The sequence below is a fragment of the Teleopsis dalmanni genome, chromosome X (assembly GCF_002237135.1).
Source record: "Teleopsis dalmanni isolate 2A chromosome X, ASM223713v2, whole genome shotgun sequence".
NCBI classification, from domain to species: domain Eukaryota; kingdom Metazoa; phylum Arthropoda; class Insecta; order Diptera; family Diopsidae; genus Teleopsis; species Teleopsis dalmanni.
In genome coordinates this window covers 85631875-85750158 of record NC_051848.1, presented here as the reverse complement: position 1 = coordinate 85750158, position 118284 = coordinate 85631875, and the positions used below count along the sequence as shown (strand labels likewise).

Sequence of the window (118284 nt, the reverse complement as noted above, 5' to 3'; positions counted from 1 at the left end):
ACGAATTTTTTGTTTTTATTTCTCAATACTATCTGTGAAATAATTTAAATGTTATGAGAAGAATTACAACTAATAAACGATCTTTTATTATGTTAGCCAAAATTTTTTCTTTCATAGTAGCAAAAAATACTCGCTACTTACGAAAGAAACCATGTGAAGCAATAGCAATGCTCTTAAAATCTTTAAAGTTAAGTTTTACTCGCAAAAAGTTTTACGTCTTAAGTTTACATACTAGAATTTGTTGTATTGTTAATTAGTAAATGAAATGTCCATATAATTTTACTGGACGACTGCAATTTTGTAAGATATTTTCAGTGAGCATTCACAATAGACTGATTTATGATTTTGGCTAGACTAATATTGAAGTCGTAACTCTAAGGATTTTGAAAGTATTGTTGTTGATTCACATGTTTTCCTTCGAAAGTTGCGGGTATATTTTGTTATTCTAAAGAAAAAATTACGGTGGTTAATATTTTTATTTTAAACTAATAATACAGTCCTGTTTAGGCGGACGTTCAAAATGTGTTCACAGATTTTGAACGAAACTTCCTTTTTTAACAATTTCAAACAAGCTTAATTCTTTAAATATTTAGAACTGTGGTCATAACCACCACCTTAAAAACAAAACAAACAAAACAAAACATTGGATCTGTTTTTTGCTTTTTGTTGTGAGTTGTATTTTAACTTAATATCTTTTTTAAAACTTTATACAAAATCATATCACAATTACATTTTTGCTATTTTTTTAATACTTCGATTATTTTATTAGCACTTTAAACTTTACTGCAGTTAGTAATTTATCTTCTCAAAAGCTTGCATTCTGTCTGTCCATCCTGTGGGCAGAGAAAAAGTGCGAAAAGTGCAGATCTTTATATTATGTTCAGGCAGCAAATTTCCTTAATTTCGTAAAAATTAAATTAAGTTAATTTCGAAAATGTTCATTCTGCCCCAAATTAAGGACCCAAATTAAGGACTAACCGAATGTTAAAAATTACATGCTCCAAACACCATTTGTATCTGGGAAATTTTAAAAGTTGATTATTATAACTATACAGGATGACATTCAGTAGTTTTATTAGCTTTAGTGGATTTCAAGATGTGAATTATTATTTTTCACTTTAATTTAAATTAATAACAGTTACAATTTTTTTTCTATATTTAAATTTAAAAATTTACGCTAGTTTTAAAATATTTCCCGGTTTTATTAAAATCAACTGTCATTGACGTTTATTTAAAAAAATGTCTTTTTTTCGTTATCTCAACTTTATCTTTTGTATAAAATTTATCTTATGCATAGTTGCATTTAAAATGCCCTTTAATTTCATGCTTCGTTTCACGTTTCAATGAAATTAAGGCCATTTTTCTTAATTTTGTTTTGAACTCAAAACTGAACATTGTATGGAAAAAAAACAACTTAATTTCGCTAAAATGAAGATAAAATTAAGAGTTTTGCAAAATTAAAATATGTCTTAACATAATATTAGGGTTGTCCGCATGTAATTATAGAAATAGATTTGCACTCAAAGGAAACTATGCTAATACCATGTTTCCACTTCTCTTATAGCACATTCACACTATCTTATTTATACGGTTTTGCTCATTATAGCCACTAATGTAGATGATTTATCATACAAAGAGATTTCATATAAATGAGCTCATTATCAACAAATCAGCTAAATTAATGTAAAAAATGTCGAAGGCAACCTTCAAAAATAAATTTCCCACAACGGAAATTACCGACATTTGAAATATGTGTCATATATTTTATAAATAAAATATAAACAAACACCAGTTAGCTGTAAACAAAGGCACTGAGGAATAAGTATTATAATATAATAAGTATATAATTGATTTAATATTTCAAAAAGATATTCAGTTTTTTTATGTGATATATTATTAAGTGGAGCTTATAAACGTTTATAGAAGCTGCATAAATGACCTCATTATAATGTGAACGCATTTATTTTCCAGAAGGAAAATGAGCAAAATTGGAAATATTTGTTATATATTTTATACATAAAATGTAAACAAACATAAGCTGAAGTGTGAATAAATAAATTGAAAAAGTGAGTATTTAAAAAAATATTTGCTTTCATTAATGTAAAATATTACAGGTATATAAAATAAATATAAATGAATTAAATTTTCTTTAAAATATATTGGACCATTTTTCTGTCAATCCACTTTTCATTATTTTTTGTTCTTTTCGTAAATATTTTCATATTAATTTTAAGCTGTATTTAATACTATTTGCTAACTGTACAAACTAAAGTCTAGTAATTCCTCCGATTTCTAGCAATTAATATAATACTACATTCCAATTATTCACTATTTCACACACATTTTAAAATGTGGGTTTTCAATTTTAAAAGAATTATTTTGCACAATATCAACATTTTTCTCTTACAATTAATATGTAAACAAACGAAAGTTTTTTAATAATTTTTTTGACATATTAAAGCTCTTGCTGCTACATACATTAAATCATTATAATGTGAACGCTTAGCTTTTGAATTCATTTACATAAATGAGTGATTACTTAAATAAAGCACTGTGAATCTGTTGTGTGCGAATTATGACAAACGCAAAAGAAAATTAAGCCGCAAAGCAAACAAATTTAAATTTAGTTCATTATTTATTTATATTTTATTACATAGAAACCATTTTTTTTTTGTATGTGTAAAAAAAACAAATTACTTTTTTGGTTTTTACTTTTGTTTTACTGTTCGTTGATGTGTAAACATACCCCAGTAGAAAAAATGGTCTTCGAAGACAGTGTCTTCAAGACGGTCTTTGATACCGCGTCCGCATGTTCAAGCAAATTTGCAAAACAATTGCTCAAAACATGAATGTAAATACTCTTTCTTTGCTTTCTCTCTCATTTTTAGTGTTCATAGCAACGTATTTGAATTTTGCCTCAGATGACGCTATGTTTTATAAATGAAGTGACGCAATAATTTTGAAGTGTAGTAAATAAACATTTGTGAAATAAATATTAAAAAAATCAAAATGAATAAAGAAACAAAATCATTAAACTATGAAATATTAAAAAAAAGAAATTAAATCAAAACAAATTAAATATTGACTTAGTTCCTGGAAAATATATTGATATTAATATTGAAGACAATAACTCCAGTGAAAGTTGTTTAAGAAACGAAACAAAGGATGTTTAAAATAAAAAAACTAAAAACACTTGTGAAAAATTAGCTGTTATATTTAAAAAACACAGGATTAACAGGCGTTGTGGTGATGATATTTTAAACCTCTTAAGATCAGAAGGTTTAATTGTACCAAAATCCTTTTCAACGCTTTTGAAAACATATAAATCTTCAACAATTGATGATAGCGAAATGCTATAAATTATTTTATATTAGTTTTAGTTAATTTTAGATATGTTAAGTTATATTAAGTTAATTATTTAAATTAATTTGTATTACGTTTACTAGTTTTTACTAGTTTATTTTTAATATCTTAATAAAATTTATAATAATTTATAATAAAATTTATAATTTACTTCTAAAACTGTTAATTTTGAATGTAATGTAAAAAATTATTATATAAAATAAATAAAAGTACAAAATACAACAATTTCTTTCTACTTATTTAAAGAGAAAATTGAAATTCATTTAAAATTTAAAGAGCGCAATAAAAGAGTAGAAATAAAAAAAGGGTGAAAAAATTAAATGAGCACTGCACTAAGAGCGCACAACTTTCTGTCGAATGCGTCCGTTATGCAAGACATGGTCTTCGAGACGGTCTTCGAGACATGTACGCAAAAATTCATTGAAGACATTTGGCTAATTTGTATGAAAGTGTCTTCGAAGACCGTCATACATTTGGATCGATCGGTCTTCATGTATGTATCCATGTCTTGAAGACGTCTTCGATGACGGATCGATCCGTTTTCTACTGGGACTTTAAGATCATTTATTAGTGTTATATACTCACATAAGTACATGTATAGGGATATTCACTTTGTCCTGCAAACTTGTTGCATGGTGCATGAAATGCACAAATTGCGCGAACATGCAATGGACAAAAACAAAATACACGCACAAAGTTTCTTGCAATTGCTTACAATCTTCCTAACTCTAAACACATATACATATGTATATATGCTTGCAACGGAGCAAAAAAGGAAAAAAAATTAACCCTATGACAACTGTTTTGATATCTGTTGCTTCTCATTTTTAAAAGCTCAATTAGTCGGTACGTACCACAACAACTTAGTAGTACGTTTCTACTGCTTACTTGGTAAACTTAACTTACTGAGTAAATTTCATTAACCATACAAAGAGCGTCCGTGCTTTTTGCTTACTATAGCATGTAGTAAACAAAATTTGATCAAAATTATACCAAAAAATGACGAATGCAACATTGGAAATGATCGAAATTTGACATATTTGACACATGAAGCAAAATCTAAACATAAACAAACAATCAAAAAATCAAAACAAACAAGAGGTAAGAATTTTTTTAAATATTTTTTTTTTATAAATACAAAATATTTGTTATTGTAGGCAATACTACAATACGGAGATTAGGAAACATGGAAAGTAATATCAAATCGAATGGCACAAAATACCAGAGATTTAGTGAGAGAGATTTTAGAGCTAACTAAATGTATACGACTCAAACTGTAAAGATAAAATCTGGCTAAGACTCACTAACCAGCGCAAAACTGGCACGATTGCAAAGAATATTTGTAGTCTATATAATAATATATAATCGAGAATACAAGGGGATATCGGAGAAATTTTTTAAATTCTGTTACATAAAATAAATAAAATGTTCTCTTACCAGCATTCTATATTACATGTCCAAACTATGGAAATACTAACAGATAAAAGTGTCAATACTAAATCGTGTATGGACGATTTTCTTTTCCATATTACGTTATAGTGCGAGATTTGAATGAGCTTCTAACCGTGCTAAGTGAGGCTATGTGATAAAGGTTTTATTTAGTAAATAGTGAACAATAATTTCTTAGTTATAAGTTTTAATTTTTTAATTTGTAAATATAAAATCTTTGTAAGTTATTTTAATCATATTAAAATCGATTACTTTTATGTACATTTAAGTATAGTAATATATTTTCCGATATAAGTATTCTATAAAATTTTTAAAATGGCAAAATAAAACAACTTTCTTATATTATTCAATAAAATCAATTACTTCTGGGTTTGCGATAAAATAAAAATATGTCTAAATTTTTAAAAGATATACTTGGGATACTCAAAGATTTGCAACAAATCTCATAAACAAATGTTGCGAAGATATTAATTTATATACTTTTAGATATTAGAATAAAAGATTTAATAATTTGTTTAAGAACACTTAATACATATATTTTGCAATGGAAAAAAACAAAATTTTTATTTTAAATATGTTAACTATTTAGATGGATGATCAACATACTTCTCACATATTTTTTCCAAAAAGGAATTTATTCTTCATATAACGAAGGGTTTTCCACGCATTGTGGAAAACCTAAGACTTCTAATCCGGTAATGCACTCTTTCATCCTTTTTTTGCTTAATGCCAAATTTCTTTAAAAAAACCAGGACCATTTTTTTTTAAATAATGTTCCCAAAACTTCTTCGTTCTTTTCTAAAATAGCAACTCATCTAAATTTTACTAATTATTTAATAATATTTACTGCCACCACTTACCAAAATCCAGCACCTTCTTAGGTTTTAAGTAAGAAAGCTTTGTTATTTGTTGTTTTTGAATAATTTGTAATTTTTTATAAATCATTGCATTTTTTTTCTGTATGCAACATTTGTTGCATATATATTAAATTATTTAAATTTTCTGCGTTTTGCATGCTGATTTATTTTCTTCTAACAATACAAAATTTAATGTCATCTGTTTACAATTAAAATGTAAACAGAAAAAAGCTCTAAAACTAGAATTTTTTGACACATTAAAGCTCAATGTTAGTATATGACTTACTAAGTAAGCAGTGGAAACGTAGTATAGTTCATCGCTTTTGTTTATTTCGTTCCTATCAAATACACAGGTATAGTTGGTTGCGCATTTCGCTCTTGCTTAAGCTCACTTACCATAAGTTCTTATGGTACGTATGGACTAATTAAACCTTAAATAGGAATTTGGTAGCGAAAGTAAGTTTGTTAGAATATCATACAAATTTTGATTGTTTAGAATTTTCTAATTATTTTCATATAAAAATGGAAGACAAAGCACCAGCAACTAAAGAGAAGAGGTTGCAGCCTTTTTTATTTATTTTTATTTTTTGTTGTTGAATATGGTACTATTCCAAAAACAGCTGGTTCATTTTGATTTTGCAATTCTGCAATAGAAGTCTTATCGCACATCTTTCATACTAATGTCATAAAAATCGAGTGGTATTTTTATTTAAAAAAGTGTTTAATTATTACAAAAAAAATGTGTTTTAACTAACACCATACCGATAACATATATTAGTGTAAACGTTTTTCACCTTAAAAACTCTACTTTAAAGCTTATATAATGAAATTCAACCGAAACCTAAAAAACGTACAATTATTCACGGAATTTTAGCAAATCGGTTATATTTTTTTAATATAAATTCATGTAAGAATTTTTAAAATCCAGTTTTAAAAAAAATTTATTAACAAAAATTTCTTGTTGGTGTTATATTCAGAGTTATATTCGGGAAGTTATATTAATATTTATTTAATTATAAAATTTTACGAAAAGGTGCCATGTTGCACAGTATTTTTTTTGAAAAATTTATGTATTTTAGAGTATTTTGGAATATATATTATAGAAAATGAATAGTACAATTTTGCAAAATCAACAAAAATATATTGCAAAAAACTAAATAAATATATATACAAAAAACTAAATTTTGTTTTGTAAACTGCCTAATATATGTGAACATATCATATATACTTCAATATATATTAAAAAAAAACCATACAATGTTCCACGGTGTTTTTTCAAATTGTTCATATTTTTCTAACATGAATTTATGTAAGATTTATTAAAATCGAGTAATAAAAAAAGTTATTAACAAAAACTTCTTTTGAAGCATATAATGAGATAGGAAACAAAAACATACGCAGCACATAGGACATAAAACTCAATTATTATATTTATGTTTCTAAATTAAAAAACACATATGTGAAACGTATGGTGTGAAAAACAATATATTGAATTGTTTTTTTTCTTTGATTTATTTTAAAAAAAAAATCATACAGATAGACTCAATAGTTTTTTAAAAACTATTTTAAATATACTTTTCATTTGAATTTAATAGTTAGTAACAGCTGACTTTGTGCGTAGCGCCATCTGTATGTGAATATATACGCTAACAATTTCTTTTCCATTTTTGACTGCGAAGAACTTGGCTACAAGTATTTTTATTGAGCTGTCATTTCTCAAACGACACGCAACGAGTTCGCTTGCTATTTGTTTCTTATTTATTATTGTTTTTAATTTTTTGCATGCATGAGAGTTATTTATAACAGCAACAAAAAAAAAACTAAACATTAAATGTAATCAATTTGTTTTCAAGTGAAAATATTACCGAATAGTGCCTTAAAAAGCCTCTGCACAGTGCAATAAAAACGCCATCGCAGCGAAATTGTGTAATTTGTATGCAAATGGGAAATTGAGCTCTTGTCAAATTGGAGCGGAGCCATTAATAATTTAAGTTGGAAATGCCACTAAAATTTCTGAAGAAATGTCGGCAATACAACGTAACGTCGAAAAATTTATTTGTGATATCCGTGCATCATTTACTCGGTGAGTGGAAAAACCGAAAACCAAACAAAAAATGCGTAAAAAGTTGCAATAACAAATTTAACTGAAAACTTCTTTATATTCTGGATAAAATTACTTTATATTACTCATTAAAATAAAATTTCGATCTTTATAGTACTTAAACTTAAAAATAATTTGTTTTGCAATTCTAATATTTGCTTGACAGAATTTACCAAAAGTTTTGTTTATTTTTGTACGCCTTTCTTGCAAATTCTGCACCGACGCCTATTTCTTTTGCAATTGTGGACCAATCCATGACATCCATGTATAGAAATTTAATGGAAAGTATTAATTGTTTAATTGCAAAGTAAATAAATAAAATGTAAATACTCGAATTTCAATGAAATTCATTTGGCCTCAGTTTTGAGCAGTATTCATTGCACACTACGCACGGCACTTCCGACGCTCACATGTTTGTGTACTTTAGTGCTAATTAATTAATTTTTCTATATATGCCTAAATTTAATATTTTTGACATAATCTTAATAAAAAAATAAATAATTTTTGTTTTTTAACCGTCTGTCCAAAGTCGGCTGGTGCAAAATCCTTATCCTGTAAGGATATAAATTAAATATGTAATAAATAATAATTTCCTAAACAGTTAAAATTCAAATTTATCTCAGCTTTCTGATTTATAAGCATTTAATATTATGTTATTGTTAGTTACGAGGGTCACTATTTATATCTTGAGCCTAATAATGAAAAAATACTAAGTTATTTGAAATTCCTTTATTGTTTCTTCAAATATTCTCAATTTTCCTTTATGATTAATACACTTTTGCATGCGTTCGACCCATTTGTCGAAGCATTTTTTCCAATTTACTTCAGACACTTCCAAAACATGGTTTATAAATGCAACAACGGCTTCTGAAGTCATTGGGTGCCAAGTCAGTACGCAGTCTGTATGGCGGATGACCCATCAATTCGATTTTTTGATTGTTCAAAAGATAAGATGTGACCACTCGCACATCTTAACTTCAAAATAATAAAATGTTCTTTGATATAAAATGTTCTTTGACACATTTTATTATTTTTATCTATCTGTATTAATCTCACATTATTAGTTTTAAATGTTCTACAATGTGAGTCCCTAAACCTGAATGTGAATGTGAGACCCATGTGATATTATTATTGACAAAATCCATAGTAAAAGATATTATGCAGATATTATAATTTATAAATACCACAGTTTTTGAATTTACTCTGTATTAAATATATGTCATGAGTTTCTTAACTGAACATTACACTACAGTATTTTTGCTATATCTTCCTACATTTTGTTAATAGACGGTAGGCGCTATAAAATCTTATATAGGATATAGAACAAAAAAGGAACACTTAGACTGTAGACCATTTCATTCTTTAGTCTATTTGGTTGTCTCACTACTAATTCATAACTTTTAATTTAGTTTTTCTTCAAATGGATTGAATTTACTGTGTAGAGGTTTATTTAATCAAAGAATATCAAATTCACTTTACTTGACTGACCTATTGTGGTGTTAAAAGAATTTAAAAAAAAGTTTATATTACATTTTTTTTTTGGATGTATTCTGTTATAAAAACATTGCTTTGATAGCAGATAATTATTTTAAATATTGCTTTTTAATAAGCGTGTGGCGTTAAAACATATTTTAAACAATATTTAGAATGCAAACTAATAATATGATACGATAAAAGAGATAAAAGAGATGTGAATATATAAATGTTGCGTTTTGTGTACGTGTAGTTATTTATTTGAAATAAATAAATCTGATTCTATTGTTATCAATAATGCTGACATTTTTTATCAGGTCTATAGGTTAAATGATAGAGTTTAATAAAGCGTTTACACTGGTCCTAAATGACTCATTTTTATTCATTTGTTTACATTTCAAACAGCTGATTTGTCAACTTATATTTTATTTGAATAGTCGTAATTTATTTTATTTACATTTACTAGGTGTACCGGTATGAAGTGAGCGTAAAGATACAAATGTTCCGACAGGGAACATTTGTTGTGAACGAGCCATTTTTTTTGTTTTTGTTTGTTTGCTATGACATGTGTGAAATATATTTAGTATACATCAAGTCATTAAACAGACAACATCATATTTTTTCATCGTGTTAAAAATGTCGAATTTTGTACCAGAAAGTAATGATTTGCGGAAAGCATTAATTTTTTGTTTTCATTTGAAGAAAAGTGGTGCAGAGTCGCATCGAATGCTTGTCGAGGCATATGGTGATCATGCTCTATCAGAAGCAATATGCAAAAGATGGTTTCAACGGTTCAGAAATAATGATTTTGATGTGAGAAATAAAAAACGTGGAAGATCGCCAAAAAAGTTTGAAGACGCCAAATTGCAAACGATATTGGATGGAGATGACACTTTGGGTCAAAAGCAAATGGCAGAAATGTTAAATGTTGCACAACAAACAATTTAACAATTTCTGACCGTTTAAAAGCTATGGGAAAGATCCAAAAGTGTGGAAAATGGGTGCCACATGAATTGAATGAAAGACAGATGGAAAACCGAAAAAACACTTGTGAAATTTTGCTTCAAAGACACGAAAGAAAATCGGTTTTGCATCGGATTGTTACTGGCGATGAAAAATGGATTTATTTTAAGAATCCTAAACGGAAAAAATCATGGGTTAATCCGGGACAACCATCAACATCGACTGCAAAACCAGATCGATTCGGCAAGAAGACAATGCTGTGTGTTTGGTGTGGTGTGGTGTACCACGAGCTCCTAAAACCTGGTGAAACCATCAATGCTGGTCGCTATGAACAACAAATGATAAATTTGAACCATGCATTGATCGAGAAACGACCAGAATGGGCCAGAAGACACGGCAAGGTAATTCTGCTCCATGACAATGCACCTGCACACAAAGCAAAACGGGTTCAGGATGCAATCAAAACACTTAGCTGGGAGCTGCTACCCCACCCGTCGTATTCACCAGACTTAGCTCCTTCCGACTACCATTTGTTTTCATCGATGGGACACGCATTGGCTGAGCAGCACTTTGATTCCTACGAGGAGGTCGAAAATTGGGTGTCTGGTTGGTTTCCTTTAAAAGACGAACAATTTTTTTGGCGTGTTGTCCACAAATTGCCAGAAAGGTGGTCAAAATGTATAGAAAGCAGTGGCCAATACTTTGAATAAAATGTTTTTTACTTTCCTATTAATAATTAGTGTTTTATTTTCACCAAAAAACGCTCATTTCATACCGGTACACCTGGTATTTGTTAAAAATGAACGTTCAAAATGAAAGATTGATTATTACAGAACAATTGAGTTATATAGAAAAAATAAATTTTTTTTCTTTTCAATATACGAGATATAGAATTTCTGGCCTTTTGAAATGTCATTGAGTGCATAAAATATTTTAGTCTATTTTGTAAGATACTCATTTTATGGGGGAGTAAGCTGCAGTTAGGGCACATATTGTAAATTAACACATTTATGCGTGACAAGTAATTGTTTAGCACGTGGCTATATTCTGATCTCAGTTCTTGTTGCACGGGATGGGCGTTGTTCTGCCCCAGAAATATTGGGCGGAGACCTACTACATCTGTATGGAAGTCTGTTACTACCTGTGTAGCACGCAAGAACATATTGCTTATGCAGTAGTAGATTACGTTCTTTTACAAAAAGTATTTCAGATTCTGCATGCAGATGGTTTTGCGATATGTGATAGCAATCGGTCTTAATTCGCAAAACGATTTTTTTTAACATGATTGGATATTATTCTATTCATGGAATAATTGCTCTATAGTAATTGGCATAGTTCTATTAAGAAAAAATTGTGCCTGGATTATGGACATTAAAAAAGAGTATATGGAGTGCAGTACAAGAAAGTTAATAACGCGTTCTTCTGAAGAAAACAACTAATTGAAAAATTAATATTACAATTTTTATTTTAACTATACATTGTATAAAATAAAATAAAATAAGTAAATCTTATATCTCTATCTCAAACCTCACTTAGATCAATTGGTTAGATTTCATTGGAGTGAATGTTAGGTTGTTTATTAAGAAAGCAGTTCAACTTTATCAGATTACTTAAAAGAAAGGTGCGGTTTCTACTTCAAGCTATTGAACATTAATTAATGGCTGGACGGTCAGTTCTTTTTAGACAGGAAGTAATGGACGAAAGAGCGAGATTCCTTGCTAAGGAGTTAACATGTTCTGTCAGCCCTTCATTGTTAACTATCGTTAATTAAGGGAATTTGTAGAACTCAGTGGATACTTTCATTCCTAATATACCATGGTGCACCTGTAATTGTTCTCAGTATTTTTGACTGAGCTTTTTGAATAATTTTAATATTTGAAGCTAGCATTACCAAATAGCTGGAAATCATAAGTCCATATTGGTTTTATGATGCTGTAATACAAGAGTACTTTATACTCTAAGCACAGGGAAGATCTGGAGCTTTATCTGGATTTTTTTGGCTTTAATATGTTTGCGCCAAGTAAGTCGTCTGTCTAGGTAAATACCTGAGTACGTTATATTATCTGCTTGTGGTATGTAAATGTTATTTAGTAAAATTGTTAGAAATGTACTTCAATTTAAGGTAAAAATGACGTGTCTAAATTTTAGTTCAATAATTTTAATTCGAAATTTTGACAACCATTTCTCCAGCCAAAACCAACTTTTTTGTTTAGGCATACAATTGCCGTATCAACGGTGACAACTGAACTACTTATTGGGATATCAAATGTATAAAGTACATACAAGATAGGACCAAGAACACTTCCTTGTGAACCGTCAGCTTCTATTGGGAAGTTGCGTGGGAAATGGTGCATGTAGATGCTGCGTGGGAAAGTCATAATGTCCTGTTGCAGGATTTGGTTGGAGCACCTCTTTTACGTAATCAGCAAAACTGTTAGATTTTTCTTCGTTGCTTCGCGCTCAGTTTCGGAGAGAATTTCTTATTGGAGAATCGGATTCTATGGGGGAATTTATACCTTTGCTAGCATTCCATAAGGATGAATGTTTTTTGCTATTTCGACATAGGTTTTGAATATAATTATATAATCTATTTTATAAGATTATATTAAATTTCGTTAATAATTCAATTTTATATTCTTTATTTAATTAATAATAATAATAATAAGATAAGATAGATAATAATAAGATAATAATAAATAATAATAAACAATAATAATTAATAATAAGAACTTCAACATGTGTTTAATTATATATATTAATACATAAAACATAATTAGATATTAAACAACATGGTGTTTATTAATATACTTCATGATATCATTGCTACTATAGGGCATAGTACTGTCTTCACTACCGAACATGTTAATACCATTTTCACTAATCAAAATCACTTACCCTTGCATACGAAATCATTTAGTAAGGATGCAATAAGAATGAAGAATGGAAGAAGTGTCTCTGACTATCATTGAACGTTCTTTCCTCTCTATTTCTTCATTTTCTAAAAAGGAAAAGGAAAAATTTTGTAAATTTAAAACAAAAAATCACACTTCACCGATTGCCCTTTCGATTACAGCAAGCATAAGATTGCAAAACAGAAAATCGTCACCATATAAGTCACACAAGCATCCAAACTAACAATATGAATAGAAAATATAGTAACAATTTCTATACTATATCACACACATCCTCTCATACGCATATTCAATAGCTCTTTTGTATGTTTCGAACACTTAAGATCATTGTGTTATATACAGCTTTTGTAAGCCTTAATTGTTCTACAATCCAAAGCTCATATGTGCTTTTAGCTGGCTATTAGAGCTGACTGCTTTGAAATCATGGGAGACATTATTTTGATCTGCATTCGCAATCTGTATATTATTTGTCAGTGCCTCAAGTTTGTTTATCTCGAACTAGATTTCAAGCATAAAGATAATATTACAAAGAAATATGCGAGACCAAATTGTCTACAATAAATAGCAACAAAAGATCAGTTTGTCAGTCTATGTTTACACCTTTGATATTATTTTTTTGTAGTTCCTACTAGAAAAAAGTTACGATTAATAAAAATAAATAAAACAACGTGTAAATTTTCACATTTTAACAATTTTTCTTTGACCGAAACCTGTGTTATCTTTTATTTTATATTATCTAATTTATTAACAAAAGGTTTATGATCATATAATTACTTTTACGGTGTTCACGGGGCACTGGTTATCGAGTTATGTGGTCATGTGCTAATAACCAACTTTGTGCGACCCCTATCCTTGTTTACAGATTATGTGGTTATCGCTATACAACGAATTTTAGTGTGGTAAACAATATAGTTCCTGTATGATTTTGCTATAAAAGTCCCGAATATGCATACTTTACAATTAGCTATGTAAATGATTTAGACAAAAATCATTATATTTATATTGATTGTTTTTTAATTATAAGTTATTATACAATAGAGTCAGAAACTTTTAGATAAAACTAAAACCGAAGATATTCTAAGAATAACAAACAGCAGCAGCAAAATTTGGGATATTTTCGGCTTGATTGAAAAAGACGATGGTTTCATAATTTAGTTTGTAACAGGGTTCGTATTTGCTCACTCATGAGCAGCTCAAGTTCATGAGCAAAAGCCAATTGAAGAGCTGCTCACCAGCGTGAGCCTTCAATTTGCTCGTATTGAAGAGCTGCTTATTAGGTCTCACGAGCTGAGAGCTCACGTACTCAACTGCTCAATAAAAAGCGATTTATTTTTGATTTCCGTATTTTCAAGTTCTCTATTAAAAGATATAAAACAGAAGTTCATGTATAATAATACCTTATACGCATAACTACACATAACACTTAATACAGGTAATTTCTTTACGCATCACTATTTGTAACAGTGTATGGCACATAGTGCACAGTAGTATTGAATATCGCTCGCTGCCATTCACGAAGGCTCGTTGTCTTTTACGAAGCATAACAGTGCACTGCATCAAACTGTGCGAATAATGCATTTCCTCGCTTCGCTTCGTTTTTTTTATATTTAAGCTACACGAGCTATAGGATGTGGACTCTTTAAAAAAATATTGGTAGCCGTAATACCAGTATGCACGATTCGCAACGAAGACTTACGCTTTTGCTTGATATTTGCGCCTACGTACTAAACCTCATCTTAACACTGTTCCTCTTCTAACCATACATCCTTCCAGAACCACATTTAATCATTACTTCGGATGGTGGTGATTCAACGATTGCTGTCATCTCTTACTGTATTTCTAGCTCTCTCTGCTGCTCTCTGCCTTTCTATGATTCTTTTCGAAAATACACATACCAGGTTCCAGTTTTCTGGTGACATCAACATCAGTATACATCGCTTCGTGTGTATATACTGTTTTGTGTGCACACATGATTCGCGTTTAGGCAGTGGTTATGGTGGTTATGTGCTTATTTGCAGTGTTCAAAAGTACAGTAATCCCCCTATAACGTGCTACCCTTATAACGCGTTTTCATATTACGCGATTTTAATCCCCCGTATAACACGGGCATTCCCCCATATAACGCGGGAATTTGTAAAGTTCATAATTAGCTTCACGTACCTTTGCGTATGGGGGTATACGGGATTACCACTATAACGCATTTTCCTATAACACAGAACCAATCTACGCGTTATAGGGGGATTACTGTCATATAAAATTTAAACAAATGGCATCACAAAAAAATTAATTTCACCGAATGGCACGACAAATTATGAATTTAAATTTGAAATCACTAACATCTACAGCTGGTGTTGTTCGAAAACAAACTGTTGAGTTTAATATGTTATTTGATATTATTTTTGTTATAAAATTTTTATATATTGATTGTATAAAAATAACCAGATAATCTACGTCAAAATCTGTTCACGGTGCATCAGATTATTTTTAATTTTATAACCACATAACTCGATAACCAGTACCTCATGAACACCGTAAGCTTTACAAAAATCAATAAAGAATCTGAAAGCGGAAGCTCTTTTTGGGCTAAATAAAAATATATACCTTGTGATCTTATTTGTTCTTTTTTTGAATTCCCGCGCTTATCCAAACGGTAAATTTTTTTATTTTCACGCTGGCAACACTATTATACACATTCTGTCAAAGTTTAACGCATATCGTACGATTAGTTTTTGTTTGGCGTCTACACAAAGAAGTCGAAACATTTTCGTGTGGCGATTTTTAGCTGAATTTCATTCAATAAACGTGTCGTTGTGATGTGGCCAAAAAGATCATTTCCAACGCAGATAGCGACCCCACATCCCACATTCATCGAACGCATCATAACTGGTGATGAGACATGGGTTTATGAATTTGACATGCCCACCAAACAACAATCGATCGAATGCCGAATGGTGCTTCGAAGGTGAGCCGAAACCGAAAAGAGAACGCCAAAGTCGGTCCAAGATCAAAGTTATGCTGACTGCTTTCTTCGACATTCGTGGTGTGGTGCACTATGATTATTATATGTTGTGGAGTTGTGGCCGTTGTGCGTAAGGCCAGATTTATAGACGAAATACTCATGGATTTTACATCACGATATCGCACCGGCTCACACAGCGTTGGTTGTGTCGCAGTTTTTGGCCAAAAATTCACCAATATCATCAGCCAAGCACCGTACTCTCCAGATATGGCCCCGTGTGACTTTTTCCTCTTCCCCCGACTCAAATTGCCATTGCGGAGAACGCGTTTTGAGACCATAAAAGAGAATTCGCTGCGTGAACTAAAGGCCATTCCTTCGGCGGCCTATAAAACTTGTATGGAAAATGGATCAAGCATTGGCATGTATATATTGCCACAGGAGGAGAGTACTTTGAAGGCGATAATAAACAAAATTATTAAAAATTAAAATTTTGCGTTTTTTAACTTCTTGTTCTTTTTTGATCAAATAGTATATATATAAATATAAAGAAATTTTGGTATTGAAAATATGAGTTATAGTTTTTCTTAGAAACATTACCAATAACTGAAAAGATAAGTTACATTTTTGCTTGCTAAGACAAAACTAAAAGTGATTAGATATGAAGTCTTTCCTTCTATTTAATATATGCAATTCAATGTTGTTGAAAGTAACAATTGGTAAAAAAACTAACACCGGTGAACTAGGGTTTTTTAATAGTGAACGAAAATAAACAGTACAGAATCGTAATGTGCTGCTCATGTCCGAAACTTTTTTCTTCATTGATTTATTCATTGAATCTTTTTAAATACAAAATGACAATAATTTTGCAAATCTTGAAAAACTAAAATGTATGCTATTAAGCTAGGGTATTCATATATATCAATGATTTTTTTTAACGCGGTTTATTGCAGTTGCGACTTGAGTCTCTCCCGAATTTAGGTGCATATTGGCGAATAATTTATTCAACAGTTCCTAGATTTAGATCTTTGTGTAGATTTATGTTTTTGACATACCACGGAGCGCACGTACTTTGTCGGAAAATTTTATTTTATACGCTCTGGATATGTTCTATATTTGTGTTACACGCTGAAAATCACAGTTCTATACCATAGGACCAAATTAGCTTTAATATTGATTTGTAAATTAACGATTTATTATCGAGACTGAGTTGCGATTTAGTAGCCAATGTAATTCTTTATATTTAAGATTTAATTGACATATTTTGGTTTCAATATGCCTTGTACACGTGAGTCGGATTATAGATGTATTCCGGGATATTTCACAGAATGTAATTGAGCTAACATATATCCACATTATTGATATTAACTACAGTGCGTGATTCTGTCCTTAGAGTAAAAGTTACTTGAACGCATTTAGCTTTATTCCCCCTAATTCTTCATTTAGCAAGCCACTTTTCAATTAAACTAAGATGTGTACGTGTAGATAAATTTTATAATGCTATAGTGCAGTCACTATAGCAATATCGTCTGCGAATGTCGTCAGCAAATTGTTTAGGTATTGTGGGATGTCAGAAGGTCGACAGAAGCCAGCTGGCGTAAGTAGATGTATTACACCAAGATGAAGTGCAAGCCTGCCCACCTGAATCAGCAGGGGGGCTTAGACGCAGATCACACCGATGAAAATATTAAATGACTAATACTACTAACGTAGTCCCAGGGTGGGATAAAGTCCCTTAGAATGACAGGGACGGGTTTGTGCGGCATTCACTTTCCGGGACGCCGGTAGAAATTCTTCTTATCCTCGCTGTACAAAACAAAAAAATAATATTATTTCTTTAATTATTCGATGTAGGTTTTTGTAATTGCGTTTACGTATGTGAATCAGACAGGTCACACCTCTGTAGTAGTAGTCACTAACTCGGCTTTATGCCTTACGTTTATAGGAGTAATGTTTTAAATTGCTGAAATTTGATTTTTTGCATTATTTAGTTTCACATCTGTAACTATTGAAATAAACGCTGTCTTACTTGAATACCACATTCCACACTTTCACACTTTTCTTTTAAACAAATAAAAAGAAGTTTTGATTTTTAGTTTATATTTTTTTATAATGTATTTAATTTATAATGTTATAATGTATTTATAATAACAACTATGAGCGTATGTATTTGTCTTTGCCGCCCTCCAATCTGCACAGAAATTTGTATTGGCTCGCGATCGCATCTGGTCTGGACAGTCCTGTCTTAAACGTGTGGATTTAAAAAAAAATCACCACTTTACTCCATACGTAAACAAGTTTGATTGACTTCTTTTCGCGTCAATATGTCATTCCCACAGAACACGTGGTATCACGTTGTGTTCTCAGATCAGAAAAAGTTTAACTCGGAAGAACCAGATGGTTGCAGTTATTATTTCTATAATTTGGCGAAAGAAACTCAACAGTTCGAACACGACAACACCCCAGTACACACTGTCTGTGTTGTAAAACCCTACATTGAGTCTAGAAATATTGCCCTTCTGAACTGGCCACCATACTCGCCGGATCTTAATACAATAGAAACTGTTTGAGGATGGCCGGCTAGAGAAGTTTATGAATCTAGAGAACAATTTTTAACTAAAACTAAACTAATTGAAGCTATTCAGCGAGTGTGGGCTACAATTTTGCTTGACTACATAAAAAGTTTGTGTGATTCATCTCCCAGTAGGATCTATGAGGTCATAATGAATGAAGGATGCTCAATCCATTACTCAAATAATTTATGATCATAAATGAATCTTTAATGCTAAATGAATTTGCTTTTCTTTAGGTAAAAAGTTGTTAACTGTATTAAAAAAATGAAACAAAGTGTATGTGTCATTTTAATACTTTCTTAGTTTTTCAGGTACTAATTTAATAATTGTTGAACAAATTCAATTGTTTTTGTTTTTATAAAAAAGAATATTTTCCAATTATAAATATAAACTAAAAATCAATATAATACTTCTTTTTATTTGTTTGAAGAATATAAAGAAAAGAAATTTAATATATAGAGTAGGTGCTATTCAAGTGAAACGCAGTGTATTATATATATTTTTTTTTTCAATGAAGAACATGGTTGATATTATTATGTCTTAGTTAGTAATTAAAGCAATAAACTTAATCGCGATTTAATAAAAAATCTGTTTCGTTGCGGAATGTTTTACAAAAATTATGATTTCTGTTAGTAAACAATAGTGTTTAGAGCCAAATCGTAAAAAATATGATTTTATAAAACATAGACCATATTTTTTTAAATCTGTGGTTTTTGAGTTTTTTTTATGTTTTGACTGTCGTCCATATTGAGTATTAGTACCGCATTTATTTGCTATATTTCTGGCTAAAAACAAATGTACATAATGTTGCTTTCATATGTTAGAGCTATGATAATCCATTATGTTGCAAATATCTCACTTAGCGATATTTATTTGTAGATTGGAAGGGTATTGTCGCGAAGATGGTGAAGATCTTTAGCAAAGGGGTGTAGATTTATTTAATAAAACTTCATCTTAACACTTGGATTAGCTGGTGTTCAACTGTTTTTATAAAAATACCGCGAAATTGCTTATTTGCCTCATATCAAGGGTCAAAAAAATTTCCAAAGGCTCGTTCAGATGTGTGGTGAAAAAATCCCAATTTGCCTTTTTTAATTTTCTAAACATTTTTCTGAGCAAGAGTATGAGCTGCGGCTCATGAGATCTTATGCGCCCAATTTAAGATTTTATTATTATTTTTTTTTTTTGTGAAAAAATGTCATAAAAAAAGATTTAAAATATTAATAACCCTAAACTAACTATAACATGGAAATAATCAAAGTTCTTAAAATAAACAATAAATATATTTTTATTGTTTAATAATAATAATAAACTAAGTTAATTTCAAATTATATATTTTCACATATAGCGTTTATAAAAATAAATAAAGCAAATGAACTAATAAATCGCTTTTTATTAAACAGTTGAGCTCGTGAGCTCTCGGCTCATGTGCAGCTCTTCAATATGAGCCAATTATGCGCTCACGCTCATGAGCCAATTTTGGGCTCACGTAAGAATTGGTTCTTGCTCATGAGCCTGAGCTGCTCATGAGTGAGCAAATACGAACCATGCCCTAAACATTGATAAAAATTTTCCTATATTGGCATTCAATAATTACAATAATTTACAAATATTTCTATTGTAAACTATTTGTAAATTACAGTTTTCTTCAAATACGAGATCTCTATATTTTATATATGAAGTTTTCCATAGAATTCAAAAATATAATCTTTTTGTCCAGTGTACCGTTTTCCTATTATTTACGAAAAACCGTTCTTTTGGTTATTTTCCAAACATCACTCTGCATATGCCCCAAAATTTTTTTGTGAAGTTCCTGTACTTTACATTATATATCAGATAAAAGCTAAAACTGGTACGAATATTCTAAGGTACATAGCGTCAAAGTGACTTAATTAGTTTGGCTGCTAATTAAATTTGCAGTTATACATCCTATCAATATGATAGAACATCCGTTGATAGTGTTTTAATACAAACATTTTGAATTGCTTTTTTGTTACCGTCATTATACATTTCTTTTACCTCAATAGTCTAGACTACCTTTTAAGTCTTGCGCTTAACGCATTACGGTCCGGTACCAGATGCCGTGGACCGATTTTGATGAAAATTGTGGTTTTCAAAATGAAACTAACCGTTCCTGAGATGTAGGATGGCAAGTTTACTTACCAATGGGCCAATACGTATAGTGATTTTTTGTCAAAATAAAAATATTCATTCAAATAAGTAAAAAAATGATTTATTTTATATATTCAATTAAGTCTAATGCAAAATTGTACAAAATTATTAACAAATGATATTTTTTATTTGTTGATATGTGTTTTATTTACAATTTTATATTAATTTTAAAAAAAAACAAAACAATTTTTACATTTGTTGCATTCAAATAGCGTGTGAGTATGGCACACAACGCATCATCGAGGACCACCTTCTACTTTTTCGGAATAATGAACATTATTGTTAATATTATTAAAATATGATACAGTTGAGGCAAATATAGATTCAGTTATCACCGAATTTGGAGATGTTGGTACGTACATCAATAAATCGTTGACAATGTTTTCTCGAAACTATAGTTGGGATAATGGCTTCTGCTTTTCATGAGCTGAAACCATAACATGCAGTTTCCAAGCATTCACCATCATATTACCTAATTAATTTATAAACAAAGGTCACCACGGATACTCGATAATTGGTCAAAGCGTTGTCGTGCAAATCTACGCCATCCATAAGCTGGTTTTATTTCGCTATTGCATTTGAGACCCTTATTGTGATATGTGCCTTTTTAGAGCGATCATGACGTTTTTATTTTTTTCTTGTGGATTCATTTTTCTATGGTTAGTGAGAACTGTAACGAGTGCATTGTCTCTCTAAAGTATGGCTAATACCTCATTTTCTCAATCAGAGGCAGTTGTATTCTCTCCTTTAGCATTTATATCAGATATTACATGTAACACTAATCAAACTAGTACAATACCCACCTAACTTTTTAATAATTGTTTGTATTCTTTCACTTCAATATTTACTGGTAATTCACCATAAGAGGGGATTTTTTTTGTTCACTTTGGCACATCAAACTCTTTTAAGCTCATTTTCGTCTCATCGACTGACTGATATTGAAGCTCCAGCTAACCAGCAATAAATAATGAAACTGGAGCATGTTCATCTATGACATTGTCATTAGTTTGCTCGGTACCATTAACTTCGCCAACATTATGCGGCATATAAACAGTATTGACTTCAGAAGATAATTAAAGCTCCTTCATCATTATTATTTTTTGTTTCTAAAATAGACATCACCTCTTTAAGTGTTAAGCAATTTTCTTTTGGCATTTTTCACAACAACTCCACGTATTAGGAACAATTTTTGAACTAAGAGCCTGGCACACATCAGTTCGGTCCATTGGTAAGTAAAATTACCAGTGAACTATACTCAAAAATGTATTCAATGTATTCGAATGAAAGGTATGGATATATAAAACAGGGTTATCGATTATTGAAATTAATAATTGTTTTTTCAAATATTTTATTTCAATAATTTTTTTTATTTAATTTTAAATTCATCCAATTTTGGAGTTCAGGAAAATTGTCTCCCATTTGGATCCAATTTATTGGAAGAGAATTTCCTTTAATTTCTTTTCTCAAAATAAACTATATATTGATACAATAAAATAATATAAAAGATAAATATTATATGCAAAGATATATACTCGATTAAAGTGCTGGTAAGTGAAATTACCAGTTAATCCGAAATGGGTTAACAATGAAAGCACTTTGGTTAATCAGTAAAAATGATTTGATCGTTTTTTTAAGTAGTTTTGCATTCGATTGAACCAATTTTCGAAATAGTTTTGTAACTCTGAATTTAGTGTCTTTAAAACCAGTGTTTTAAATGTCTTAACGGCGTAGAATTATTTTACATTTGTTGTTGTTATTATTGTAATCCGCACGGGCCTGCTTGTGAAACCTTTTTGAGGGATGTTGAACGGCACGTGGTTGTCGAAATTGACGAGTGGCTCAGAGACGCAGACCTGACCGTTCTTGGAATCGCATTCTACAGTCACTGGATATGGTGTTTCAAAACCAAATGTCGAACTAAGTTGATCGATTCAATTTTTTCTCTGAGACACAATTAAGAATTACGAAACATTGTTATGACATTTATGGTAGAAAATGTCAAATTTTCGCACAGAAATATGAAAATTCATCTGGTAATACTTAGTGTTGCCTAGGCGCTAGGCGCTTAAAAAGCAGTCCACGTATTGAGAAGTTTCTATACTAAGAGCAGCCTTCAGACCTTACTTTGAACTGACTATAAAGAAGCGTCACTCACACGATTTGATGGAATTTTTTAAAAAAGGAAAATATGCATTACTTCTAACGTATTATGATATTCAGTTACTTAAAAGAGAATCAACATATCCGTTTCCGGCGATTCAGAAAACAAGTCTTATAACTTCAGTTTTTGTTGCGTCGAATAAAGCATTTTTGTTTGATAGAGCATGTAATCTTTTCTTTGGCTTACCCGCTGTCCTCCTATCCTCCTTATTTGCATTCCCAGCTTTTTGAATTGACAATACAGTTGTAAATATTCATGATACACAATCGATTAGCAACTGCTGTGCTCTATGTTTTAGTTTGGTCGGTCTTTGTTCGCCTTTGTCTACGTTTCATCAAAATCTCACGTCTCCATATATAATTTCAATTAAAGCGTAACAAAACGTTTTGTATGGGCCGCAGATTATGTACATTCTAAAATGCATTCTAAAAGTGCTTAATTAAAGAAATTAACCGAGAAGTAACAAAAGCCTATTCACTGTAATTGTGACCAATGCGTTCAAATACGACGCCCACTTCGAAACGCTGCCAGAATTGATGCCAAGTGAGAATTGGACATGTTCGAACTCACAACAACGTAAATAATTACAGATGAAATCAAATTGGCAGGTCCCTTCGCATATGTCAACAGCTGCAATGGACTGTTGAAAAAAAAGTTTTTTTTTTTTGTTTAAATAAGTCAAAAAGTCAATTTGTTATTGAAAAAATGTGTCTGACTGTCTGACTAAGTGAATGTTCCATAATGAGTACTTGTTGTTTAGAAGTTATTTTTCTGCTTCTGGTTCTGTGTTGTCGAAAATGCTTTTCCTTCATTTTATATGCAGAGTCTCTCTTGATTTATAAATAATTTGTATTTCTATCGGGAAGGAAAACTTTTCATGGTATGTGACTTAACAGACGTACGGACGCAGTCGATTCGTGTAATTCTATTTGTCATACATACAATTTTTATTATTGTGAAATGATTCACTATAATGTAAATAAATAAGTTTAGAGATAAAGAGCGTGACATGCGTGGTTGGCGATACTTAACACAACTAATCACTCATCAAATTGGAGGCAATCAGCGGTATTAACTACACTCAAATCTTGTCGACTTGTTCGCTCACATCATTATAAAAAGAATTGATCGCAATAAAAGTTTGTTCACCATCATTTTAAAACAATATTGAAGATTCCCTGAAGTACACTGATTAATGAATTAACAAATTTAGTTAAATCCACCTTTATTCACATAGAAAAAAATTAAATAAAATAATAGAGAATGTTGTATGTTTTTTATTAGATCTCAAGTGCTATGTACCTAGCTTTAAATATCTCTTTCACAAATAAAACGATGGACACATGTGGTTAAACTAAATTTCTGAATGATAAAAGGTACTTCTAATGCCACTATATATACTTTAATATATTAACATAATCTATACCTGCATTTAAGTGTTATCTTAGCAATAAAATTATTATAAGTTTTAATGGAAAAACAATTTCTTACCTCCCCATAAATTATTATTTCACCAATTCGGAGAGAATTGGAACTTCATATCTATACTTCTTAATGTTCTTGTATATGTTTTTGTTTCGCAAAATGAAACATTATTATCTATCATTGGAAATCTATAAAAGAATATTTGGTTGTATTCCTTCACTTATTACATCTAACATATCTCACTTTCTCGCCAGGCGGGTTAAGTTACATTCTCTTAATAATAGCGGATTAAGGTATTCAACATTTCTTCATCTACTCCTGATTTAGCTGTAGTTTCGCATAGACCGTTGGTGGGTTATCATGCTTATGTGTCGGAGACTGAGAAGTTGAGGCACACAATTCTACATTCGATATGCATAGATCGTAAAACTGCCTCATTACAGTTCTCATATCCATTTCATTTTCACTAAACACGTACTTTACTTAAATGATTTCATTGCTTTATAATTTAAACCTAATTTGTTTGTTTATTCTGCTTTGCAGATACATCGACTACAGTTGATTGCACCATTAGTTCGGAGAGCAAGGGTCAAGAATGTCTGGACAATGTATGTCAGCGTTTGTCAATACAACAGCCTGAGTTTTTTGGTTTACGCTATATTGTGAAGGGCAAGGAGAATGAGTTGAAATGGATCGACTTGGATCGTTCATTAAGTCGTCAGCTTGAAAAATATGCTGCGGGAACAAAAATATTTTTGCGCGTACGGCATTATGTAACCACAGGCGTACGTCATTTGAGTGACGAGGTGCGTTATTATTATTTTCTGCAGCTAAAAAGTGATATATACGAAGGAAAAATTGCCTGCGACATACGTACAGCTATTCTCTTAGCGCTTTATTGTCGACAAGCAGAATATGATAGTTATCAAAATGATAAACAAACTAAGGACTATTTAAAAAAATCAATTGCTTTGCCCAAAAATCTGCAAGGACTCGCTAACGATGAAAGTCTCTTAGATAGCCTTATTATTGAAGTGTTGCAGCAAAATGCTGGCATACAGCACTTGACTCAAACCCAAGCCGAAGAAATGTATATACAGTGTTGTCAGCAGCTGGAAGGTTATGGTCAGGAACGTTTCCAAGCCAAAGACACACTAGGTAATGACTTGGTACTTGGTTTAGCTATAAATGGCATGGTAGTCAATGCAGAAAATGGCCGGCAGTATTTTCCGTGGAAAGACTTTCATACAGCAACTATCGATAAACGCACTATTAAAATAGAGCAGAACAAGGCCGATGGTTCTATTGTTGGTTCATTTATATTTTCAGAAGCTGAGACGGCTCGTTATTTCTGGAAGCTATGCATAACTCAACATAAATTTTTTAAACGATATATTGATGATGATACATCAAGCACCGGCGATGTTGAAAGTTCAAATGGTGTTTCCATAGGTCCAGATGCCATTAACAATACTGCGTTTACATATGATTTTAGTGATTCACGAGAAGATTTATTATTAGAACAGCAGCAACGTGCCATCTATACTTCAGGTGCATCCACAAATGCTTTGACTGGCAATCAGGAATATATCTCAGCTCAGTCACTGCAACAGCAACATCAGCAAATGCCACACGGATTGATGGCTTCAACGAATTCGTCTGCACTTATGTCATCGAATATTTCTTTGGCAGCAAGTCATCAGTCAGGTGGTGGCGGTGGTGTCCTTCCTCCACATGGAGGTACCAATTTACATGGTCAGAGTTGGATAACTAAGGTAATTTACGATACATATATATATTTTCAAACTAGTAGTCTACTAGTTTGGAAGTCTACTTTACTATGAGTGTTTAAACATTTTATTTTTTCTTTTTTTTTATTAGGAATACTCACACGATTACGCATCTTCACAGCATTTGTCGAACAGCATTTTGGACACACGCCTACAGAGCAGCTCATGTTTAGATTTAAGTAACAATAATTTACATAGTAGTAGTAGCATTATTAGTCATAATAATAATCACTTACTTACGGCTGATGCCCATGAGCGCGAACGTCTCAAAGCTATGTTACCTACATATCGTCCAGCGCCCGACTATGAAACTGCAGTGCAATTAAAATATCGTACACCATCTAACGAACCACATAATTTACCCTATCAGGCAACAGCCCTGGCAATGACGGCGCCACCAGCAATGCCAGCATATTATGCTGGTTCTCAGCCAGATGTGCACAATACTGGTGCTTACACAGATGGAATGTTACTGACACATTTAACACCACATCGTTATCCAGATGTAACTCAGCCAGCAGCGACTATACATGCGCACCATCATGTAAATCTAACAACAACAGCACCTGCAATTTCACCTAACATGACTGCAAATACTGGCAACGTTTATGTAGATTTACCACAACGATTGCAAATAATTCGTTCTAAACCACCTCCACCATATCCAGTAAATCGTTTGAGCTCTTCATCTACGCCTGATTTAGCTGTAGCTTCGCATAGACCGTTGTTGGGTTATCGTGCTTATGTGTCGGGGTCTTCCCCGGATCTAGTATCAAATCGTAATTTTTTGAACTCGCAATATCAATACGTAGGTGTCACCAGTGGAAGTAGTGCCATATCTAATTCATCAACAACAGCAATGATACATCAATACCCGTACATGGGCCATATAGGTCATTCGCAACCATATCTACCACACGGAACATTCGAAAATTTAAACATGATTGAAGAGCAACCATCTATTATGTCACAACTGCATCAATCAGCGCTTAGTCAAGCAGCTGCACAAGTAGCCAGTCAAAAGTAAATACAAGCATAAACCATTTAAACTTTTAATTTAAATTGATTTTTCTTTTTGATAGCTATGAACAAAAATCACCAACATTACCCACAAATGTTTATCGGCCATCATCAGCATCTCAAAATCAGTCACCTTTGCACACTCAACCACCCACCACTGCCTCTCCACCGCCAACTACCTTACAACGTAATGCCATAAGCGGTTCAATAGAACCAATTTACGAAAATGTGCCACTACCACAGTACACAACAACAAATAATTCGACCACACCGTTAGCACAAAGAAACACAGAACAACGTGCATCTGGTTCCTCATCACGTACCAATAGCGATGCTATGCGTAATCGCACTTCTTCCATACAATCAGCGCCAGGGGGTATGCACGCACAACCACCAGTACCAGTGCCGGTAACAGTATCGGTGTCGGTGCCAGTACCTGCTGCAAGGCATCAACATCATATACAACAACACCAGCATCACCATGCCGCAACAGAACTGGATGAAATTTCTATGAATATTAAAAAATTTGGATCACAAGCACATCATATGGATCGTGCTGCCAGTACGGAAATGCAATTCTTAGATCCAACACCACCACAACGTGCTCTGCGTGCTGCATCTGCTGCTCCTGCCATCAACATTAATCATGGTAGTCAACAAACTACCGTTGTAACTCAAACACCACCACCACGACAACATAAAACAAACCTTTTGAAAACCACTTCAAATATATCGACTGTTGACGTTGTCTCACCTGCATCCTCAACATCTATTTCCCAACATACATCATCTGCTCATGATGACTCGTTATTACAGCAATTCGGTGCCATGAATTTGTCTTCTAATTCTTCCTCAATGTTTAATTCCACTTTAAATAGTACTGGAACGACATTGCATAACTCGACCTCTTTGTCAAAAGACGGCAAACGCAAAAAACGCTGGAACATACTAAGACGTAGTAAAACTCCAGATAAACAAAAAGCAGCAACTTTGGGGCGTGAAAAGGTGTCTACTTCAAAATTAGCCACTAAAGTAAAACTGGTTCAAGACGATTTCCATTTGCCGCAACGTTGGTCAACTGGCGCCTCTAAATTACAACCTATTTCGGGACAATATTCGAAAGATAAATTGGTAAATATGTATGAAATTATTAATATTGTTTATAGTGTGTTCCACTTTTATATGTAACCACAACCAATTTGTAATAAAAAAATATAAGACTAAAGCTAGTCTAGACTAGTCTTTTGCAAACAATTTCAATTTTTATCGTGATCTTCCGATATTAGATAATTTAAAGTCGTTAAATTTTTCTGAGAATTTTCCGCGAACTACTTATCATATTTTATTTAATATTTAACTTTTTTAATATCCAACTGTTGTGGACTTTGAAGAAAATAGAAGTTGCAAAAGATAATGATCATTAACGTTTTGATTATAAACGGGAATATATGTATATTATTTTCTTTTTAAATTTTAGTGTCAAATTTTAAATGATAAGTTAAACGACTCGCAGCTTTTTATGGAATTCGAGAGCATACCTAAACGAAGGGAACACGCAGAATATAAGTGCGCTTTACTAGAGGAAAATGCTACCAAAAACTCAGATCCTACTTTCATACCTTACGACGATAATCGAGTACGGTTAACTCCAACAAGAGAAAATCGACATGGCTATGTAAATGCATCCTATGTTTCCGTAAGTAAACTTTAATAGTGAAACAGATATTGTAATTTCAAATTCTGCGTATGTACTTAGGCCACTGTTGGCACAAAGCAGCGCTTCTATATTGTCGCGCAGTCTCCCCACGATGAACTGACGACACGCATTTTTTGGCAATGCGTCTGGGAAGCGGATGTTTACTTAATTGTACAACTATCAGAAGAACTAAGTTATATCCCACCGAACACAAATCAAAGCGTTGAGTTTGGTCAAGTAAGTTCAAATTTATAATAAGAAGATTGATAAGTCAATACACTTCTTACATGTCATATTTATACGCGTATATTTTAAAAAGTAAACTTCATATTATATACAGTGGTCAAAAAAAGTATTCGTCATTAACTAAATTTTTGAGCAATGTTGCAATAACAACAAAACGAAACAAAAAAATGATAAAATAATAATGCAATTTTCAACGATTGTAATTCTATTGCGAAGTACCAAAATACAGTAATCTCCCATATAACGCGGTATCCTTATAACGCGTTTTCATATTACGCGATTTCAATCCCCGGTATAACACGGGCATTCCCCCATATAATGCGGGGATTTTTACAGTTCATAATTAGCTTCGCGTACCTTTGCACGTATGTATCGGGATATACGGGAATAACCCTATAACGTGGAAGCAATCTACCGCGTTATAGGAGGGATTACTGTACAAAGTATAAAAAGTATTTGTCATTTATGCAACAGACTGCGATTTTGATAACAATAACTGTAATTTAATATTTTGTTATACTTTCTTTACATTTTATTACCTCTATTAAACATTCGTCCATTACAATCTGTTGCCTTTGTTGCTTGTTTGAAAAGCTGTGTTTTCTTAATTTAAGCTCCAAATGACCTCAAAGATGTTCTATGGGGTTTAAGTCCAGATATTGCGATGGTGTTTTTTTTATCACTTATTGGCAGTTATATAATAACCAAAGCTTAGTGTTGTAACAACCTTTTTCGGCCCTATCTACAGCTGGGGTATACTCAGCGAGTATACCAGGGTTCGTTATAAGAAAATTTATCTAAGTAAAATAATAGAGACACTTCTGTTTAAAGTAGCGTTTATTATTTAACAAAAAAAAAGAAAATATAATCAAGTTGTGGAAAGCGATGTTGAAAATGTTGCTAATGATGCAGAATGTTGTAATGATGTTGTAGACGGTGTAGCATGTTGTAAAATGTTGTATGGTGTTATAAATGTTGTAACGATGTTGTAAACGGTGTAGGATGTTGTGAAATGTTGTATGATGTCATAAACGTTGTCACGATGTTGTAAACGGTGTAGAATGTTGTGAAATGTCGTATGACGATTGCTTGCAGTGGTGCGCAAGTTGCTAACCTTGAAGTGAAAGAAATTCCAAATAGGTAACCTCTAGAAACTCTAATATCAATATAAAGCAATACCTTTGTCAGCAAAAGCCAGACAAGGGTTCCTTCCTACTGTTACGCCTGGCCACGTCCGTCAGCAATTGCCAAACGCTCGTTGTCCACACGCCTCCTGACAGTGTTGGTGACTCGTCGCCCATTCCTCCATCAGCTATGGCCAAATGGAAGTCTGGATGACTAGTTAAATTACTACGCCAGCAAAAGCCAAGCAGAAGGTAACTCAACTGGTTAAATTACCCTATGCCAGCATAAGCCAAGCAGAAGGTAATTCAACCATTATCACTTCACCCAAACTAGTTTATCCATTCACATGGTGATCGTCAGCAATGGCCAAACGAATCAACATATGCCTGGACCAACTAGTCCGAGCTCCCACTATTATCCCTAATAAAAGTGACTTACCTTGAAGTGAAAGAGATTCCAAATAGAAAGATTTGGCAATTTCGCTGCCCTTTTATTTGAAATTCCTTCCATTACATACAAAAACAATAATTATTTTCAAATAAACAAAGTCCCGTAAATTTGTCAAAACAAATTTCTTATTGTTGTACGCATTGCAATCAAATTCAACAAAAATAACTGCATCACATAAAAAATGCGTGCACAATATTTTTCTTAAATTTGTTTATGCAGACAAACAAGAGAAATAGTTACAACAAATTTAACTAATTTTTATTAGCGGCAAAAAAACTAATCAAAACATATTTTACTTTACAGGGTCATTCATTTATAAAAAATGTTTGTCTTTGATATGTAATTTACAGGGTCAAAAATAGGTGTTACTGCAGAAAAATTTTATTGAATATAGAAATATGTTTTATTAAGTGGATTTAAAACTCATTATAAAAAAACTCATTATACTATTAATTAAATTTGTGAGCCTATTGTCACTCTTTTGTTATTTTTACTTTTATTTATTGCTTTATTGTTACTTCTATTATCATTGCTCTTATGCATCTTTTCATGCTCTCATGAGTGTTGCTCTCGGAGTGCATTAATGTAAGAAATATAATAAAGAAATGAAAGTCAGTTTTGACTGGACACTCTTAATCAAACGGACGTGTTTTATTTAAACTCGGTGTCTGACAAATTCAGAAGTGGGATTTAAAATAAAGAGTGCAAATAATAATTTATTGGTAATAAGTGTAAACAGTTATTAATGAAAATAATGGATTCGAACACAATGGGAAATGCAATTGACTTGGATGATTTTCCTTCGGTAAAGGAAAGTAATGTGAAAACGCAATTGCATGAACATAATGATGAGGAGAAACAAAGTGTCGCCGATGTTAATACGGCAAACGAAAACACCACCGTTTTGGAATTGAAAGCCGAAGTATTGCGTCTCCAGCGGACATTGGAGTCATTAATACAGCCTATCAATGCGGTGGCGACGTCGATGCCGGAATTAAATGCGAATAAGTATTTTGTGCCGAATACTGCTCTACATGCAACAAGTCAAACTACAACTACAACAAATACAGTGAGTGTTTCTTTGCCTTCGATAACTGTACCTAACCAATACATGAACAAATATTCGTGTGCATCAACAAGCACAGTGTGGCCTCTGCCAGCGTCACATGTAATAAATATGCCTTATGCGTCTACGTTGGCGCCAGTAATCTTTTCAACCCCTGAGTGTGTGCAAAAGTCGCCGTTGATCGCGCCGAACATAGCTGTAGCTGCTACGTCAGCAGAATACGCACCGTACATGCAGAACAGACAAGATCAAACCAATGTGCGTATGCAGTATGAAACAAATATGAATTCGAATGTTGCTATGGCAATGCAGAGTGCGAGTAATTACTGTAATATAAGAGAAATTATAGATGCTTTGCCGTCATTCGACAACAACAGTGATGACGTCACATCAGTGCAGTTTGTTCAAAGTGTTGAGCAATTAAAGAATGCATACCAATGGAATGACCATATTGTTCTATTTGCTATAAGAAGTAAATTGAGAGGTGCCGCAAAATTGTGGATTGATTCGCAACCAGTATTTCGTAGCTGGGGTGAATTTGTGATCGCATTCTTAAATGATTTTCCGTGTGTTTTAAATGCTGCTGATATTCATATGCAGTTAATGAGCAATCAGCAGAGAAAAAATGAAAGCGTTGTTGAGTACTATTATCGAATGTTAGCTATTGGACGCCGCGGACAACTCGAAGACCAAGTGGTCATAAGATATGTAACCATCGGGTTGTATGACGACGGGTTGCGGAAGACATTATCTGCGATGCAATTTAAAAATTGCTCAGATTTTGTGCGGTCGTTACAGAACAGTAATGTAAGTGTACGAAGACCAGTAGTACGTTACAATGATAATCAATATATGCCGAATAAAAATAACAGTGACTCCAGTGTAACTCGTGTGGTAAAAACGGGACCGGTTTGTTATAATTGTCGGGAAAATGGGCACATTTCGAAAAATTGTCCAAAACCGCAACGAAAGCCGCGTTGTTCAATGTGTTCAGGAAACCATGACACAAAAACGTGTAATAAACGAAATCCAGTAAATGCGATTGAAAAACCTGGTATTATAATTAAAGAAATATGTATAAACAATATTTTATGTAACGCTTTGATCGATTCAGGCAGTGGTGTGTCAATAATTAAGCGTAATATAGCCACTATATTGAAATGTAAACTAATAAAATGTGTGAAAACTTTGAACGGTTTTGCCGGCGGTGAATATGTGTGTTCCGAAAAGACAGATAAGTTGTCAATTACTATTGATGAACAAAAGTACAAGTGCGAAATGCTAGTGGTCGAAGATGATACCATGGCATATGACGTTATTATCGGTATTGACTTATTGTCCAAATGTCGCGTTGTGATTGAAAATGGAAACTGTCAAGTGTTTGCGATAACACCTGAAAATTTTAAGTGCAACGAGAATTTATCGGTAAACGAACAAAATGAGTTGCGTAATTTATTAAATAACTATTATGATTGTTTTGGCGAAAATCTAAATGAACTTGGTAAGGCGAAAACAACGAAAATGGAGATTGCGGTTACATCTCCAACGCCGATAACAAAAAAACCTTACAGCATACCAATTCCTAAACAACGTGTCGTGGAACGAATTGTTGACGAATTATTAGAGTTAAATATTATTCGAACATCAACTTCAGAATACTCGTCTCCTATTGTTCTTGTACCGAAATCGAATGGTGAAGATCGTTTATGCATCGACTACAGGGCATTAAATGCTGTAACGGAAAAACAGCCATGGTCAATGCCTACAGTAGATGGTGTTCTATCAACTCTTGCGGGAAAAAGATTTTTCACAACTTTAGATATGATGTCAGGCTATTATCAGATTGAAATTGCTGAATCATCGAAAAAGCTGACAGCGTTCGTCACTCATAATGGTCACTATGAGTTTAACCGAATGCCATTTGGCCTCAAAAATGCTCCGTGCGTATTTCAAAAGATGATGATGAAACTTATGGAACCGCTGAGAGGTAAGGTGGTTAGTTATGTTGATGAAGTCATTGTGGCATCTGAAACAGCACAAGAAGGGCTTGAGAATTTAGAAGAATTTTTGAAAATTATTCGCAATGAAGGATTGACCTTACGCCTATCGAAATGTTATTTTATGAAAGGCAGTGTATCGTTTTTAGGTCATGAAGTCGACGAGAATGGTATAAAACCTGGTATAACGAAAACCATTGCGATAAAACAATTTCCTATACCAACAAATGTAACAGAAGTCAGACGTTTCTTGGGACTTACAGGTTACTTCAGGAAATTTGTTCAGAATTATGCACAAATTTCTCATCCGTTAACACAGTTAACGAGAAAGAATATTGCTTTTAAATGGTCATTGGAATGTGAAAATGCTTTCCTCAAACTAATTGAATTGTTAGCTAATGAGCCGCTTTTGGGAATATATGACATTAATAAAGAACAAGAAATTTATACTGACGCAAGCAGTATTGGACTTGCAGCGATATTAATGCAACGTGAAGATAACGGAATATCAAAGCCCATAGCATATTTTAGTCGATTATGTACAGATGTTGAAAGCAAATATCATGGATATGAATTAGAAGTTTTAGCGGTAGTTGAAGCATGTCAACGTTTTCGAATGTATCTTTTGGGCAAACATTTTAAAATCTTTACGGATTGTTCAGCTATTTCCAGTATTAAAACAGTAACACCAATGATTCCACGAGTCGCAAGATGGCTGTTAAAATTGCTCGAATATGATTATACGTCAAGTCATCGCCCAGGTAATTTAATGGCTCACGTTGACGCAATGAGTCGAGCTCCTGTTGAACCGCCATGCGAAGTTGATGATGTATCTGCAAATTTAATGATGATTGACATTTCGAATGAGGATTGGATTTTGACAATGCAACAGCAAGATGCAAATTTACAACAGATCATTGATATTTTAAAAGGACGTGTCGATTCAACACAGCGAGAGCAGCATGAGAAGGAATTCATTTTAAAGGGAAATCGGCTCTATAGAAGACATCATGATGGGAAAGAGTTAATGGTCATACCAAAAGGTATACGATGGAGAATTGTGAAACTTTGTCATGATGATGCTGGTCATCCAGGTGTGGATGGCACAATAAAACGTATTAAACAACATTTTTGGTTTCCTCGATGTCGAAATTTTGTTAAGGGGTACATCAAATCATGCATTGAATGTTGTTATAATCGAAGTACAGCAAAGACAGAATGTCAACTATATGGTATGGAGATACCGAGGGTGCCGTTCGAGGTAATACATATGGACCATCTAGGACCTTTTATTAGAAGCTGCAGTGGTAATGAATATATCATAGTGATCGTGGATGCACTAACTAGATATGTTGTAACTGTCGCTGTTAAATCAACGAAAACCAAACCTGTATTAGAAACACTTAATCAACTAACATTGTATTTTGGTCTTCCCAGTAAAATCGTTACTGATAGAGGTACAGCTTTTACATCTTCAGCGTTCGAAGCTTATTGTAATAGTAACAATATTCAGCATATTAAAGTTGCCGTACGCACACCACGAGCTAATGGTATTGCTGAACGTGTGAATCAATCAATTCTCTCTTATTTAAAGACGTCATCAGATACAAAAGATTGGGACACAAAACTTCGTTGCTTACAATGGAAGATAAATACAACAATAAATTCAACAACAAAATATTCACCCATTGAACTAATTTACGATTTTCCGTTAAAAGACATCAGTGGAAATAAACTGTTGGCTGCTGTAACAGAAGAAAATATCAATATCGATGGTCACGAATTAAGCGCGCGTCGTGAGGATGCTAAAAAGAACATTAAGGCTGCACGTGAGGTTTGGAAAGCTAGATTCGATGCTAAATATAAAACTCCACAACCGTATAAAGAAGGTGATCTTGTGCTTATTGAAGCAACGCTTCCAAGCACAGGCGAATCAAGAAAACTTGGCATTAAATATCGCGGGCCATATGAAGTGAAGAAAATTCTGCGATTTGACAGGTATGTCATTGGAGACATGGTGGGTGAACAAAGAAAACAACGCCGGTATAGCACAGTCGTTAGCAGTGACAAACTGAAACCATGGTGTTCATTATTTCCTACAGTCGACGATGACTACGATGAAGATAACGATATTAACATATAGTAAACTTGAAACTCGAGGACGAGTTAATATCAGGATGGTCGAACTGTCACTCTTTTGTTATTTTTACTTTTATTTATTGCTTTATTGTTACTTCTATTATCATTGCTCTTATGCATCTTTTCATGCTCTCATGAGTGTTGCTCTCGGAGTGCATTAATGTAAGAAATATAATAAAGAAATGAAAGTCAGTTTTGACTGGACACTCTTAATCAAACGGACGTGTTTTATTTAAACTCGGTGTCTGACACTATATTTTAATGTAAAATTTGGGCCTTATAGTGTTTAACGCAGAATGCTTTGAATCATTGTCCCGATAGAATTGAAAATCATTACCAATACCCAGTTTTTTTTTGCACTTTTCCTCAAATTATGCTTTAATACATCGATATAAAATTTGTGATCTATTATTTCACTTATTACTTCAATATTCTCCACACCACAGATGACGCTATATATTCCCAAATTACTACTCCGCCTCCACCATGTTTAACAGTAGCAACTGTTCTTGCGTTCTTCTAGCTTCGTATTTTGTTTTCTATACACAATTTGGTTGGATTTGCTCTCATCAACAAAAATTACATTATACCAAAACGATTCTGGGTCTTTTACATAAGCCTTTACAAATTGTAGATTTTTAATTCTGTTTATTTTTTTTACAAATGGTTTCTTTCGTCCAATTCTTCCTCTATAACTATAAATTTTAAGCGAATTTCGAATAGTTTGTGGTTTGACCTCTTTTCCCAAATATTTTTGAACGTTATTATAAAAAACGCTTTTTAATAAGGAGCCAAACGCTGATTTCTTCACAGAAAATATAAAAAAATGGGTCTTCCTCGTTTTTGCTTACCAAAATTGCAGTCTGTAGCATAAATGACGAATACTTTATTGTCTTTACTTGCTTTATATTTTGGTGTTCCACAATAGAATTGCTTTTTTTGTTATTTTATTTTTAAATTCTTGGAGTAAAAACAATAAAAACAAATAAACAGAATACAATCGTTGAAAATTGCATTATTATTTTATCATTTTTTTGTTTCGTTTTGTTGTTATTGCAACATTTCACAAAAATGTAGTTAATGACGAATACTTTTTTGACCGCTGTATATGTATAATATATATAAATATATATGTTAAGTATATATGTATACAATCAAACTTCCATAACTTGAAACTTCTATAACTCAAATTTTCTACAACTCGAACTAAAAAGAGTGCAACAGGGTTTTAGAGAGCAAATTACATGCAGATATTTTATCTTCGAATTTTTTTTTACCTTTTTTGCAGTTTCAAGTTTATCAGGAATTTTCTCAAACCACTGACCGTTGTATTACGAGCAAGTTACGTCTCTATCACGTACAATCCAGGCGTTATCGCTCTGTTTGGCATTTAAACTATACCGATTGGGCTGAACAAAATTGCCCACGCGAAGTTAATCATTTTTTGGATTTTCTGGAAGAACTGAATTCAGTGCGCATGGCTTCGACACATGAAGTACCTCGTGGACACAATACAAATCCACCAGTGCTTATACATTGCATAGAAGGCGGAGGCCGTTCTGGTGTTACGTTGACAGCAGATTTACTTTTGTATACTTTGGACCATAATGAGGTGATTCGAACAAAACTTGTATTGCGTATAGATCAATATGTTTTTAAAATTTCTGTTTCTCATTATTTATATAATTTACGCTATTCTTCTCTAAATTCAAAAATGTTGATAAAACATTCATTGTTCATTGTTAAGAAAAAAAATTAATATAATATTATTTGTGTTTTTAATTTGTTCAAATGAGCTTCGCCGCTCAAAAATTGTAAATTGTAAATATTATTTAAAACGAATTAGTTTCATATATACTAGTAAAATATATATTATGTTATTTCTACTTTCAGGATTTGGATATACCACGTGTGATAAATCAGCTGCGGCATCAGCGTGATAGTATTATACCATCATTGGCGCAGTATAAATTTATATATAGTTTACTTATAACCTATTTGAAACGAACTAGATTAATTTGATACAATACTGGAGTTAAAGGTAACCACATTTTGAATATGTATATTAGTGTTGGAATAAATGCTATACATTCAATATACATATATTCAACAAAGTGCAACTTAAACTATGTTTAGTATCTTAAGAATAAGGAGTAAGCAGAAGTGACTTCTTAGCTATAAATATATATACCTACACTGCAGTAATAAATGTGCCGCCCAAATTAGTGCATTTGTTGCTTAACGGATTAGATATCAACTAAGTTGAATTAGAATAAGCAGATATTATCTTTAACTCCACAGACTGCACAACAGGAGTGAGAATATAAAATTATATATATGAAAATAAATACGTATTTTAGTCGGTAATATAAAGTTTTATAACATAACGTTAGCATATATGTTTCGAGCAAATTACTATCTAAAGCGTATTTACAGGGTGCTTCCAATTGTTGACTGTTGTTGTTATTAAATACTTATTAAATAAAGTTAAATTTATAAAAAAAATATGAGCAAATATATATAATATAGTATAAAAAGTCTGTGTAGTAATATTAGTAAACGCTGCAAGCAGTGCAGTTTAAATATGTCAAACATTTCTTCTTCAAAAGCGTTTATGTCTTAAGAATAAATAATTTGTTGTCAGTCTCAAACCGTATATTTTTTTATTCAGTGCAAATTCAGCAATGATTGCTTTAATATTTTTACTATATATAAATGAATTAAACAATATCTGACAAAATTCTAGCGCATAACAACAGTCGCACCCTTAGTCAGTATAATTATTAGACAAAAATTAAAAAAGATTACTTTTTGATAAATGTCTCTGTACTTTTTATTTTATGTCCTCTTAATTTTTTTAGGATGTGTTTGTTGAATTTGTTATTTAAGTTATATATATTGTAGCTGTAACTTGTATTGTAACTTGTAGAATATTCATAAATGCTCAATAGAAACAAGCTACACTACTTCCTCTTCTACAGTACTATGCCTTAAACATGTAATATTTATATGCAAAGTAGTGAATGTAAATTAATATTTTTGCTACTTAGATATAGTCAGCTTAAAGCGTGACCGAATTCATATTTAGAGCGAGATATTAAAAATTTTAAAAAATCAATAAATTATATATAAAATAAAATATAAATCGAACTATTTTTAATTTGCATTTTTTTTATTCGCATGTATTGTCGAAACAAATTTTCTGGTAGGAAAATGGCTAATATTGGCAATTATATTAGATAACATACAAAGTAGCCCAAAATCATCTACTTAATCAAATACATGGCTATACCTCATTTGTAATAAAGGAATCGAAATCGAAATATTATACCTATTAAGTATAAAAGTGCTACTTTTTTGGAGCCTCAACTTTGTTGGTAGTTGCTTCTAACGTACTCCTATAATTCCACTCAAGAACCGCTTACTACCGAAATCAACTGCGTAGTCTTGACCAGAGTTCGTATTTGCGCACCCATGAGCGGCTCATTCTGCTCACTGCTCATGAGCCGGCAAAAAACTCTTTTCATACGATGTCTCACGCTCACGAGCGAGCCCAACTACAGAGCTCACGCTCACAAGCAAGAGCCGCCATAAAGTTATAAATGGGCTCACGCTCGTGAGCAAGAGTTTGAGCTGCGGCTCATGAGATCTTATGCGCCCAATTTGAGATTTTGCTAATATTTTTTTTTGTGAAAACGTCATTAAAAAGATTAAAAATATTAATAATAATATTAATAATAAGTAAATAAAATATGGAAATAAATAAAGTTCCTAAAATAAACAAGAAATATATTTTTATTGTTTATTTGTGGAAAATAATAATATTTTATAAATTTGTTTTTCAAATTCAAATTATTGTTTCATTATATTGTTTTAATATGAAATTATATATTTTTACATATAACGTTTATAAAAATAAATAAAGCAAATAAACTAATAAATCGCTTTTTATTAAACAGTTGAGCTCGTGAGCTCTCGGCTCGTGACCTCTCGGCTCATGAGCAGCTCTTCAATATGAGCAACTTGAAGGCTCACGCTGGTGAGCAGCTCTTCAATATGACCCAATTATGGGCTCACGCTCATGAACCAATTTTGGGCTCACGTAAGAATTGGCTCTTGCTCATGAGCCTGAGCTGCTCATTTCGAAGAAAACGTAGCTTTTCTGTTGCAACATTTTTCATAGTAAATTAGTGGCCTAGTCGGACAATAATATATATCTGAAAGGTCAAGGGTAGAAATCTTTTCAGATATGAACTTGAATAACATCGAAATAATCAATAAATGAATGCTAGAGTCGAAAACGATTTAGTTTAATAGTTTTTTCTTTTTAACTCTATTGGAAAAACTTTAGCTTCAACAAAACAAGAAGAAAACGCACTTAACATTTTAGAGATTCACATACGACTAATTTATTCTTGAGTAAGATATGTACAAAATGGCAAAAGACTGCAACAAAATGAATAGAAGTATAAGAGTACATTCTAACACACAAGTACAACACAATTGACTTAACATACCTGCCCCCATTGAGAACGTCAAGTTCAATTAATTGATATTAAAGTCGTAAAGGGTCGCTGAAAAATTGCCTGCTGAGTCTTAACATCCGCTACACGTACGTGTCCGTCAGATCCGGAACTAATATGCACTACTCGGTCTGTTAACTATTGCATCGTTGGTAAATTATCTTCAGCAATTAGTACTAAGTCGCCTATTTTTACGCTATCGTTTTGCTTTTTCCATCGGTATCATTGTTGTAGTTCTTTTATATACCTAAGTTCGCGCTGCCATCGTTTCCAGAATGCTTCTTTTACTGTCATTATAAGATGCCATCTTTGAATGTGCGATATGTCATTTTTTAGTTAAGCACGCTCAGAAATGTTTCTGAGCGGACATCTAATGAGAAAATGACCAGGAGTAATGACTACCAGATCATTGGGATCAGTAGATGCCGCACCAAGAGAGCGAGGATTCATGACTGCTTCTATTTCCGCTAATGCAGTTGTCAACTCCTCAAACATCATTTTGGCTCCATGTAACGTACGGGACAGATACCATTTGGCATGGAAATGTGAAGCTGTAGGAGGGACGAAACAAAATTAAATGACATTAGAAATGCAAAAATTATTTATATTTGATATGTAATTAGCATCATCGAAATGATTATGAAATTCTTTCAGCTTTTTATCAGTGCCTACAAAGTTTGTGGCAATATCACAGTAGATTTTTCTTGGTAAGCCATTTTGACTGCTAAATCGTTTTAAAACAACAATGAAAACATCGTTCCATAACTCGGAAACTACTTCAATATGCACAGCCTTAGCAGCGAAACAAATGAATATGTATGATTTATATTAGAATTTTCCCCGGATCTTAAGATAAGTTGGAATCGGTTCGTCAAAATTCATTCCCGTTCCTCAACCGTTAGTTGATTTATTGAATGTTCTGGCTAGCTTGGCAAAGGCAACATTAGGAATAAAGATCCTTTGAACCATTTTGATGACAATAATTCTGGGACGATACGCGGCACACAAGGTAAAGTGTTGGATTGTCCTCGCGATTTTTGTCATTGTTCTCTTCAAGTTGGATAGTTGCAGTCATCCGTGTGCAGTGAACTAATGTGTGCAGTGAAATCCTCCTCATGGATACATGAGGTTATGCGTCGGGCTTGGAACTCATCATTCAAAAACACCCTTCAATAAAAACGCAGAGGCAGCCTCGGATAAGAAAACGATTTACTGATGACGACAATCGCAAACGTTATAAGGAACACGATTTAAAAATATGCACCTAGAATGTCCAAACCCTTTACAAAGAAGGTGCATCTATACAGGTGGTAAATATCCTCAAGAATAAGAGACTGACATTACCGGCCTCCAGGAAATGCGATGGATGGGACAAGGATGCTCTAAATGAGAACATTGTGACATCTACTACAGCTGCCATGCAACAAAGCACGAAATTGGAGTCGGATTTGCGGTAAGCCGAAGGTTAAGAAATTTGGTCTCAACATTTACACCAATAAACGAAAGGCTTACATTTCGTTTAAAAAGTTGGGTAAAGAAGGTATCTTTGTTGCTACTGTCGGATAGTTCAGCCTTCATACAAAAACTCCTGTTAATGGAAGAAGGCTGATTAATATCGCCGCTACCAGAAACATGGTGGTTAGTAGCACCAGATTTCAGCATTTCAACATACATAAGGCAACATGGCTATCACCTGATCAAAACACAAGATCTCAAACTGATTACGTTGTGATAGCCGAAAGGCATGCTTCCAGTGTCTTGGATGTACGTACTATCCGAGGAGCCAACATCGACTCGGATCATTATCTTGTTGCAGCAAAGATCCGTATACATTTATGTACGATTCAAAAGGTACGTGAACAAGCACATCGAAAGCCAGACGTCGAAAAGCTGCAATCACAATAAACAGCTAATGACTCAGCATCTGGAATATTTATCTGAAGAAACCGATATATGCACTCAATGGAATTACATCTCCAACTGTATGCGTACCGTTGCAGAAGAAGTGGCTGGCTAAAGAACGATATTAGCGAAAGAGAAGGGAAGAGAAACGTTTTTCCAGGAGCTTGAGAAGTTGGGCGACAGGAATATGGCTCGAAAATTAAATATCTCCGGTTAAGCACGACACGCACCACACATTTGTCGATTTATACACATTTTTTTTATAATAATTGCTTATAAGCTACTTACTAAAATTAACACCTAAAAATAATAAACAAACGTGCAAAATAATTTTATGACTTACATAAATAGTCCACGTATGCCCTGCTGTAGAACAATAAATTTATAATAAGCAAAAAATAACGTACATTGACACATATTTTATAAACATAATTATTAACAAAAATAATCAGCAAAAAGACAACTTATAATGAACTAAATAAATTACATGTACCATATTTTGAGAACACAAGGGGATGAAACAATTCTGAAATCTTTAGTAGAACAATATTTTCCTGAAATAATCGAGCTAAAGAAGGTTTTTTGTAAAGTCCGTAAATTCTCACCAAGTTTTATTTGGCCTACTACTAGAAGTGAAAAGAAAGCTTCTGTACCCAGTAATAAATTTTTTGGCGTTTGTAAAATGTCGGATCAGCTTATTGAAGAATTTCAGGAATTTACAACTCTTCTAAAGAGAGCGAAAGAGCGTGAAAATTTTGCTTCAAAATTGTTCATTCCTAATCTTATTTCGCTTATTGTTTTATGTTACATATTTATTGGAGCAGATCCAATACCAAAAAAACTGTTCTCACTACGTGACGTTTTTAGATAAAGAGCATTAAACATTGATTCAGTAATAAAATTTACCTGTGAGCATGAATCTAATAACACTTTGTTGTGTCTGCTTATTGGTAGTTCAGCGCTCTCATAAACCGCTCATGGCACGGTAGCTAGCCCCGTATGCTCGCCTGCTATGGGGTGGGGTTCTTGTCAACTGAGGAATCGCTATAGATGACAACAAAACAAAAAATAATCTTGCCATTCTTTTCTAAAAAAAAAAATACAGTCTCTGTCCATCGTCATGTTAGTAGAGTATCGAAAACCATTACTTCCTATGTAATTTTTTTGTTTTACTACTATTGACCTCTTACTGAGAATTTTCAAGAATATTGTACCTTTTGCCTAAGACTTTCATTTTTTTCAAATCCCAATTTCCTATTATTTCACAAATTCAAAATATGAACCTATACTTATCTAATCTAGATTTCCTTACTTCAATTATTACTTTACATTTCAAAAAAAAAACTTCATGTGTGTATTTTCCTAAAAAAGATACATTAAGATATACTACCTTAAACTTAAAGAATATTTCGTCAAATAGGAGCGGTATGTGCTGGTTCCCAATGGGGTGGATCACGATAGCTGCCGTTGAATGTAGCGGTATATTATGACTTTTATCTACCATACAAGTCTTCCCTCTTGTCAGACCTGCACGATCCGTCATCTGAATGATCGCGCCTTCTGCTTCTCTGTCTATATTTTAAAACTAATGCAAACATTTTAGAATTGGTAATGAAGAAAAAAATTATAAAAAAGACATGGTTGGACCTAAGTAGCAGAAAATGCACTTTTTGACCTTTGGGAATACAATATGGAAGGCTTTCGTGGTGCACGCATACAAAGGCATGTGCATAAAGAATTAAGCGATGAATTAAATCAACTCGGATTTATACACAATGCCCGAGAAGTGCAAATGAAGATTAATAACATAACCTCAAAATTCAGGTATTTGGAATTAATGTAATGAAGCCATAATATTAAATTGTTTTTAATTTAAAGAAAGGAAAATTGCAAAATTGGCCCTTCTGGTGGTTAATCATGTAGGTGGGTGTATTATGAACGAGTAAAAAAATAATTGGTGGCTTCAAATGCGAAAACATCAAACAACTTCAAATAGAAAGTATCGATGGTAAATAAATATTAAAAAATATATTATTCACACAATCTGTTATTTATTTTATTATGTTTATTCTTAATATTTAACGGTTTTTTCAATATTTTAGATCCAGACTTTTATGCGGATTATCTGGAGGAAGAAATGGCTATGTTGTCATGGCCTATGTCAACATTATTGTCCCCAGTATTTTCAGAAGCGCCTTCAACCACATCATCGACGCTAATATCATTAGAACACAGTCTAAAAGAAGAAAAAGATTGAATTATTTTCAGCAAGAGGTAATAAACACCTTGAAAAATTCTGCGAAAAAATTATTAACTTCTTTAGAATCAGTAAAGCAAATCGAAAAAGAGTTGCTTCAAGAATCACAAAAAAAAACTGAAGAGCATCATGAGTTTGTTCTAGATTCCAAGGAACTGAAAGATGTTTTCTTGATTTTTTGAAGAAAATTTATATTTTGATAAAATAGTGCAAATAAATAACATCTAATGTTTATTTTAATGAAATGTAAATAACTAAAAATTTTATTAAAATAGGTTAAATAATTTCTTAGTTAATAAATAAGCATCTAACTTTAATTGTAGTTAATAAATAAATTTTTAGTTAATTTTAATTTAATAAATAATTATATACATCAGAGGCGAGGCGTCGAATGGTGCAGAGTGTTCACTGAACACCTTAACAAAGCTTTCTTTTTAGTACTTTTTTTTTAATAGGTAAAAAATTTGCTATTTTGCTACTTAACATTTTTTATAATAGCTTTTGCAAACAGATTAACATAAACACAAAACGTACAATACAAACAAAATCACACATACATATGTTAGTTACACTCAACATTACTTATAATAAATAAAAGAGAAAACACATTCCTCTTAAAATATACTAAGGCTCAGAATAAAAACTGCACCGCGCTGCTTACAAAGCATGCAAATGAAATAACATTCACTTTGGGGCTGTGTTCAATATTGAATAAACACAAAACATACAAACAAATATAAAAATAAGAGAGGAAGCAAGCCCCGCAAAATATGTACGTAAAATAATCATAACTCTTAAATTAATGCGTGCAAGCGGTTCAATAAAAAAGTGAACTTCCAATGTTATGCAAAGTAAATACAAAAGAGAAAAGAAATGACTGAGCGAAAATCGCTTTAAATTTGACGAGATGTTCAGTCGACCAAATTGAACCCCAAGTTCGTACAAAGCGTGTAAATACAATCAAAGTCACGGTTGCCGTTTTATATGAGCAAATGGTTCAGTTAAAAAACTGAACCGTGCATAGCAAATACAAAGTAAAAGGATAAATTTATGTATGAGAGTTCCTTTCTTTTATGTAGAGGTTGGAAATAAACCAAAAACAAAGTCATTATTGCTATTTTATACTAGCAAATGGTAAAAGTAAAGAAAAAAATTAAAGAAATTTTAAGTGAAAAATAATATTTAGAAATGGATAAATGTGTGATTAAAGATTTGATTCAAATATCTTTTTTTAAACGATCTTCTGAAAAAAAGGTTTTAATTTATAAAATGAATAGACCAACTCCAAATCTGTGGTAAGTCGCCGTTTTCCCACAGCTATTACCATAAAAACCAGTGGATCACAGGCTGCGAACATTTAAATAAATTGTTTTGTTGGTCTTGTACGCTATTTGCTTGTGGAAAGACAAAACTCAGGAGTAGGGGGAATACGTTATAGTTGGAATTTTGTTTTGATCAAATTGTGAACACCTTGTCAAAAAGCTGACGCCTCGCTACTGATATACCATACATACTGAAGTTGCAACAGCTTGTCTTATTGCTTCTACACTAGGTTCCATATCAAAGTTAATGGGTAGTTGCTCAGGATGTTGGATTTTATCAATGTTCTTCACTTCATTTAATCATTGCGCATTAAAGAGGTCGTTATTTTTGTTTAGAAAATTGTGCAACACACATCAAGCACTTACAATAATATTCGCATTATTGATTCTATTGTCCAAACCCTTTCCTATTCGTCGAAATCGTGCATTTGGGCATTAAATGCATTTCCTACAACCCTTCTACATTTCGAAAGTTTGTAGTTATAATTGTTTTTTACCGACAGCATATCAACATTAAATGAATATGGTTCAATTAAAGTTTGGGTTAGTCTAAATGCCGAATCTTCTACTATATATACTGGCACATCCAAGTTGGACATGTTTCTCCTATTTCTCGTTAATAAGTTGCACGTGTTCAACATATTTTTCAAGTTGGATATTTCATATATGTATATACAAATCATTACAACGTTCCGAAGTTCACACATTAATGTACATGAAACGATACCTAGTAACTGTTTTTAATTTAAAATGGGGTGAAAAATATTAATCCACAGACCTGAAATCCACCAAAACTAATAAAACTATTGAGTGTCATCCTTTATAATTGTGATAATCAACTGCATCCTCTGGGTTTGGGCGTATTTTAATACAGCATCCATCTAATTAAAATTATTATTAAATAATTTTTTGTAAGTACGTTTAAATTTATAAGTTCACACCAAGGACTCCTAAGCATTATGGAAATCCGAGAAGTTCAAAACCTTCTACGCATTCTGCCACAGTTTCTTGTGTTAATGGAAATCTTTTTAAATATATAGGTGACATTACTTTCCATACCATTATGTAAAACTTCAATATTATTGTGAATGCCAATGACAAATTAATCACACACTACTCTGTATTCTCCAAAAGATCCTGACGCACATAAAGCAATTCTGATTGTTTGGCTAAGGAGCGCTTTACGCCAATTAGTTTAGTTTTTTTGTAAAGACTTTAACTGCTCGAGTACACGAAAATGTGTTTGAAAAACATCTTCCATGTAACAGCACATGTTTCAAAATGCTGATTGCCGAGTCCATAAAAAAAAATTAAATATCATCATTTCAACGTACGAGGATATATTTATAAATTTCCAAAATGGTCTTGAAACAGATGGATGTGGTGCTGGAAAGGATGAATGAATGATTAAGACAACAAATCAAACACCGATCCAGGATGTATGAAGGTTTGAATATCTTGGCAGCAGTGTGAAAGCATTTGGAGGGATTACTAACGATATCAACAGCTGTATACGAAAAGCTAGAACTTTTCATTATATTTTTTGAATTTACAAAAGGTTTATTTCGAGCTATTGTTCCATTAAAATATGATTCTCTCAATATCCTGCGGACGGCTTCAGGATGACAAGTCTTTCCTAAGTCTTTTTTGTCCACGTTTGTGAACTTTAGAGTGCTTGTTATTGGATTGTTTGGAATTTGGTTTACTAATCATCTCGATTCTTTTACTGTAAAAATTTTATTGGGAGCTTTTCGTTCCTTATTCTCTACCCGATTTTTATGTACGAAGTTTTCAACTAGCTTAGATTTACCATTTCAGTTATATTACGGTGGGAAATTCCCCTTTTAAAATGCTCCAACACCAAATCTCGCTTTTCAATTTGATGTACGCCGTTTTTTGGTTAACAAAATGCATGTACTGAAATTGTTTTAGCATTTTCCCTCTAAAATATGATTACAAATGATTGCAGAACAAGAATATTTTTTATTTCCGTCTAAAATGACGACGATATTAACGATACTCTTAACTACATTATTTAAGCAGTGACATGAATTCTTTATTCATTTTCCATTCCATACTAGTGCTGTTCATATTCGAATTTACGAAGTATTCGAAGAATTCGAATATTCGAATAGTAAACGAAGTCTTCGAAGTTGAAAAAAACTTCGAAGTTTTTGTGAATTTTTGTTCTCGAAGTCTTCGAAGTTTAAGTGTAGTGAAAAACTTCGAAAACTTCGAAGACTTCGTAAGCAAAAGGTGAAGTGAGAGCGCAAAATGCAAACAAACGTGCATCACACAAATTATTTGAGGGATGAAAGCATTTGCTTCGTTTGTACGGTTTTATGTTTTTTTTTTGGTATTCTATGCAGAAAATTAAAAACATGATTTTTTTTGTTTTATGTTATTACATAAAATTTATTTTATTATTAAATATGTATTATAATATATATTATTATTAAATATGTTATTATTAAATATTATTTATATTAAATAAAAAATTTACATTTTAAATAACTTATATTTATTATTTATATTTAAAAAATTATATTTACAATAAAAAAATCAAAAATTATTTTTTTATTATGCAAAAAATAAATTTGTGCTTACCTGTGTGATCATCACAGCTCATACATGTCAAATAATTATGCATTAATGAGCAAAACTCATTTTTTCATAACTAATTTTCAAGGTTTTAATTTGTGATTTTTTTTAAAAGAAAAATGAAAACTTTTATAAAATTTCCTTTACTAATAAAATCCATCAATATCAATATTTTCATATTATTACGTATATATTTTATATTATATTAAAAATTTTCTCAAATATGATTTTTTAAATATAAATAATAAATATAAGTTATTTAAAATGTAAATTTTTTATTTAATATAAATAATATTTAATAATAACATATTTAATAATAATATATATTATAATACATATTTAATAATAAAATAAATTTTATGTAATAAAATAAAACAAAAAAACATGTTTTTAATTTTCTGCATAGAATACCAAAAAAAAAACAAAACATAAAACCGTACAAACGAAGCAAATGCTTTCATCCCTCAAATCATTTGTGTGATGCACGTTTGTTTGCATTTTGCGCTCTCACTTCACCTTTTGCTTACGAAGTCTTCGAAGTCTTCGAAGTTTTTCACTACACTTAAACTTCGAAGACTTCGAGAACAAAAATTCACAAAAACTTCGAAGTTTATTCCAACTTCGAAGACTTCGTTGAAATGCGAATATTCTAATATTCGAAGAACTTTTTAAAAACTTCGAATAATGTGAACAGCACTAGTACGAATGACAATCATTTTTTAAATAAAAATATTCTTAGCTTTTTACAAATTCTTCTGCCTGGCCAACTCATCTCATATTCAATATTAAGTGGTGAATATGCAACCGCCACAAGTTAAATTATATATGAAAGTAACTTATAATGATCAGATTTTTGAATATATTTTAATAAAATCATTATTATAATAAAATTATTATAATAAATTTAATATTTTCAAAGTTTTATTTTTTTATTTTATCTACAAGGGTTGATTAGTTTTTCGAATATATTTTAATAAAATTATTATAATAAATTTAATATATTTAAATTTTAATTTATTTAACTATTCTTAACTATTGTGAATGGGATTCCTTGAATAAGTTTAAATAATCTTTTGTAATTATGCGCAGGTAAAACATTGCTCTTTTAAATTGTAATATTTGCGCAATCAGAAACTATTATTATTAATTGATAATAGTTATTAATTGAAGGACATTTTTATCCTAATTATAAAAATGATTATCGACCCTAGAAATAGAAGAATAGTTTGAAACATTAATAATTCCAATTATTAAATAAGGCATTTTGTTTTATTGTTTAAAAGAAGAAAGAAATAAATAAAATAAAAGCTTTCTATTATTTACTTATAAAGTATTCATTATATTTTTTTTTGACACTTTGTGCTGCAGACAAATAATGCGATTTTTAAATTTAAATAAACATTTGATACACAATTCTTTTCTGTTCATTTTCGAACTTTTCGCCATTAAAAAGTGCCATGGTTGCCAAAATTCAACAAAAGAAATTTGAAATTTTTGTTATTACCAAAACAGCTGTCTGCTAAGCAATTTAGAATAAGGGAGTTCTATTCGCGGGAATAGCCAGGGAATGTGAAGAAAAAAAAGGAGACTTATTCCTTCTTCACATTATTATGTGCTTCAATTGTCAATAACATAATGTTTATTACAAAAGTTTACGAATTATAATATTAATTATAAATTTAAAATCAATTATTGATAAACCTTTCCGTTTAATTGCCAAATAATGTTTTCTTTGTTTATTAAAAGAATTATAAAAATATGATTGCCATTAAATTAAAATTCATATGAATATATAATTATCTACTGTTTTTTATTTTTGCTATTTATTTTTGCAATTGCTTTAATTTTAAACATTAAAGAAAATAAAAATATTTCAAATATTCTTCAAGTATTGGCAAAAAAACAATGAACTGTAGGGTAAATGATATAATGAAAAATTGTTGAGTTTTATTTGTATCCAAAGCAGGAGAGGAGGAGAATAGCCTAAATAAATATTAGCTAAACAATAAAACAAACTGGTCAAAAATAACAATAATAATTTTCTTTTAAACTTTTTATAATAGTTTTTTTTGCTATAAATAAATTTAAAAATAAAAAACATATACTATAAACTACACATATATAATACGTAAAATAATTAAATGTATACTTCGTAAATATTACAACAGATTATTTGAGTCGGAATTTAAGTTCTTTTAGCATAGTATTGAATTTTATTACATATATAACATTTTGGTTTTGAAACATAATTTTTAGTTAAAATTTAGTTATTTACATTTGTGTTTCTTTTGTATAAATTAGAGAAAACATAATGAATGTAACCATTTGTTTGTTTTTTAAAGCATTGATTGAAGCATTGATATAACGATACACAGTATGATAGAAATAAATTTAATTTCTTTTCAAATAAATTTAAAAATTTAATATATGGTAACAAGCCCCAATTAAATATATATATAATATGTATAAATATGTATGCATTTCATTTAAAATTCTGTTTAATGTAAAGTTTGAGTGTTTTTATGTATATAGATATATATGTATAAAATATATTGATGTCTATAATTAAATTTACTCTTGACAATAAAGAATAATATTAAAGAATATACAGTTGTACTTTTTTGTTTGTTACATTTTGTTTGTTGGTAAGATTCATAATTTCTTTTGTTTACTATAAATATATATATATAATAAATTATATTTAAGCTTCTTGATTCCAAGCATATACAAAAATTAAAATTATATATACATTTCTTGATAACGTAATAGATTATTAAATTAAAAGTTCAAAAAAATATACACTTTATATGAATTTGTATAAGCAAATAGTTAATATAATTTACCTACTATTATAAACACGATAAACTTAAATATTATATAAAAAAATTTAATATTTTAATATTAATTACACAATTCTTTGCATATGCTTAAAACTAAATTTTTGGAATTTTTGTATATGAGTGTGTATATTTATAATTGTATATAGATATATAATTTAAAAAAATATATCAAGTTTTAAACAGACTGATAGAGATATGAAGTACACAACAGCGGAAGAGAGTATACGGGAGCATGCTATAGATATATTCAAATGTCTATAAGCATTTTATAAGCAATATTGTATACAGTAAAATTATTTATTTCTATATACATATTTATATAAAATGTGTGTGTATATAAAAAAGCAGTCACAAAATTGGAAATAATCTTGGCATAAGGATTCGCACTTTTGTTGAGCACAATTGGCAAAATTTTGGCACACAGTAAGCATTAACTTTCTGGCTAACAACTCATACCAGTTTTCCACTGCTGTGGTGCTTTTCTTGCCGCAACCGCTTTGTAGTTTGCGCTACGCCATTTCCATTATTTCTAATTAATAATTATATTTATTTGGAATATAACAACATATTTAAAACAGTTATTAACTGATTTTGTAAGTGATTGATTTAATATTAAATTTCATTTATATTAGCTTTAAAATCAATTCCATTATGTTGGTCTATCCACTGACATTTTTTGTGTGTGCTTTCATTTTGGGTGAGTTCAGAACTTTTTAACATTTTTTGTAAAATTTATAAATAATTTGTAAAATTATTTTGGTAAATTTTTTATATAAATAATATTAATTTAATTTAGTTACAGAATGTAAGATTCTGTTTCTATCTTTATGTATGAGTTATTAAACTTTTGTCTTTTAATTATTTTATAATCCGTTGTCCATATAGCTGAAAACATTAACAATTCCGAATCTTAGCATTTAAAACGTAATAGCTTATATTTGAACTTTGTCTGTAGATCGAAACTGCCACTGACTTTATTGGCTATGGGTTGTTGGCTATTAACTGCATACTTAGATGAATATACTTAGATGAAATGAAATTTTACTTTTAATAAAATCTGACTCTTTGTTAGTTTTTAGCTCGAACATCTACAGGTTCAAAAAATAACAAATACGGACACGTAAACACAACCTTAACAATTTTGGCAAATTGATCTGCAAGAAAAATATTTAATATTTAATTTTTACTCAAATATATATATATATATCTCGCATACATACATTAAATCTCCTCCTAAATAAGCTGCTACTGATTCATTGGCGGCATTGGGCACATTGAGCATTTTGTACCATCCAAAAAGTTTGGTTGACCACCTATTAACAAAATTTAGGTAAAATTTTTTATTAATCAGATTTTAAAATAAATACATATTTTAAATAAAATACAAGTGTAGGTTTCAAAGATGAAAAGTTTATATATGCATAGTATTTATATTTTGGTTTCTAAAGATTATTACATTATTAAACCAACTGTTTAAGATTAAAAAAATTTGGAAGCAACTTTTAGATTGGGGTATGTACAGTACATAAACGTGGATTCGTACACATTTGTTTCTTTTTTTTTTGTTTTGCTTCACAGTTATTGCGATTGTCATAATACAATAAGTAATTAAAATAAACGCTTAGTGAGTATAAATTAAAATCCAAACAATTGTTTGAATTTATATTAGCTAAGCATAATGTATATGTCTATAATTTTGATTTCACATAAGATCTGTGGAAGTCGTTATTGGTGCGTATTTCTTTGTGTGGAATAGACCGCATTTCATTATTCTCATTTGGCAATAGTCTATTGATATGATTTGTGATGCTTGTTCTTGCGATTTCGTGAAGTATAATACTTAAAACACGTTGCAGATCATTATTTAATTTTAACTAGCGCAGTACAGTTTTTCAAATATAAGTTTGCCATCATTCCTTTTTCTCGTCATGTGAATAGTTTCTAGAATAGTTTCAAATCTATGGTTATGTCCGGACACTTTGCTGGTGTTTTCATTTTAACTGTTGTCTTAACTTTTAGATTTCATGGTTGATATTTTCTGTTAATGTGAACAACTTGAACTGATATGTCTGGGTGGGCTTATATTTTCCACTTATATTTTTGAACCAAAACATTGTTTTGTCAATGAAAGCTAGCAGCTTACTTTGTGCTATAGTGATATGTTACCTTTATTCACAGATAGTAAGACTATATCACTTGCAAAAGCTGCAATCGTTTCATCATTAATTATTGGTGTATGCATATCAACCATGTATAAGAGATAAACGGTTGAATGTAGCACGCTTCCTTGAGGCACGAGTACGTCTCCCACCAGAGAGAATATGTGTGATATTTTCATCTTTACCTTACGTAAAACTTTTTGCCAATTAAATAAATTGATAAGAGGAATTAGTTTTTTCTCCTTAATATGAGTTCAAATCTGCAAAGTAAGATTTTTCGAATAGCGTTGACATGAAAGCAGTAGTAGAAAGTAGACTGATTGGCCTGTAGAAAGTTACTAGTGCATGATAGTTTCAATTACTTGCTATCATCAATCTGAGAAATTTTTGTAAAATTTTTAGGTAGTTAGTTGCTATTAAAGGAATTCAGCTTAATAATGATAAACTTTAGTGACCGATACCTGTAGTAACCATGCTAACTATCGATGGTACCAGTTCAGATTTGAATTTACGGCAGTCAATTGGCCAATTAATTGCTATCAGCCGGTAGTGGAGAATTTCTATTAACTGCGAACGTTATAATAATATAGTAAATCAAGATTAACGCAATCTATGATTCTTATTTACACTATAAGTTGCTTGTAGTACTTATGATTACTATGCGGCTTTCTCACTGCATTTACTTACAATAAGTAAAGAAAACACAAAATACTAAATATTTATTTTGAAATAGATATTAGAAGTTTTGTGAACTGACACCTACAACACCCACGTGTCTACTAACAGAATGTTACGCTCCACTTGAATATACATTTTCAAAAAAGTAATGAAAATATAATATGTAATATACTTATATTTTATTATTATTACAAGCATAGATTTTTATGGAATAATTCTGTTTCATTAGGTACTATGACCTAGGAAGAGTATAACTGAATTGAATTGAACTTTCGGGAAAGATTAGCGTGCGGTGTTGATTTGCGTATAACCTGTCCTAATGATTCTATTTTCTGTCTATAAGGACAGTGTGTTATGTAGCTTGAAAAACTTTAATTCGAAAAATGTTGTTAAATGATTGTAAGATGCTTGTATAAGATGATTAGAATGTTGCTTATAGTCGTTAATAATTTTATGATGTTGTTCTCCATCTTCTATCCGCATACAGATATTTATCTTATAATTTATTACTCCCTTCGGGTTACGACAAAGAATAACAAGATGAATAGTTGTCGCTAGTCACTCTTGGTAGATTTTTCCAAAAGCGGTTTGGATTTCCGCTTCTAAAATTTTAAGTTAAGTAGAGCTAAAAACCTATTTAGAACATTTTTACTCTATATTACTGCTGTGGTGTAAAAGAGCAGAAAAACACGCTAGGTTGATAAATGTGATAGCGTATAATTAGTATAATTAAACAGTATAAACAGTTAACATTAAATGAATATTCTGTAATGATCGCAATACCGGACATTAAGGTTAATCAGAGTTCAACTAATTTAACAACATATATATATAACATAGACATATACTTATGTATTTAGGGTTTACAATAATAAACATAAATCAAATTAATAATACTGTTATAAACAAAATAAATTACTAACACATAAAAATAATTATTATCTTTAACAATTATTGTTGTAAGTTCGGAGCACTTTTCAATCTTTGGAATCTTGAGTTTCGCTTTGGTTATAGCTTTGGTTATATATTCTATTCGTACTGTACCAGTAACTTACCATGCATGTTGGCATGTCTATGATTGTGATGTATCATTGGCGCAGCAACATTTGCAGTCGCACATTGCACTGCGTATGGATTTATGTTTGGTGTTTGAAAGATATTCGAGTTTGGATTTCGCATGATATAGGGTGGAGGTGGTGCTTGTGTTTGTAGTGGTTGTGGTTGTGGTTGTGATTGTGGTTGTGGTGATGGTAGTGGTAGTGGTATATTATTGCACTGACTATTTAAATTGCGTGTAGCAGTGTTGGAAATTTGTTGCAGCAAACGACAATCGGCTGCTGTATAAACTGAATTTGTGTCGTGTTGTACGTAGGAGCCGTGTCCACTATCGCTCGACGAAATTGAACCTGTATGTGAGCGTGAAGTTGAAGTGAGTTTAAGTTTAAAAAAAATGTTCTACTGATTGGTTCATTGCATTTGGCTAATGTAACTGAATTACTGATTTCAATTCTAATATAGTTTATTGTTATGAAATGTTATAATAGCAGTTGGAAGGCTTCACAACTGTAGAGTAAATGCAATTGCATTAGAGTTTGTTAAAAGCACAAATGAAAAATATGTACCACACACCAAATACAAATATTATATAACTGTACTATAATTTGTTTACTTGTGATTATAAAGTGAAAATGGATAACGTGTTTAGTTGAAGTTAAGCACTTGCAATACAAGGATGGAGGATGGATTAAAGACTAAGCATACTGCATTAAAGAAAAATATCACAAATGTTTGCCAAATGATTTGATAGTTTTTGTAAATTTCGTTTTGTTCTATTTCTATAAATTAAAATTTAGTATAAAATTTTAAATTTATTTCTACGAATTTAATTAGTAGTTTGAAATACATATAAGCAATTAAGAACTACTGTAAACGCGATACTTAAAATAAATTTAAGCTTCAACCTTAATATTACGACTGTTCTAAAATTTATGTAAATAACACATTACACCAGTCATGCACACTACATTCTCTTGGCCTTGCAAAACAAATAATACTTCAAAATTCTATCTATTCTAATATTCTATTCTAAATAGAAAACATTTCCGCACAAAATAGCACTTTGCTCTTGCACATTTTTATTATGTGAATATGCAGTTATTTCAAGCGAGTGAAGCCTCTTTCTTGTTATTTAGCTACACAAAAGATTTTTAATGGATCCCTTAAATGCCAGGACAACACCAGTGATATTTCAATCAGGCCGTAATAAACATTATAAATAGTATTTTTGCTAAGCAGGTTTATGGACCAAAATTGTTTGCTGTAATATAAATTTGATAAAAAATTAGTGTAATTTTTCAGTAGTTGTCCATAAGGTATTCATTCATTCATTCACACATTCCATATGATAGTTTCGCATTTTTATATGCCTAGACATACGAAATGCAACAGAGCTGACAATTCTGAGAAATCATATAGGAAAGAGCACGTGATATATAATATATAAACAATATAACAATGCAGAAGAGTATATCTTTTTAACATGTCTCAGAATACTCAGAATTCAGTTATAAAAATATTTTCAGTATTCTGTCTATATCTGTTGATAGTCTGTCAAATAACATTGATATAATTCAGCGCATTAACATCCAGCGGCTTCGCTGGTTTGGTCATGTCGTGAGAATGGATGAAGACGCTCCGGCGAAAAAGCTGTTTGAAGCAGTAGTTGGCGGAAGAAGACGTAGAGGTAGACCGTGTCTCCGGTGGAGTGATCAAGTTGAGGGAGCACTAACTGGACTTGATATACGAGACTGGAGAAGGCGCGCACGCAGCAGAGGCGCCTAGGGAGACATGCTGCGTCAGGCCGAAACTCGGTAACGGGTTGCTATGGCCACATAAGTAAGTAAGTAAGTCTGTCAAATAAGGTGTATAAAAAAGTTACAAATGTATTAGCTGACGTCTTCAACTGAATGTATACTCAAACTAAAACTGAAAACAGATCACACATTTAATTACAGAGAATAGCAAGAAATAAGTTCTTCTATTTTTTCATTTTCCTAAAGAAACTATTTAAAAGTTAGACGGATTCGAAAAGCAAAGAAAAGACAAGGACAAAAATTGATTTTAATTTATTGAAATTTGGCTGACCATACAACGCTGTTTCGAGTATTGCCAAGTACTCACCATCAGTGGTCTTAGGAATTAATCGAATTTTTGGATTAGTTTAGAGTCCGTTTGCCTTTTTTATACTCTTCAATAGAGAACATAGTTTAATATTATTTGAATTACGAAGAGAAGGATTTGTATTCTGGAGCGAAATGTAACTGCAAAAAAATTGCTTGAGATAAATATTGTTGAAAAAAGGAAGTGTCGGTTGATGTATCTAAAACACAAAAACAGTAAGTGTATTAGCAATAATGATATGATATGATATGATTTAACGGAACTAGTTTTACAGGAATTGCATCCATATTTGTTTTAAATAATAGTTTCGAATTAAATGAACTATGAAAAAAACGCTATGAGATACTAGTTGATATTAAATCACTGTGGTGGAAATGTTCATAAAGATGGGCCAAAATTATAAACTTTTCAAAATTTAGAAACTTTGTTTTCAGTACCAATTAACGGATTCCATTAATAAAGCGACGCCAAACTGTTACAACAATAACAATGCTTGTTACAACAACTAACATTTACATTGACAAAAGTTGTTTTTACCTATAAAAAGTGACTACAATTTAACAAAAGTAAAAAGTTAAAGCACCCATTGGCTCTAATGTGGTTCATCGATAGTTCAACTATTGTGTCTTACAGTCAAAATTTAATCTTCCAATTAAATTCAAATTTAAGAAAAATTAAATTTGAAAAATGCACTATTTGATGCCATACAAATCATTAAAAGCGCATAACTTTCCGACACCGGCAACTTCAAAATAACAAAAATAAAAAAAAATAAAAACTACTACTTTAAACAACCAAAACCTATTAATTTTTTCCAAAATGGTTAATGCAATCGCAACGTTTATTGTTCAAATGTTTAGTTAGTTAATTTAGGAAGCATTAGAACTAAATTAAACAATTAAAATCACAAAATTAAACTAAATATGTATTCAATTTTCAAACTAAAACATTAGAGTATTTGGAGTATTTGTATTTTTACCTGAAGTCACAGATTTCCGTAAGGGTAAGTCTCGAAAAGTGGTAACACTGCTACTTTCGACTGATAGATCAACGGAAGGTAATGGTGGTGTAGGTGTATCAGAGTGCGAACGTTCATGTATCGAACGCACTGGCATCACACCACCTATGCAGTGCGAGAACAAAGATATCTTTAGCATCATATTATTGGAAATAATTTTTAAACTTACTTGGAATTGAATTGCTACCGGAAGCTAAGCGTCGGTGCGTACACGGACTAGGAGTAGTCGCTGTTGAAGACAATGTTACGCCTGCTGACGTGGGGAATGCATGTGTGTGTGTATGATGTGAATTGCTAAGCAACGGTAGGCCAGGCATGCCTGAATGTCTTGTGAATGGTTGATGCGGTCGAATTTTAGTTGACTCCGATAATGATAGTATTTTGTTCACAGCTTGCGGTGAGGCGGTACCAAATTTAGGACAATTGCTGTTGACATTGCGTCGATTGTGATCACTTGTTGAGCTAGTAGAACTGGTGGTTGAAAGCGTAGGTGATGAGGGATGACGTTTTCTTAATGAAAGCGATGAATTTGGTGCTGATGAGGAGGATGTATGTGAATATATGCTTAATTGATCACCACTGCGTGATGAGGAATTGCCGTGATTTTGAGAGCTCGAGAATTGTGTGTTATTCGCTGGCTCACATTCGAGTGAAAATTTATGTAAGATATCCTCATCGTTGATGATTTTGAGATTATTTAGGTAAGCTTTAACGCGTCGTACCATTTGAGCTTCTTCGAACATTTTTTTGGGATTCGGGGCGGCAGCAGATTTTTTTCTACGTTTTATTGTCGCTTGGCCAGCATTAGCAGCGATTATTGTATTTGTACCCGCATTGCCTTGTGATGCGGACATCTGATTTAAGGAAAACATGGCATTGGAAGGTGATTGACCTTTTAATTCAAGAATTGCTAAAAGGTCGTAGGGGGAAGAACACATATGCGTTAGCAAACGTACTTCTTTGGCAATCATTCGTAATTTTTCAAAATTAATTAAACTATCAACGCGTGTATCATTGCCGAGATGTATAAATGTGAGATCTTTTTTAACTATCGGATAGAAAGGTATAATGGGATGTTGCGCTATGAGCTCCGATGAAACCAACTGTCGATATTTAGACATGTTACGTGAGGGGTCCATTAGATCTTGTAAATCAGAAAAAAGACGTTGATATTTCGTTGGTAATTTTTCCCACGTTTGTCTTAATCGTGACACCGCCGCATGACCCAAGCCAGATATTATAGCAAACATAGAGTTAAAATTACGACACTCTTTGCAATGACGAGCAATTTTTATAAATTGTTTAACAATTTTCATACGACGTACAATATTATGCTCGCCACATATTTCAGTCACCACCCAGAACATTTCACGATTTACCAGTTCGGCAAACTTACTTAACATTGGAACGCCATACTTTGTTTGCAATTCAAACAAATCATCAACATATTCTGTTGACTCGATTTGCCGGAATATAGCAAAATCTTGCAATGTCAGTTGTATAGCCAGTTCGTAAGCATTGAGCTGAAGAAAGTGTACACTAGATTCCCGTACAAGCTCTAACGCTAGATCATCTGGTACAAGAGTTTCAGTTATACCGTTAGTTTTTAAATAGTAGCGCGCAGCGAATCCTATTCGTTCAGCTAAATTTTGTAGTTGATCAGGTAAGCGACGCTGTTTCACCATACCACCTTCGCCTACGCTCACTTCACATAATGAAAAATTCGAACTTGGATCGTGAATGCCAAATTCTTGTAATGCTAACATCACTACTTCGTGCGCAGTTGTTTCTTTATTGATAAGTAAATATTTACAGGTCTGATCTGCTTTGAAAACTTTGAGCACGTGTTCAGGATAATCGGGTAGCATTGCTGAAGTTGCTGTTGAAGCGGCTGAGGGACGATGCACAGATGCTGACAAATAATTACCAGCTACAGATGTTGTGTCCTCATAACAAAGTGACGAAGTCAAATCTGGATTTGATTGTGACTGATAAAGTCGTCCACCATTCGAACCAGAGCTAGATGAAGAAGTGGAAGTAACTTTTGATTTTTGTGGTATACAGTCATTCCCGTTGCCTCCACTATTCAAGAGCGCATCACTTGAATCGTTTAGACTCGATTGTTGCAAGCCACTCACATTTTTGTGCAATAGATTCATTTTGGCAAGCGCTTTTTGCAGGCGTCTTTTTGGTGCTAGTGTCATAAAGCCACCACCTTTGGAGTTCGGATCACAGTTTGACTGCATATTAGCTTCTTTTTTAGCTGACGAATTTACACTTTGTAGTATATTGTTCATAAAGTTTGTAGCTAAATTCCCACCTGTTTGCACAATTACTGATGGTGTAGTGGGTGTAGCAACGCAGCAATCTGTTTGATCAATTGCGGTTGCATGCAATAGCATATCAACCGAACTAAGGCGCACAATATGTGCACGATTTGTTGATAAGTCATCTGTTGTAGATTCTGAACGGCCGTGTAGTTTTGCTATGTCATTAGCACAAATACGCCTTGGGCTACGCAAAGATCTGGCTATGTTCGAACCCACAGAGCCGCCACTATTGGAATTACAGCCTAATGCACCTCCCATTTCCACAGCTTGCATCATTTCTTTGAAGCCTAACAGATTGCTTTTGACTGCTATACTGAGATGTGTGCTACTCATCAGTATTTCCATTGCACGTTTGCTAGTTACATGCTCAAATGATTGTCCGTTTACCTCGTGTATTTGATCTCCGCGTTTCAGGCCGACATCTTGCGCCTTGGAAGTTTGTTCAACATGTGATATGTATATGCCACAACCGCCGCTAGAAGCAGTCGCACCACGCATTTCATAGCCGCCAATTATTTTAAAATTCAAGGATTCATCACGTGATGAACGAGTTAATGTACATGAACGCATACGTGCTTTAGCAGCGCATGCAATATGTAATAAACGCAATTGGCTAAGTAACTTCTTCCGTTCCAAACCAGCTTCGAAAATTTCCAAAAACTCCATCATCTCATAATCAGCTTCGAAGTCAGTAAAATGATTGTTAACCCATAGCAAAACTACGCGTGTAACACGATCTCTTATTTCTTGAGCAGTAGCAGTGCTACCTTTTGGCGGTTCACCGTCATTCTCAAACCAAGCTAATAATTTCTGGGTAACTTCTTGTGGGTTTTTGATAAAAATTCTATGTGTTAGTAAGAAATCCTCTACGTAAGTGGGATCAGTCATGGAATTTTCTTCTACCAACTGCAAAAGCAAACGCTCAGGTGTTCCTCGTATTACAACATGTCCTCGTTTAGTGGAACTTGTGCCAGTACTACTACTGCCTGCATGCTCATTACTACCGATTTGCCGCAATTCCGTTACCATAACAATACGACCTTCTTCATCCTCGTGCCGACGCGTATTTTCCTCACCTTGGTGCTGTATGCGATAGTAATCAGTTTGTGTAATACATACAAATTGGCAATCATCACATTTTGTGCGCATAACGCCGCGATGATATAACTTATCCATTGTTGGTAGAATACCAAAAGAATCGCCCATTTGTAATTCTTCTCTGTTACTATTTGTGTGCTCTATTTCTACTGCACCATTAATAAGTACTGACCACGAATCTAACTCTTCCCCATCAGACATAACAATCGTACCAGCTTTATCAACAACTGCAAATACCATCACAGAGCACAAAGCACGACGCACTGCCAGAGTTATATTTGTGAAGGCTTTTAAACCTTGCGTGAATTCAAGTAAAATTTCAACATCTTCTTCAGTGCGTTCGGACGGATCCTTTTCAAGACAATCTCTTACTGCATCACGTACATTTAAACTCTGTAAAAAATGAATTCATATTAAATTTCAATATTTTTGTTAATTGCAACATTTTCTTACATCCATGCTCTCTGCCAAATCTTCTTCATCTGAATCGACAACTGATTCAACAAGACCGGAGAGATCAATCTCCTCAGCCTCCAACGACGAACCGTAAACTGAAGCCATGGTATCACTGCCACTATAAGCTGAGCTCGTATCACTTGAATGTGAGCCACGATTGCATTTCTGGTGCAATTCGGGTCTGGCCGGCGGATACTGAAAATAAACAAAAACAATGCAAAATAAACAATATAGTTTCTAAATATATTAACTTATATAAATAAACAAAACTCACGTGATGCCTTATCTGATGATATGGATCCATTAGATAACGTACTCGTAAATGGAAGCTTCTATGTTTTGATTAGTTTTATTGTATTTCGAATACATTAAATTTTGATATGTTTCGTTTTTATTCACATTTATGCATTGGTACTGTAGCGACGCGCTTTAGTTTTGTCGTTTGACGCGCTACTGTTATTTCAGCTGCCAATTAATATCCGCAGTTAATCCTAAAATCAGAAATAATTAAAATTTTATCGATCAAACTTAAGTAAAGGTTAGCATATCATTAACTATAAAAGACTTTCAAATGTATGAGTAAATAAAAATAATGTACGGGTATAATATATGTATCGACATGGGAAGATTTTGCAAGTTTACGACGGATGTCTACGATGTCTACTGCCTTTAGTTTCCATAATAATAATTAAGGATTTTAGCTTTTTTTTCATATGAACTTTTTTATATAAACTTATACTTAATAAGTTTTATATTTTAGATTATTTTGGTTATAACTAAGTTTATACCGTCTGTTTGAAAGGCTGGCTGGAGTTAAGGATTTTTCTACGAAGAGAATGAGGGGGTGGTTGTATGTAAGAAAATAAAATATATTGTAGGTACAATGTACAATAATAAAATTAAATTAAATGATTGAAAATTTATAACATCATGCGTGGGCATAAAGTGGATACGGCCGTCAGAAAAGGGATGTAATCAAAAGGGATAAAAGCAAAGTAATCGAAATTATATATATTGATAGTTATAGAAATGGGTGAATATATATTCTATGGTACTCTTCACAAACAATTACCAGCGGTCGATCGTACACGCGATTTTAGTTTTGTTGTTTGCAAGAAAATTGAACAAAGTATGTTTCTTTTACTTTACTTGTGAACTCTTTCAGCCGAATGTATGGAATCACATATACAATAATTCACTAAAAAATATATTTTAATTTAATTGATTTTGTTTATACAATATAAATATTATGTTGTAGCTGCTTTGAGCTAGTGTACTTAAGCACTTATACTCTTTTTTAACTCGACGTTTCTTCAAAACCCCTCTCTACACCTTGACTAGATTATTGTTTATCACATCATCAGACTAAGCAATAATTAACCTCAGATCTGTATACTATAGATCAGATATAACATCTGAGATAGCGCAAACAAAGCTTGATGTTCATTTCAAAATTTTTATTTTATAAATAAAAAGCTGTTATTGTGGATTCTATTTGGAATCAAATTTCTTTGTTACTTTGCCTGCTTTCGCTAATCCAACATCCCAAGTACTTCAGACATTAATCTCTTGCAAATGTGCTAAAAAAAATGTTTTTGCGTAGTCTATGAAGCACATACCGATATAATAGATAATTGATATTGGGTGCGTTCCATGACTTACGTCACAATACAGTCTAAATAAGTTTAACAAGCACGGGTCAGCTAATTAAAGATAACTTAAACTTCCAAATGGTTTACAACAGTGACAATTTATGGTCTTATGGTCTTATGTGTCATTTAATACTCTATAAATTGTTAAGTTAAAGATCGAAAAAGGAAGCAACACAAGTTCATAATCTATATCAAAACTATGACTTTAATGACCACCAGCTTCATATTTATAAGTATGGAAAAAAACTATTAAGTAATTGGCATAAAATCATTTATCACAGTCGGCTATACCTCATATAGGTATCAGCAAAGTTTGGTTCATTTTAAATGGGAACAAATTTTGATCATACCAAGCTGTTCTTTCTTGTTTTAATTTCTTTCGTTAATTTACACGTCTTATTTTAAATTATTAAAGTTAAGATATTTATTTAAATTAAACTAACCGCTGGTTATTTGATTTATAATAATCATCTAATTGTCTTCAGCATTCTTGACAACATCAGTGAGAACCTCTTCTTTATATTTTTAATTTCTTATAATCATATATCCTTTTAACTTTTTATTTGTTAACCTTCAAATGGCTTCAATATTAGTTTCTATTTACCGATATAATAATAATTGTGCGTGTGATCAATAAAGACTAGATGCTCTAGACAGAATTTAAACTTTAGTATTTAGTGAGAAATTCCGTATATAGAATATCGTACAAGTAGCAAAATTATTGCTTTCACTGGCAAAGAACATTTGCCTTTATTACTGCAATGAGAAACACTTTCAGTATCCTGGCCGGAGAATCGCATTGCTCATTGTTTAATTGGTCCTTATTGTTGTCACCAAGAGAGAAACTCATACTTGAGCACATTATTCCGATACTTGAGATAGAAGCACCATGACTTTGGACTTGTATTACAAATAATCAAATTAGTAATCACAGTACAAACAAGACTCGTGGTAATGATTATTAACCTACGACTATATATATACAATTATATGCTGCAATTAACTATTTATATTACATAAAAATAATTAACGATTTTTTAAAAGTACATTATTAAACATTTGCAGTGCTTATGGTCAATTATGTTCATAATTCGATCAGATCTTGATTATTCTATTTTATGCGCATCTCACGAAGATGAGCAACATATCATCATGTGCTATCCAACGTTTAAGTAATAAATATAAAACACTTTTCCCAAAGGTCAGGCGTTGTAAAGAAGCTTAAATCACGACGATGGATTAACACGAAATAGACTATTGGATTGTTATAATATTTATATACCGCGGCACTGAAGTACATGCCACTTCACAGACGTATGCAGCTGAGTCGCAGCAATGAGACGAATTATTTACACAACAAAAAGAATTTTGCAATTGTACGATTTTCTTAAAATTCACAAAGGAAAATAGGCATAATGTGCACTTCTACATACCAGACGAATTCGAATCCAATGCCACAGAGCAATGATTCAATTAAATTTGTGATTTGTGACACTTAAAAAAACACCAAACAAAAGCTTAAGCACTCACTTGAATGCCTGTGAACTCCTCAAACCGTTCCACTCAAATTAAAACATATTTTCGTATTAAGGCTAATTTCTCATAAAAAGAAGAAATTTATAAGTCAATGTATTTGATTCGTTTTCAATGTGCTCAGATTTCGTATTTTATTAGCAATAAATATGGTTTCCAACAACAACAAATCTAAGAATTTTATCAAATGTTAACAGAATATTATTGCACACTGTATTGAACGGTGAGTGCGGAATATGAATACAATGATTTCCTTTATATGTATAAAAAATTTGATATATAATATAGAATAATTAGGGAACTACATATATTCCCTTCAAGATATGTTATATTGATAAAATTCTTTTAATGGATACCTGTGTAGAAGGGACAATATACTAATACAAAGCAAGATTGCAACAATGTCAGTTCTACGCTCCGTGGAACTTTATCAAGTGCTATGACTAAATGTTAGTAACTATTTCCGCAACATTATAGCAAAGAGAGCGCTTGAGGCAGACTCTCCAAAGTTAGTAACTATTTCCGCAACATTATAGCAAAGAGAGTGCATGAAGCAGACTCTTCAAAGGCCAATGAAAACTTATATCTAGCTAGAACGACTACAACGAGGTGTTAGAATCTCCTAAGCATATATACGAAGCCTTGATAATTAGTACCGTCAATATAAACAATTCACAATTCACAAAGCAATAAAGCAGTAAAGCACGAGGTAATAACAATCTAAAAATATGATATATGATATCCGGAGAATCAAATTATATCGATATATAATGCAGTGCAGCAAATTGCTCAGAATATTGAAATTATGAATATTTCAAAAATTTGATTATTGCTTAGTTAAACTAATGGAGGTGAAAGATCATCTATATGTTTTTTGAATTTCTAATTAAGAGAGATATAAATTGTGACTTATATACTTTATATACTTTACTTCAATATAATAATATATATACTTTAATATTCAATACTATTCAATACTTTATGTTATTTATTGCAGATTTTTTACCAATGTTTTATTGACAGGTCACCATTATGGACTGTGTAATTTTGTATGCCCATTGTGAAAATACTTGTATGAACTCTCTGACATATGAGTATAATTCTATTTTATTTATATTATCAAATTTTCTTTCCACAACAGTCAATGTCTTTATATGAATTTGTAAACTGATAAAAAAATAATTGCATAGTCTTGGCAACAAATAGTCCTGTACGTCGGTCGGTTCATCTGTATTGGCGTCAGTCTGTTATATTGTCGTTTCGTTTAAAACTCATGGCTTATCACCTCAGTTGTTTATGAAAATTTAATAGCAGTGCTGGCACTGAAAAAGAACTCATGCATTTTTTCCCGTTCATGTATATATGTAGTCGTATCAGTCTTCGAATTGAAGACAGACGGAAAAGTGGAGATAAACGACCCAAAGTTCTATTGACTTAGTTTTTTATACTTTTTTTATTATTATAAAGTTTTCATTCTTTAAATTGAAATATAAATAAACATAATCGCTCGTATGCTTCGCGTTTAATACTTCTCTTCATATGACATATATGAAGTCAATACTCTCACCAATATGTGAACACTAACATAAGCCGTAAAATATCCTATGACGACGGTTGCTACTAATATTTCAATTTTTTTTCACAAAACACAAGCTAATCTATATATATATATATATATATATATATATATATATATCTGCATACATTTTGTTTACATATTTTTGTTATATTAAAAATTTATACAACAAGAAAAAATTGATCAATTATATTTGCTGTATCTCATCAGTTTTGCATTTCAAAAGCCAAAATTCCATTCAATTCAAAGGCAGATAATAACGATGATTATTTTCAATGCCTAGGAATGATTAAAAGTGCAAATGTGTGCTTATATTTTATATTTGAAAAAAAAAAATAATAATAATAAATATTTTATATTAAATAGAAGTGTAACGTTAAAAGGTGTAATCGGACTCATAGCGCAAAGTATACAGAGAGTGCATCAGAGGGCATCTTTATAGGCATATGATTTTTTCCACCGATTATATTGTAGAAACTGGCGGGGATCGATGTTAAAGAGGAAGAATGTAGTTAACTCTGTTATATAAAATTTAATAGAAAAAGCCTTTCTCCTTTTCATATAAATAAATAATTTTTATGGAATGCAGTTGGGGTTGGGATAACTCGCGTCGTCCGATTGTCGTTTTGTTGAAGCCTCGTGGTTGGATCAAGTTTGTATGGAAACGTTTAGCGACACATGAATGTTGAAGACGAGTGGATACGACAGCTTATTGGAACTATTTACTAGAAATCATAAATTTTATATTAAAACTTTTGCCTATATTTGATATTTTGAAGCTTGTAAAGTTCAAAGTAAACTTCTTCAACAATTCTAATCTAATAACTTATGATATATTTCAATGATTAAATTTTCCAAACAATTTACCATAATGTATTTTTATAAATTGCATTTATATATAAAAATTTATAAATATAAATATTTATAAATCAGATCATTGATCCGAAGTCATATTTCATTTTCACAAGTCTTTATATTTATCTAATCTATTTTTCAAAACTGAAAAATCATAAATCAAAACAATAAATTCTTCAAAGTATGCAAAGAGTGATCAAGGAGAATTTTGATATAACGTGACCCATATCTTGTTTATTATCTCGATTTTTTTTTCATTGATTGTTCTTACACCAATTTACGTCTTAAGCAGATGCGATGCCATGTTTGTGATTACCGACCTAAACATACAACATTATGTTAAGCTATTAAGATTACTGAGTTTGTCTAATCTAATGTTGAGCCTTTTTCGAGTTAGTGCATCTGGGCACTTTTACTTTTTGATAACTAGAGAGTTTCTGCAGAGTCCCACCCATCTCACTGACTAATTTGTGTATTCCCCATAAGCTTCGTGATTATTAAATGACTGATCTAAGATCTGCGTATCGCCCCGTCCGGTTAGTGATTATTCTGAGATTAGATAGTGCTAAGTAGGGCAGCCTGTCGGTTTTCGCATATAGCTTCAGGGCTCCGTCCCTAAGCATTTGACTGAGTTTGTGTAACATTTTATAATAAAAATATAATCAAGTACTACTGGTTACTAAGTTACAATCATGAATTTATAATTGATATGTACGCTTTCAGAAAACTCGAGAATATAATAAAAACGACTCACAGTCTTAGGTTTCTAACAATTTCATTGATAATGAAAATATGAAAAAAAACAAGCAGATTATGCTTGTTATTATAAGAATTCTCATTAGAGTTGGCTAAAGAAATAGAAATTCATAGTATGGATTATGCGTATAAGTTTTTACATATGTTTTGGGCACTAAATACATGGAATCATAGCCCTACAGTTCATGGCGAAGCAGGTATGTCTCCTATCGTTAAACTCCGACTCAAGCAGACATAGGACAATATTTCTCAGCAATAGATGAGATTAAGTCGCATAGCGATCTTAAGATCATAGAATTGAATAAAATTAGAATTGAAAATTTGATATATTCAAGTAGTTAATAGTCGCAAATTATCGTGGAAATATGTAAGCACATCACTTTCTGATATCTTTAAGGTGTCAACTATCTTACACAACTTGACTTTAAGATCTTTCATCACTCTTTTGTGAACTTCGTTAATTTGTTCAGATCAACTTTAGCTTTATGTCATCAGAGCGTTCAGCATCATTGGTATTTAGAAAACTGCGGTCAACAAAACCACTGTAACCTACTGTAAACTAATTATTAAAATATCATAAAATTTTGACATGTATCGTTTAAAGGATGTTTCTATCCACAAATCATACGGTTTTGTCAACAGTGTTGCCATATGTGTGTCACACTGCAGACTTATGGAATGATATGATCTCAATATTGTAAATACAATTTTAAACAGAAAGCAAAAAGAAGATAATTTTAGTGCTGATATGCCTCATGTACATACAATCAGAAAGCACGAGTTAACCCAAATGTTTTATTTTAAATTTAATAAAATTTAACATTAAAAATGTTACTAATAAATTTGAATGTAATCAGTTAACTAATTTTAAAAGCAATATAGGTAGGTATACGAATAAATAGGGCTTATATATGTATTAAATTCTTCAAACATTATTGCCCAAATCGTGTTGTTGAAAACATTTGTGGTATTTAAAATATTTCTGATATTTTCAAAAATGATATCTCAAGAACTTTAGTACATAAAAATATTCCAACATCGTAGTTTTGTTCAGAAGGATCGCCCATTTTACTGTGTACATTAAGTATGCGCAACTGATCTTTATAGTTCTAGTCTCTTACTCCCCTCGACTTAACAATTAGTTGCGGTTCCATATATAAAGCATTTTAAAAATATAACCATATGGGTTAGAAATAATTAACTTGTCGTTTTTCAAAATTTTGGGAACTCAGTTTTGTGTAAAATAATTTTACATTCAATAGAATGAATCCTGGCTTAGATGAATCTAGCTCGCTAGGTACTAAGTCTATTTTGTAAAATTAAAACTTTTATAAACAGATACAAAATTTAAACAATACGAATTACTCATTTGATGTTTTTCTAACGTTACGAAATTGAAAACCGTAGACCAATGTTCTGCATAGTGAAAAGTAAGATAGAGAAATGCCAACGAATAATGCAGTACTACTCTGATAGCTGCAGTAAAGATTAACTACCGAAATAATCCCTTCAACAACTGAAAAGCTAAAACTTTTAATAGAGTTCAAATGAACAGTAACAAAGAATAGATTCATTCACACAATGGTCTCTACAAAAGCATTTGTTAAGGGATATAGTGAAAACATACAGGATTATTTATGTTGACATTCTGAATGTTATTGTTAATAAAACATATATGTGATATTAGATGGGAAACACATCATTCGTTTTGGTATCCCAGTCGAGTTGATCAAAATTCTTGGCAGCTTCCTTCGCGAGAGAATGTTCCGTGTAAGAATCAACAGTACCACCTCATCAATACGAAGAATAAAAGCGGGTGTTCCTCAAGTATCCTCGCTCTCCCCCTTGTTGTACAACATCTACACGTCTGACATCCTAGGGTTCCAGGATTTCCATCCATAAATGGAAAATAAAAATTAACAATAAGAAAACTAAAGCCCTGTTTATTACACGTAAACAAAGGCAACATCCACCGAGAGTAAGAGTTGGTGACATCGTGATTAATTGGGAAGATAGCATTAAATACTTAGCTATCACGTTTGATAAGCGATTCACTTGGCATTAGCATATACAAGTCAAAAGAAGCAGTTGCGCTAAAACACTGCAATGCTTACAACCACTTTTCAAACACAACAACCCTAGCGTGAAGAACAGAAAACTTTACTTTATGGGTGTGTCGCATATAGCAAAGCTGTCGACTTTACTATACAAAAGCTACAAGTCGCTCAAAGTCAGGCTCTCCGAAGGCTCTTCAAAGTGCCTTGGTACATCCGCACAAACAACATGCTAAGAAACCTTAGAATAGACCCGATCAAAAAATGCATAAGGGACAGGGCCCTGAAGTTATATGCGAAAACTGACAGGCTATCCTACTTAGCACTATCTAGTCTTAGAGTAATCACTCTCCGCACGGGGAGGTACGCAGATCTTAGATCAATCACTGAATAATTATGAAGCTTATAGGCAATACATAAATTAGTCAATGAGATGGGTGAGACCCTGTAGTACCCCCAGCTATCAAAGAGTAAAAGTGCCCAGTTGCGCTGACTCGAAAAAAGGATCAACATACATATACATCATTTCAAAGTCCAATGCTTACAAATCGTATGATCTTGGACTATGAACTAACTATACATATGACCCACGAAATTGATAACTCTATATAATGTATAACATCGATTACTTGATATTAAAATTAAAGCTCTAAACTCAGTGTTTTATATAAACTGGATACAATTTACAAGACAGCTATGATATTGCACATATAAACTGAAATAAACTAAACTGACGAAACTCATAAAATATTACTTGAAATACTTTTTGAAAAGCACTCAAAATAGCTTTTAATTTTTTAGTTTATTTTTATTTAGTTGGTCAACAGAGACGTGTATCGTCCTTCACCATTGTTTGATTAGTTGCTCGCTGTCGTTAGCTGGTAGTACCGGGGGCGCTCGGTCATCTGGTTACCTGGTCCTTCCATCGAAGATGCGGACGTCCACTACCGCGTTTTCCACCTGCGGGTACCGAATCACACACCTTTCTAGCCGGAATACTTTCTTCCATTCGCACGACATGACCAAGCTAGCAAAGCTACTGAATTTTGTTGGTAAAAATGATTCTTCGTTGAATCTCTAGGCTGACGTCAATTGTGCTGTTTAAGCTGATTCCTAAGTAAACAAAGTCTTTCACAACTTCGAACTTATAATTGTCAACAGTGACGTAGGTCCCAAGATGCTCAGGAGATTTGTTTGTTGACAGAAAGTACTTTGTTTTGTCCTCATTTACCACAAGACCCATTTGCTTTGTTTGTTTTTCTAAGTTGGAAAATGCCGCGCTGACGGCGCAGGTGTTCAGGCCAATGATATCAATATCATCGGCATACGCAAGCAGAATATGTACCATATATGAATATGTAGAATATTGTGCCAGTGCGGTTAATAACTTTACATACAAATCATTATTTTGTAAAGGTTTTTACTACTTTTTAAGCAATGGCTTCATTTTTTTTTAATATCTGCAATAGTGTCGATAAGCGTTAATACGGTTTCACGATCACCTAAGGCAACAGAAAATAAGAGGAGCTCCGAGCAAAAATATTATTCTCTTATTCTTATTCTTATAACTTCCAATCGCTCTAAAACCGTTCTCTGTTTTGAGATGCAAGTCATTATAATACATATTAATTGATAAGAGAAAAAAGCTTTAAGTTTGAAACTAGTTCTCCAATAATTCAAAATTTGTGTACTCTTATAATTAGAATTACATTAAACTTTAATTATTTATAACTAAAATTTATCAAATAAACACAAAATATATACTTTTAGATTTAGTATCACAAAAAACCTGTAACTTGAGCATTGAAAGTTTGTGCAGCATTGGCTATTTGTGGATAAACACGATTATTCATCGTTTCTAATTTGACAGGAACGAGTTCTAAGCCTGGTACTTACAGTCCAAACAAATTATATACGGACTTTAAATTAATAAAGAAATTCGATTATTTCCTAAGACCACTGATGATGAGTACTTGGCAATACTCGAAACAGCGTTGCATGGTCAGTCAAATTTCAATAAAAATTAAATAAATTTTTGTGTTTGTCCTTTCTTTGCTATTCGAATCCGTTTAACTTTTATATAGTTTCTTTTCGTCATAACATAAAGACGCGTCAGTTTCGGCAAAAAAAAATTTAACATTAAATTAGATTTATTTTTTTACACATCATTTTTTGAAGGAAATTCAAGACGTGATGTCCTCAGCTTTTGCGAAAATATTCTAAGTAGTATACCCCCCAATACATAAAGCAGGAACTGTATCCAAAGGAGTTGTATAATTTACATATTTAAATAATAATTTATTGTTGCTTGATTTTTCTAATAAGTTTTTTACAATAAAAAAACATTATTCTTATATTAAATTTGATTTTTAAAGTCAATTATAACTAAAGTGCCTATTTTTTTAACAGAAATGTTTTTCGAACATTAATTTAGAACAAAATTCGCAAGATCTCCAAATTAGAACAAAACAAGAGAAGTACGAGTTTGGCTCACTTGGCTAATTAACACTAGTTCTGCTCTGAACTTCAAATTTGACAGAGTATAAGTCCCACAATAGGTGCTTGCAATTTAGAAAAAAAGTTATTTAGAAATAGTCAAACATTAGAAATATTTCCGTAAAGACGACTGGTGATGAGTATTTGGCGATACTCGAAACAACTGTATGATTAGCCAAAAATTCAATTAATTAAACCTAAGAACTCTGTTATTGCAATATAATTCTGTTCAGAAAACATTTTCTTTCAGTTTTTTAATAAATATCCAATTGTGGATCAAATTATCGGTTTACGATTAACAACAGGGTATTATTCACAAAGAAAATTTGTATACAATGCGAATTAAGAGACATAGAATAACACTGGTATAATACTTGGTGAATACCTGGTATAATGATATCGTTTTCCTCTAATGCTACAGAGTATAAAATTGTCTACGGATGTGCACTTGAAAGGACAGAATGACATTAACGTTTCCGTTATCATAATTTGCTATCAGTAAATTTATTTATACATTAACCCGCTTCATTGGCTTGGTCCTGCCGTGCCATTGGTACTGCTAGAAAGGTGAATGATTCTATACCCGCTGGTGGAAAACGTGGTAGCGATCAGTCGCATCTTTGGTAAAAGTACCAGGTAACCAACGATATAAAATGACTAAGTACTACCAACTGATGACAGAACACCAATGTTCGCAAGGCCTGGGTAACGCTACTGGACATCGCTAAGAACAACTCACGTATGTAATGGCCAACTAAATAAGAAAATAAGATACTTTGTACAACACTTCACGGCAAATATTTTACTAAATTCTACTAGGCTCTCGTCAATCTAGTTAATCTGTCTTAATCCTTGTTCAGCGATATAATTTAACGTTAACTAAAAGCCAGCTTAGGTACACTTGAATTTTCATACATTCTGTAAGATAATCGTCATTTTGTGTAAAACGTTGAAATGATAAATGGAGGAAATTGTATGGATTAAAATGTTTAATTCATAAAAATCTTTTAAAATATCTCACTTATTATTTAATGTTCACATATTTATTTTCTCATTTGCCGAGGTATATAAGCCCTCAAGCTTGTAATTATGGTTACAAAATAGTAAAAACATTTTGTAAACAATTGTTTGTTGTACTATGTTTTCAATTAATAGTGGTCTATTACGCATAGTCTTATATATATATTGCACAATAGCTCTTGACCACTTTAAAACAACGCTCAGATTTATTTGATACGAAAATAAAATTAAGAAATATATGTGCTCCAATACGTAATGCCTAGAAAATACATAATACGAATTTTTAGAGCCTACAAGTAAAACCAATGTATAATCACTGAGACAAAAAAACACCAAAACACCAAAATAAGAGATGATTATAAGGGAATATTATAGTGTATGGACGCTATAATATTGGGTGAATTGACTGTTCAATTACGATAACTGTAAACTAGAGCGGATTATGTTAACATCAGTTCAGACAAAAGATTCAACTAAAACTAAAAATCCAAACAATCCTATATATTTGTATATGGGTGCATTCGAGGCTAGTAGTACAGATTGATTATTAATAAGAAAGCAAATGCTTCCCGCTGCAGTGAAGAGCAAAGTATTGGGGATTGATTATTAATAAGAAAACACATCCTTCCCGCTGCAGTGAAGTTCAAGCTTCAGCAAAGTATTAATGTAACATAAAAAAATGCAGTTGGCCTTAGTGTAGATTATCTCTAGTCCGTCATTGATAGCTACTATGCTACTAAATACTGCTATGAACGTACTATGAGCAGCATAAGAAGTTCTACGGATTTTTCATCTCATCAATGCCAAAGAAGGAGAGCTACAAAAATTGCTTCAAGAGTACCTGTTCGATTATAGTTTTTTCACTGACACAAGAGAACATTACATCCCCTTCCCTACATCTCGCTTTACTCCACCCATCCATGTATTCGTCTTGTAATCCTTACATTTTATCTGTTTTTCAGATCCTGACAGTCTACAACAACAACAACAATAGCAACAAAGTGGAATTAATTAGATAGGGCGTTCAATTATTCCGCAACTCGTGTTTCCGTTAGTTGCGTTTACCACTTGCTTGCCACTTTCGACAGGATGTATTGGATGCTTATTTCATCGCGGCATGCATAGACCACAGTTTCTATATTTAATACAAATTCGAACGCAACATCTACGCGACCAGGTAGGTTGACTGGCCGTGGGTTGCTGTTTGACCTTAATAAGCTGAAGCGAACACATACCAACGTTAAGCTAATCATTTTTTTCTCTTTTCTCTTTTTTAATACAAGTTATTTAATGCTTTATTTTTTTTTTGCTATATTTTCTGCACGAAAATTATAGATTTACGATACTGCCATAGATGCTATAAAAATTGTACTTTGCTTTTATTTATTTATTAGATTATTATTAGATTTTGCGTCGAAGTTATTTATAATTTAATTTATAATTATCACAACCAAAGCTGAAAATTGATTTATATTAGTTTTTACTTTTTTTACTTTTCTTAACGCATAATTTATAATTTATAATTAATTATAATTAATTTTATTTCTCGTTTAGAATGAACATTTTATATTTTATATTTTTTAATGATTGCCAACAACGGCAGTTGTGTACTCTACACTTTGGATACATGGTACGCACGCACTTGTTTGATTTTCATACTGTACTTGCAGTATCAAAATGTTGCTGCTGCTGCTGCCTCCGCAGCTGCCGCTATTATTGTTGCTGTTGCTGTTGCTGCTGTTGATATTATCGATATTTGTTGTAAGACATTTGCCACCACTGTGCGCACCATTTACTGTACATCTCTGCCATGAAGAAAAAATTTTGTTATAATTATATTTTATTGTTGTTTTAGTTGCAGTTTTTGCTTTTACTATTATTATCTCGCGTTTTTTGTTATTAACAAATCAATGTTTAAACAAAGCATTAGCATTAGCAGAGGCAGAGGCAGTGGCAGTGGCAGTAGCAATAGCAGTTACTGCCATTTGTGGGTGCGCAACACTTGGGTGTGTATATGTATATTTAAATTTTGTGTATATGAGCGCACGAATGTGTATAAAAAAATGTATGGAAAATGCTAAATCACAACAAAAAGTGGTGGGGGCTTTCATTTTTGCAGCATTCAATTAATAAACGGCAACTTAATGCATTTACCTTCCCAAAGTTTGCACGGTTGCCTAAGTAAGAAAAACATAAGTCCCGGCTTCACTTTAACTATATTCAAAAACTTTAAAGATAAAATTTTTACTCACAAAAATTTAGTTAAATTTTAATGTTAACTAAAAGTTTTATTTATACATTTTATGCAATTATTCTAGCATATATTTTTTTTTTACTCACATTTTGCACTCAAAAATATGTTTGATTTTTTTCTCATTAGATTTAGCATTTAGCATTTGACATTTAACTAATAGCAATGTGCAGTTATAAATTTCACTGCATTTTCTGCACACTTTTCATTTCTTGTATATTTTGTTATACATTTTCATTGTATTCACTTTAATTTATTATTCGCTGGGAAATTAAAATGAAATTTGCTGGAACTGAACACTGTTGAAGCTGCTGCTACGGCTACGGTTACGACTGTGGCTGTGTTGCGTACATAAATATAAATATTAAATGAAAGTAAAACAAACTTTAAACAATGCAATTCTTGCTTCAATTTGTTTATGCGCACTTGTAATTATTTGTATTACTGCACTGCACGGCAACTAAACGGAATGTTTTTAAATGAATTCTTGCTTTATTAACAATGCATTTACAACGAGCTAAAAATCAAAAAAGTCGGACGCGTCGACGTTTCCCTTTTCTATTTCTTCTTTCGCACACAGTGTTGCATTGTCACAAAACATAAACTGACAGAGCAGGGAAATCAGTAAAATTGGCCAGAGCCAAGATAGCAACGACGCTGGGAGGACCAAATTGGAAATGGAACACGAAATTTTATTAAATTTATTAATTTATCAAAATTAGCTAAATTTAAGCTTTTTAAGGTTAATTTTTTCTTGCCGATAATGGCGTGTCTTTTTATGAAGAAAGAAACTATTTAAGAGTTAGACAGATTCGAATAGCAAAGAAAGGACAAAGACAAAAATTTTTTATTTTTAATTTATTGAAATTTGGCTGACCATACAACGCTGTTTCGAGTATTGCCAAGTACTCTTCATCAGTGGTCTTTGGAAATAATCGAATTTTATTTAATTAGTTTATAATCCGTATATAATTTGTTTGGATTCCAAGTGCCAGGCTTGGAAATCGTGCCTGTTAAATTAGAAGCGATGATTAATCGTGTTTATCCACAAATAGTCAAGGCTGCACAAACTTTCTATGCTTTCCAGGTTTTGTCACTTATTTTTATTTAATTAGTGACATCAAGCTTTTTCACCAAATAAAAATATAATATATATAATAATATATAAAATTTGGTATATTTTATTTGGTATGTACCTCACAATTGTATGAGGCGTAATAGCTGAGATATTCAAATAATAAAAACAACAAACTTTTTGTAAAAACTGACTTATTTTACAACAAATAATTAAAAAAACAACCAAAAGAGGAACCGATCTGCACGAATATTCACCTAAAAGGCAATAAAATAAGCTTGTAATTAAAGTAAAAATCAGAAAAACCGTTTACAAAAAATTTTACCTAAATAAAAAACTAAAACTGAAATATATTTAAAAATACATCACAATAGCATATTTTGCTTTTATCACAAAAAGTTGATAAAAATAGAACTTTTTTAGCTTACTTTACTGTAATCATTATAATTTCGTGAGTAAAAAATAATATACCGCAATGATATAAATTTTCCTCTAAAGACAATAAATATTTCCTTTTCAAAAAACTAAAAATCGTCCGCACATTTTTTTAACAATCATTTTTTAAAAATTTTCAATTTTTTTTTTAAAAAAAAATTTCACAATCACAGCGTAAAGCGAGCAGGAAACTCAAAGCAGTGTTTCCAGCGCCATCTACATTTCAAGTATGAATATGATTGTATTATTCATTTGTTGCCAACTAATGAATTAATTAAAAGTTTTTTCATCTAAAAAGTTTGATTAAAAAAATAACTATAATAAAAATTCAACAGAAAAATCAAATTCAATTAGGTTCTGAAATTAAGCGAATTTAAAAATTGTGCTCAGTTGCTCGAAAAACCCTGTTGAGAGTGGATGCGTTGCAAATTTGAGGAAAATTGAGGAAAATAGTAAATTATGTCCGTATGACAGCGAATGTTGGTATTTACCAGAATTTTGAGTAGGGTAAATTAGATGTTACTATTGTAAAAATTGTATCAGATGTTTAATAAATATGTGTAATAATTCAATATTTACATAAGTGCAGTGCTTCAATTTACTTGAACACGTTCTAAAACGAGAGTTGATTAAAAAAATAAGAACTGTTGTTTGTTTAAGTTAAAATGTTATTGAATTTTTTTCTAAATTATATTTTTACATTTAATTATTTTATTGATATTGCTGAATATTGATTGTATTTCCACATAGTGGAAATAATCAGCAGAAAACACTTCAATGAATTTATTTTATTAATAATATTTTTAAAATAGTTACCATAATTATAATTAATTATTTTATAATATCAATAACGTCTTATATATTGATCAATAATCAGTAGAAAGTACTTAATTAATAATAAATATTAAAGATAAATACTAATATAATAATAATAAAAAATATTAACAATATAATTTTAAAATATATAACACAATAATACAAAAATGTTCAGATAAGCAATATAATAGATATTAGTCATATATAAAAATATTTTATTAAAAAAATTTTTAATTATATCACTAAAAATATTTTCGTTCAAAAATAATATACCATAGATATTTACTGCACTTGCGGACTACTGGTTGGAACTTTTGATGTAACATATGTAATGTTACTAACAATAATTGCCTTTAATTTCGCAATTGTTTTATATACACATTTTGAAAATATTTTGTTTACATGTTCAAATATAAACAAAATCAGCTGCTTACTTACCGACTAACAAAGCCTTAATTTAGTTTATTCTTAATTTCTTGCTTTACTTACCGTCTAACTGAGCCTTAAATTTAGATTTAGATAGCAACGACGCTGGGAAAACCAAACTGAAATTGGAATACGAAATTTTACTAAGTTTATTAATTTGTCAAAATTAGCCAAATTAGCCAAACTTTTGCACCAAAAATAAAATTTTAGATTTATGATTTAGATAATCATAATCAATAATCTTTCATTTAGTATATGCCTCACAATTGTATGATGCGTATAGCTGAGATATTCAAAAAATAAAAAATACTTTCGTATGCAAAAAAAGATCCAGCACACAGTTTTTTTCACAATTATTTTTTAAGAATTGTCCATTTTTCACCGAAAATCCAGTTATTTCAAAAAAAAACTGCTAATTCACAGCGCCAAATGCGGAATAAACTCAAGGAAGGTGTGCTGGCGCCATCTATATTTCAAGTATAAACATGATGTTTGTATTTTTTAAATTCTGAAGATTTTAAGAGCATTGTTGTTGCTTAACATGTTTACTTTCGTAAATTGTGAGTATTTTTCCACTACTCTGAAAGAAAAAATTACAGTTTTTACAATAAGGTATTGTGAATGTTGTATATTTTTGCTTGAACTATTGTGAATTGTTGTTAATTTTGACAATCGGCAATTAAACGTCAAAGGCTGTATGTGGTTTGTGTGCACTGTTGAGACAGCTTGAATTGTTGTGTTTGGAAATTATTTTGAGGTATATATTTTAATAAAGTTATTTTATCGTAAAATTTTCGTAGTTATTTAATCAAAAATGTAGTGTTTTTTTACATTATCGGTGGGTTGCAGTCTTTCCGATGTAGTTCCGCCAGAAAATTGAATTTTTTTTGTTTCTTTTTTAATGTTAACCTGTGAAGTAAACATTTCGTTTGTATATGCGGCGCAGCCTTGTGGTTTCATTAAGACCGATGATGGTAAGTATATATAATATTTAGCTGTAATAATGACTAACAAAAAAATTTCAAGTATAATTTAAATTTATTGGTTGGTTCCAGGAATACTCCAATTTGCGTGCCGGCGTCTAACATAAAACTTGTTTTTAATCAATGAGATGAATATTAAGAACTCTTGCAACTAATTCTATCCCATCCAGTTTTAACTTAACTAATGATATACAATGAGAGAGATAATACATTTTCAAGTATATGAAGACTTAAAACCATGTTTTAGGAGCGGCAAGGTACGGTATTGGCGAGATCAGAGAACCTATGACATCAGATAAAAATCTGTTTTCGCAAGAATGTGAGTCGAAAAGTGAAAAGATAAGAGGAAATGCTAAATTTGGAATTGCCGATTGCCGATACAAGGTACATTTAAATTCTCGTTTTTATTGACAATGTATATTAAACATAATCTGTTTTCAGTGAATCAAAATTTGAAGATTCCTAAAATTTTATATAAAAATGGACTGAATGACAGTTCCTCTGTGCTTTTCTATCACTACCAGAGACAACACATGATATGTTAATTTTCACACGTATCTGACGCAGTAAAAGGTATTAATAGATATTTAAATGATGTACAAGTATTATTAATAAATATATTAAATTTAGATATTGATTATTGTGGAGTATGAAGACGAATGGAATATTTTCGAATAAATCAAATTTATTTTTGAGAAGTATTACAAGCATGGTATTTTTAAGTATATTTAACTGAGTTGCATCAATGGCTTTGCGGTAATAAAATGCATGGGAATAATAAATTACTTAAAATATTTGAAGGTTTTCTGAAAGGAGCAGAAATATGAATCAGGTGTGTACTTGTGATGGCATTAAAAAGCTAAGTTAAATTGTATTAAGATAAGAATATATTGATGTTACAGTTTGATGAACCTGTAAATAATGTTATGTGAATATTTTTAAAAAAGTGTACATCTTGCTATGCTCATTTAATGCAGTACAACACGGCAGTCTAATTTATAAAGTATACAGTAGTATAACGAAATCTTTTTAAATAATGAACGATGAAATACTCGCGTTGATTTTTCAATTTCACAACAAACAACAACAAAATATTCGTTTTTAATAGCAAATATTTTATACAATTTACTTCTATTCTACATGTATCTTTTTCATTTGTACGCTTGTACGTAGGTGGTACGCTTGTAAAAAACCTATATTTATTCTTATAGATCATAAATTAAATTTTAAAAACGAGAATAGTTCTTAAAATTTGTATTCCTGTTAAGTTTCTTTTAAATTTGCAATTGAAACTATTTTCTTTTTTAAAAAAATTTGAATTATTGTAAATTATGGGTGCTTTATGATCGAAGAAAAACCACTAGCCCAGCTGTGTCAGACTAAATTTAAAACCTTTAAAATAGGTGTTTAGGTTTATGTTGTAGATGTGCAATTATTTAAAAACTGTTTTAAAATTTGTCTTTATAAAAGACGAATTGGTTTCATATTTTAATTAATATTAGTCTTATGAAATTTTTATGAACAGATAATTATTAATTACTATTATGTTCAGGTTGTAGTACAATTTTAGTACAACTGTATGGATGAATTTGTATGTATGAAATTTTTGAAGGTATTGTCCAATGTTGAAAGTTCTAATATATATCAAAAATCTCATAGTGTAGCCCTAGGAGATTTTTGATACAGATTTTATACAGACTGTCATGGGGTCTTCAAAATTGGCTCTTTTGGACTAAGAAGAAAATGCACGTTAAGCAGAGTGTCACATTAGTTTGTCAATTTCGTATTTTTACTATTACTTTTGTAATTGGTTGTCGATTTGCGCGTTAATTGTGACCGACAAACTGCTTCACAAATCTAAGTAACGGAAATCGAATCACATTTCTCCACATATTTAATTTCCAAAAATATTATGGTTTCTGACCACTTATTGATAGAGAATTACCTTTGAACTCATTAAATATCGACAGTACCTTATTCTGAATGGCATTCTTCTTTGAATCTGATTTTCTATCGAAATAGATAGAAGGGACTGGATTTTTACAATTAATGGACCTTTACTTTTTGTAACTTGTTTGGCCTGCAAAAGTGTGACAATTTTTCCATAGTCCGATTACAAACTCTTCTTACAGTAGTTGGACCTAAACCCAGAATTCTCCAAATATCAGCAGGTTTTTCTCCAAGTTTAAAACGTTTTAAAATGTCTAACTTTTGTTCCAAGAAAATTTGTTCTCGATTTTCATTTTTATACTTTATAAAGTAAAAATTTACCTTTTCACTTCCCCACACAAGTGTCAATATATGTGAGTCCCCTGTTAAAAATGTGATCTACAAGAAATTAAATGGGAATCGCCTTTGCACACGTATTAAAAAACGAAGCAAATCTAAATACTACCGACGCAATTGGAATCAACGCATATCGGGGCGACGCAAATCGGGGTATTAGTGTATTAAAAAAAAATTTTAAATACTGTAAATATTCTTAAATAAAATCTGTAAAGATTAATTTTTTATATCTACACATGATATTGATTGAACCTCTAGTGTTAGTTCTTCACTAGAAATGTATAGATGTTTTTACATTACAAAAAGACTTAGCTACTAGAATTTTTAGAATTTAGATTTTTTTTAATTTTGTTCTTGTATTACCAAATATCGTTGCGGCATTTACGTCTCGCTTTGCGTAATATCACTGCTAACCGCTGTTCTTCCTTCAAGCGTTCCTCTTCTTGCAACGCGCGTTTTATATTTTCAACCTCCCTTTCAGCATTTTCAGCTATTTCACGAACCAAATCTAAATGTTGTAAGATGCCTTTGCGTATCAGATACAAGAAATTGATTGAAGCTGAATATTTAGTCTCTGTACCAGATCTTTCCGCGTATTCCACCCAATGTAAAGATAACCAATATTCACTTCGCAAGTGCAGTATGCAATTAGAAATGAGTTTAAATTTTTTCATTTTGTCCAAGTAAAAATGTGCGACATCTTGTAACTCGGGTTTTTCTTCAAAGGTTTTGTACGATTTGTGCAATATCTTTCGTTTTGCGTCATATAAACTTACAAGCTCTTTCAAATCAATTTGAAGTAACGGATTTCCTATTGTAGCTTCTTCGAGCTTAATGAAGTCATTGATAGCAGTCCATAAGTCTCGATATGGTGCAAAACTTTCTTTGAGGTTATACAAAAATTTTAACGAATAGTCTGATAAGCCAAATAGCTTATGACGTCGTTGAAGAAGTTCACCCTCAGCTTGATAGTCGGCTATTACGTTAGTAAGTTTCTTAACCTAATAACGTATAATAAATATTATTGAAAATCATCAAATATATAATATAATATAATACAATACAAAAGTGTTATATTCAAAATTTAATAAGTAAGTTTTAAGTCCTTATATACCATATATAAATTTTAATTTATTCAATTCAAAAAAAGTCATTCAACACGGTTTTTAGAAAGAACAAAATTAATAGAACGGGTAAGAATAAATTATTCGATCGTTTAGGAATCTGTTTTTCATTTAGCAAATTAGCTTCCTTAATTATGATAAGTGGTAAGAATCCTTCTAAGCTTATATATATATCACTTGCAGTAATGCAGTTTTTAACAAAAATCAATTTTTTCCAGATCTAATTGAGCGAAAACTATACGTTTTCGAAATAGTTCAACAGACGTCTAATCGTTCAAAGTCAACTTAGAAATCACATGGCCGTTTACTAATATCAAATCAACTGAACTGCAAAGATGAGTTCGCATTGAAAACTTTTTAAACATAATGAGAAAAACACATTTGTCAATATTTTTGTCACTTTTCGCTTTTAAAAACATTTAAATAATTGATATTCTCGTTTTGACAAGCTGATTCGATATGAGACTTAAGTAATATTTAACTTAAATGATCTGAGATTGTGATCTGAGATTTAAATGTTTATAAAAGCATGTACCTCTACTCCAGTTTCTATTGCCCTGTCTGGATCAAATCGTAGTGACAATATCTGTATTTCATCGTTAAGATTCTCTAAATGTTCTTCAAAATTTGTGCATTCGAGATTATGTGCACGAAGGAACTCCTCAAAATCGTCTTTTTGTTCTTCACGTATTGTGCTGACTCGCGTCAGTATTTTATGAGGCCAAGCAAATACTTGCCATTTCATATCGAATTGACTATCGCTTATGTTGTAAAAGAAATTGTCCAATAAATCGTACTCTATAAACATGATATGTATTTCAGATTTTAGTTCTGTTATGTATTTCTGTATATTGTCACAAAAGTCCCTAATCTTATACAAATGCTCAATGCTTCTAGGTTTCTCATCTAAATTTTTAAATGTCGTTGAACACTTTAAGAGCAGACTGGAATTGATGTCATACATACGTTGAACATAGTATTCGAATATACGTTTCACAAGTCCTCTAATCTTTTTGATCATGTATTGTTTCAATGGATTGACATTTATAAGAAATGGTCCTATAGTTATATTTGTTGGTAAAATTCTTTGAATTTCCTCTTTTTGACGCCTATATTCCAAAATATCATTTTTCACTGTCGTAGATGGATTTTGTTTTATCTCATATTCTTTCATGTATTCATTGACGTTCAATACGCATATGTCAACGAAGCGTTCATATTGTTTGCAGTACGACTTTAATGGTAGTATAGCTTTTATATAGGATAACTTAAGGTCATCAAGTGATTTCATGTACAATTCTACCGCCAGTTCAATTGTCATTAAATAATTGTTGGGTGGGAAACGTAATTTTAACATAGTCTTTGCATCAATGCATCGGATACGCCCTATACTCCTTACAGTGTCTTGAAATATTTGACACAGTGTGGTTTCAAATAATTCCGGTGCTGTAGAGTAATATACTTTCCTATTCTTGTCAATAATAATTTCTAAACTAAATATAGGCTCAGCCCATTGAAACTTGGACACTATAAATTCATTATGTGGCCACTCATAATCTGTTGGCAATTTTAAAAACTTTGCACAGGGCTGAGTTAAATAATTTATAAACATTTCTACGGATTGCTGTAGTAGCATCTGTAAACAAGATTCCATACGGAGCTTGACTTGTAATACGAAACGTATTATCTTACTGAATTCATATACTTGCCATCTATTTAAACAAATATCTAGCCAACCTTTGCCGTTGGCCCGCAAAATATTCGTAACTACGTCAGAGATTTTTTTGGGCCACGGCTTCAGTAAGTATCTCGACACTGATTCACATAAAGAATATTGTTCGATTTCAAACTCTGCAAGCGTCAATGGTTTCGATGGCTTGTAAATGAATAACGATAAGGTTTGCACGTAAATGCATTCGCGCCAAACACTCTTCATCGCTTGCACGCTCGCATTTACGTAGTACAATGTCTGTTTAAACAATTTCTTTCTGAGTCTAATCATAGTGAAGTCTACTGTCATCAGCATGTTTAAATCAACTTTAGGAAAATTTGGTTTAGGCATCACATGTTGAATATCTTCTTGTTTTGTACCGGGAAAATCTTGTGAGAACTTTTTTAAAAAATTATCAAAGTCATAATAGGCCATCACGTGTTCATGCAAAACGTAAACCTCTCGACAAATGGCATTATAAAAAGTCATATTATTCTTATAATTTCGAAGAAGATTTCTAATGGTTTTGAACATGAATGTCGGTTTATTTGTTTGTAGATCCTGTAGTATGACGCAATCAATAATTGAGTCAATTTTTATTCGCAGTTCTGCATCATCGCGATTTGCAATAGCCTGTTTTAAACGTTGTGCGAAATCTTTGGCACTCTCAGCAAAGAACATTACCTGGTATTTGGAGACCATATAATCTATTTCAGTTTCCAAACATGTAATATGCCACATGTCGTTTGCTTTATTGAAGTCGTTTACTTGAACACATTTCCAATCGTATACAGAATCCGTACCATGCATTGGTATGAAAGCTCTTGCTATTAATGAATAGTGCTTGCCGTCTACGTATCCCAGTGCTAACCAAGCCTCCGGCGTGTGAACGTCGAAATTGTAATCGTCAAAAAAGCTTAAGGGCAGGAAATGTTTAAAGCGTTTGCTGTCAATTTTATTATAAAATTGTTCTTGCGTTGGTAGAAGATCATCGTGATGGACGCCAACTGCGTTTAACTCATTTACTAAATTATAATTAGAGTATAGACGTCGAAGACGATCCTCAGCAACATTTCTAGGCAATCGCTTTGATGCCACAACGCGACATATTTGTACTTTAGGCTGTATAGTTTCAATTGGAAAAAAAAAGATTTTACCTGATGGTATTTGGAAGGTAAACCATTTCACAGCATTTTCATAAGAAACTAAATCGAAGTGTGTATATATCTGCAGTCTTTCGTTAATTGTAGTATCTTCGACTCGATCTCTAACACTTTTTATTTGATTGGGATCTATATTGCGTTGTGTGCCAACATAATTTACTGACAGAAAACCGCTGTTGTGTTGCTTGCTACGTTCTTGATTTATTTTCTTCATTTCAATGGATTCTTACTTTTTAAGCCTAATCATAAAAAACTAAATAAATAAAAAAAATAAATTTTTTTTTTATAATAAGATTATATCATCTTCAAGTCTTACTAGGTTTAAAAATATTCATATTACTTTTGTTTAAAGTGGAAAAGGTGTGTGTAACTTATGTGTAGAACTTATGACACTTTGTGTTATGTTAGATGGTCGATGAACTTACATATAAGTGAAAAATGGATTTCCAAGTAAGGGACTCAAGAAGCAAGGAAAATGCACTTGGTTCTATAGAATTTTATTTCCTTGTAGTAAATAATAATAGTAATAATTGATCTTCAATGGGGTGATATCAGTAACTTAATATGGGACCTTGCAGGTCTTGCATTAGATATAAAAATTTATGTTTTCAATATTACTACTAACCTGATTAGCAATGTCTTAATCTTGAACAATGTCAATGTCAATGTCAATAAAAATGTCAAGTTCAATTTACATAAATATACGCAGCATGGATTTATAATATCTTATAGATCGTGCTCTTTAGTGCTGTTAGTCTCGGACATAAGTTAGACATTTCTGAATGAGGAAATATCGAAAAGGTGGCACGAATTATTTTGGTTTTTAGATCTGTTAAAAGTTTATTATTCACGTACTCACATTTTATTTATGCTTATAAGATTATAATTATAACTTCAGTATAACAGTCTTTCCTTTTAATATGTGAAGATTTCAATTGGTTTTGCAATTTAATTATATTAATATATTATTGCTTCAAAATGTTCGAACGGTACGATGTCCGACCAGTGTGATTACAATCAAGTTTGAACATTTGAATCGCACACTATAATCAAAGATATTTGAGGTGCTTGGACAGCAGCCCTGCTCTGCTGCACTTAAATTTTGTTTCGTTCTATACAAATAGTATGATACCAAATATCCGATTATGACATCTTTGTCGAACAATATCGAACAGCTTGAAGAAGAAACACAGATCTAAATGCTCGAAGCTCCAAGCAGCCCGAATAATATTTGAAGCTTTATTTAAAATCCATTATAGTATCGTATATATGTAGCTAAATTTGAATAACTTATCCTTTACTATAATAATTAATTAAAAATTTATATTGTTATATCCGTATAAGGTATGAATTTCACATAATATCCTTAAACGGATGATACATTTTTTCGATTAGTTTTATACATACTTCTTTTATATGTTATGTTAATGCAGGTCTCAGGAATATTACAATATTCTTTAATTTTATCCATTGTTTCATCATTCTAAATTTAATAGTTTTCATTTTTGAAAGACCGCCGTGAAAGCAATGATAGACCCGCCATCCTGCCTTTCTAAAGATCATCCTGATTAATTCAACTTATACGCCGTGAAATAATTTACAAATCATTATATATATCATTATGGTATGTTTATATAAAATAATTTGTATTGTGATGTTATTAGCCTTAAAGATTCTAAAACTTTTTGTTAGTCTTTAACTTAAAGCGATTCAATAAGGATTTATTGTTGAATAAAAAAAAAAGAAAAAATTCTGAAAGACATCCCGCTCCCATTTACATTCACCAATAGATGTCCTCGAAAATTTTTTTTCCTAAGTTTCATTTTATTATATCACTATAATTCATGTAAATTTTTTTCCAGATATAGCCATAATAGACATTTTACGGCTGCAACTCCGACTTCAGTTTTTTAAACACGTTCCAAAAGGCTTGGTAATAAAAAAGCCGCATCACAACTTCAAAACCACATCTGTGGTTTAGTTTAACATTAGGAGATTTGGAAGCACTATTACTAACTAATACAGAATATCAGAACTTGGAGTTCAGATCTAGACTTTAATAAAAAATTCATCAAAAATAGTCATAATGGATACAGTATAATGGATGTACGGTCGAATAAGATATGGAAGGATTGGGATTAAATCACTATGAAATTCATATTAAGATACTACAAATATCAGTTTGATGAAATGCTTTGAATTAATATATAAATTTGTTGGTATGCAAAACTTAATTACGTTATTGTTTCAATGTAAGTGCATCTTTAATAAATAATTTATTTTTAGGTAATAAATGATTGATTCTGCTGATGATGATGATTAATTAGAAACAGAGTCAATAAGAAGTTCTTATTATTAACACAATTCTGTGAGTTTTAAAAGCAGTATTTGACTTCAGATGGAGTTGACTTCGAGTATACAATATATAAGACGTCATACTATACCGTAAACAACGTGGAAAAAACTGTACCTGCTGGAATTGGCAAGACGATTAAAAATAAAAAACTACGATTAATATCAGATAATAGACTGCATCAAACAAAGTCTTTTGTATAGGCTTCGAAACGTCTTTATGTATTTAAGTTAAATTGAAGTGGATGTGCACTACACACACACAATATAACTTAAGTAAGGAATTTTGCAATCCAATTGTATACACTCTTATGACTAGAAAAGTCCCTTTTGAAGTTTAAATGTGGTGTCAGATTATATCCGATTTAAATATGTTAGCACTCTTACTCAAGTTACTATAATTAAAACGGTTCATATACCAAAAACGATAAATGAGTATATGTTTTTTAGACATAAATATAAATGCATTATTTTTGCATATCTAATTTAACCTATTTATTTGCACCATAGAATCATTATAATTGAAAGTAAATATGCGATAACTTCATTGGCCGCTTGTAGGCCAATGCTAGAGGTGGTTCCTAATTCATGACATATTGAACCAAAATAAATTTACTTAAAAATTTAAAGTTTTTTTCTTATATTTTCATTTATATTTTATTAAATTTAACAACAATAAACAAAATTTTTTGGCAATTTTCGTCAGCAATGCTGTATATATTTATAAATGTATATATTATTAAATTTTTTAAAAAATGTGTATATTGTAGCATTTAACAAGTAATTTTAAAATATGCTTTAGCTACAATTAATAAACATTAATAAAATAACTATAATGAATGATTACTTTGTCATGATTTGGTTCTGTTGTCCATATTGCACTGATTTTTACTAATCAGTGTCTGTCTTTTAATCAATTCTCTTATTTTGTGGTATTTGTACGATATGTAGCATCTCTAGTCTCACTATCTTCTATAGCTCTTCTCTTCGATCAATACTTCTGCATGTTCAAAACCGGCTTCATATTATTATCAGTGGATTTGAGTCCATTGATTTTAACTTTATTTAGTTGCTTCAATATAGATCATGTCACTTTGTTTTGTGTTTCCCCATGAATGGTGTTTTATATAGTACATTGGATCTTTCTTCTTTTGGTATTTTTGTTTTTGTTTTATAAAAAAGTTGTACAATATTATTCGTTGCGATTGTATAGTTGTTCTTATCATAATATTTTGAATTTTGAAATTTTTTCGGTTAATCCCGGGATATATATGTCTTTGATTTGTAAATTTTTGGTTCCTTCACTAGTTTTTCGTTTATTTCTTTTTCTTTGTTTAGTTTTACATAAAATTAGTTTATTAACCTTCTATTTCCATTATTTTGTTATTATTCGCCTTGTGAAATATTGTATCACTTGTTCCAAGTACTTCATTCACAAAGTTCTTCGCTGTGGTGATTATTATACTCTTAAGTTGTTTTGAGTTGAAATTTATTAGTCTTCATAAGGCAGTTTGTTTTTGAAACCAGTCAATTTTTAGCTTGTCATTAATTCTAATGGCTACAGAGTCGAGATTTCTGTTTCAACTGCACTCGTCTTTAATATTGTAAATATGACATCTATATATTTCAACAGCAATCTGAGTTTTCTATGTATGTGTTGAGTAGTCCCTCCATTATAATGTCTGCTACTATAGGTGACAAAGGTGAACCCATTGGTACATCTCTAAGTTGGGTGTATTCTTTCTGTGTATTTGAAATATCTATTGTCCTTAATGGTGAAACGTAATATATTTATAAAAAGTTTCTTATTAATTTTTTTGTATACTTGTTTATCCTTTCATCATTTGCTGCTTATTACCTCGAAAGCATATTCTACTAGAATATTAGGGAACAATGATACTTCATCAAAAGATACCAATGATTCCTCTGTCTGTATATAACTGTTATTAACAAGTTCTTTGAATTGTGAAGAATTTTTTATGTTGTGTTTGGAATCTTAGGTTCTTTAGTATATTGGCCAAATATTTACTGAGTTCATATGTTAAGGAGTTAAGAAATGAGGAAATCGGTTTAAATGGTGTATTCTTTTTATGGATTTTGGGGAATCCATAAATTCTTGTAATTCTTGTTGATATTTGTTTTGTGTATAATTTTTCGATAAATTCGTTGTTTTTCCTTTCTAAAAACGATGTTGGATCATTGTTCAGCCATAGATACATGATTAAGTCCTTGAGTATTGTTATCATGCAGTTTTCATAAACCTCTTCAGACATTGTTACGGTTATGTTATTGCCTTTGTCCCCGGTTAAAATATTGATTTCTGAATGTTTTCTTAAAAATATTAAACAATCGTTTAATTTTAATTTCAAAAAAAAAAAGGTGACCTTTAGTCGGATATAAAATATATAAAAAACATTATTAGAGTTTATTAGTTTATGTTAGGTTTTTATGACCACTCGTAAGCCATACATGACGGTATTGATCCCCAGTGATACTAGACATGACGCTAGACTAATGACGCCAACACTTTTTTGGTACTAGCTGTGATCTGAATATGGGACTACCAAACATATTTTAATGATTTTATAAAGCACGTTTTTTGGACCAGACTTAGATGTTTTAAAAATTTGATTACTATGATATATTTTTATAAAATTAACAAAATGTTGCTTTACGAATTCAAATGTGATTTATACCCAATTCTTAAAGTTATTTTAAATTTATATATAACATATTTTTGTGTGCATTACATTACTTGTACTGATTTTAATATTAAATATATTCTAAATCGTATAAGTTGTGCACCAGAGCCTGCATTAAAAACGATGAACCGAGTTAATGGTTCAAAGTATGCTTGAAACACTTTCGAAATGTATGAGGTTTATAGGTCTGATAGTGATATAACACTGATCTTAATGAAATTGGTTAGATAATTTTGAAGTGTTTCTTCATAGAAACATAGGACGTTTCTTTAATTGAAATTTAAATATAATTATATAGAATATAATACATATATGTAAAAAAAAACAAATTATTAACATGTAATTTATATGTCTAAAAATCAAAAATATTATTCAAATAGTAAAAATGTAACAATGGTAGTAAAGTATTTATAGCTTTTAAAATATTTCAGACATTTTGATAACTTTTTATTATATTTGATTTATTATATTATATTGTATAGTTTAATGTTTTATGTTTGATATCATGACACAATTATTCTCTATTGATCAGAGATATAAAATAAAAATTTGTGAATAAAAAGAAAATTATGTATAAAAAGTCTGACATTCTTATAAATATATATATGGTTTTATCTTATATAGCAGAAGCCCCTTTAACAGGGCTGGATCTTCTGTTTGAATAACAAAACTGCCCTAAACAGGCAGAACGTACTGCGTGTGAAAAATAAAAACAGAATTTAAAACATAGCACGACTACGTGACATATTTATTTATGACGGCATCTCACTTAACATTTTGTAAAAAGAATAGATTTAATTAAAAATTTAAAAAGATATTATGAGATATTATTAATTATAAGATATTCAAAGTGTGAAGTTTCTTATAAATAAAATTAAACATAATTTTAAACCTACGTCGAAAAAAATGCATAAGCTTATTTAGTATAGTTTAATCTTGTAAAATAAAGTCAATATAGTATAATTTACTATGTATGTGGATTGCTCCTTTTATTTATTTAAATATTTTATGTATTATAAATTAATTCATTTGTGTTCTTGTTTTACAAATTTAATGTATTGATGTAAAAGTGTAATTAAGAAAGATATAACATAATAAGCTATGTAAATAAAAATTATATGCAATACTATTTATAAAGCTCGAAGTTCCTTGCGAATTTGCGAAATGATCAATCTCGTTAACATCGAAGAACATGACTGACACAGTCAGCGGTACTATCAAAGCTTCATAAAGAGCGAATTCTAAATCCAAACGCTGTCCCATAATTAATTCTGCATGTTTAAGTAGCGCTTGGTTTTTTATATTGTACAGATTAACGACTTCGTATTGAAATTCATAAGCTGCACTAACGATCATGTTATGGCAAACAAAGGATTGCGTCTGTTCCTTGAATTCACCAAAAATTGGGATGTCATCGGCATTTTGTACTTGTAAAGGTAACCACTTATTGCTCTCCTTGCTTGGCTTACCATACTGAGATATCAAGATATCCGATAGTTCCAATAAGTTCGTGGTGTCTTCTTCGAAAAATTTGGCATATATAGCCTTTTGTATTTCATTGCATAATAAAGTAAAGTTTTCCGTTTTCATGTAAAACAGCGAATTTTTATTAAAAAGTAGATTGCATTCCTTCATAGTGTTTATACCAAAATTTATAAAACTTGGATTCACTAAGTTCTTAGAACAATGTTTCTTATGTGTTGTAAACAATCTGAGTGTGTGTTGCATATGTGGGTTGGTGGAATTGAAATTATAGTACTCTATAAGTTTGTCATTTTTGATCGCTTCCTGGTTGGCATCTCTGGGGATATAACGAGAAATTATTACTGGTTTACCAATTAAGTAACCCAAAGGACCAGATGCAATGTGTATGGGCTGTTCTAATAAGTCGTCAATGTTTGCGGTGTCTTTGGTTGTGGCAGAGTCGGATACGGGTAAAAATTGTACAGTGTACGTTTGCCAATATTCAAATCGTGTTTCGACGTTTATGCTACTGGCTTCAATTTCCTTCAGGTCAATATTTCCGCCCAGAATATTTGTGTAGTTGTGTAATATAGTAAACACATAGGCTATGGCAATGTTATTTTCATCACTGGTGACATTTTTATACAGAAGATGCTCGCATTTCTCTTCAACGCTATTAAAGCTCGCTCGAACACATCTGCGTAGAGTCAACATCTTAATATCTTCTGAAATGAGGTCTAAATTTGTGATTTTTTCCGAGTACGGCCTGCTTAACAAATTGTTTTCCATTGCGATATGTTGAATTTTGTATTTATTCGCTTGCATTTCTTCAATACTCCGAAGCAGGCAGGATGTAGTTAAAGTTCTCAGATGCAGAATAGGGTAATGAAAATCACAGTACGGTAGTCCTTCAGATATGTCTAGTATATATATATTGGTAATTATTAAGTAGTAAGTAATATATATTTGCATAAAAATATATTTGTATACATATATTGGGGTGGTCATTATTTTAAAGTTTGTTTATTTCTTATGTACATATCACCCTCTCATTTTTTTACAACTAGCCCATAATAATACTAGAAAAATCAGGCTTTTCCCGTTTTCCAAACACACTATCTAAATGTAAATGGTGTCACTTTAATAGAAATGAATGTTTTTCCAGACATCTTCTTGGCAGTTAAGAAGGCAAACAATTTGTCAGCTGTTGAAACCAGAAAGCAAAAATTGTTGTTTCTGGGGGCTTTGATAAGAAAAGTCCGCAAAAACAACATGGGGGCATATCGAAAGATATTTATTGCTTGAAAACATTTAAACATTCGATATGAATTGGGAGCAATAAGAGATATTTGTATATTCATTGTGAAAAATAGACAAATAAGCTGAATACAATGCTGCCTTAGCATGCAAATCCCCATCTCAGGGTATTATGTTTTTAATAGATCTTTATTATTAGAAGGGAATATATGCATATATCTCTAAAGTATTATTATTAGAAGGGAATATATGCATATATCTCTAAAGTATGCATGTATGTTGATCCTTTTTTTGAGTCAGCGCAACTGGGCACTTTTACTCTTTGATAGCTGGGGGTACTACAGGGTCCCACCCATCTCATTGACTAATTTATGTATTCCTTATAAGCTTCATGATTATTCAGTGATTATACAGTACAAAAACAATGTTATTCACTTACAAATATTCCGTATTTCATAATCCAGAAGGTTTATAATTTGTATTTCATCTCCATATTTCAAAGATGCAGCAACCGGTCTTGTTTCTTGTTCAATCGTACGCTCTAATACATTGGGCCATTTATGCCTTTCTTTAATGTCAAACTCTTGGTCAATTTTCTATATTAAATTTAGGTATAAAAAAATGAATTCAATTCTTAGAAATCTCTACAAACTGAGAGTACAAACCTTAACGTTGAACAACAAATTCGCTCGAAAAATACAAAGCCAGCTATTATTAACACTGCATAAGGGAAGTCCATGCTTGTAATATATATTATCTGGAGTATTTTGCGTATCGAAATGCTGTTGCTCCTTCAAACAACTGAAAACTTCTAAGGCCTCAACCGGACATTCAATATCACAACAGCAATTCATGTCACATACATCGATCCTCAAATTACAAAAGCAGTCATAATTATTACGTCTGATTGTCACGATTTTGTGTTTCGTTTCACTGTTTGCATCCATTTCTTTGCCTTTCTCCCTAGACACCAGTGTCGGGGCTGTGCTTAATGATGTTGCAATCGTAGTGGTTGTGGGAGGATCTTTACTTTTCTTCGGTGGAAATGTGGGTAGGGTTTGTGTTATGGGAACTGTAGTAGAGAAATTATTTTCTGCTATTGTCTGCTCAGTGGGCACAATTGTAGTAGTAGAACTAGTGATGGAGTTAATAGTAGTGGAACTAGTAGTGACGGAGTTAGTATTAGCAGAACTAGTTATAGCAGTATTAGTATCAGTAGAACTAGCACTAGTAGTAACTGTTGTTGTAGTGGTTAATATCTCATTACTATAATTAGTCGAATTTATTGGTTGTGAAATGCCAATTTTGATCATTTGGACTTCAAACAGCAAAGTGCTAATTATAAGTATTTTAAATGGAGTGTAGCAATTCATTTTAATTGTTTAATTGCCTATTGATATTCAACACCGTATTTGGCAAAATTACGACAAATCAGATATAAGTCAATCAAAATTTTTCCAGATGTACGCGTCTGCAGTTTATATCTAAAATATATAGTTTTTATGCACAAGTTAATTACTCTACTAAAAGTACACACATCGCCAAAAAAGGCTATTATTTTACCTCTCTAGTCCTGTAAAAACTAAATCAGCTTTACTTAAAGCCAAACCTCCTCCACCAAATTTTTCTTGCACCGATTCAAGAAAAGATGTTGGCGCGATTTTCCAAGTAGGTATTTCTAATTTGTGCGTGCCCGGTCTTGTCGGAATATGTGCAAAGCCGTAACCGACCGGCCAGCTTTTATTTAATACATTAACAGCATAAATCTCTACATGTAGCTTCGGCCAACCTTGTAATGATGCTGTGGTTAAGTGTATATCTAATGGTTGTGTAAAATCAGATGTTTGATACAATCGATTGGTTCCAATAACAGTCTGGCCTTCAGTATCACCTTGTATTAGTTTCCACGCAGATCCTAAAAGTATTCATTTTATAAACAAATCGCAAAATCCAACTATACTTGTGAGAGTATGTAGTTTACCGCTTTGTAAGCTCCACTTGCAATATATATGTGGTTCCACAAAATCAATAGCTTTGCTTATTTCTCCAATTATATGCAATTCAGCCATCAATAAGATTACATAGATTCGAAATTATTACTGGTTTTCACATATATTACGTTTATTCTTAGCAAATTGAGTTTGGTTTTTAATTTCATGTTAGTTTTATATTCCAATCGAAATAAGTTCATTTATTTCAATATTTGTTTGTTTTGAAATTTTGGTTACTAAGCTACAGTTATTTTATAAGTGTACACTGTAATATAGGGTTGCCACCCTGTTAAATTGCATCACATAGCGAGTGCACATGATAAGTTCTAATGATATTTTATTTATATATATTTATTCATTGAATTCATATTTTCTCATATTTTCTCAAATTTCATGCTTAGATTAGCAATCCCTGAAATACCTAAAATCAAAAGTTTCATGAATAAAACTGACAGCGGTGGATCCATAGAGGTGCGTCAAGTTATTCCCGTGGATAAATTGGAACGAAATGGAACAATTTTTCACCTTATAATTCTAAGTGAATATTTTATAAATTGTAACTTTATTAAGCAATTATTATGAAATAAAAAACGTTATTGAATGTGAAATTGATTTGGAGTAGAAATATTTAAAACGATGAAGATATAATATTTTATTTCAGTATATCTTTAAAAAGGAAGGGAATACTTTAAATTCCCTTGAAAAATATATAACTTCACGAAAATATTGTTGGGTGTTTATACTTAATAAAAAATTATTCATTAAGAACTGAAATACATGTAGAATTATTGAGAAAAATGAACACCTAAGGGACTTCCAAAATTTTTTGAATTAACATAGGTATAGTGAAATGAAGGGTTGAAAAATGAGGTTCATTGACATAAAGACGAATTATTCAATTATACGAATGGCACAAAAAAGAACTACGCAGAATGAAATAGTCAACAGAATGAAATAAATTGAAATTATAATCATAATTAATTATAATTACATTAAGAAATTATAATTCCCTAGTAAAATGCAACCAATGAAGTTGAACCATGAATTCACCGCCTAGTATAGAAGACTTGAAAATAATATGCAGAATAGTGCTGTTTAAGCTACAGAATGAAGAAAATATCAGGAAAATTCAAAATAGTGTATATATTAGTAATTTATTTTCTTAATTTAATTTAATATAAATTGAATTGTTGTCTGACCATATAGTTGTTTCGAGTATTGCCAAATACCCATCATCAGTGGTCTTGGAAATAGATGGCGATAACATTACATTTTGCAAGCCTCCAGTCTATACATTGCGGTTGCTTTAAGAGCCCAAGTTTCTATTCCATAGAGTAAGGCTGACCATACGTAACATTTCATATATCTCATTCTAAGCAGTAGACTAAATTTTGGATGCTTCAATATTTTTTTGTACTACATGAAACTACTTCTAGACATTTCGTTTCACATTTGATTTCTTGATCTGGGTCCCAAAGCTTTTTCAAAGAATATCCCAGATACTTAAATTTTGAAACATGCTCAGTATTCTGATTATCAATTACAATTCTCGCAGTGGGGTCAGAGCTTTGCTTTATACTGATTACCATAAACTTTGTCTATTTTGCGTTTATATTTAAGCCATAAATTTTGCTTGTTTTACTTAGAGCTGTTATCAGCTCCTGTAAGTAATGAATATTGTCCACTATTACCGTGGTATCGTTAGCGTACCTTACATTAGGCCTTATTTTTAAGCATGTCGCAAAAGTAAAATAAGCACTACTTTCGATGGCAACTCTGGATAAAATGGAAATTTTGTTAGGTTTACATATGCAAAACACGTAATAAAATTTAAAGTTAAAATTTCGAAGATGAAATTTTTCTACGTACTTCTAAAAAATCGTCTTGGCAACTATACGATTTGGACTACTTATTAGTTAAGCGATTTCAAAGAGGTTGGCATAAATAAGCCAGCAGTGTTGTTGCTTCATACGTTATTTTTAAAAAAAGCAGTTGTTCTTTTGTGATATGCTTACAAACGAAAAGAGCTATTGTTAATATACTGACCGTTTATTTTGATAGCTTTGTCGTTATAGTTTTGAAAAGCATCATCAAATATTCATTCGGCATATATATAGAAGTGGTTATAGTATACACCGCTGGCTCACACCTGTTTTATTGGTATGCGGTCTGTTGTTAAGTCACCAAAACGAATACTAGCCGTCTGATTCCAATACAGTTTTGAAATACACTGAAAGCCTTTCTTGTCAATGTCAATACTCCTGATTATTTCAATTAGTTTTTGATGTTTTACTTTATCAAATGCTTTCTTGTAATCTATAAAGCACATATAAACATTTTTTTGGATATATTTGCATTTTTGAACCAGGACTTGTAGGCAGAATACAGCTTCTCGAGTTCTCACAGCATTTCTAAATCTAAATTCTGTGCGTCCCATTACCGCTAATTTGAGACTATGGTTCATTAGGCTTATTAAGCGAAACTCATCACATCTTCAGGCATTTTTCCTTTTGGGAAGCGCTATAAACGTCGATTGTAGCCAGTAATCTGGGTATATACCAGTGTTGTATACATTATTGAGTATCTTTTCTAAATATTCGATACTTACGTTTTCAAACAATTTTATTATTTCCGCAGGGAGATTGTCGGGTCCAGCAGCTTTATTATTTTTTAAAGATTTTATTGGCTTTAAAATCTCAGATTTGCTTATCATTGATCCTGACGTACTTTTTAAATTTCTTGGTTCTCTTGTGCTACCAGTAAACAGCTGTTCAATATATTCCATCCACATAAGTGAAAGTTCAGGCTCTGAGCTTATTATTCTGTTTCAGTTGTCTATCATGTATGAAGCATGATTTTTGCTGTATACGCCACTTGTTTCTTTGAGTTTTTTATGAACATTAAAATCGTCATGAGCTCTTTGGAGTCTTTCTATCTCATAACATGTGCTATTCAACCATGATATTTTAGCCTGCCGTATTTTAGTTTTAATGATACTATGTAAGCGATTGTAGTCTTGTTGGTTTTATTTCTAAACCTTCTTCTTTGATTTATCAGATCAAATTTTTCATCAGTCATCCACGGATTTTTGGATTTATATTTCTGTAGACCCAATTGAAAAATTAATTTTATACTTTTAAAAGGTTTATTTACATTTGTAAAAAGTATCTATATAACAAGCTATATACTTACATATTCACACAAAATCCCTATTCTGATTAAATAGGCTAATATACGAGGCCTAACGCACTACTAACCTAAAGTCGCTGACCATTGTATTTCCGTACAATTCAACTATTCTGAGAGTTATCAGCCCTTGTAGTGAGAGAGTGCAGTTTTATCGTGTGTTAGACATAATGAGGTACAGAAACCAACGTCACCGTGACCAATTTTCTCCTTTTCTCTCATTCAAATTTTTTTAATTTATGTTAACAACAACAATATTTTCAAATCATGTTCACTGATTGTCTGTATAACATGCACCTTACTTTGTTGTAAAAAAAATAATTCTAAATAATTTTCTGTCATTTAAAAGTCAAAATTTTTATATAAAAACTTAAAAAACCTTAAAGTGAAATAAAATAATTATTTCAAGAAATAAAATTTTAGACTATTGCCAAATTTTACAAAATCAGCAGTAAATAGTTCCGTTTTCACCAGATCTTTTTCAGTTGTAATGCTAGGTAGTAATTGTGTCGCCATATAAGTCCATCAAATGTGTTAGATGAGATAGATGAGATAGTCTACATGGGTGTCAAATAATTTTCATGGGTGGTACTTTCTGGTGTTTAGTATTATTTTTGAAAACATGAAAGACAAACAGGATAAACCAAAAAAAATTGAAAAACATAATCAGAATGACTTAGATGATTCACTCACTATAGCTCAAACTGAGGATAATAGAAAAAAATATGAAAAACAAACATTAGCAGCATCAGCTAAAATAAACCCCACTGCTATATATACAGCTAAAATAGAACAGCCTAAAAATAATAGAATCGTAAAACAAGAAACCAATGGAAAACCTAACACAGTTGCGCACAAAGAAAACACAACTGAAAAAGATGAAGTACCCACAACATCTAATGCATATAAACCAGAAGGTGAAAAAGGAGTTAAGCGTGCAAAAAACAGTGATTCAGATAATGTATTGGATGCTACAGATGAAATCGAAGTAGTTACCAATGAGAAAAAGCGTTCGAAAGGTAATACACAGAATGAGTCAAATAATTCCTTGCAAGAAAGTGATGACGACGATAAGCGTATAACAACTATGGAACGTTATGGCTTTATCTTAGGCAAAGTAATTGGAAGTGGGAACTATGCTAGAGTTAAAATGGCCTGGTCTAAGGAACGAAAATGTCAGGTTGCCGTTAAAATAATTTCAAAACGCAGATCGCCGGCGGAATATACACAAAAGTTCTTACCGCGCGAAGTTGACGCTGTGAAGGGACTACATCATCCAAATATCATAAGATTTTATCAAAGTGTTGAAACAACTAGACGGTAACTTTGAGATATATATATATATAACATATCAATGTTTTTATTCGTATTGAGATATACCTATATAAATCTTTCCACATCATTCTAAATAAATAAAATTGTATGCTTCCAGGGTGTACATTGTCATGCAATATGCTGAAAAAGGTACTTTACTTGATTATGTACGGGAAAAGCGCAAGCTGACTGAACTGGAATCCCACAAGTACTACGTTCAACTAATTGACGCACTAGTATATATACATAGTAAAGGCGTGGTGCATCGGTATGATATATCAATATTATTTTTAAGAGTATTTGGATTTAATTTAGTATTTAGTGATATCAAATGCGAAAACCTGCTACTCGATGCCAAATCTAATCTCAAATTAATAGATTTTGGGTTTGCACGTAAATATGAAAAAAACGAGAATCCAAAAGATAATTTGTCGAAGACTTTTTGTGGTAGTTATGCTTATGCTAGTCCCGAAATTTTAAAAGGTTAACAACTTACATCGTTATTGATTGCTATATTGAGTAATATCTTAGAAATATTTTAACTAAATTACAACGTTTCTCATATTTAGGTGTGCCGTACAATCCATTTCAATCAGATATTTGGGCATGTGGGATTGTACTTTATGCCATGACATGCGGCCGTTTACCTTATGATGGTTCCAATGTTCGTGTTATACTGAATAAAGCTGCTCAACCACTGATATATGCAAGGAATTCAGAGTTAACCGAGGAATGTAAGCAACACACGAAAATGCTATTGTCTCCATTAGATACTCGCGCTACCTTAGCAGAGATAATAAGTCATGCCTGGTTTATACAGAAATAAGTTTTACGATTCTTACTAAAAATAGAGAATCAAATATCCGTGGTTATAGAAAATTTAAAAATCAAAAAAAAAAGTTTTTGGTGTTTTTATTTAAAAATCAAAATTTCGTTTGAATAGTTGTATTCTTCAACCGAAAGATTTGATTGATTTATTAGAAATAAATTGATTTGTGTCTATAATCCAAAATCTTCAGTAGAAATGTAGAGATTCATATTAAAATCTTATGAAAAATATGAAAATAAAGTGGTATGCAACTCTTGCAGAAAGACCCATCTCTTTCTGCGTCATATTCACAGAACTAGGCACTGATTTTATCAAATGTGTATCCACTTAACATTTTCTATAATGCTAAATCTAATAGTTCACTCTAATTAATATATGATATGTCCATAATGAGTAGATCAATTAATATGAATGACTTGATGATCAGAAGAACTGCTTTTATTCGTAATGAATAAAGAAAAGGATGTGAACTGAAAAAATTGATTCTAACTAAAGGTATTTTTTAAAATTCTATATTTCGACTATCCTTGAGAGTCATCATCAGGACAAGAAATCAAAAAAGATAATTACAACAATCTTTATGTTATTTTAAAAGTAACGACGGCGGTTTGATAAGTCAGCGACTTTTTGAATAAAACATATTTTTTTCGGCAAATAAACATTTTATTTTTCTACATAATCACCTTTTAGCTCGATATATTTAGTCCAGCGTTTTTCTAATTTTCTTATTCCCTCCAAATAATAGGTTTTCTCAAAGCTCTCAAAATACGCGTTTGTTTCGGTAATGATTTCTTCATTCGACTCAAATCTCTTACCGCTCACCCATTTCTTTAGGTTTGGAAATAGAAATAGTCACAGGGAGCTAAATCTGGAGAATACGCTGGATGGGGAGCAGTTCGTATCCCAATTCGTGGATTTTAGCCATCGTGACTAGACAAGTAAAAAATCACGTAAAAAAATTTTTGTAAATATTCACGAGGTTGTCTGCTTTGAACGGCTATCAAAGACAAACTGAACGATGTAGCTTGCTCAAAATTAGAAGCAAGCTTTTTGTGGAAGCCCACAAAAACCCGTTTAATTGCATAGGAATATAACATAACGAGTAAGACCGACGAAAAATCAAAATATTTCGATTTCGAACGCTCTGTTTTTCAGTCCAGCAAATGTTGCTATTACACATGAATTTCGGCAAAAATTTCAGATCTTAACGCACCAAGTCAACATTTAAAAACCATGTATAATACCCACTTAAGGGCCATGTTATGTAGAGTGTCACGGGTATGGAAAAATTGGCTCTTTCAGGCTATGACGAAAATCCATGCTATGTAGAGTGTCACATCAGCATTGCCGATTTCGTACTTTTATGGAGTAATAGTCCAAGTAATACTAAACGTCTTACAAACTCGCTTATCTATTTGGCCATAACTCGTTACCGGGTTTCAGGCATCACTTTACACACTTTACATGACTTTACACACCTCAATTTCGTCAATCACGAAGTGATCAATCTGGTTTCGTGTTAATTAATTGGGCGATATTTACGTAGATTTAAGAACATAGCGGTTGGGGAAAGTGGTGTTACATACTACCATACTTCTAGTTGCAACGAAATCAATTGGCCTCAGACCGTTGAACCACGCTTGGACCAAAAATTTCTTGTTTTCCGACCTTTGCCTAAAAACACCCAAGAACAATTTTAACGTTGTTCCTCGAGTCTCACATAGAAGGTATCTTTGGTTAAGTCGTTTATTTTATTCTATCGGCACGTGAGCGCAAATTAGGGTGATTAAAAAAAATTTCTTGAATCGTTTGACTGATTTTGACAATCTTTTGCTAACCACAAAACCGCATCAAAATCCATGCCTATTTGCATTGCAGCTGTAGTAGATATCATATTATGCTCTTTTAGAGCAGCTTTGTCCTGTCCATCGCATTTCCTAGATGGCGGCGACGTCAATGTTATACTTATTGAGACTTCCACCAGTTTGATAGAGGCACCTTCCCTACAGGTGGTTTGGACATTTCAGGTGTATATCCATAAATCATAGTCCTTTGTTAGTTTGCAAGGGTGGTCAAGATTAAGCGGTTTTCCATTCCGAGGCATCCTAATGTTTTTCATTGGCGGCTGATTTTACGTGACGGGTGCCAGATTTTAAGTCCAGGGAATAGGACTTGCTATACGCACTATTAGTTCATTATCCAGCGGAAGTCAAGTAACTTCCCATCTACTATACCCTAATAATGTTTAAATATTCCTAGATGAGTGTAACTTAATATTGAGATTGCAGTGGGATTACATTAAAAGATTCTAATATTTCTATTGAACGCAGAAAAGTATAAATGAAAAGAGTAACTGAACAATATAGAAAAGAAAATAAAGTCAAAAATTATAGAATATAGAAAAAGTAGTGACAAAAAAAAAATTGTGGAATGATGGATGTTCATTTCAGTGAACATCATATATATAGTAAACAAGTATAAAGTGTGAGATATTGTTCTTCTCAACGCATGGTAAAATAATAATAATCTATTCAGATTTCTCCTTTTGATAAGGAGAAACTGAAACAATCAAGAATAATTAATAGTGGGAGTGCATGCGACAATCTTTTGACTTATTTTCCGCTCTTATCGTTAGTATGTAAGACATGTGCCATTGGAATAGAGCAATGCCTAACATATTTCGATCAAAAGTACGAGTATAACAGAAGACGTTACTAACTAAAAAATAACTGAAAATATATGAAAATTGAAAAATATTATATTGAAAAATATTATATACTTATATATATGCTTCGATATGTTTATATGTGAACAATCTCGATTCTGAGTTTCCTTAAATATATAAGCATTTTCCACACATAACCGATTTAGCCAATTCGACAATATAGTGATGTGAAGACAAATCACATCTGAATAGTTTACGTTCAGTTCACGTCAACTCCACCACAAATGCATTGACAACAAAGATGTTTGATTGCAAGGAGTAATATTTATTGACCTGACTCTCTTATATTTAATTTGCATTTAGTAAAATAGGCATTACTTATGGTTGTGAGGTTGCTGACATTGTTCAATTTATGCAGGGGTATGTCCGTGTGTTTGCTTGTCAATTTATTGCAATTGCTTTGGGTTGAATCCGAACAAAAGAAAAATACTGTCAACAACATTTCAAAACACTTGCAACATTACAAACAAATACCGACACTTAACGTACATGACCAACAGCACCATTATAATCACTAACAACAACAACGACTGCAACATTAACAATAATAATGTGACCGACAATTTTAAATTGCATATCTGCATTTTAATGTCGAATTGTGCTTTTGGTCAAAATTAACAAATGCTTCAAATTGAGCAATTTTCTCTGTAATTTGATAAACTTTTTCAAGACAATTTACTGTAAATTAGACTTTGGAGCAGCAATGCAGCAGTATGACAATAGGTGTTCACGCCGTTCATGTCATCGGAAAAAACAAAGTTATAGTTTAATAGGTTTTCTATGAAGAAAAGTTTCGAACTGAAGTTTAATGTCTTCAAATATTATATTAAAATGTGATATACTGAGGTCAGGTATAATTTAAGATATTTCGGGGATGATTGAGAGTAGGTGGAAGTATGAAGGACATGAAAAATTTACCGACCTAGTGGAAGGACAGACGGTAAAACCCATACAATAATATTTTGTTATATATCATTTGATATTAGGACAGGTTAACTTGGTTTAAGCACACAACTATATATCAAAAAAATTATGGAGTTAAAGTTTATATGTATGTCATCTATCTATGAGAAATACGATTTACTTTTTCAAATAGAAAGACACACCCTTTGTGGATAACGTTTTATTGCAGAATAACAGCTGTCTCTGTCAGCACTTTTTGGTTTTGTTTATGTATTTACAAAATCACTGTGATCTGTTGTTTTTATGCTTCTCTAAAAACCAGATTCTTCTGGAGATAAGAGCATGCCATTCTAAGAGAAAGAATTTCTTTTTCTCTAGGTTTCCACAATTTACACAGTGAGTATGAAAAGGAATGTTCAGTTTCTCTGCGATTATTCCTATGCACCATTGACCAAAGAGAACTGCAATAAGTCTTACAACATTCACGCGGTTTACAACATTCAAAAAAAAAAAAATTAGGTATTCAATTAACAGTTTCTGTCCCTATAAATCGCCAGGTTTGGACGGTATTTTCCCTATTATGTTACAAAAACTGCAAGACTTAGTGGTTCCATGGTTAGGGGAAATTTACAAAGCATGTCTTAAATACAGTTATGTACCACTTAGTTGGAGACAGGTTAAAGTAGTCTTTATACCCAAGGCAGGCAAAATCGGACATGAGTCCGCCAAAGATTACAGGCCGATTAGCTTAACTTCATTCTTACTAAAAACAATGGAGAGGGTTATAGAGCTCCACCTAAGACAAAAGGTAGAACGTTTTCCAATCTCCAAATCCCAGCACGCTTACCTCAAGGGTAGATCTACGGAAACAGCTCTGCATGAGGTCATTCGTACTGTGGAAAAATCGATTCATTTTAAGCAATACTCGTTGGCAACCTTTTTAGATATTGAAGGGGCTTTTAACAATGTAAGCAATAAAGCTATTCATAACTCTCTTTCCCGAATAGGTTTAGAGGAAGAGTTTAAAAATTGGATAGTTACTATGCTTAAAACAAGGATTATTCAATCAAAGTTAGGTAGCATAACCCAAACGAAGCACGTCAGTAGGGGGACGCCACAAGGAGGGGTTATTTCACCATTACTGTGGCTGCTGGTCGTGGATAATATTCTTAATATTCTAGATAAGACAGGTGTGATAGCAGTAGCGTACGCCGATGATGTGGTTATTCTAGTGTCAGGTATGTTCCCTAACATAATTAGCGACATTATGGAAAGGGTCTTGGCTAAACTAAATACCTGGGCCACAGGTTGTGGACTAGGTATTAACCCAGGAAAAACTGAAATGATGCTGTTTACTATTAAAACCAAAATACCAACTTTCAGGTTGCCTTCACTAAACGGGCAACAATTAAAACTATCGGAAAAAGCCAAATATCTAGGAATTCTGTTGGATAGTAAGTTAAACTGGAAACACAATGTCGATCTTCGTATCAAGAAGGCATGTGTAGCTTTCTGTTCTTGCAAGAGGATGTTTGGAAAAAAATGGGGGATTCGTCCCGATATTACCCACTGGATGTACACGGCAATTGTACGCCCAATTCTCACGTATGGTGCTGTCGTGTGGTGGCCGGCTCTAAACAAGAGCTATAATATCGACAAACTTAACAGAATTCAGAGGACGGCATGTGTAGGCATCACAGGAGCTTTTAGGACGACTCCCTCGGACGCCCTAAACGTGATGCTACATTTGCTACCTATTCATCTTCACATTAAAAACATAGTTTGTAATAGCGCTGTAAGACTAAAAGTAACAGGCGTATGGTTGGAACGAACATATGGACATAGTCGGATTCTAGGTACAGTTCCAAATTGTCTGTATAGGATGACATCGGATTATATGAATTCGTGTATAGACTTCGAAAGGAACTTCCAGACAATATTCCCTTCAAGAAATGAGTGGAAAAGGAAAAATTTCGAAGCAAATTACGATATCTCAATATATACAGATGGCTCGAAAATTAGCGGTGGGGCAGGAGCAGGAATCTTCGCACCATCTAAAAATATAAATAACTCTCTTAGGCTACCTAATGAGGCTACGGTTTTTCAGGCTGAAATCCTAGCAATAAGAGAAGCCTGTCGGCAAATTGCAAGCCACATCGAGAACAGATGTAGTGTTGCTATTTTTATTGACAGCCAGGCAGCAATTAAAGCTCTTGAATCCTTTATAACAAAATCAAAAATAGTAAAAGAATGTAGAGAAGCAATCGACGAGCTAAACCGGTTGGCCGATATCACACTCATCTGGGTTCCTGGGCATAGGAACATCGTAGGGAATGAGAAAGCTGATAGTTTAGCCCGCTCTGGTGCCTCCCTAGATGCGTCACTGGCGGTATCAGTCTATATTACCCTGGAGACCATCAAAAGAAGTACCTTTCTTTACTTTCTGCAACTCGCCAATAACAGATGGAAAGCACTAAGGTCATGTGCAACTTCCAGGTTAACGTGGCCCACCTATAATAAAAATAAATCCCTGGAACTGATCAAAAGGGATCGCGTAAACACTGCAAGGCTTATTGCAGTTCTTACTGGTCATTGGTGTATAGGAACTCACGCAGAGAAACTGCGTATTCCCTATAACTCTCACTGCAGAAGTTGTATAAACCCGCAGGAGAAAGAAACAATAATACATTTTCTCTGTGAATGCCCAGTTCTAGCATCCAGAAGATATAGGTTCTTAGGAAAATACTTTTGTGATAGTTTATCAGACTGCTCAATGGTGAAGATGAAGGACCTATTAAATTACCTAAATTCAGTGGGATGAATTTAGTCTCTACTCTTCTATACTAGGGTTCTTGCGAGGAATGTGGTAACAAAACGGCGAAAAATCGCTAATTGAGGTACATTTGAAGTCATCTTATGGCCTGCCACTGCAACCAACAAACCAACCAACAACATTCAGATTTAAGGAACTTGTGACAGTTCCCTAAATCTAGTATTGTTGGATGAAGGCCATATTAATTGTAAAGCTACACATGACCTGTGTTTTCCATTTGTTGTTGACAAGTAAAAAAAAGTAGAAGAAAGTACTTGTCTTAACTATCTCCATGGAAATATACACTGATACATCCAGGAATACATGTAAGAAACCCAAATCGTCTATTTTTTCATTCCTTTCAAAGTTTCTATATCCGGGGACTCTGATAATAGTGCTCTTAGCTAGCAGCTTTAGCTTGTCAACATTTTTTTACTATTCTTGATTTTGTGAAGTTGGATTCAAGGGCTTTAGTTGTGGTTTGGCTGTCAATAGAAATGAAAAGATGACCTGCAATAAGCCGACATTATTATTATAAAACTTCTAATTGAAAATAAAAAAATTGGCGCGCAAATTCCTGTTTCTACATTGCAGTCCATTTTCATGCCATCCGTAAAGGTTAAAACACCATAGCTTCCTTGAAAGTTTCATTCGCTTCTTGAGAGAAATATTGTCTGAATATTTTCTTTCACAGTATACACATGAAGTCAAATAATTCAATGTCATCCTATACCAACAGTTTGGAAGTGTGTCTAGAACACAGTTGTGTACGTTGTGCCCAGGCGCCAGTCGTTTTCAATCTAATATCGTTGTTGCAAGCTATATTTCAAATATAAAAATTACCATGTTACTAATGTAACATTATATTTAGGTCATCTCAAGAGACCGATCTAAGGGCTCCTCTAATACAAACACATGTTGTCTTCTGAATTCTGCCAAGGTTTCAAAATTTGTAGCTCCTATATAGTTTTGGCCAACTATAGCACCAAAAATAAGTATTGGACGCATAATATCCATTACATTCAATGGACAAATTTTTAGCTTCAATTAGCAATGGATTTTTAATTTAGTTTACTATCCAGCTTACTATTTAGCTATTTCCGATAATTTTAACTATTGTTCATTTAATGAAGCAAACTGCAAGCCAGTATTTTGGTTTTAGTGGTGAAAAGCAGTCGCTCAGTCGCTCTGGGTCTGTAGAAAGTACTTGATCTACAGTTTGTGGCCTAAGAACTTTGATTAACCAAAGCGCTTTGTATAATATCGCCTATTATGTTTTTGGGACATTTTTGACGCAAGAATAACCACATCATCTGCATACGCTACTACTTTTACGCCTATCTTATATAAAATATAATAAAAACCGTCTTGTGTATGCCCCTGCTAACGTGCTTGATTAGAGTTCTGCTGCTTAACTTTGAATTCTCTTTGTTTTCAGCATGGTAACCATCCATTTCCTGAAATCTTACTCTCAACCTCCGAACGAGTGACGAACAGCTCTCGTAGAGACTTTAACGGCAATTAAAGGCCCCCTCTTGAATCTAAAGGCACGTATCTGAATCTAGAGCATGCTTTATACATTTCACACATCAATGGAATTACTATTTCCTGCAGTTTTTGCAACATGATACAAAGAATAGCGTCTAAATCTGGCAGTTTGTACGGTGAAAAATTGTTAATGGAATTCACTTTTTCAGCTGTAATTATCGTTTCACACACTTGTGATAACACACATATCGAAATAGTGTTTTTCAACAGTATTAAATCAACAGGATTTTAGTCCATATGCCGTCCTTCTTAATATAAGAGGAGTTTGTACTTTCCTTAGATTAAAATTTACTGAGACTAGCAGAGGATGAGGTTGATTTAATTGGCTTACAACATTTTTTTCATTTTTCTTTTATATTATCGCCAATTATTACTTCAATAACTTTCAATTAACTGTTACTACGTACTTTGGCGAGATCGTTTCCACCAAGATGGAAACGGTTTTCACCTTCCAATGACTGGACAAGAATTCTTATCAGCTATATTAAAAGTTGCCTCAAGATCAAGAACGCTTGTCTATCTCACTTATAGATTCAATCTTGATTGATATAACTTTACTAAGCTCCTCCTTAGTTGCCTTGGTATTATTATTAAATAATAGGCTATGAATGCTCTGAGACCTAACCGATCTACTGTGCGCCTAAATGCCCAACTGAAACAATTCTGGACTTTTGACAGATCTCGTAATTGCTGTGGATTTAATATTATCTATTTAATTTCAGACCAATATTCCACTTCCAAGGTAAACTCTATGTCTTGCCGCCACAAGGCAATTTCGTAGCACATGTTCTGATGTTTCCTTCTCCTCAAGACATATCGACAGGAATCACATCCCACCATATCTATATTCTTCTTGTGGTGATTGAGTCTATAGTGTCCTGTAAGTAATTCAGTGTAGATACTTTCCTTATCTGATAAGAATGGCATCAACATTGATGTGTTTAGAATAAATAAATCTTCTTGCCGCATGTCTGTTTGGGCTATCCAGTGTTCAAGTTGATTTCGTTTCTCCCATTCACATGTCAAGTTTTTTGGCAACCTTGGTAACCCCCCAAAAGGGCTCTAATCCTGGAGTACAGGCACCCTTCTTTGTTAGGGAATTTGTCATTTCGTTGCCTTCGTACCCCTAAAAGAGTAACAGACTTCTTCGATGCAAGAGTATTGTGAAGTTTAAAGCATTTCCTGACCATTCATAACTCTAAGGCATCGACCTTTGTCTAAAAAATAGAAGCGGTTTTTCCAATTGCGATTGTTTTTCAGAATTTCAGTCCTACAATTTCTGATTCAGCATTTCCATTTTGGACCCATCCGTATACCATAAGCATGTGCTCTGTTTTGAACCCAACAGTATGCCAAAAATATCTGCTTTGTTTTGACATGATTTTGTTATTTCTCCAAGTTGATAATTTACCGATGACTACTTCCAATTGCCTAGAGAAAACTAGTCTTCATTCATCATATTAAAGGTTTTTGAGGCACAGACTTTACCTAGAATCTTTGCGTGCCCTGTTAGACTGCCTTCTTTAAGATTACATAGATAAGGAAGCCTAAGTGCGGCGGTGGTCGCAGACTTTTTAACCGTAAAGTGTAATGGAGTGAGTATAGTAAGCAATGCTAGAGCTTCTGTGGAGCACGTTGTCATTGCTCTCATTACACTTATACAGACTATTCGCTAATTTTTGTTAATGGTCATCCTAGTCTTTCTCTGATCTACCCTTGGCCACTACGTCAAGGAAGCATAGGTGATCATTTGCGCACACATGCTTTGCTTAAGGGTTTACCAGTTACATATGATCAATGGTTTTTCAAAGTAAGTGCTTTATATAGAATTACTTCTACATATTTCATTTCATTGCATTACATTAAGTCGTTGTATCTTTATAGTCCCTAGCCTCATCTTCCTTCGTCTGGTAAAGGGTACCACGTTTGTTTTGTTCAGATCAATCGAAACTCCTTTCTTCTGACAGCAATCTTGAGTGCTATCCAAAGCTAGTTGCATCAGATCGGTTATGGTAGAGTCAAGCCTACCCTGAATTTAATATCTGAGGTCATCAATAGTCTGTAAGATCTCGTCAATGACCAATAGCCACAGGAGCGGCGATAGAACGCCTCCTTAAATGTATCCTTTGGTTGACCTGACAGTTAATCTCTTTATTCCCATTTCAAAGATTATCGTCCTATTTCTCGGCATATTGAATCCATTAATCCATTATCAGTCTATGTATCTCCTTAGATCAGGCAGTTTCGTTGTCCAAACAGGTAAGCGTAAACCATTCGGTCTTTAAACTGTAGCTAATAAAGTGAGGGTTCACCTCAGGAACACGATAAGTTTCGTACAATTTTTCATTGGAGTAAATGCCCTTGGCTTGGAGCGGAGGGCCTTGCTCGTCACTAGTCGCATTGGATGACTGTATACTGGTCATCGATGTGTTGTGGCCAAAGAGATGATTTTCAACGCAGATAGTGACCCCACATCCCTTATTCATCGAACGCATCATAACTGGTGATGAGATGAGGGTCTATGAATTTGACATGCTCACCAAACAACAATCGACCGAATAGTGCTTCGAAGGTGAGTCGAAACCGAAAAGAGAAGGCCAAAGTCGATCGGAAATCAAGGTTATGCTGACTGTTTTCTTCGATATTCGTGGTGTGGTGAACTATGAATTCCTCCCGGACGATCAAATGGTCAAACGGTCAATAAGGAGTATTATTTGGCCGTTATGCGTAGTTTTCGTGAGGCCATTCCCAAAAAGAGGCCATATTTATGGAAGGAAACTCATGAATTTTACACTACTACAACGCACCGGATCATACAGTGTTGATTGTGTCACAGTTTTTGGCCAAAAACTCCAATATCACCAATATCATCAACCAAGCACCGTACTCTCCAGATATGGCACCGTGTGACTTTTTCGTCTTCCCCCGACTCAAATTGCCATTGCGAGGAACGCCATTGCGAGGAGCATGTGAGACCATAGAATCCATAAAAGAGAATTCGCTGCGTGAACTAAAGGCCATACCTTCGGTGGCCTATAAAACTTGTATGGGAAATTGGATCAAGCGTTGGCATGCATGTATTGCCGCAGGAGAAGAGTACTTTGAAGGCGATAATAAAAAAAAATGATTAAAATAATCTTACTCGAGATTGAAAACGAGATTAGATTCTTCTTCTTTTTCTTTCTGCTTCTTTTTAAGAATATTTTAGATTACAGTGCCTTGTTAGGATTTCTGTGATGATTATACCTTTTTCTTTTGATAGGTTCATACAATCCTGGTATCTCTTATTGTTATAAGTACCAATAAGTGATTTGGATTGTATTAATCCTGGTATATAATTCATGTGATCCTTTTTATTCTGGTTCTCCTTTATTTTTATGAGAGAAAGGAGCATATTATGTCCTAGTTCACAAAAAGTTTCCGGTCCCATTATCGGTGTGGCTTTTGGTTAATTTGTCCGCGTATTCATTTAAGCGCACGACAGTATGTCCCGGTACCCAAAGAATCGACATCTGATTAGTTTCGCTAAGCAGATTTAGCTTATCAAGGCAGTCTAACACCAGTCTTGAGGTCACCTGATGCGTGTTCAGTGCCTTAATGTTTTTATCCTGATAGTTCCGTTCAATATTGATAAGTACGCACTTTGAAATTGCGTAAATTTCTGCTTGGAAGATGCTAGTATTTTTTTCCAACGCTTCCCAATACATTTTACCTGGTACGACCATGCATAATCAGTTTTAAAAAGCTTAGTAAAGCTGAATTTAGGATTCATCGTGTCCCATTGCATTGAAAATTCCGGGCGCTGCTTGGCAAGATTTCTGAACTTCTTTCTATTGAGCCAGCTATTCATAACATTTCCTTTCTTCATTCTTAGAACTGCCTCAGGTATCTTCGTCAGCGGGGTTAGCAGGTATTTTATTCCCTGCTGAATTAGTGACAGAAGTATGCCATCTATGCCAGGTGATTTAAATGGTTTAAAGGTTCTCACCGCCCATTTAATCCTAGCTGTCATATATATTTCCTTGGCCATAGCCCAGGCTCCTTTATCTGCTTTTTGGCAAACTTCCTGATTGGTATTCTCAGTTTCTTGTTCCTCCATGCTTGAGGATCCTGGGAAGTGAGTCTCGAGGAGTAATTGGATCCTTCCCTTCTCACCAACCGTGTAAGTATTGTCATCTCTTTTTAAGCTGTGGCATTACTTCATAGACCCAGTCAGTCGTTTTTTTGCTCAGACAGTCACTCTTCCTTTATTTGCCCGGGTGAGAATAGCTTCCGGGTACAGAGTAGGAAGAACTGCCAATCTTATACCCTTGGCAATGTTTGCATAGCTGACTCTAGCACCTACCGTCCTCCTGGGTACAAATGAGGGTACAGTAGTTTTTGCTGTACTAGGCACAGGTTTGGGTTATGCCTTAGTGTCAGCTCTGCTCCTCTTAGAAGTATTGCTTTCCGTTGGACTTATCTCAGCTGCAAGTCTTTTCTTTAGCTTTGACTTGTTCTTTGGATTGTTTAAGGCTTTTGCCATTGCATCTTCGGGTGTTAAGCCCTTTTGAGATAACGCATATCTGTCGATTTCTTGGCACCACTGAAAGATACGGCTAGCCCGGATGCTAGTCCAGTACTAGTCAAAGGTTGCCCACAACCTTCTGTTTTTACCTGCTAAAGTTGCAGTTGTTGCTGAAGGCGTTGGACCAAGTTTTTTTTCCTTAGATTCTTTGTCTTCTTTTCGTTCTTATAACCTCCATGTAGGAGTTAAGGCCTGGCGTTCAGTATTTCAGATATGAGACTGTGCATGATTCACCAGTTGAGTTGCAGTATGAAGTCCTGCTAGTTATTTAATTGTTTTATATTGTCCATAAACATCACAGTGGCGGAAAGGTATGTCCGCGACGTCATAGCCCCCTCTAACACTGTAAGCCCATAGTTACTCACTGAGGCGTGCAGGTATCAGTGAGATGTACGCTAGAATACAGTCTATTAACTCCGACTGCAAATATCAATCCGATGGACACATGTTATTCTGGATTGGCGTGATTGTATTTACGAGCCAGACCGACATCAGGTCTCCCGCCCACTGAATGGTCAGCGATCAGGAAACCCGTAGTCAACAACTTTGCCTGTACACCACGTCAAGGTGCCTACCACGTAAGGGAATTTCTTGTCAAAAATATTTAAATTTTTTCTACAATTATTTGGGTAACTGTACTTGTTATTTATATTTAACATAATTTTATTTTTTAAATATTAGCACATATGTATATAAAAATGAATGTATATAAAAAAATTATACATTTCTTAAAACTTCTGATACCGCTTCAAAATAGAATGCTTTGTGAAAATTTTGTGGTTTTTTACCACTTCTATGACCAAGCCGATTCTCCACGTCAGCAACCTTTAATTGTGATCTTCATATCGAGCTTATTGCTCGTTATATTAAGTGCAATTCACTCTTAAATCTTGAGTGATTGTTACTTTAAAAGAAAAACACTTGTATTTATAAAGTTATTTTTCTGAAGAGAAAATTAGTAGGATTTAAACTACTATTTCTTTACTTTGTGACTTAAAAATTTTAAAAGTCAAAATATTTCAAAGGAGTCACCACTCTTGTGAAAAGAATAAACTTGTTCTATTTACTGATCAAAAATTGATGTTCTGACAATATTGTGATTATATTAGGTATTTTTTTCTTGTCTTCGTTAAATACGAAATATTATTCTCTTACAACTTTTTTTCCTCTCAGTGTAGAAGTTACAATTTGGTTCACTAGGAACTTATGGTCATATCGCTTTTGCTATACTTTGGACACAAAAAAGTAAAAATTTGTTTTCTAATTAGGATATATTCTCGACTTGTCATTGTTCTTAATATAGAGAGTATTATAGTTTTTTATCATCAACGCCATGGTGTCTTTGCCTCTGACGCATGCCCGTTGCAACTCCAGATATACGGGATTTATTGTTCTAAGCTATATTTACACAGTGCCACCCAGATTTGTGGGTTTTACTGAGTATTCCTCTCTAGACCCGCAAAAGTTTGTGTCCCTGCAATACGTATAGTCATTTTTGATTTTCAAAAGCCCTGGTTTTCAGGCCTAGTGGACCTTCACATCCTCAGTCATTCCATCTATGTACAAAAACACATACAGACGCATACACATATGTTAGATTATACAAGGTGAGATGAAAAAACTGCAACCAACTTCAGACTGCTGTCATTTCTAAACCGCTCGTCCCACAGCTGTCAGATTTATTCTAGTGACAGCTCATTATATTGTTTACAAGCGCACAAAAGCATTTTGGTGGGAATTTTTCAAAAAAAAAGTTATTTGTGATGGAATTCAAGCGTGATAGTGTGATTGCTTTGCATTTGGCTGGAAAACCACAAGTGGCTATCGTTAGAGCCCTCCAGCATTTAGAAGTGAATAAATGTTTTGTGTCTCGTACCATCGCTCGTTACCATGATACTGGTAGCGTAGCCCGACGTCAAGGAAGTGGACGAAAAAAAACAGCAACATCGGCAGAAATGGTTCGAAAAGTGAAAAAGCGAATTGAACGAAATCCGCGTCGCAGTGGACGAAAAATGGCTCGTGAGCTGAACATATCGCAATATGCCATTCGGCAAATATTGAAAAATGAGCTTGGACTAAAGCCATTCAAGTTCCAAAAAGTGCAAGATCTTACTGATGCGCAAAAAAAAGTTAGACTCGAAAAAGCTAAAGAGTTGTTTCGCTTGGCCGAAAGTGGTGAACTGCCGAATTTGGTTTTCTCCGATGAGAAACCATTCGTTATCCAGCAGTTTGTAAACAAACAAAATGATCGTGTTTACTTGCCAGAGAGGTCAGCTGAAAATTTGCAACTTCGGTTGGCCATCACAACTCAAAAGCCGGCCATGGTGATGGTGTGGGCCGCCATAACAGCCGATGGTCGCTCGCCGCTCGTATTCATCGACCGTGGTGTCAAATTAAATGCGCAAATCTATCGCGAAAATATTTTGGAGGGAGTTCTGAAGCCCTGGGCACGCAAACATTTCGGCCGCAGACCTTGGACATTCCAACAGGACTCAGCACCATCGCACTCAGCACGCGCCATCCAAGAATGGTTAAGAAATGAGGTTCCTCGCTTCATTTCCACCGCACAATGGCCACCAAAATCTCCGGATGCCAATCCGTTGGACTATTGTGCCTGGGGTATTTTGGAAAGCAAGGTTGGAACTAAAAAATACCAAAGTGTCGATCATCTCAAGCAAGCGCTTCGCCGAGAATGGGACAAAATACCGCAGAGCCACTTTCGGGCCAAAGGTGGCCAATTCGAACAAATCTAAACCGATTCTCAAATTTGATGTTATTTCCGACATTTTTTGCTTTCATTCAATAAAATTTAAAAAAAATGAAAAAATTATGGCGTTTTACTTTGTTGCAGTTTTTTCATCTCACCTTGTAAGATCATGAGACTACTGACATTTTTTTGTTGTGAGCCAGGCCGGTATTGGATTCCCTGGCCGTTGTATATATAGTAGTAAAAAGGAATGCCTTAGTTAGTAAGCTCGCTTGTAGCTAAGCTCTCACACCACGTCAAGATGTCTATCGAGTTGGGGTTCATCATTACAGAGTCAAAGAACTTTTCTCTCAATGAACTGATCGATGCGATACCTTGCTTCATCTTATTGAAACCACGTATCGTCGAAGACGAAGTTATCTATTTCAAAAAAATTTATTGTTGCGTTTTCCATTGATGGTAACTGTACTGTAATTTTATTTTCCATATAAAAACAGTTTAGCTGCATCTTTAGATGAGGATAAAGTTCAGATCTTTAGATCTTTCCTGATTTACAAAGCCATTTAACTAAAAACGACATTCATTCTTAAGAATGATTTCTCTGTCAAAAAAGGATCTACTTCCAATTCCTTTGTTCTTGAAACAAGTTGAATCAATTGAGTTTTTTACGGTTTGAAATCGATATTTTAGCTCATATATAACTATTCTATTAAATATTAATAAAAATTGACCATTTCCAAATAAATACTAACCATCAATGCCAACTTTGACGGAAATCTGTACAAAGAAATGTCTAATACTGTGTTCTTTTTGTAAGCCCATTTAAAACGTATAATTAAAAAAATTATTACCCATGAACTTAATATTAATGTTCTCTCTTCTTAAATTTATCTATGTATGATCTTAAATTTATTCTTAACCACATTTACCAATTTGCTAATGACTTTTGCTTACCGATATGACACGATGGTGTGAGATATGTGTCATATAACATAAATGAAAATGTACAAGACATCTATGTAGTTTATATATCGTCAAATATATGTCACAAAAGTTACTTTCCACTTTCTTGATAGATGCACGATTGGGTTGTATATACCATTAGGTGAAGTAAATTTGAATGCGAGCTTGTTAATGCGAATATTAACACTTACATTTAGAAAAAGCCATTTTGATGCACCTAAAGTTGCCAGAAGTAGGCGAACCATCGTTTCCAACATAGCTCATTGCAAGCCATTTATTTTTAAATGCATCTGAGGTGATACGATAACTTTACTTTTTTGTACTCTACCAGGACTACCAGGACAGGACGATCTCTTAGACATTGAAGCCGCCTCGTTTGTAGTCTGTATTTATTTATGTTGAAGCTATTTGAGTCAGTGCACTTGAGCACTTTTACCTCTCTTATCTTCAAAAC

General features: G+C 32.3%; 6 protein-coding genes and 1 long non-coding RNA gene across 11 annotated transcripts; 3 read left to right on the top strand and 4 right to left on the bottom strand.

Annotated features, from left to right (window-relative positions):
* The first annotated feature begins 7366 nt into the window (after positions 1-7366).
* LOC119662268 (tyrosine-protein phosphatase non-receptor type 21) lies at positions 7367-39064 on the top strand. The gene is made up of 8 exons (XM_038071861.1): positions 7367-7752; positions 24949-26180; positions 26287-27218; positions 27278-28346; positions 28693-28911; positions 28972-29148; positions 37223-37546; positions 37828-39064. Exons 1-8 carry the CDS (start codon positions 7668-7670, stop codon positions 37954-37956), a joined length of 4167 nt encoding a protein of 1388 aa, XP_037927789.1. The 5' UTR covers positions 7367-7667; the 3' UTR covers positions 37957-39064.
* A 12441-nt stretch (positions 39065-51505) lies between these two features.
* Positions 51506-77100, bottom strand: LOC119662771 (rap guanine nucleotide exchange factor 2). Of its 4 annotated transcripts, none has more exons than XM_038072518.1 (8): positions 76581-77100; positions 62573-62789; positions 62296-62493; positions 58584-62235; positions 58376-58435; positions 55272-55622; positions 52600-52692; positions 51506-52533 (listed from the first exon to the last, which is right to left on the bottom strand). In XM_038072518.1, the coding sequence occupies exons 2-7, from the start codon at positions 62600-62602 to the stop codon at positions 52625-52627; spliced, it is 4359 nt and encodes a 1452-aa protein (XP_037928446.1). In that variant the 5' UTR covers positions 62603-62789; positions 76581-77100; the 3' UTR covers positions 51506-52533; positions 52600-52624. The 4 variants fall into 4 exon arrangements, with proteins under 4 accessions (XP_037928446.1, XP_037928445.1, XP_037928448.1 ...); XM_038072517.1 differs by having other exon boundaries at positions 58376-58519; positions 76581-77097; XM_038072520.1 differs by lacking the exon at positions 55272-55622 and having other exon boundaries at positions 76581-77099.
* Positions 77101-79945: 2845 nt separating this feature from the next.
* Positions 79946-89499, top strand: LOC119687997. 2 transcript variants are annotated; one of them, XR_005253299.1, is made up of 7 exons: positions 79946-80000; positions 80064-80217; positions 80299-80610; positions 80668-80799; positions 80857-81058; positions 88373-88729; positions 88797-89499. It is a non-coding gene; the product is annotated as an uncharacterized LOC119687997 (long non-coding RNA). The 2 variants fall into 2 exon arrangements; XR_005253300.1 differs by having other exon boundaries at positions 79952-80000; positions 80093-80217.
* On the bottom strand, positions 82740-86752 carry LOC119687996 (dynein heavy chain 1, axonemal-like). Its single transcript, XM_038102589.1, has 2 exons — positions 84172-86752; positions 82740-83513 (listed from the first exon to the last, which is right to left on the bottom strand). Exons 1-2 carry the CDS (start codon positions 86722-86724, stop codon positions 82872-82874), a joined length of 3195 nt encoding a protein of 1064 aa, XP_037958517.1. The 5' UTR covers positions 86725-86752; the 3' UTR covers positions 82740-82871.
* Positions 89500-92550: 3051 nt separating the features above from the next.
* On the bottom strand, positions 92551-95676 carry LOC119688920 (tectonic). The gene is made up of 3 exons (XM_038103595.1): positions 94951-95676; positions 94725-94881; positions 92551-93948 (listed from the first exon to the last, which is right to left on the bottom strand). Exons 1-3 carry the CDS (start codon positions 95656-95658, stop codon positions 92615-92617), a joined length of 2199 nt encoding a protein of 732 aa, XP_037959523.1. The 5' UTR covers positions 95659-95676; the 3' UTR covers positions 92551-92614.
* On the bottom strand, positions 95662-96465 carry LOC119688921 (B9 domain-containing protein 2). Its single transcript, XM_038103596.1, has 3 exons — positions 96267-96465; positions 95849-96200; positions 95662-95769 (listed from the first exon to the last, which is right to left on the bottom strand). Exons 1-3 carry the CDS (start codon positions 96352-96354, stop codon positions 95676-95678), a joined length of 534 nt encoding a protein of 177 aa, XP_037959524.1. The 5' UTR covers positions 96355-96465; the 3' UTR covers positions 95662-95675.
* A 3401-nt stretch (positions 96466-99866) lies between these two features.
* Positions 99867-101667, top strand: LOC119662360 (testis-specific serine/threonine-protein kinase 4). The gene is made up of 4 exons (XM_038071966.1): positions 99867-100782; positions 100895-101044; positions 101099-101259; positions 101346-101667. The coding sequence occupies exons 1-4, from the start codon at positions 100085-100087 to the stop codon at positions 101600-101602; spliced, it is 1266 nt and encodes a 421-aa protein (XP_037927894.1). The 5' UTR covers positions 99867-100084; the 3' UTR covers positions 101603-101667.
* The last annotated feature ends 16617 nt before the right edge of the window (positions 101668-118284 follow it).

Coding starts and splice junctions, on each gene's coding strand:
- LOC119662268 (XM_038071861.1), top strand. CDS start 7,668: ATGCCACTAAAATTTCTGAAGAAATGTCGGCAATACAACGTAACGTCG. Junction 7,753..24,948: donor ATCCGTGCATCATTTACTCG/GTGAGTGGAAAA, acceptor TCTGCTTTGCAG/ATACATCGACTACAGTTGAT. Junction 27,219..27,277: donor GCACAAGTAGCCAGTCAAAA/GTAAATACAAGC, acceptor TCTTTTTGATAG/CTATGAACAAAAATCACCAA.
- LOC119662771 (XM_038072517.1), bottom strand. CDS start 62,602: ATGGATCCATATCATCAGATAAGGCATCAC. Junction 58,520..58,583: donor CGGTAGCAATTCAATTCCAA/GTAAGTTTAAAA, acceptor CGCACTGCATAG/GTGGTGTGATGCCAGTGCGT. Junction 52,693..55,271: donor TAGACATGCCAACATGCATG/GTAAGTTACTGG, acceptor TTTTGTTAATAG/GTGGTCAACCAAACTTTTTG.
- LOC119687996 (XM_038102589.1), bottom strand. CDS start 86,724: ATGAAGAAAATAAATCAAGAACGTAGCAAGCAACACAACAGCGGTTTT. Junction 83,514..84,171: donor CAATAGAAACTGGAGTAGAG/GTACATGCTTTT, acceptor ATACGTTATTAG/GTTAAGAAACTTACTAACGT.
- LOC119688920 (XM_038103595.1), bottom strand. CDS start 95,658: ATGAATTGCTACACTCCATTTAAAATACTTATAATTAGCACTTTGCTG. Junction 94,882..94,950: donor ATTTGTTGTTCAACGTTAAG/GTTTGTACTCTC, acceptor AATTTAATATAG/AAAATTGACCAAGAGTTTGA. Junction 93,949..94,724: donor TTATGAAATACGGAATATTT/GTAAGTGAATAA, acceptor TATATATACTAG/ACATATCTGAAGGACTACCG.
- LOC119688921 (XM_038103596.1), bottom strand. CDS start 96,354: ATGGCTGAATTGCATATAATTGGAGAAATAAGCAAAGCTATTGATTTT. Junction 96,201..96,266: donor CAAGTGGAGCTTACAAAGCG/GTAAACTACATA, acceptor GAATACTTTTAG/GATCTGCGTGGAAACTAATA. Junction 95,770..95,848: donor GTTTTTACAGGACTAGAGAG/GTAAAATAATAG, acceptor TATATATTTTAG/ATATAAACTGCAGACGCGTA.
- LOC119662360 (XM_038071966.1), top strand. CDS start 100,085: ATGAAAGACAAACAGGATAAACCAAAAAAAATTGAAAAACATAATCAG. Junction 101,045..101,098: donor AGTAAAGGCGTGGTGCATCG/GTATGATATATC, acceptor TTTAGTATTTAG/TGATATCAAATGCGAAAACC. Junction 101,260..101,345: donor TAGTCCCGAAATTTTAAAAG/GTTAACAACTTA, acceptor TCTCATATTTAG/GTGTGCCGTACAATCCATTT.